This window comes from Oreochromis niloticus, linkage group LG1 (assembly GCF_001858045.2).
Source record: "Oreochromis niloticus isolate F11D_XX linkage group LG1, O_niloticus_UMD_NMBU, whole genome shotgun sequence".
NCBI lineage: Eukaryota > Metazoa > Chordata > Actinopteri > Cichliformes > Cichlidae > Oreochromis > Oreochromis niloticus.
The window spans coordinates 31,213,046-31,349,228 of record NC_031965.2 but is presented as its reverse complement, the minus strand read 5'-3'; the positions used below and the strand labels follow the sequence as shown (position 1 = coordinate 31,349,228).

The 136,183-nt window shown below is 39.0% G+C and overlaps 1 long non-coding RNA gene across 5 annotated transcripts; it reads right to left on the bottom strand.

The window, feature by feature from the left end:
- Window positions 1-69,698: 69,698 nt before the first annotated feature.
- On the bottom strand, window positions 69,699-128,825 carry LOC102080714 (uncharacterized). 5 transcript variants are annotated; one of them, XR_265665.2, is made up of 3 exons: window positions 128,615-128,825; window positions 120,533-120,682; window positions 69,699-70,442 (listed from the first exon to the last, which is right to left on the bottom strand). It is a non-coding gene; the product is annotated as an uncharacterized LOC102080714 (long non-coding RNA). The 5 variants fall into 5 exon arrangements; XR_003220278.1 differs by lacking the exon at window positions 69,699-70,442 and adding an exon at window positions 89,654-91,793; XR_003220279.1 differs by lacking the exon at window positions 69,699-70,442 and adding an exon at window positions 89,654-91,793 and having other exon boundaries at window positions 120,554-120,682.
- Window positions 128,826-136,183: the final 7,358 nt, after the last annotated feature.

The following is a 136,183-nucleotide window of genomic DNA, read 5'->3' as shown; positions in this document are numbered from 1 at the left end:
TGGTGAATGTAGTTAAATCATGTACGATCTGCATGAAATTCAACAACTTAATACTAGTTCAATGTATTCTTGTTTCAATGACATGACACAATCTAGTAAGAGTGGTTAGTTGCGTGGACTCGCGATATCACAAGATCACATGAGATTTCAAACCACAGGAAAATCATTGGGATTATAAGTGGCAGAAAAGCATAACCACACCACGTTTTTAACCTGTCAGGGACAAAAACGTTAAAAAAAAAAACTGTATTAAACTACGGAGTGACATCTCGGTGGCACTCGGTTAGCACTATTGCGTCATAGCAAGAAGGCCCTGAGCTCAACTGGCCACAGCCTTTCTGTGTGGAGTTTGCAAGTTCTCTCTGTGTTTGTGTCTCCCTGGGTACATGCAGTTAGTGGGGTAAGGTTAATTGTTGATTCTTAATTGCCCATAGATGTGAGTGTGAATGGTTGTCTCCCTGCGACAGACTGGTGACCTGGACAGGGTGTGCCCCACCTCTCGCCCTGTGACAGCTGGGATAGGCTCCTGCGACCCTAATAAGGACAAGAGGATGGATGGAGTGACAGCTATGTCCTAAATCCATTAAATTGGAGGAAAAAAAGACGTGCATGACAAGTTTTATGTTAACCAGACTCTGACTTTGCTGAACACTGCAAAAAATAACTCTTTAAATGAACTTAAAATAATCATGGAAAGGATTTCCACGTTAATAAATGGCTTTCTATTTGCATTAAGTACTTTTGTTGGACTAAAGTAATTTGCATGGGTTGGATCAACTCAATTCAAACTTAATTAAGTTGGTCTAATTCAAGTACATTAAGTTGGAATAACAGAATTGCATAATGGTAAAATAAAGCAATTTAATCACGTGGAAAGCCTTTTCAGGATTTTTTTATGTTCATTTAAATAGTTATTGTTTTTGAGTTTAGGTTATAGGTTGCTGCTATTTATTGTTTCTTTATGCACTTGAAATAATGTAAACTACTCAAATAATGATTGTGAGGTTTTGAAATTAGGTGAACTCTGCTCATGATGTAATGTTGCGTCGTTTTGTGCCACATCACACTTGTCTGACCATACTAACAGGGAAAAACGTTTACAGCTGTTTTTATTCCCAATAAGAGAAGGCAAGTTAAAAAGCTAGGTGTAATAGAAGAGGTACTTTGTAGGGTTCATAAGTTCATAGGGTGAACAAGGATAGTGGAAACAATGTAGTTAAAGACATCAATAGAATTGTAGTGGTTTGTACTTTCAAAATGTGCCTCAACACTGTTACTGATCATGGTCACATTTGTCTTTCTGTTAGGGATGGTGCACACAGGGAATCTCTACTTGAGACATTTTTTAAAAATATATTAATCTTTTGGAAACTAGAAATGAAGTTGCTCCCATATAAATAAACATATTTGGTAATGAGCATCCTTCTGGACAAAAGAATTAGAGGTGTACTTGCTTATCTTTAAATATGACTTGTGCAGACTTTGTGCAGTGCTAACTAATTCCTCAAATGCCCTTCCACATTGTATTATAGAAAAAAGGTTGCATTCAGATACATCCAGTTTAGTGGAAAGGAGACCATGTGTGAAACTGATACCCTCTGTTACACCCAAAACTGTCAGATGTTGCAAATGCATCCTGGGAAGAAACTTCAAATCTAGTTTGACTATCCAGCAAACAGGTGCCACATGCCAGTGAAAATAGTGGTGGCATTTAGTATTGCAATGTATTGGATTACTAAATACATATATTTTTTTGAAACCAACATGGTGGCGCGACCAATGCTTATGGTGGCCTCTCCCACCAACGGATACGATGACATGACTGACGATAAATGATGAAAAAATATAATTTTTAATCACAAAAATAAACTGTTTTATTAACAAAAAGTGTCTGATTATTGTCCAGGTCTGATTGTTCACCTTTCAGTTTCTATCCTAGCAGGAGAATTAGGCTGTAGTTTAGAACTTTAAGAAACTCATACTTTTTTTTCCTAATTGTGGGAATGCAGCACTTCAAGGCTGTGAGAACACTAAGCTCCATCTCAATAAACTAGCTGCCCAGGACTCCATACCTGCACACCGCTGACACTGCTGTAACGTCAAGATTCAGGAGCTCTATCGAACAAAAATCCCTGTCTGAACAATGCAACCATCAAGCCGTTATGAAAGACCATTTCGGTGCAGAGCCATGCTTAGCCCTCGCCCTCTGATCACACTGACACATCCCACAGGTACTAATTACTGAATCTACTTCTGGAGTGGAGTGGCGAGAGAAATAACATGGAAGACGCTTGACATTTTGGATACCTGCCGTAAGACTTAGAGGGATAATTGGGACACAACTGAGAGGGAGGTCCACCAAGTCTGTTTCAGTTGATAAAATAGCTTTAGGTAACTCCCAGAATAAGACACATCACCAAAAACATGACCTCAGGAGAGCAATGAGTGGGTCAAGGCAGAGAGAGAGAAGAATACAGGCATTTCAAGGTTAAGACCTACAAGTCTGTGGAAAGTTATTTTAGAAGTTCCTTGAGATGTGGATAAATGGCTTAATCATAGCAGGTTCTAATAGTCTTGATTACACATAATACATGTTAACTCATTGTGCACAGATTTTCAGGTCTTTTATTTTGAAACAGGACTCTTCCACAGCTGGGTTGAATGCACTCTAATGAAAGTGCAAAATGAATCATGGTTGGGTCATTCTTGAAAGCAGTTATTTTAAATATGAGTTCAAGAAGTTAAACAATGATAACTGTGGGTGTCTTGTAAATCAGTTTACCCTATAAAGTTTTAATCTAAAACTAAAAGACTTTCAATACATTTCTTAGTGAAATTGCTGCAAGACTAAAACAACATCGTTGTCATTTCAACATATATTGATCAGAAATGTAGAGGAGTTGCAGTGGGGAGAGCAGTATTTAACTGACTTTTATGACAGTTGTTAAGTCATTTCCTGAAGCTGTGGTTTATGCCTTTGCAATAACCTCCATGAATGATGTAATGAGAGATTATGATACTTCCTCCCTATTTTATGACCTCTCTACTTCTTCCTTCATGCCAGCATGTGAGCGCATGTACTCAAGTTAAACCAATACCAGTACTATCCTTGAATTAAATGTGCAACTGAATATTGGTCATTCTCAACTGATGTGGTTTAATCAATGAACACAGATAACAAGAGACAGTGTGTAAAATGAGCAATTAAATTTGATTTTCTTTCCCTGCACATTTTAATTATAGTGTAATTATACAGTTATGTGTCTATTTTTCACAAGTCTTTTAAATTTGACAGTCTGAACCAATTACAGCGTCTAACATATTAAATCAAGAATGATTTTTAATTCTGATCTTTCTGTTACTTGGCCAATGATAGAAGGTCTATGAGGGATTTTTTTCAGCCATCCTATAAGCAGTTCTGATGTGCATCATATAGGCGATGAATGTTGTTTTTCTGCTCCGCTTGGCAACTTTTGCTGCTTCTTCTTAGAAAAAGAAAGATTTTGGGTGTTATCATTTTTTTGGTTCTGTTTTATGGAGATGAACAAATGATTCCAGGGAGCTGTGAACCCAGCAATCTGAGATTTCTTTTGTGAAAAAAAATGCTAATGCTATTAGCCTTATATACAAATATATATAAATTTAGAAAAAACAGATATACAGGCATTCATAATCACACATAACATATGTGTATATAATTACATAACCAGTATATAATCAGTAGACAGTTAGTCACATGAAACAAATTTACTGTCACATACCAGTTAAATATCCAAAGGGCCTTCTTAGCTTTCTTTTTTATGCTTCTTCACAATAGTCCAGTGTTTGAGAGGAGCTAGACAGTTGCCAACAGAACATATCCAATTGGCCATGGTCATTAAAAAAGATGGACTAAAACAAGCTACAGTGAAACCGAGTTATTTAAGGGGGGGTGTCAGTGGAGCCACTGGCTGATATATTAGGATGTACCAGCGTGAAACATAAAGTGAGCAATAATCCAAAGTGTGAAATGCAGAAAGCTGCGGACAGGCAGGGCCATTCGAAGAGGCCAAGTATGACATCGACCCCAGAAAGACAGTAAGAGTGTGAGATGCATCTTAATTCCCCGAGACATATGTGAACATGTGTAACTGTATCATCAATTCCACCCAAAATGCCACAGGCTGACATGTCTGCAGCCGAGGCCATGTCTATGAGAACGAGGTAATAGCAGCCTGCTGTCATCTCCTGTCACTCTCAAAAAGTGAACTGTCAGACGTGAAACCAGAGACTTTCTGCTGAGAAGACACTATTTGGATTAAAGGTACTTAAAAAAGCATGGTTTTATATTTGACATAGTGTGACTGTGAATCACAGTATGACTTAAGAATGACTGTATTCATATCTGTCTGCATCTCTGTAAAACCTCCACAACCACTTAGAAGGGCGGCAGTAATTACATAACTGAGAAATGATGATAGGGTTCATACTTTGCCTTTAAACAAGTATATGCCTGTACTTGTAGTTTAATCAATCTTAAATGCCAGTTTAGCTTTTCAAAACAATATGTGAAATCCTTCAAAACAGTGTACTTGTGCACATCAGAAAGAGCATTAGTCATTGCAAATGTTCTGGGAAATTCAGGTAAATGAATGAAATGAAATGAAATAAATATTGTTTATGCCTTTGAGACTAAAACAAATATATTTCATTGTTTGGGATATCATGTGCAAAACAGTTCATCACACTGTCAAAATTCTGTGGGTAGCTATAAAAATATTTGTAGGAGAAGGTGAGAAGTAAGGATGTGTAGTGGTGTAACAAGGAGAAGACAAAAGCACAGAAGATGCAGAAGGCTAAAGATGGCTCTTCCTGTGTTACACTGCAAAGGACAGGATGGGGTATGAGGCTGATGAGAATCTGCCAAAGGAACAGGAGAGAGAAGATGTCCAGTGATTCACAATGTTATGTCTCTCTAGTCTCTCTGTTGCACATAGTAGGCCAACGTTCTATTTCAACAGCACATATTGTTGGTACTTTTTTGTTTTTATTGTTGCTCTAACTATATACTTTAATGCATTGCTTGTGCATTGCTAATGAACATGTAAGTGCTAAAACCTTGTGGTGAACAGACCTCTACAGTCCACTGTCATTCTGTCCAAATATCTAAACAACCCTAGTTAACACAGTACGAGTCATGAGTCATTCATTGCCATGAAAATGGCATTTTGAGATTCACATTGAAGGTTTTGGTTACAGAATTTTAGTTATCGATAATGTTTTGCGACATGTATAGACTGTTTCAGGAAATGACAACTTAAAAATGGTATAAATATTTTCACTATTTTCATTGAGAACCCCCCCCCCCCCCGATATGCTATTCAAATGAATGTCCCTAACCCTCAATTTTAACACAGTTAATAAACTAACACTTGTTCTGAACTGTTTGTTCCCTCTTCTTTTTTTTTTTTCATAAGGCAAAGTTCATTAAACTCAACTTTATGCGACTACTTTTTCCTTTTTTTCTCTTAAAAAAAACAAAAACAACTTTGTATGAATTAGTAAATGTACTAGTCCAGTTCCAGATGAATAAGTTAATTTCAAGGCAGAATTTAACTGTCTCAAGTTTTTTTTATCTGAAACTTTTTTCCAAGACAAGACTGAATGCAGCAAATCCCTACATACTCATCCTATTCTGAGTTGAATGACTCATAAAGTCATAAAGAGGGTAAAAAAGGTGAAAAGTCACATGTGATAGTAGCTGTGTCTACTGTCTGACAAAACTTTCCCAGCTAAACCTGAGTTTGTATGATGATGTCATCCATTTTAACATCCTGTTGATTAATCCCTCTATCCATATGAAGCCCAAATTTGCTGCTGCGGATTTAAAAATGCAACCAAGCAATATACAAGCTGATTGCATATAAAGTCATAGCCTTGGTAATAGTAGAGTGCATCCACGATGTATGTGTGTGTGTGTAAAAGCGTGGGCCAAAGAACTTTAGGAATGCCGTGCTGCTCTGTCCTTTTGTGCAGACTTGCTCCTGTGCCAGGACAAGGGCCTTCTCTTTAATCCATGCTGATTTGGTAAACAGTGACGTTAAAACTGCCTTGGGCCAAAATCTAATTCTGTTGTTTCTTGTCCAAAGAAAATGTGTATTTCTTTGGAGATGTCTTGAAGCAGATGGAAATGTGGGGGATAGATTTAATCTGACTAAGGCTCATGCTTTGATTGGAACTCAGATTAGGATTGCAGCCTAGTATTTTCAATAATTATTCTCTAGTTGAATTAAATGTATCCTCTTAACACGAAAAACATACGCTTGCATGTGCACGTCTGCCTGAACATCTGTAGTATCCCTGCTTTAACTCGCAAATTTTTATTAAGCACCTCAGCACTGACTGACAGACACATGTCACTGGAATCATTCATATTACTGTTGCTGCAATTACTCAGTATGTAAAAAAAATAAAAAAATAAAAATAGTTCACAATTTCCCTTTAGATATCTTCATTCCAACCTTATTTCTTCTTCTTTGTACTGCATTACACAAGGGACAGGATAATTATGTCGCAACGTTATTTGGGACATTCAGTTGATTGAATTCATTCGAAAGCAAGCGATCTCTTCTCCTTCCTGCTACCACCTGGACAATAGCCTGGAACTTATCTCTTAGCTCGCCTGTTCCTTACTGTCCCAAATCAAACAAGTATTGTTTTTCTTCTTCTTTGTCTTGCAGACAGTCCAACCTCTGAGCTTGTTTGCTAATTGATGGTAAAATAGCAGGGGCATTTATCCTCCTGTTTGTAGGTGTGCAGCAGCGTTGCCCTTCTTCCTGTTGTGTGTAAGTCCTACTTACCCAGCCCGCTTAAGCCCCATTGTTCTTTTTATCTCTGGCCATTTTAATAAATCTCAAGTGGTAATCTCAAAGTGCCACCCACAAGATGCTTTTTAAGGTACATGTAAAAACAGTTACCTGCCCTGCCACAACAATGGTCTTGTTGACTGACGCTATCTGAAGACTGTAGACAAAGAAAGCAGCTGGCCTGCTTTACATAAGGTCAGTCTTAACTACCTGCACCACCCCACCCATCTGCTCCTCTCAGAAAGGAGTAAGACGGAGTAAAGAAGGAAAGACAGAGAGGAGAGTGTGGGGTGGCTTTTGATGTGGGTGGAGGATGAGTGGAAGGGGGTCACTATGTGTCCTTTTCAGATTTTATCAGTAGAGTACAGGACCTGTTCTTCTGTTATTACTGTGGAAATGACACTGTGTAATTAACTGTGTGTCTGTGAGTGTGTGTATGGTTCAATAAAAGGCAAAAAAGTTTTTAAAAAAAGGAAGAAAACAGGAGAAAGATAAAAAAAAAAACATGTTTTAGAAGTCATTAAGAGGGACTCACTCAGAAGAGCCTGCTGTGGACTTGATTTACACTGGGCGGTAAGCCTTTGGTGGGTGTAAATAATGTATTAATTTTTAAAGAGATTTTTTCTCGCTTCTTTAAGTGATAAAAAAAAAATCTCCATCTGGTCAAGTGTGAAGTAGGACAGAGCTAGATTAGAGAATGTTCTGTGTTATCTTATCTGAGCATGGGCTTAATGTCTGTACAATCAATGCTCTTCCAACAAGTGGTTCATTAAAAACAGAATGGCAATCTTTAATTCTGTGTATTACGAATGTGCAAAGAAGAATATAGATTGCCATTGACTGTCACAAGTGTTACAGTAAACTAAATCAGTTTTTTTGGCACAAATTTTGTAATTTTGCCACTGCACAATATTGTTGTTGTACTATAGCTTTTCAGATTTAATTTAACACTTGCACTGATTTGACTTTTCAGGAATTACACTCATTTTTATACATAGCCCTCCATTTTCAGAGGCTCAAAATTAAATGGCTGACAAGTAACTTCATGGCCAGATGAAGTCTGTTCCCTCATTATTAAATGGAAAAGTAATCAGATAAAATATCTGGAGTTGATCCCAACTTGCATTTGGTATTTTTTTCACTGCGATGCTCTGTATTTAGTCCAAAGAGATTATTAGGCTAGACATGCCTAGGAAAGGCATTATTAGGCTAGAAAAAAACCAAAAGAAAACTATCAGAGTGATAGCAAAACCTTTAGGGATGGGCAAATCATCAAAACAGGCTGCAAAGTTCTCCTTACAAACCCCACCATACCCCAAACTAATGATCTGAAGCATATCACATCATCTGTCAAACATGGCGCTGGAAATGTTATGGTATGGGCCTGTATGACAGAGCTTGTTGTCCTCTGAGCTCCGGGGGGACTGTGGGATCTCCAAACAAATGGCAGTAAAATTCATTTAATTGCTGAAATGCTGTTCAAAGTAGCAATAATATCTATGGAGAAAGAGTTATTTATGAGAATACAGCCTCACTTGTCAATTTGACCTTAAATATTCTTTTGGTTTTCTAGTGGGTAAAAAAAAAGAAAGTTTCACACTTTTATAAGAGATGTAAAACAATCTCAGCAACTTCTAAGAGAGTTCAAACAAACAAAAAAGCAACCTTTTAAAATAAGTGATACAAGTTTGTGTATTCCTGCTGTATAGTCTTTAAGGCTCTCTGTAATCTACCGGTTTGTCAAAAGTCCTTTAAAAACACATTCAAATGGTCATGAGCTTCTATCAATGACTGCATGTCATGATGGCCTAGCATTTTATTGCCAGTGAACTGTTCCAGCGAAAGGCCTGCTTTATTCAGCATCCTATCATTAATCTGTATGAGCACTGGCATACAGCAGGGCAACAGGGACAACAACCCATCAGCCAACTTCTTTCTGTCCTATTTGTCCATTGCTCACATGGCCTCTGCCCCAATCATTCAACCTCATATCTATAATTCATGAAGGTCCGCTGGCTCTGCTCTCACATCACTGCCAACCCCTATAAATGAGTGCAGAGGTATAAAGCTGTTCAGAGCTAGTATCTTGTCATGCTTAGACTTGCAATTGCTAGGTTTGATCATCATCCGACACATAGGTGTGGCACCTGTTGGGATATTTAACAGAAATTATTAAACCATTTTAAAACGTTTAACCTCTAGGACCATAAATTAGCAGCACACGATCAGTGATGCCACTGATTGTGAGACTGTTTGGACTGCTAATGCTGCAGAGTAATTACATATTTAAAGAGGAAACGTAGCTGAGCATTCTAAAAATAGACCACGATATATTTAGGAAAAGTGGAGGAAAAGTAGGAAATTTGCAGTTAGTTTTTTAAATTCCTGTTCTTTTCTTTTTAAGGAGGAAGTGGCCGACAGCTGAACATTGACACTTTGATATTTTGTGCTGTTGAATCACTAATACGTCTCTCCTTTCCTATGACAAGTTGTGTTGAAAGGTCCTTAGGCAAAGCACTACAGCCTTTCTAGTTGATAGAAGAGAACTAGCAGTTGGGAACATTCAGGACTTCTAAAAATGACCATCCATGCCAGCAACCCCCCTTTTTTTTATGGGTTTAAAAGAAAAAGATGTATATATTATTCATTCACTAGGTCAGACCAACCTGGGTGTGGGACTATTACCAGAAAAGGGGAGAACAAACATCTGTTGTTAAATGCAAGCAGGCTGCAGTGTGACATGTTTGCAGTCTTGTCCTCTTCAGATGTTTGGCCTATAGTGATCCACTTCAAACACTTGGCTTGTGTCGCTTGCTCTCTCTCCTGCACAAACCCTCACTTGCTCTCTTTCTCTATCTTCATTGGTCTTAGCTTAGCTGCAAGACTGATACCCTCATCTCCTTGACTCCTTCATTCCTCTCTCCGGTATCTTCAAATGGTTTTGCTTCCCCCTTCCTCTGCTTCTATTTCAACACTCCTCTCTCTCCTCTGTGGCTTTCCTCTGCCATGTTTATGCCTCTTTCCTTTAGTTTGCATCGTCTATGTACTGGCATCTTTAAACTTGCGTGCTTCGTCATGATGCAATCTGATCATCCATGCTGGATGATCCTCACCTGATATCCCACGTAAGACAGATTCTTAAGCAGGTTAGCTTCTAAGCCTTAAGAGGAAAGGACACACCGCTTCATTTTTTCCCCACTTGAATACAGTGCAACACAGGCTAAGCTGGCATTAAAGTTTGGCAAACATCGTGCTAAGTAACATCATGCCAGTCTACAGGGTTTATGCTGGGTTTTAGAACAGAATATGACGTGAACAAGTTGATCAGAAGGGTTTGGTATCAAAGGAAAAACATAAATACCGAAAATAATTTCCAAAGGATAGGATGACTGGAGCACTGTATCAAAGGGACAAGCTAGTCTGATTAGGCTGGGGCCACTTTCCAGAAACCAGGAGTGGGTGCTGGGTGAGGTTGGAGAAGTGCAGGCGGTGATAATTGATGGGACATCTGCTGAACTGCAGGTGTCTTCTCTCATGAGACTTAGCAGATGACTTCACCCAGTGACACCATGCTGTTTGCCAACAAGCACATGCAAAATACATATAAAATGTGTATAAAATTAGAATCAAACAAATCAAACTTTACTGCTAAGTAGTACATTTTGTGAGAACTCAGACAAAGTAGCAGCGGAAAACAGTAAGACTTTTATCGAAGCAAGATACTGTTCCAGTCTAAATCTACAGCACAGTCCAAAGGCAAAAACACACGTTTAGAAATGTAAAAATATGCACTTACATTTAGTTATTGTTATTTCCATGCTTAATTAACTATCAAATCTATACATTTCCAGAAACAATAAATTCATAAATTACAGGAAACCAAAATGATGTCTTGAAATAATCTAGCCAGTAGCCAAACCCTCTGAAAACTAAACAAACATTGTTTTCATCAATAGATGATGACCAACAGTCCCATCTACAAAGCCATAAGCAGATAATGTTTATTTTCATGTGATAAATTATTTTCCAACAGTCATCTTACTGACTAATCAAGTAATGGTTTTGGCTTCCCGTTGAAGGCAGAATTAACAGCTTTGGCTATCAGGAATTCATACCACATCAAACACTGCCTGTTACCTTTATGATGGTTGACAGATTTGACATAACATCATGAGATCTGTTCATGAATTCGCTCACATCTCGTGCCCAGACAAACAGCTCTAATGCCCTCATCATGACTTCAGAGGAAAGGCATCAGCGATCCTTACATGAGAATGGACCTCAACACAACTACACTTGCCTATAGATGAAGAAGAAGACATTATTTTTTTGCAAATACAGCTGGCAGGCAACTTAAAAGGGCCATTAGAGTGCTCTTGTAATTGTTGAAAGATAAGAGAACAGAGAATCGGGAAAAATGCAACCAGGACAGAGACAAGAGAGAGAGGGGGGAGGTAGAGGGAGGAGTGGAGAAACATTCTTCAAAGCAATATCAATTTTACCATTAGTTCAATTTGAATTGATTTTCTTCCCTCAAACACTAAAAAACAGATGCTAAGATGCTTTTCTTCACAGTGTCTCCAAATAGAATACACAAGAGTCACAATGGAAGAGAAAAAGAAAGAAGGATAGAGGGAGAAGACAAGAAAGAAACAGAGAGAGGCAGAACATGGAGTTCAGCATCTCTTTGATTTCTATCTTGGGGCTATACTGAGCAATTACTGGCTGGAACCTTTAAAGAAGCTGATTACAGGCAGTCACTGACGGCAGAGCAGTCAAACAGACCTGGTCCCAGGTACTAGTCAGCTATCTGTTGACCATCTCACTACCATACGACATTTTAGCAAGAGACTCCATACCCAAAGTTCTTCAATAGAATTGCATAGTAGCAAGAGGCGATTAAAAAGTGTCCACGTCTAGGCTGAGGCTGATAAAGGTAGAATGTTAAATGTGCAGACTCAATTCAGTCAGTCCTTCTGTTTCATCTTTCTGCGTCCCTGGAAGTCAAAGCAGGCAGACAGTGAGGTAAGGTGTTGGAAAGAGGGATGGTGGGAGAAGGAAAAAGCAGGGGAAGGGGCACATCATTTGTTTTCAGTTTTCTCACAGCTCCAGGCCTGGCGCTCGTACTTCTGTTGATTTACGGCCTTTCTCAACATGACCACATCTGAGAGAGGAATAATTAGAAGGCTCTAAAACTGTGCAGTTTAGGGCTGTTGTAATGAAATTTGTTGGCCTGCAGTCGTGTCTTTGGGGTGGAGTCGTGGGAGAAAAGTACACAGGGGAGACGAGGAAGACATAGGTGAGTGTCTTAGATTCCAAATAGTCATATAAAAGCGCGAGAGAACAAAAGTGCATGTACACTCATACACTCACACACTCGAATCTTACCATTACATTTCCACAAAATCTGATCCAGCTTGTTCAAAGAGGGCTTTGCTGCGCCTTTACAAGATCATTTTATTCCTACCAACTCCTTGTTATGGTGATTAAATATATCCCCACTGCAAGGCATCAATTACTGGGCAGTGGAGCACCACAAAGGGGCCTGGCTTGGTGCTAAGGCTGGGGAGGGGGCTTGCCTGCCTGCCTGGCTGGCTTGGCGGCTGCTGTACTGGCTGCGATGTAGAAGACGGAGGAGTTCCAGGCCTCGTCAGTCCCCTGCTCAGCTCCAGAGGAGAGCTGAGAAGTGCTGCAGGGACCTGGCTAAAGGGAGCCCTGGCTACGCAAGCAAGCAGCTGCCTCCCTGGCTCCAGTGTACGATAGAGTTCCTGAGGGGAAGCCAGAACACCCCCACCCCTCTTCGTCTTCCTCCCTCTCTCACTGAGAGACGTTGCTGCACTGAAACAGGTTCTCCAAACATTACCACCTTCCCATAAACAATAACAGCTCATCTCTTGCTCTGGCTGAAATAGCAAATAAAAAAGGAATCGCTAATGGCAGCAAGAAATTGCTGAAACTGGATGTGGTGTTTAACTCATCAGTTTTATTTTGTCAACTGAAGTTTCATTGCAGCTAAATGTCAGACATCTTTTACAAGATTGATGCCATCACATACAAACGACTATAACCTTGTTTATGCTATTGCCTTCCCTCCATTTATCTTGTATCCAGGGTTTTTCCACATATGCACACTTTTCTGTAATTCTTTGTCTTCATGGGAAAAAAATAATAACTGTGGCTCATTCAGTTAATTTTACTAAAAAGAAAATGCCATTACTTATTAGCAATTAAAATCTGTAGTAATCGAACATAACCTACACTGTGCTACGCTTGTGGCAGGTCCATCCAGATGACCCCTCGACATCCCCACCAGCAAGAATGGCAGCTATGCGGGCAGCCCTGTTTTAATGCCACATTGCCTCTTATTTACTGATCCTGGGGCATGCATCATTTACTCTGAAGCTACTGGTTTTTGTCCACCTGTCACCTGACCCCTTCCGCCACTCTTGGAGAAGGCATGGGGCTCAGGTGGTGTGAAAAGCATTTGGGGTGAAAAAAAGAAAATCACTGCAAAAAACACTCCTCTACTCGAGCACTCTGATGTCTTGCAGAATGTCTGAATGAATTGTTAGTCACTTGAAAACTCCAAATGCAAATGAGCTTTCTTCAAATCATGAAAAAGTAATGTAGAGTAAAGCAGACAGTAAAGGAAGCATAAAACAAGATAGACAGGTCAGCATGAGGACATGCTAGATCTGAGCACAGGAAGTGTGTAGCCAGGTATTAAAGACAGATCCAGACAGGATAAGGTACAACATGAGAGTAGTTGCGTCCTTGTCCTTGATTTTGAGCATGCCAGAGCATGAACTAATGCTGAAGTTCACACAAGACTGGAAACAATATAACAAACACACATAATATTGCCTAAAAAATTTATTAATGTGGCCTTTTTTAAAACTAATTCTGTGTAACACTACAGATGCACTGCAAAGTAAGTCATGTACAACAATTGCTTCAATGAGAGGATTTCTGATAAGACCAGACTGACACAACTCTCAGCAAGTCTACTGCAAACAACAGTGCAACACTTCATTGGACATGTGTGGACCTCTTTTCTATCCAGCCAGCCTTTCCCTGCTCACTTTCTAATCAGGGAAGGGGAGGGTTAAGGGGCGGCCAGCCAAGAGGACTGAAGAATCTTACTAGGATGTAATCCCGTCCAAGTGGCACTGGCTCTTTCTTCTCTCTTGTTAGGGCTCCTTTGTGAGGCTCCAGAGCTTGGGGCCCGGAAGGGAGCAGAGGATGTGCAGTGGATGTGGCAGTAAGGCCTGGAGAGAAGTGAAAGTGGGGGACTGGGTAAAACTCACATTTTATGGAAAAAACTAAAATATGTAAAAAGGTGTTTATTTCAGCTATAATGTCTCTTACATTTGCTGCTTTTAAATAATGAAATAGGCTGGTGCATCAAAATTTAAATGTGCAGTTGTATGTAATTAGTTTGTTCGGTTACAGTAGCCAGTGGTGCTTGTAATTATCAAACTTCCAAAGGTGAAATTTTGAAATAGAGTTAAAGAGCAAAAACTTTCACCTTCACATTTACTCTTGAGAATTTAAGAGCGTGTTTAAATTAAATGTCAAGCAGCAGCATTATTACTCAATTTCAGCCACTGTTGGATATATTGTAAAAGTATATATTTTATCGTTGTAGTATTGTAGGGTCACAGCTTTGATTTGGTATTCCCTCTAACGTGTAACTACTTGAGTCTTTTACACTTCCATGTCACTAAGGCACTAATAGTAAGCTGTAAAAAAAAGTGTGAAAAATGTTTTGATTCTTGTTTGGTGTGATTAAGAATCAAATTGTCAAAATATATCAAATTTCAAAAAAGTAAAAAACAAAAATGTAGAACAATTCATATTTCAGTTTTAATATATAGAAAAACTGATTGTTAGTGTTGCATACTGGAGTGGATAGTTTGCTATATTGCTATATTTGTAAGGTAGCTCTTGATATGTATTTAATATTTAATGTCAGATGCTTTGACAGGTGACACACTATAGCCAAACTAACTTCTGTAAAGCTATGTATCTTTAACGCTAAGTGTGCCTGGCTGTAGTGCTGTGAGGGTAAAATACAACCACTGGCAAGTGACATTAACACATCTGGAAATCATCTAGAAACCTTGTGATCTATGACAAATGAGTGTGTATCTAATAAAAATATACACAATGGAATAAAAAATCTGTAGACATGTATTTTTTTTAATTCTTCTGCCTCAGTGCACATCTGTCTCCTCATGCATGAACAAATATGTGGGTCCAAATGTAAGTCTCCTTTGAAAATGAATGGCTTATGTATCCATACCAATACACGTCTATATATCTTTTTTATTGAAGCCTGTTTGTATGACAGCGGTGTCACTGGACCATCTGTCCACACTCAGCGTGATATTGCTGTCTTTCTGCTCTTCTGAAGTGAAGCTGTCTAGTTAGACAGACAGTAAAGGGGTGGGGATGGAGCTCAGTAGGAATGCAGCCCTGTGTATTGTTTGTAAAAATAAACCATCTGGACAAAGATAGTTGAAGAGAATTTATATTAAACAGCTGCATAAGCAAGCTTCTGTGTGTGGACTGATGATGCAACAGGACCACACCACAAGTCTGAATCTGATCATGCTCCAGGACAAGGAACTAAAGAAATTAGAGGAGAGGAGAGATTTTTGACTGGGCCCCAGACCAATGTGTCTCTCAAAGTACCAAGAGCCTGCCCGTGTGAAAGAAAAAACAAGACTGCGTGAGTGAGGAAGGAATCCTCCAACAGAGCGAGTAAAGTAGGGAATCATCACAACGTAGTGGGACAAAACGGGGTGCACAGGAAAGCCTTAAAAAGTTAAACTGAGACACTGTTGGCACATCACAAGGAGCAGATGTGTAGGGCCAAGAAGCCTGCTGCATGCAACTGGCCATCTGGCCAAGCTAAATATTGCCTCAGTGCACCCCCATTCTATTTGCCTTTGGCGCAATTGTATTGTCCATGGTCACACATAGGTACACTCCAATCACTGTCAACAGGGAGGGGGATTTATGGAGGTGCCATCAGGGTGATTAGTTCCAGTGGTAAACAATGGCCTACCCTTGTTGTGTTTGACTCTGCGCGCTCTACAGCAGGCGTGAATGGCACGCAGCAGAACAGCACTCCCACTACTCAATGGTGTCTGTCTCTTTCTGCTAAAGTAACATCAAACAAACACTGTAAACAAAGGGGGCGACTAAACGCAGACACAGAATCAAAGGGTTGGTGTCTGCACAGAGGGACCACAACACTTCATTGGTTCCAAAATGCCTCCTGCCCAATATGGCTAACATTTCTGGACACAAACAACTGCGTGAAGCATAGCTGAGGAGCTGGACCAGCTGTATCATACAAAAGGAAAATAATTACCACTTGTTGCATGTGGCTTGAGGCATCTATAATAAAAGACAAGTGTTAGCACATATGGAGTTTTCTGTATTATTAACTGAATTACATGTCATAGCTGCTACTGTTCTGTGACAGAGTACAGACTTCGGTATACACATGGGGTTGTGCTGTTTAGTGTCAGGACTGGTTTGCACAATGTGTAACATGAAGTGTTGGGAAGTAAGTAGTCACATATAATGTAGTTACGCAGTGAAATGAAAATGTAATGGAATCCATTAGATGTACATTTAAATATGAGAGTTATAAATTAAAACAGTGATTATAAAGGATTTACATGCAAAATGCTGTTTTTGGATGTCCTTTTTATGAACAAGGTTTCTGGAATGTCATTTCTAAAGAGTATAATTTTCTTCTTGCTACAAAAAAAGTTATACTTTAATTTGGTGGTTTCGTCTTTTTAGAAATGTCCTTCCCCACCCCCCTTTTATAAACCTTAAATATAGTAGGCTTAACACTCTGAAGTGTTAAGCCTACTACCTCAGGGGAGGTTCTCCAACTATTTCTGTACCTTTCCAAAGATGATCACGCTCACATTAGCTTTTTGTTAAGCTCTCTTTGTTCTCATGCTATTTGTGTGCAGCTTAATTTCTGTATTTTAGGGCTGCGTTCCAGGAAGGATCATTTAAGTGTGTGTTATCCCAGTATCTAAATTATTGTTGCTTCTTGCCACTCTCTGTGTCACTCTCTAATGAGCTTGATGCTTATTATATGAAACTGTTTATATCACACATACTTCATCATTTATGGAGGACAAACTGTTTCAGACCAACTGACAGAAATAACCATAATCATGATCCAACAAGCTTTGAAAGCCAGAGTCTCCTTTTGTATCAGTAGAGCTGGCACTCCATTTTCTTCAAAGAGGTTTGGGTTTTCTAACTCTTTGTCCATTATCTGTTATGGATTGTCATGTTTGGACACATCTTTTGTCTATTTAAATAACATGTTGTGGTTTGGATACTGATACTAGCACAATCAGTTTAAAACGTTGTATGTTTTAGAAAGAATTATGGCACTATGATTTTTTCCCCTTAAACTGTGGCTTGCTACCCTGCCCTTCTTGTCACAACACTGGAGGATACAGACTTATCGGAACACATAAAAAAATGCATCCGTCATTAGTCTCACCTTGGTCTGCTTGCATCACAGACCAGGCATTCCATGTCCTCCTCTAATCATCCAAGGACCAATATCCTGCAATTAGCTCAGTTTCCACACAGTGCCCTGAGGTCCTGCTTCAGCCTGGGAAATCGGATCCAGTCCCTTCCTAAGCCTTGTCTTTGGTGCTACAGAGCAAGACACACATTCGCCATGCAGCCCACCAGCCCTTATGTGGTTGCTATCCTCTGAATGCATGGGAACCACATGTCAGTATTTGCCTTTCATATACAGTATCACAGTTAGCACAGACAGGGTGAGCTTAGGATTAAAAAGTTGGTCTTATAATAATTAAGTCCAGGTAAGTGTGATATTCACATGTCCTTAAGCAAGGCAAATACATGAGTATATAAATACCTGAACAAAAGCTCATTATGATACTTTGATGTAGCCAATTATAGTTTCGTCTTCATGGGAAAAAAGCACATGACCTTCTATCATTTACCAACATGCTGATAATCAAATAAAATGTTGAAGTCTACAAATAATACTTTGAAGTATAAAAAGGATCAGGCAGAGTTTGCCTTTACTTTGTTAATGGGATAGCTTCAAACAGAAAAAGAATCACATGTACAGTTATATGCATGATAGGAAGTGTGAAGGCATAGGTTGGGCCCTGCTTATCAAACTAGATGGAGTTAATACCTGAAGAATAGTGTTCTTCAGAATGTGCTTTTGATTGGTTTATAAAGTCAGCTAATTATGCAGAAGAATTCTCCCTCAGGAGAAGTCACCTTCACTAATCTGCTTCCAGCCTAAGTGGAATCAAACAGGCTGGTGTCATAGAGTCAAAGACTGTCGCGAGGAGGGTGTAAACAGCAGGCATGTGTGGGTATGTGTTTGCCAAGATATGTGTGTGTCTGAACAGAGGATGGCTGTCGTGCAACCTGGCAGATCATGTGGATACGGCTAGCCAATTGGATTAGCAGATTAACACAAGATTTGCCCTATGACCTTTGGAAGACACACATACAGACATGTTATTTGACTGACTGACGTTGGTACAGGCTGTTACTTCCTTCCACACATATATAGTGCATACACACACATAGAGACACGCAGACACAGACACACACACACACACACGCACACGCACACACGCACACGCACACACGCGCACACTCACACACACACACACACACACACACACAGGGTAATGATCCTACTTTTCCCTGCCTGGAAGGGCATAGATAAACAGACACTATAAGTTAATGTTCCTGTTCCAGGAGGATTACAAGTATGAAGAAGATTAGCCTGTCCACCACAACAGCCTGGGTTATAAGCAGGATTAAATCTGGTGATCCACAAGTGGCAATGTTTTGCTATTGTCTTTAACCATGTGGATGAATGGATGGATAGACGGATGCATGGGTGGAGGGATGGAAATGGCACCCTGGAAGTCCCATTCTGACCACTTGTATATGTTCCCATCTGTAATTTCACCACAGACCTTGACTTTCCGTGTCAAACTTGCAGAGGCGGTAGGGCCATTGTGCATCCACTTATAGTGCTTTGAAAAGGTAGGAGTTTTTTGGCCACACTAATCAAGCAGCAACCTCAGAGGCTTAATAATGAAGCCAAAAACCAGTTTCTCAAGTGGCCACTTGAGGTTGGTTCCAAAAGGGAGTCAATCATCATGGATCCTTATGTTAAAATGCCCAGCTTGACAGTGTTAAAAAGCATCTTTAGAGTCTGGTACAATTTTTTTTTTTGTATACCCCTTTATTACAACTTCAGAAGAGTGATTTACTCACCCATTTAAACTTTATCAAGGCTAAAAGCTAGGGATGTGGCTGCTTTAATTGACAGGGATTCCTATAAGAGGTTGATGCAGCCAGCATTTGTCTTCTAGGCTTTGGTTCTACTACTTCAAATCACTAAACTGGCCTTCTTAACTATGTTTGTGGTAATGGTGCCTTTTTAAATGCAATTACCTGGCAAATAATATATTTTGGGGGGAGTTATTTGTACTAAAAGCTTGTACAAAACGTCTCTGCTACAGTTTTATGGGAAAATTACTCCAGTGCTCAGTCTATGATTTCAGTCACTTGTTTCAAATCTTATTGAATACAAAATGATAATCATTTTCTAAATTTACATAGGTAGACTAAAATAGACAATAAAGCAGGATATGCTTAAGAGGTACAAGTCGCTACCATGAGTGGTCAGTGCCCTCTCCTCTTCACATCATATTGTGACATGTTGATGACTCAGATGCTTGAGTTTTCATGTATAGTCATTGTCATTTTATAGACAACCAATTTTAATGAGTCATTAAAATTTGTGGGTGCACCAACATAGTTGGATAGAATATTTTCTTTCTTGGAAGTTACTTTAAAAAGTCTTAGAAATCTCAATTCTGATTGGTTGGAGCAATATTCAATTCAATGCAATCTAATTCAATTTTATTTATATAGCGCCAAATCACAACAGCAGTCGCCTCAAGGCGCTTTATATTGCACAGTAAATCGTACAATAATAGATACAGAGAAAAACCCAACAATCATATGACCCCCTATGAGCAAGCACTTTGGCGACAGTGGGAAGGAAAAACTCCCTTTTAACAGGAAGAAACCTCCGGAACCAGGCTCAGGGAGGGGCGGGGCCATCTGCTGCCACCGGTTGGGGTGAGAGAAGGAAGACAGGATAAAGACATGCTGTGGAAGAGAGACAGAGATTGATAAAAGGTATGATTCAAAGCAGAAAGGTCTATTAAGTACATAGTGAGTGAGAAAGGTGACTGGAAAGGAAAAACTCAATGCATCATCATCAATATCTGACATATATCTCTTTGCCTCTTTGCAGTTCTCAGTAAAGTACTGAACTCTGCCTTAGGATAGGTAACAAACAGTACGGCTTGACTAAAGATAGCAAAGGTGTTATTAGTATAATAAATAACACCTTAAGTATAATAGTATAATAGTATAATAAATAGTTTCTCATTGTGAAACTGGTTTATATAAATTCACGTGTTTGACATATTGCTAATTCTGGAAATTAGTGCATAGGAAGAAGAACGGGAAATGTTCTTACCAACTGCACAGAAAACACAGCGATGAAAGGGAGTCATAGATAGCACAAACAGGGAATGAGATGTGAATAAAGTGCTGTTTGTTTTGACTCACAGGACTTCTGTGTGATCAACTGCATTTAAACTATAACAACTTTTAAGGGTTTCGTGACACATCAAACACATGCAAGTTCACCCTTAGAGATTTTTAATTCTACAGTTTTTACTCAGTGAGGTGGTTTGAAGCCAGCCTCCCAATGAGAATAAAGAAAACTTGTTGGGCCTCACAGCTCTAATGTGTGGACACATTTTCTCTAAGTCAGAAAGTGGTTTGCTAGTGGCCCTCTCGGTACCTGATGACCCACAGATCACCCCTGCCATCTCGTGATGTATTTCGTTTCCCATGTCTCTTGACTGACTGACAAATACAGGTTATTCACACATGTTGTTTCTGTTGTTCCTAATCCATTACACAGCTCACATGTCCAGGTTTGCCAGTAGCTGTTCTCTAAACAAGCAGAAAAGACATAGCACTGCTGTTGCCAAAAGCCTTTGAACAAAATTACTTCCTCTCACACACCACGGGTTTAATTATGTGTTGGAGAACATAAAACAGGTTGGACAATTTGTAGTGGGAAATCATATTTCCATTGAAAGGGCTTAGGACATAACCAATGATTTATAAGAGGAATGTCATAATTATTTTTCACCAGCAGGCCAAGGATTGGGTTTCAGCTAATGGGTGTCAAGCTGAAAGCACTAATTAGGTTTTGTAGTCGACTGACACTGGCAAAGAAAGAGAAGGTGCCACAATAAATAAGTTCTCACCATGTAACTTAAAGCCTGTAATTTGAGCTGATGCTCCTGTATTAGGTTGTGGGAATTATAAACGTCTCAACAAAATGCAGATAAGTAATTGCGAGGTGTCTTACCCCAACTATGGCAGTGTGGAGGGGCTTTGAGGAGTATGATTACTGGTATAAGCCTGAACCAAATAAGAATGTAGCCTGCTGTGTAAAATGAAAAACATTATTTGCAGCTGCTACTGTAAAAAAGTTAGATTCATAAACTTTAAACTAACACATTTGTGTGATTTAGATTATGTTTTAAGTTTCTTATTATCTATAGCAATGCAGCAGCTGTTCTTCCTGGGGTCCACAAAAATATATAGGACAATAAGACATAAAAAGACAGCACTGTTAAAGGGGTGAGTTACATTACCTTGTTGGAAAAAAAAACACAGTACATTTCTAAGTTTAGGTGCATATGCCTCTCTGTGAAGTAAAAACTATATTTTTATTGAATTTATGGCCCTGTACAAAGATGGATTGCTGCTATTTGTCCAAACATGACATAATACTCTGTGTAGCTTGGAGCCAAATTTTGCTTTTCTGCTTTGTGGCTCACATAAAAAATTACAAAATTATGTAAACATAATCTGTTCCTTTTTTTAGTCTTGCATGAGCAAATAAAAAAGGCCTGGTGGCTCCAGTGCATGACCTCTAAGGTTTGGAATTTTCCATCTGTTCTTTAAAAGAGACCTAAACATGACAATTAGAGAGCAGATCACAAGACTTCCTGATTCATGGCTATTTGCTAAGAGCTGAACATGCATACACATTCATAAGGCATTCCTGTCAGCTTCCTACATTGTAAGGAAGTGGCACTAGGCTGTGTCGAATGCCAGCCAGGTACTCTCATCAGGCTGTCATCTTGTGAGACACACTCAATAGTCATTAGGGAGTAAGGAATCCCTATCTCTCCATCCAGGCCTTGGCCCTTAGCAACACTCGCACACAGCCAAGTGGCACCTTCCTGTAAACAAACAACACGTGGCAGCAGGACATGGCATCGGCTGCTCTCTCTCTCCTTCCCTTGACACTGATGTCCCTCATCCATTAGTACTCTCCTCTGGCTCTGGAGAGCAAACTAGCGGGGCAAGCCAGGACACCTGATGGTTGCCAGGTCGGATGTTGCCAGGACCAGAAGGAACACCTTTTAACAGCTGTGAAGATGGAAGTAGCTGCAGGCTATAGCTTTTGTTAACAACACGTACTATAGTAGGTAGTGACACCAAAATAATTACATGTAGTAAATTATAGTTTATGTTCTCTAAACATGCCAGTTTCCAGGAAATGTTACAAAATGAGGTATACTGCAAACGTTTTATGAACGTGAAAATCAGAATAGACATGAACACTTTTTTTTCTCTTTACATTTATCTTTTATTGTAAGGGAATTTAGATCTTAATCCTACAATGGAAATCACAAAAGCAAGAAAACATGATTATTATCTTTATTGGTTATTGGTTATTATCTTTATTATCCAATATGCATTTCTTAATCACGTGCAATGCAATACAACACAAGATGATCACTAAAATAATGGTAAACATGTGGCTGGCTAGTAGCTAAGACACTTATTTATAACTTGGTATTTGCAGGGTGGTGCAGTGATTAGCACTATTGCTTCACAGCAAGAAGGTCCTGGGTTTGAGGGTACTGGTGAACTAGAGCTTTTCTGTGGGGGATTTTGCATGTTCTACCTGTGCCTGCAAATGTTCTCTCTATGTACTCTGGTTTCCTCCCATGGTTAAATGGTTGGTTGAACTGGGGTAGTCTTAACTTATCTGGCAAAAAAGTCTGTTTTTGGCAGATGACTTTTGCCAGACGAGCGTGAATGACTGTCTATCTTTCTGTGTTAGCTCAGTGATGGCCCCCAACTTGATCCTGAATGGATAAACAGTGGAGAAAATTACTTATTGACTTGTATGGTTTACTTATTTGCTGCTGGCATATAACCAGAAAAATGCAATGTTTTCCTTTTCTGAAAAATAAATTCAATTTAATACTATTTAACAAATACATTGTCTTAAAAGCTCCAGTATAGCATATCTTACAGAGAAAATAACATTACTGATCACTATTTATGATCCTCCATCAACAAAAGGCCACAAAATCCACCAGAGGAATAATAAACTAATAAAGCACCAAGGGATACAGAAGTTGGGGAATAAATAACCAGATATATGGTTTATTAACTATATTTTGCTTTAAAATAATCTAAATATTCAAATTAAACACATTTTTTTAATCTCTCAAAGAAAAAATATTGCTATTTCCACTAGTTACCAAACACATACCGTAAAAATTTAGAGAATGTTTGTGGTGACAATACACCCAATATAAAAGTCTTTTTTTTGCCAAAACAACCTCATCCAACAATCCAACAGAAAGTGCAGAGTGACATGCCCCATATGACCCAGAGAAAAAGCCAGACCCAATACACATCTACCTGTCTGCTACACTCACGCACACATAAGTGTTTTCCTGCACTTATCCACTCATACAAACTACTCTTGGTAAACACACAGAACACGTTAGATGAGATGGGAGTGTTGAGGGGGGGAAGAAGTTATATATGTGCAAATTCATAGACAGACACACACTCCCACACACACAGACCTCGGCCCTGTTCAACCAGGCAGCAGAATCCCTGGCCCCTGTCATTCATTAGTTTACAAAAGCTGTGTGAAGCAGACATGAGGTCACTGTGCTGCTTTAAAGAAACACAGGCAGTGTATTAGAAGGTAAAGAGCATCTGACTGGGACCAAGACAGAATACTTATTAACCCGGTCAATGAGTGCTGCTATTGTGTCTCCTCTCACCTCTCTGTCAAGGAGGAGCGGCACAGAACAAGATGTTGGGTGTGTGAAGGGCCAGACAGGTCAAATCCTTTCCAGTGCCCTGCTGAATTATATCTCCCTGATACTCTGAGAACAGACTGCTCCGTTGCAGACTGTGCAAATATGACCACTGATCTCAAACAATTTATGCAACAATGCAAAGTTATTCTTAGAAGGTGTAATATGTAGACCGACGCATAGATATACAAATGTAAGCAGTTCCAAGGCATAGGCACACAAACAGAGACGCACATTTGTCATGGTTGGTTGCTGAGTCAGTGTGTGAGATTGCTGGTGTATGAAATGAGGGGAGTACCTTTCATTTCCTCCCCCTGGTTGTCCTCAACTGCCAACAGGAGTATGTATTCCTCCCCTTCGGCTGTGCGCGTCATGGCTGTGACTCAGAGCTATGAGCACAAACAGGAAGGATGCCGACTGCTGTGAAACACTCAAATAGGATTAAAACTAAAAAGAAGCGGAAAAGTAAAAAGTGAGATAACAAAGGTCTAACTGGAGCAAAAGCTGCCACAAATACATAGGGCTGAACACCTGACATGTGTGAGTACACAAGTACTTCCATGTTTGCACACAGTCTCATGCACATGTACACACACATTCACACATGCACACTAAGTCAAACAAAAAAGCCACACACACATTTCCCGTCAAGGTGAAGTAAAAAGAGTTCAAAGGTGTGATGGAGTGTGACTGGGGGTGCGACTAAGACACGAGAGGTGGACAGATAGAGAAAGGATGACAGTAAGAAAGACAGACAAAGAAGAAGAGGGACAAAACATGATGCAGTGGAGTTGGTCAGATGCCGTCACTCACCTCTGTCCTCACCTGGTAACTTTTCTGTCACCTCATGCCATCACCTTGTCACCCCATGTCTGTGCCACCTTGTCACCTATCCCCTTAGCAACTGAGCCTGTCAGCCTGTTGTCATGCGACCAGTTTCACCTCTGACCTTTTGTTTCTTTCATACACGCTACAGAGGAAAAAGGCGAGGCACGGGAGGGAGGGCAGTTATGTCCGGACATGCCTATCACCCTAGATCACAAGCCACCGACATAAATGCTACAGGGGCCTACGATTTATGAGGGTTTGTAATATTGAGGGTGCCCCCCCTCCTTTAGTCCTGTTACTAACGCACGGGTAGGATGTCTGGTCAAGTCACACACATTCGCACACGAGCACGCACACACATGCAAATCCCATTAAAATTGAAATTACAGAGGCCCCTTTCTCTGAAAAGAACTGTCGCTATAGTATGTGTATGCGTTTTTGTGTGTGGGTCTTTTCACTTGTATATTGTTTATGTTTCATGAGAGGAGCGAGTCATTACCTGACAAAATGTGACTCACATTTGAATCAGACAAGCAAACAGGATTTTGTGGCTTGTGCTGATGACAACAAACAAAGTAAAACTAAATATTTCTGCGTTAAAGACCACATCCTGATTATGATGCACCCGAACCCACACCTGGAATATGTCAGTGTTACCTGGGACTTTCAGTTATGTAAACAATCTCTCCTGTTGACTCTTGGTTTTTGTGGCCTGTGTAAATTCTGTGTTCTCATGATATTTAACGCATGAGAGACCACAGCAGCCCTGAGGTTAAAGAAGTGTGCAAAAGGCTGGAAATGTGCCTGTTCAAATATTGCTGAGGTGCTATTACATAAGGAAGTAAACCCCAAACCGCTGCAGTGCTGCTTTGTGGTCAAAACTAGAGCTCTTTAGTAGTACTAGAAAGTAGAATGTGAAAACAGGACGCAACAGTAAAGCATAGGATGACAAAACTCGTCTGTGTGATCCTGTTAACACTGTCCAAATAAAAATTTTGAAAGAGATTAGAAATGCAAACATTATGATAGCGTCTTGATATATCATAATAAAGAAACACATATATTATCTGTGGGGAAGAAAATACCAAAAAGAGAAGGCTTTATATGTTTTGTTTCTACAGAGGAGGGTCTGTTTTATTTAAAAGCCCTAAGTTCATATTTCAGGATTCGGTTACAAGGTTAATAGGAAAAATTCACAAACAACTGTGACAACAACAGCATGTCTATTTCTGTCTAAAACTCTCCGTCACCACTCCGCCCTTCACTTTCTTCTAAACCATAACAAAATACAAAATGCCGATTTAGTATAATCAGGGCTGTAGTCTCGGGGTGGTCTCAGTCTGTTCTCAGCCAATTATTTATCATGGGTTGAACAATCGGTGGTTTCGTAGGGTGAAAAATGCAAAGGGAATACATATGTGGTGGGACTTTTTTTTAATGATGTGCACATCCAGCCTCAGCTTCACTGAAGTATGACGTGAATCTGCCTGTTGAAAACTAGCTATAATTATACGTCATTATTTTTGGCTAATCACAGCCCATAGTATAACCATTTATGGTTTTGAATATGAATATTTTACAACTTTATTAAGATTTCACGTACATTATAGCATCCTAAATTCTTTATGCTTTGTGTTGTTGAGTATTTCTGCTTAGTACCAACCCAGTACTATATGGCCGAACTCCAAAAAATCATATTAGGAGCATATTTTAAATTTTACTCCTAATCACAAAGCATTAAGTTTTGGATAGTATCTTATTTGGTAATTTTAAAACCAGATCACAAAAAGCGACAAGTGAGCACCCTGACAGAGACGAGCCGTCTAAGTGCATTTAGAAGGCAAAACAGAACATTTTGCCATCAGGGTTTTGAGCCAAGGAATGCATCATGAAAACAGAGCGCAGCAAGCCACACATGTCCAATCAGACGCCACGGAACATTACCCATAATCCTCTTGACAAATACATGCATCTGATACCATAACAACGCCCGGCCAACACTTAGGAAGGGAGAGTGTGGGACTCATCCGTGGCAACACACCATAATTACAAAGAGATCCAGGGCTGACTAAGTTTAGAAGACCCAGTAAGCGACCCTCTTCCTCCTCCCCACTCCCCTCTTCACATGCTCCCACACTGATATTTAACAAAACATTAATCTTCTTGCCAGTGGCTCCAAAGAATACTGGTGATGTAGCTTCGGCACAGAGGCTGGGGTAATAGTAATTCCATTGTTCTGCCCTTTTATTTATGCCTTGGCTCTACCAGGCAGATGAGGTAAGTCTCTTTTTTCATGTTATTATTCAGAAGTGGTGATACATAAAGCCAGATTACACAAATGTCTCTCTGTTTCACAGCACCACCATCTCACACCTCCCTCTCCAACGCTTAATGCGTCCCCCCCCCTTCCCCCACCCCTCTACTGGCTTTCAATAGCACATTTCCCCTTTCTCCCCCTCTTTTCTAAATCACCCTCAACATTTGCATGTGAATTGCTTGTATATCTTCTTTTATATGATGCACCGACAACACTGGCTTTCGAAAAAGAGAGAGGAGGGAAACTGCCCCAACAACACCAACCCTCCTTCCACGCCACCCTTGCCTCTCCTCCCACCTCTAACAGACAGACACACACGCACGCACACACCAACATCCCACCAAAAAACAAGATGTTACTCTAACTCCCCTCCCAGGATTGGCATAGCAGCAGTTTCATTAAGAAAGCAGGGGAACAGTGCAGGTTTTATGATATGGAGACAAGTTCTTTTGTGCTCTCCAGAGACAAGCCCTCTGTCTGTCCATGTTACTGGGGCGATAATCCTGTTGGAATTTCTCCTAAGCACTTTTATTGACATTTTCAATTATCGCCATGCCAGGGCCCGGTAAATGGCATTTAAGGGGCCCCGTCATCTCCGTGTTGAATCATATTTGTGAATCAGACAGTGCTGGATTTGGACTCTGTTCTGTTTGCCTAAGGCTGGGAGGACAGTATGGAGGTCAGAGAAACTCTTGTGAGCCAGCAGTCTGGTATTAGCTAAAGACAGTGGGTGACCAGGCTTATAAGAGAGACCCAACACACCACTGCAAACTCACATGGACGCATTTGAGCGTGAACTCACAGAGTGAGGGGCAAACACGCGCTCACACACAAACTGACAGGCTCTGCCTTGTAATTTACAACGTCAGCATGGGCTGTCCCCTTTTCAAAAAAAAGAGCACATGGTCCAGACTCAGAAAACCAAACAGACAGGCTGACCTCCCCAGCACACAGTGCACAGGGTCAGACTTGTTTTCTCTTCACCTCTGACTAGATCCATTTACACAGACTCCAAAAGCACTCTATATCTTTGGCTTGGGTTACATACTTACATCCCGGTAATAATTCAGAGATGTATTGCAAGGAGATTTGTTTTCTAGCCTCTCTCCCCCACGTTCTGTTTCACTGAGCTCTGCTTTGTTTCAAAAGTGGATCAACTTCAAAGCAGTGAAATGGACAGATTGATAGCTGAAGACAAATGCTGTTTCATAAGAGATAGAGTTTCTGATCCGATCACTCAGACACCTTTTTGAAACATAAGCTATAATGGGCCTAAATTATTTTCAACCTTCAAAAAGGCAAAACAAAAACAAAGAAAACTTGTTGCTTAAGGAAACAGCAGAGTTGTTTTGTGTCAGAGGTAACAGATAACATTACTAATGCTGTAATACTTTTGGGTTAATCTACGGTGACAAGTATGCGTTGTATAAGTGAGGGCTTGTTTTAGTGTGTAAATCAAATCCTGTGTTGTGTAATCACGTTTTAACAAGAGAGGCACTAATTTACCAGGTCAAATTTCTCGTGTACTTACAAACTCGGTTACATTGTGATGTTGATAACACAACAAAAGCATGGCATGGATGATATTTGTCTGAACCACAGACAGTCTGAGAACAGCTGTTTACACGTCTCCGTGCCCCGTCTCCTTTCTGCCAAGCTGACATCATTCCTAGCATCTCCTCCTTCCTGTCTCCCTTTTGGATGGGCTCTGTTATGACAAGTTTAATTGTGGGTTGTCAAGCTATAACATTTTTGTAAATATTAGACTTGCCAAGAGCGTCAATAAGAGGAAATGGTCTTACTGTATGTTCTTCCCTCGGAAGCACAATGTGTGCCTTTGTAAGAAGATCGCCAAGAGGCATTTTGATACCCCACTTTTGTCTCTTTGAGCCTGCATACAATCTAATACTCATTATGAACTGTAACCGTATGACTGTAAAACATTACTATAGCTAAACTTTTTAGCAAATGGAAAGATGTAGCCCTATGAACTTTATATGCAATACAATTTGTTATCTAAGGTTTATCAGCTCTAGCACTGGGTAAAAAGAAAATGAAGAAAGTACCCTCAATGCATGCATAGTTTTAAATTGAATACATTTTTCCATCATGATTAAAAGACTGATATTTTTTTGAAAATAGTGACATCATCTTTCATGTCTGTGTATACAAAAGCCTTCTCAGCATTCACTGTGATGACAAACTTGGCTATGAATGTTCATTTGTCATTTTAACTCTTCACTGTGTTTAAAGAGCACCTGGTTCTTTTGGGCTTCAGGGGGTAGAAATTGTGAGGTATGGGGATCTACACAAGAAAACTACCCTGTGAGTCATTAGTAAGGTCCAGCATGATTTACATATGTGTGTGTGTGTGTGTGTGTGAGAGAGAGAGAGAGAGAGAGAGAGTGAGTGAGTTTGTGTGAGCTCTCCATTGTGCTTTTGGAGAGTGTTTTCCAGTAAGTGACATGGAGCTTTACTCACCTGGGGGGAAGGGAATGACTCAGTGTTTATCATCAGTTATGGCTGGCCAGCCAGGGCCATTTAGCAGCATAATGCTCTATTATTCACATGGACCTATTAATACAAAATTAATTTTCACATTTACAAAATGAAGTAAGAAGTGAAGTAAGGAGAGGTAAGAAAAAACAAAACATTAATTTCAAAAACGATTGCATGGATACACACACTCCAGTATAAACAGCATAGTACTCACACCTGTACTTTATTGGATTTGTAGCTTTTAAGATTAATATATTTAGAATTAAATATTTCTTACCAGTACACCCCAAAAATGTATTCTAGTTCAAGCAGGGTGGTACTTATTTCTTCTTACTCAGAGAGTGACTATCAGACCACATATTGTCCGTATAAACGCACAATATGTGGTCTGAATGTGGTCTAAAGGTATTTCACATAGTCACTTCCTGGATGTTGATCTTTGTTGCAAATTAGCAGATATTCTCCAAGGCTAAATTGCTACACTCAGATGAGTTACAAAAATTATGACAACTCAGATGAACTGAACTATCCTGCCAAACAATTATGGCTGGGTGATTCAGTTGTAGCATCTTCCAAATAAGGAAGTCATGAGTGGTTCCCCTGGTTAACGTGGTCCAAGGAGTTGCAACATGTACTGAAATAAGTCTGATCTGCAAACAGCTCCACCTCGCAACTAAGAGAATGTAAATAATCTCCTGCTAACATCTTGGTGCCAGATTCCACAGTGCATCTTCAGAGGTTCTGTCAAGCCTGTGCATCAGGGAGTTGCAGATATTCACTTGTATATTAGAGTAATCATCACTGAGATAACTTCCCCAATACTGATGCATTATTTGAATTCCTCTCCACAAGCTACAAGCACGCATATAAAAGACTAGAAACCAACCAACCATACACTACAAAACAACCAACAAGTAGTCACCTCAGATATTGGAAATCAAATTCATTTCACACAATAATTTAACAGTCGCAGTGTGACTAGAAAATTTAGTAAATTATCTTCTCACTTGAGATTTGTGTAGTGACTGTAGTTTCTGTGGTTTCCAGATGGAATCTAAAATAATGTGAAGTCATTTCCCTTCAAAATCCTGTTTACACACCCAAACACAGTGCCTACCTATATACACTACAACATCAGTACCATTTCTGTTTGCACTACTGAAGTGCATATTTCCAATTCTTCAACAAATGCGTTCATTATAATAATAACCCTATCCGATATTTACAGAGACAGAGACACTGCACACTTCCAATTCAATAACTCCTGTAGTTGTGTAAAAAATGGATCTATATGTTATTGACATGCTTTAAAGAGCAACTCCAATTGAAAGATCCCATTAGGATTAAACTATATAAAAAAAATCTAAAATTTAAATCACTGGGTTTGCATTTAACAAGAACTGGCACTTCAAAGCGTAATTCACATTTTTACTTTACTTTAACGATGTTCTACTTAATTAAAACATATTGACAATAATTCGTTTCCTTACTCGCTTCCTCTCTAGGCTGCTTGACAACAGTACAAGCCAACAGGCGCGGCTCAAGAACCCTTCTTAACGAGTTTGCTAGGGATATAATTCAACACTCCTGTCCCAATAACTGATGAAATATGAAAATTGACAGCGCCATCAGGGCGCCCGTGCCACATGTTTACGAGTGGCTGTCTTAACTGGCCGCCTCTGTGCTCCATAAGTCATACGCAGAGTGCTCATCATACAGCAAGGATTTATGGGGCCTGAGTCTGCATATGACCTCCCCCATCAGGTGCCTCCCTGCAGTAGAGGAGGAATCATTATCTGGGCCCAGCCGCCATGAACTTCATAGACTTACTCTAAACAAATTGGCTCTGGGGTCTGCTATTCTTGTAAATATTGCCTCTTGCCCACGTGTGTCTATGAAGAGAGCCACAAAACAACTTCCAGTGATGACTAAAGAATATTCATTATAAACCTTATATAATGAGATGATCAGATGAGATGGTGCACACATAATAAGTGGAAATAATTGAATGATTTTCTCTCATTAAAAATGTAATAACTTTTTTTTAAGGTGGTCATGGACTTCATAGTGGCCTCTTTGTTTACTGGAGGTAACCAGAAGAAACATTTTTACACTTTCCAAAATTCTAGTGGATACAACTGATGTATATTGTTGCAGTGAAGGTAATTTCCTTTTGTTGCTAATAATAAAAGCCAACTTGCATTTTGTAAGTAGAAAACCTTTAATTTGAATCAGTGGGGAATGTTTGTTTAGAAGTAATAACATAATAGATTTCCAGTGTTACAGACTGGATTCATAGACTGTACATTAAAGACATACACGGCGATGTCACCTTTTGCTTTAGTGAGGTCCTCTTGTTAGGCCTCAAGATGAGCATTTTTCACGTGATGGTGAAATTGCTCACAGCTTGTCAATCACACATACGGCATACTCTGATTGATCATCCTTCTGGACACTAATTTACAAAATAAACTTCATGAATTCATGTTGTTTTCAATAAGACTTGAATCTTGTGAGTTGGAAGATTCAAATACATTTGGAAAGTATCTACTGATGCCGCGAGACTTCTTTACATCTGCGCGCCTTGTTGCAACCACAGGCTTTGTCCCCTCCTGACCATAAGAACCAGTTTTAAAGCTGCGAAGGTCCATCTTTTATATACAGTGTATGACTGAACTATGCCAATGAACATAATTTATCTGATACTTTGTTGAATTTCTCTTTGGTCTTTCTGTGTAACCCATCGTGTAGAACACTGTGGCTTGTTTAAAATTTTGTGCAGAAAATGTCCTGTACTAACAGAGAGGTGGTCAAGGGTAAATGCTTAAGGCAACGAGCCAGCAGGAACAACAGCTATTACAACAGGGAGGCTGAGGATGAATACTGTATACTGCTGGTCATGTTGCCTCTGGGCTGATTCCTGGGGCAGCATGACCTGGATCTGAAACAGAGTTACAACCAAAACTTGGACTCCTAACCCATAACAAGACAGGAAAGACTTGCTGTGTTGTTTACTAGGGAGGAGTGTATTTGAATACTATTGAGAAATGCAAAATCAAAGTACATGGTGACTTTATCACATGGTAAAGTTATTGCTACATCAACTAAAGACTAACTGCTTCCAAGCGGTTCAGCTGAATACTGACTGAGACAATTTATGCGCAGGAAACTAAGACTTTTTTTTTTTAAATGTTTTTTATTAGTTTTTCCTGTTTTCACAAATAGTACATAATTGCATAACATAATAAAGTATACAATTCAGAACCAAAAATAAATAAATAAAAAACATAAACAAACAAGTAAACAAAACAGAACAAAAACAAACAAATAAACAGACTGATAACTAAGCACAAAAGCACAAAACACCAGCTCAGGTCCATCTAAAAATAAATAAATAAAAAGAGACTACAATACAGTGCAATACCTGTAGTCCCAGTAGTACGTTGAAATTTGAACACTCAAGAGAATCCTTGTAACATAATATTAGAAACATCAGGTTCCACATAATTCAAGTATGGTTCCCACACCTTAAAGAATTGATCTGTTTTTGAATGCAGTACACATGTAAGATATTCCAATGGCACTAGATCCAACACTACTCTTTGCCAACCTTTAATAGTTGGTGCTTTTTCATTAATCCATTGGAGTAGTATATTCTTCCTCGCCACATAGGTGAGAACACAGTACAATCTCCTATTATTCTTGGATATTAACCGCCGGCTGGGGAGGCCCAGTATGAGAGACATAGGGTCCATATCCAATTCACAACAGAAAATCTTCTCCATTTCAGATAACACATTAGACCAATATTCTTGCAATTTCAAACATGACCAGAAGCTGTGAGTTAAGGTACCAATTTCTGTCTTACATTTAAGGCACATGGGTGAAAAGGTAGGATTATACTGATGTCTGCGAAATATGGATATATGCATTCTATGTATAATTTTTAACTGTATTGCTTTGGTAAGATTACAAACTGAGATTGATTTGGCATAACTCCAGACATCTTTCCACTCTTCATCATCAATTGCTATACCTAACTCCTTTTCCCATGTGCCTTTAAGCTTCTGTGACATCACTGAAGGTACAGAATATAAAGCCTTATAAAATATCTTCACAGGTACCTCTTTGTCTGTTAAAAATAATAATTTTTCAACAGGAGAGACTTCATGACTCTCACTAAAGTCAGTACTATGCAAGATATAATGCCTTATCTGTAAGTAACGGAAAAAGTCATGTTTGGAGAGAGAATATTTCTCAACCATTTGGTCAAATGACATAACTACATTGTCAGAGAATAAGTCCCTCAGTGAAACTAAGACTTTGAAAAGACAGAACACCTCCAGCTCAGTCTTGTCCCACTGCCACTGCAACTGACATCCGTGTAAATCATAACAGAAATGACAGCCCAAGCCACCCCACCACCCATCCAGGCCGTCAGTTCAGCAAGCTTGCCAGCGAGTCAGCCTGCCAGCCCAACAGACAACAACCTACCCCACCCGAAGTTCCACCCCTGTGCCTGCACAGACAGACAGACTGGGACAAATTGGGACAATCCCCCCCTCCATTACCACCCACTCTTCCTCTCCATTGCGCGCTGCAGCAGCCTCTGCTCAGGGGGCTAATTCCACGTTCAGATCACCATTTGTACTTATTATGCTGACATAATTAATCCCCTGTTGTGATCAGCGGGGGCATGAGGGCCTCTCCGCTCCATTGGCCTACCCCTGCCATGACACAACCGCTCCCCCCTCCGCTTCTCATAGAAATCTACTTCTCACTCCCTCCCATGTCCATCTTGTCTGACTGTAGAGGTCCTCTGTCTGCATCTCTATAATCTCCACAGTATCTGTCTGTTTAATAGTTTGTCCTGTCATGGCTGTCGCCATTCTGACGGCTTGATTAGCTTGCCAAATATCGAACATGATCATCAGTTTACGTCTGCATACATACTGAGAGTGGGGCAAAGTTCATTCTTGACATGTGGCCCCAGTGTAGAATGGATATATTTGTCAACATTTGTTAACATTTCCAACTATGAGCTAAAATGAACTAAAACAAACGTGTATTGAGCCTTTAGGTTAAAGCCGCAGCGAAACAGGATTGAAGTCTGAAGTCAAATTTAAAGACAAAGGGGCAGGGTGGGGGAAGGAGAGAAGAGGGCAAAGAGGGAGGAGGAGAGTAGCTCTCATAAAAAAAAAAAAAAACACCAGCTGGATTAATAAATCCAACCAGTGACTGTGTCCACATATTAAGCGCCTGGCAGATTAAAACAGAACCGTCTCAAGTTGTGAAACATATGTCGGCAAGGCTGAGCAAACACTGTCAGAATAATAACTTAGGAGATGAGTGCTGCTGTTGGCCCCAAACCGCTGCTCAGGACCAGTGCTCAGACTGCTGCTTCCTAGAAATCAAAGACCCAATTGCTGAACTTTGATTCCTTGCAGAAGAATACCATGTATTTGTATTTGGGAGGTCAAAGGTCTAAAAAACTAACAGGTTATTTTTGCATTCCTTTCCTATGAATGTGTAGGCACATACATAAACATATAGTTCTGGAAAAATATTTCAAATTATGCAAAGTGATTAAATCAGTAAACTTTTAATGTGGAAAAGCTACTAACATGAGAAAATACTGACAAAAAGTAGACTTAGAATCGTTGCATAGGAATCCTCTATTTAACTATGCAACTTAACATATAATACTGCATGTAAGTTATTGTGCATCTTTTTTGTGCCTCAGTCTTAAGGCCAAAATATTTAAGGCTTCATGGAAGTGTTTCTTGCAATTGAGAGCTACTCCCAAATAACTTAACAATAATATTTAAGACCCATTTCAATTGCTACTTTGGTATTTGTAAAAATCCAGCGACAGTAGTAAAAATCTCAAAAGTCTGGCAAAAACCAGACTTCCAGTCTGGCAACACCTGCTTGCTGTGGGAAGTTTTTTTCTGGCCAAAGAATAGAACGTGCAGTTAACAGGTCTGTGTGTACCGCTGAATGAATCAATTACAAATAACAAGAGGGACATGGAAGAGATAAAAAACCTGCTACAGACTGTTGTACTTCATAAGAACATAGCAAACTAAATTAAAAGGGTAAATTTTTTCCTTTTTCAATTGCAGGATAACCACAGAATACAATTTTATTTCTGTCTATTCTGTATCACTCTCCGCTGCTCGGTACCACCAATGTCACATTTGTACAAAATTCACTCCTAACACCCTTTACACCCCCTTACCCCTACACCCTGCCTTTCTATTCCCCACCCTACCCCCTCCCACTCCTCATCTTTACATAAAAGTTCAGGCTGCATATTTAAAGGAGCTAAAATATTCACACTGTCAAAGGTGGTCAAAGGCTTCTGCGTTCACACAGGAGCTGACAAAGAGGAGGCACCCAGAGCCTGGCCAAAAGAGCACTGTTGAAATAAATCAGCACATACAAAGACACAGAGAGATAATGGGACTAAAGCTGGGCCCGATCCAGAAACAGAAACACACTGCACACCAGAACACACGGATACATACACACACAGCGCTTAGCTGGGAACAAAGTCTGTTCGTGGATTAACATTTATTTTTTGAGCACACATTGTTCAGGACATACAGTATCAGGAGACCGAAAACATCATAACTCCCCCAGTGTGCAACCTTGCCGTGAATCTCATGGCTGAATCAAACAAATAACAAAATAAAAGTCCACAGATGGTTTCACATGGGGGAGGAAATGGGTATCTCAGAAACATCAGATGAATCAAGGTTGTGTTGTGTGTGTGTTAACGTGTGAGAGTGTGCATGTCCATCTGTGTGCTACATGTGTTAAAAGAAAAAAAAAGCATTTCAAAGTCTGTAAACTATAGGTTTAATTTCAGTTTCTCATGAGATCAGCACCAACTTTAACATGCCACATTCCAGATTTCTTTGGGCACCATTCTGCTAATCAGCTCTTTGGGGATCACTTAGGAAAAATGCATCAGTGTTGCAGCAATCCACACACCTTGATCCCTGGCTCCTTTAGCATGCATGCTGAACTGTCCTTGGGCAAAATACTGGACCCACAGTTTCTCCTGATACATCCATTGGAGTGTGAGTGTGTGTGTGAATGTTGGAATAGGTGCTTAGGTACTGAAAAAAGGGCAGTGTGGTGGTTAGAAATGTTGCCTCGCAAGAAGGTCCTGAGGTCAAATTCACCATCTAGCCAGGGCCAGTGTCTGTGTGAATTCTTACCAGGTCCTCTGGCTTCCTCCCACAGTCTAAAGGCATGCAGTTACTGGTAAGCAATGATTCTGAATTGTCCATCAGTGTGAGTATAAACGGTGGTCTGTCTCTTGATGTTAGTGACTGGCGACCTTTGATTTGATTTAACACATTATTCTGGGAAAGAAGTTATAAAAAACTAAATAAACAACTACAAATTGATCATATTTTTTGATAGTGTTTAAAAAATTGAAGCAATACTATTAAGGATAATAGTAATAAAACTAATAAAATATAGTTGAAAATGAATTTGGAAAATATAGTGAGCCTTTAGCTTTAATTCAGAGGCTGTTTAGCTGACTGAGGTACTCACAAACATGGGCTTTACGTTTACGCAGCTTTTTATTTGCCCCTATATCAACATGGAGAGGAAACAGAGGCCTCCCTGAACTAATTTCGCTCATGAACACTCAGTCATTTGTTGAGCACCACACAGCAGGCCCTGCTGTCTGAGGCCCAAGGATTAAGGCTCAATATTTGTAAACCTCAGTTGGCTTTAGTGCGGAAATGGGGAGTGGAGAAAAATGGGAAGCCTTGGCAAACCAAAGTGTGAAAAACTATCAAATTGTCAGCCATGACAGAAACAGTTACACACACTGGCTTCTGGCTGACACAGAAACAATACACTGTTAAATCTATGAAACACTATGGTCTTGTTTGAATGAATGTGGGTGGGAGTGAGTTTATGGGTTTTTGTGTGTGTTTGCACCAAAAACCCCCCAAATATATACACTTAATAAATATATTTGCCATTTAGGTTTTCCTATTCCACTCACATTACTGCAGTGACTTAGTATGCCTCTTTTCTGTTTTTAAAATTGTTGGAATAATTTGCTCTCTCCTTAAAGCTCTGCACACGAAGTCCAAGCTACTTAACTCTTCCCCTCCTTTTTAACCTCTTCCTCCACAGAATATACTCCCACAATGCACATTATCAGCCTCACAACGGGCCCATAAAGTACTAAAAATCCCAGGACCTTATTTCCAGCTGTGACACACAACCCAGACCTACTTAAGTCCTCTGCTTTGACCTTTGTTTGAAAAGTTTCTTTCAGCCCGAGGCCTCGGCAGTAAATTCATAGAGCTATGAAATTAATGTGCCAGAAAGCCCATCTAGTCTTTGAATAATCAAAAACAGAGGAAGGAAGACACAGATTACTGAGTCACATTTTACTTTCCCCTTTTTAACTATTTGTTTTGTAATAAGGCAGATGGTGTAATGATTGCATTTGATATTAACTGTGTTCCACCTATCAACATCCTCTCTGTTGTGAAAGCAACACAAATGGGCAGTGGTTCATGGACATCAAACACATCTGTGTTCAATGGGACCTGCACAGCCTAAAATATTTAACCTTCAGCATCAATAAAATGCACAGACTTTTATTCATAGACATAGACATAAACGAAAAACTCTACAGCAACTTTGCAGCTACCTTAATAAGATACTAAAATCCATTTGCCCATTGTGGTGAAATGCACCTCTGCAGCTGGCTTTGATAAATACACCAGGCAAGGTTGACATGAAGAAAAGTGGGCAGATGCACTTTGTACCTGTGAAGGTGAAGTGAAGTATATCCAGCAGGGTAATTGTATAGGCAGTGAACCATAGCACTGTCAATGAGGCGTTGTGTCTGGTTGTGGGTATTAAACATCAGTAGGATGGCCGGTCACTCTATGGGACGCTCAGCACAGTGCTTAATTACACACGTCGTGAGCGGCAAACACTCGGAGCAGGAAATGACAGCTGAGCGGCGCTCACTTCAAACGCAGAGGCGTAAAAAAAGCATTCAATAAAAACAGACCTAAACTCTAAGCAGGTCCTAATGGCCTGTGGTAATGGATTAGAGGAAAAGGAGGTTGCAAACAGGCCTGCAGGCAGGACATACAAGATTAATGACAGAAAAGAAGATTTTTCACTTGAGAAAAAAATGAACTTATTAGGTATGATTACAGATTGAATCTGCTTGAACTTATTAAACTACTGGTGTCCAGTCCTCAACAGTAAAGCTGAGAGAGAGGATAAGAAAAGACTGCTGTCTCAACAAAAAAGAAGGAAAAAAGTAGCAACATAGAGCCTGTTGCCCCCGAATAATTAGTTAGCAGTCCCTTTGAGGAAGTGCTGTTAACCAAACTACTCCCACAGCGAGGCAGGAAGACAATTTGTTCACAGTTTTAATTGCCGTTTCAGGGCTGACTGGAAGTTATGACAAAAACAGTCACATTATTTCTGCAATAATTCATTATGTAAACATATGCACATGCAACTCTACGTGCATATGGGTGGGGTACTGGGTATGGTACAGCTCAACACTCAGTAACTACTTTCCCTTACACTTTAACTCAGTCTGAGCCAAATAGCATTAGTTACCTGATAGAGATCGGTCCAAAAAGACTTTACAGGTAAAAGAGGCTGTTAATGTTCTAACAGTACTGGAGATTCCAATTAGGTAGCTTTAGTACCAGATTTTATTTTTGTAGATTTTGTTGATATCACTGTAAGCAGTGGGTAAGTGTGGGATATCTGAGAAAAAGGTGACTGGGTAGATGCTACCACAGGAGACTTTTGCATTTTATAAGTGGATTGTTAAGTCTTTGTGACTCGTACCTCATCACACACAAAGTTTTCACATATAACGACGCATGGACATAAACAAAAACATACGCACACACGCATTGAACTAAACACAATGGCCCTGCTGTGCTGACAACTCAACTGGAAGACAGCTTAAACTTTGACCTCTGGGGTCAGCTCATTAACACTGAGACTTCTCACTGGGATAAAAAAACTAAATTGATGAACTTATGAATACAATAACAGATATATCTTAAGCTTTTATATTTTATTATACTTAATTTGTATATTTTCCTCAAAATGTAATGTGAAAAAAATGTTCTGGTAAAAGAAATGCCAAAGAACCTCGAAACATAAGTAAATTTCAAAGCGGGGCTTTTGCGTTCACTTGTTGGACATTAGTTAACAATCAGTGTAAGATTAAACAGTTTCCATTAGAAACTAATTTAAAGTAGCTGAAGATGGCATAATTATTGTTGTTCATTACACAATTATCCTGTTATACTGCTGAGTATGTGGCAAACCTGTGCCATTAGCCAACACTGAATCTCAAAACTTCGTCTGAGTCCTCCTCATTAGAAGCAGAGAAGTTACAGAACCTCATAATTTGAAGCACCTTAAGTGTGTTGATAATTTAAGGTCAATACTGAGAGCAAGGAGGCAGGCAGCGCTAATGTTTAGCTGCATGTAATTGGACAGAAGTGTCAGAGGCAGGTGTGTAGCTATTGTTCACTTTGATGGGATTATTTGTACCTCTCGATGCTGAAAAAACAGGTATCATCAAAAGGCAGTCATCTAAATTTACAATAGCTGGATTTAGGTTTTCCTCTCTTTTTCTCTCCATCCAGGTTCTGTAATTACAGCTGCTCTGTAATTAGGAGCAGAGCCTTCAGGACCAGGGTGACTACTATCTACTTCAGAAGGCTCTGGCAAACTACAAGACTTCAGACTGGGGGAAGGGGAGAAAATACTGCATTCCTGCTTCACTGTTCTTTTTAACTCACTGTTAGGGTTAACAAATTTAGTGTGGTTACTATCCTCAAATAAATATAAGGCATAATACTCACTAAAACAGCTATTGTAAGGTCATTTAAAAATGTGGATAGGCTATCATTTGTTGGAGACCATATGTAGTTATGATGACAATGAAGTCTTTGCACCAACTATCATTTTTAAACCATTTTCACTGTGTAATTGAATTTGTATGTCATGGTGGCCCATTGGCTTCTGCTGCTCAGAAATATGGTATTACACCGAGTTACTTTGGCTGAAACAACTTTATGGAGAAAGGTATTATTAGCTGGAGACCTGAGAGTACAGTATGCACATAAACACAGAGAGGGAGAGTAGGATTAAGGACAGATTTCCTGGGTTGTGTCTGAGTGTGTGTTTGTGTGGCTGATGCATGTGCATAAATAAGGTTAGTGAAGAGTAAGGACTACCTCATGATGTTCCACTCATTTGTGGAGCTCTGTCTGTTCTGAATATTCGGGTACTGTACTTGTTATTTTATAAAAAAATGGCATTCCTGTCTTGCGTACAGTTACACTTTCACATCATTAAAAAATATTCAATGTTAAGAAACACTGGAGTCCTGATTTACAAACCAAATTCTTTACGCCTAATGTCTTAGATTACTTATAACACTTGTTACATGTATTTTAAAGGTTTTAAGAGGTTGTCGGTGGAGAATCACAATGAAATTGATTATTTGACTAATGATCCACCAAACCTTTGTTGTACTACTGTACAACTAAGTGCACAGTAACACAGCACATATGAAAAACAGACTTTAATCAAAGAACTTTATGACTCTGTCAAATAAAGAAATAGTAAAAAGAAAAAACTGGAGGCAAATAAGAGGATAACAGTATCATATCTGACATATCCTCAGTTTAGTCACAGTCTGAGATGGAAGTGTTTCATTTCATTTCATTTAACTTGTCGTGCCAATCAACAAGTAAATTCTGAGATGAGGAAATCTTGGATATGTTGTTACCATGAATCTGAGGAGCTTAGTCCTAACATAGAATTCTCTATTGTCCTACAACCAACCACAATACCTGTAAGCTCCCAGTCATGCCATCACCCCAGAACTATACATGGCAGAAGAAGAAACATATGCTTAAGTGAGAAGCATTTGCTCCTGACCTTCCCTGCCAGGGTGCTCTGCAGCTAAGCTGCGGGGATTTGCACCAGCTCAACATCTACACCATATGGATGCTTTATTACAGAGTAATGATGTCTCTCTCTTTCTCCCTCACTTCTCTAACTAGAGATGATTTGAAAAACCAAACAGCCTTATGTGTAACCAGGTGATTAGAGAGACTTAAGGGGGATTTAATAGTATTCTACTGAGGAATGTAGAAGAACATTTCAACTAGCCTTGAGTGAGTCACTGTCAGATACACAGAGCACACAGATGACTCAAATACATTTTATTCATAATATTTCACTAATTTGCTAATAATCTGCAACAAACTAAACACATAAACACTGATACACAATACTGTCCGAGGCCTGTGAGGGTAATATGTGCATTTCTTTAGAATTAAGACACTATTTACCCTTTATATGTTATGAATAAACAAAGAGTAGGTTTGAGGCTATTATATATGAGCAATGGAAAATAACTGGGGGATTCATTTCCTCACTACCAATAGCAATAATTGGATTTATATTGAAATGAGAGCTGCTTATTGATAGCAACTGCATATTAGCAGTGAATAATCAATAAAGTGGATTCAATACTTATTAAACTGGAATAAGCTGGGATGGGCCTTTTTCATTTGTCAGCCAATGACCACTAGTGTCATAACTCCTCATGGTAATGCACGATTCCTTGGAGACGCACATCACTGTTGACAGTAGGTGAAATTACAGCAATAACATTGATTGGTGTAAGGAAATGTATGTTTGTGCAACAAAACTCAAGGTTAACTGTCCAGAAGCTATAACTAAATCATAGCCAATCAATCCTTATTCCTAATTCCAAATATCAATCTTGGTAATTCACAGATTGCACTGGTCACTTGGCCGTGTTTTCTACTTACACAATCATGAAGGTTCTGGCTTGAATAATACTGGGGATATTTTCTACAGAGAGAAACCTGGTTGCTGTGTGAGCCATGTGTGAAAAGAGAAAACAATAATTTAGGGAAATGTCATCAGGCCAAAGCCAAATTATAGCTGGTCTTTTCTTTTTTTTCATCGGCCTTTTAGAATTTCAGTCTAAGGGAATTAATTGTGAGGGGGTTGATTTGCAAATGAATGCGATTTCAGTTGTGAAAATATAATTGTGGGCTTAGTTTGGGACACTGGGACAAACAGCCCTGGGGGAGAAAAAAGGAGCATCTTAATTTATTAGCGATCTGCAACATTTTTCACCTAGAAGCCAAGGCAACTGGTCTGTCGAGACTGAAATGAAATTACTGTTCTTCTTGAACAGGAGAAACAAAAGCGTCTCCCAAAGCAAGTGAGGTCCCAGTCTGGCACAGTGAGGTCAGCAGGCTGAGGCCTATAGCCAACCCTAAGCTGAGCTGTAGTGCTGTGTGCAAATCAACTGCTTTTCTCCCATTTCATTTCTCATGCACAGCGTTTGTGCTCCTCTTTTCATGAATGTAGGACCCTATCCTTGGCCCTCCCCTCTGAAAGGGCCTTCCCAGTGACGAAGGTGACCTGCCACTGAGAAAAAGGAGGACCTGCCATGAACTGAGTGTCAGCCATTAAATATGATTTCGCCCCTGAATGGCACGCAAACACATTCAACCACTGAAACTCATTAAGCCCGCATAATCTCTCTTTTCTTAAGAATAACAATGATTTCAGCTGGGAAATGCAATGGTTTTAGGGAGCTGAGCCATTGATTTGAGTTGCATTCAAAGTAATAAATCACGTCCAACTTCACATCCTGGACTCTTTTGCTTAATTCAGCGCCTCTCACCATACTGGTCAATTAGTTTAGAGCCACTATATTCAATACACAGTGCAATTCACTGACAAGGCATAATAAATTCCATGGCTTGGATACTGTCCAGAAGAGAATAGAACTTTCTGTTGCTGTTCTGCGCCTATACTAACTCTATAAATGTAGAGAAAGGGAATGAAATATAACTATAACAACCATGTTTTGCAGCAATATAACTATAAACCAAGATTTAAATAACTACCACCATTTTTGGTTAATCATAAACTGACATCCATGTGGTTAACTTCCATGTTGTTATAGAAGCTGATCCTGCTTAAGCTTGAATGAGGTCACTGGCAGTGAGAGAGACGGAAGTGTAAAGGTGCCAACTCCTGTCAGACAAAATGAGCTGCCTGTTGGATTCCACTCAGTGCTCTTTTACCCCTGTCTTCTCCATCTCGCCCTTAAACACAAGTCTAAAGGGGGGCATTTCTCTTGATTATTATTTTTATTTCTCATTAACAAAGTTTCTGTCCAATTTCTATTGACTTTGTTTCAAAGCTTCCACAGGGAACCTAGTGGCCCAGCCTGCTAAATTACACCCGTGTGGACTGGGAGAGGTGGGAGCAGCTGTGAGGAGGGCTCTCAGTAGTCAGACCATTGTAATCTGCATTAACCACATTGCAAGGGAGTGCAAGGGTCAAAGTCTTTAAGTGCCTGCAGGGATGGATGCTTCTGGATTACATGGTATTCCTCCAAGAGGCTGTAATAATTGTACAGTGCCGCTTGCTCACTACCTGTTGTTCACCTATGTTGATGTATGTAGTTTTTTCTCTTTTTAAGAAAAGAGCCTTCATTACTGCTTGGCTATAAAGACCAGACAAGTTGGGACAAACTTATTGCCAGAAACAAAGGATAAACCTTAGTTGCGAGAAAAAGCCTGAAAACAAAGCAGGCCTTATATTTAAAATTGTGCATATTTTTAAACAGTGTTTTGATTTCGACCAAAATAAGAGGACATGTCAACAGGATCATGCATACGAAAATTCTCGGTAATGCTGACCAGATTAAGTCTATTTCCTGGAAGGTGTGCTGGAATAGCATTGGCAGAAGGTGTATCGAAGGATGATCTTCTCCCTCTTCTTTGGCAGAGCATTAAATAGTGAGAGGAGCAGAAGTAATACTCTTACTGGCTCGACTCTGTTCAAAGACGCCAAAATGACAGCAGCTTAAATTTTCTCTGCACATTTCAATATGTTTTTCTTGTGCATCATTTATCAAACTGAAACAGAGTGCAAATAATTTCAAAGAATTAATGAACAAAAGTCTCGCCTTCCTTTGAAACTATGAATTATTTATAGCTACATTTCAACGTGATTGAAATTGTGGATTAATCCCATTAACCTCTCTGATGGCGAGAATAAAAGCATATGTCTTGACGAATGTTTGCTGGGATCAAATTTAGTGCTATTGAAAGGAGCTTTTCCCAGGCAAAGCCCAGCAGACAGATTGTATGCTGTGTCGCACGGTGCTTATATAGATCCTAGCAGACTCTGTCTGAGTCTGTGGAGGAATGACGGAAAGCTCAATGGAGGCGTCTGTCTCCCAGCTAGACACCCTGTTCAGTCCTCTCCCTGTATACCTCAGAGCCTGTGATGAATGCATGCAGGGCCTTTACTCCCCAGCATACATCTGACATTATTAACACAATATAAAATGTGATGGAGCGCTCTGCCACACTGCCGGGCCACCTTGATCCAGCACAGCACTGCTACGTAGTGATTTATTCCCACAGCCATGAAAAAGTAAGCGTGCCATTAAAATCACAGGCGTTTGGAGGCCACACGACTCACCGGGCAAGATCGATAATGTCACTCTTTTACATGGCTCATTTTGAGGGTGCCGCAGCATCATATGCCATTAGTGAGGCCTTGATCTATTGAGGAGCAAACCTCTGTCTGGCACTAAACCTACGGGTGGCGCATAGATACAAGCTAACAAGGGCATGCACATGTGTGTGGAACTACTCTTAAACTGGGACATGTATGCACTCTTGCAGAGCTTGTGTTTACATTGTCTCCACCTGCACTCACACATAATTCAGCTGAGCTAATGTAGGAGATAATGTACTGTAAATGGCAAGGGCTCTGATTGATACCTGCACTTAGCACAATTACTGGTGTAAAAACTTTGGGAAAAGACAAAAGTTTGCGCTACTTACTGTAGGGTTACCGACTGTGGCCCGGGAAAGTGATTTGTTAGTGTTTGTTGAGCGTGTTCCCAAGGCTATAAAGTGTGACACTGGCAACAAATAAGGACTAATGTCCTGGTTCCAAATGAATACTTAGCACAACCTGTAAAAGAATGTGCTGTCTCTGCCCTTTCACAAGCACACAGATTATCAACAAATTATTTGGTGCTATTCCTAAAGGCTGCAAATCCATTTCAGACTAAGGAAAACAAATCACTAACATATCATGTGATATCTATTAAATACACTAGCATAAACTTTGTTTCTTCCAGAATCCATTAAAATGCAAGAGACATATTTTTTAAAATCAATATCATAAGCAGGATGTAAAAGAAACAATTTATCATAATTCTGAAACTTATTTTTAAAGAAACACCATCAGACTCTTGGGATAGACATAAACATGTTTTTATTTCCAGGCTAATTCACATACATTCAGGAAAGGCATGCAAGCAATTTCTTTAAAAAAGGAAGACCATTGTTTCTGCAGCGATAAAATAAAACAAGGCATTTGTTTTAAAATTCCTTGTGGCTGCAAGCAGATTTCTTATTACATTGTACTCATGTGGAAAAGACCAAATTTCTATTCGAAGCAACTCTGGTGAAAATTTAGACTTGTCTTTATCTGCTTGCAAAGGATGTGCATGTTGCTACAGAATGAACATGATTTTTGTTTGTACAGATTTCAATGAAAAAGGTGTGTTTAAGATTAACATTTGTTTTTCCTCAGTCCTGTCTCCTTCTCTGATTCCCTTTTAACTCTCAGTGCGACTGCCATGAAAATGAACTATTAATCTGTTTCCCAAAGGAATTCCTCATGCCTCATAGGTCTGACAGCCTCAGTGCGATGGTTGTTGTGTGGTCAACAAACAATTTGCCTGGGCTTCACTGCCTTTCAAAGGCATTTTTTCATCCGGCCCTGATCATGTGAAAAATGCCGTTGTCAAAGGTTCCTCTGCTTTTCTTCTCACACAAAGATGTCAGATGGAGAAAGTTAGAATTTCCAAACATGTTAATCTGCTTGAGCGTAAACTCAACCCCTTCCTCCACAGTGCTTGAGAGTTCATTCAGCATATTTGAAATTTCCTGTGCTTGAGTAACAAAAGTGTGCCTTTGAGTCAAGATGCAATATGTCCTTTAACTGAAACGAAACAGGATTATGGAGTTACAAAATTCAATCGAACAATACATGCATGCACACTTTACCAGCACCTGTTTCTCAATTCTGCATCTATTTCATAAAACAAAACTACATCTGTTGTGTAAAGATGGAAATTGTTGTGACATAAGTGTCAGTTAAGTTGAGGACATGACAATGCAGAACTATTTTGTTACACATGGTTTTGTAAACATCTTTTTAGGTTACAGATGATACGAACTACTGTAGATGAACAGCACTCAGATTAGGAGTTATTCATCAGAGTGTGTAAACATACTGAGAGGTTTATTCTTCTGCCCTTTGCCCCGCCTCCTACGACACCATCTCTTAACAGGTCGAATGGGGGTAAAAAGGTGGGCCACCTCATTACAGGCGTGTACTCTTCGCCTCTTCCTGCCTGCCACCCACCCATCATCCCACCCTTTCTCTCCACTACAGCTTCTCATCACTGATCTTTCCTTTCACACACATCCCCAGTCACATTGCTGTCTGATTGATGAGGCCACTTTTGATAATGGCATCAGGAACTGGGGTGTCTGCCTTGTCATTAGATACTATCAGAGCTGTCTTATTACGACTGAGGAAGACCCCAGGCAGACAGACGGGTTCCTCCGTGTGCAGATATGACCACAGATAATGAAGCTCAGAAACTGTGTACTCGAATATGCCTGGCTGAGTTAATCCATCCATCACATGTGCCAAAATTCAGTGAGCTTTCTCAGATCACATAAACTTCCTACTGTCAAGGTGTCAGCTATACTTCCTTGTAGGAGGGGCGAAAGTGACTGAGATAATAGCTATTTTTCTCTCAAAGTTCTATAGAACTGTAAAACATAGTGGAGTCAGTACAACCTATGAATGAAAAGTGTTGCAAGTAAATTTATATAGATAATTGCATATTTCAAGTATGTCTGATGGAAAATTTAGTGCCAAATTTAGTTGCAGTTTATACATAAGTGTGGTACACCAGTAGTAATATTTTCAAAGTTTTTTCTTTCAAATGAAGCCATCTAAAAACTTCATCTCTGAAAAAAGTGTATAAGGTGTGTAACTTGCTTAGAACAATGAAATATTCAATTTGATTTTATACATGGAAAAAATACATTGAAAGAAAGTTGAGATATTGTTACTGCACTATTTATTTTTACACTTTTTTAAAGGGGTTTGATTCAGTTCTAAATAAGACATTTTATTTTTTATTATGAGCAAAAGGTTATGGTCAGGCATATCAGGCACTGTGGGATCTGTATTCCAAAATAAAATCCCAGAGTTGCAACCAGTGCCGTCTTATTATTGTTCCGAAAATACAGTTCGATTCTAGATACATTTATCTGCAGAAAAACACTAGTAATGAATGAATAATAATGGTTTGTGCTATCTGCAAGGTTTCTATTAATTTAGGACAAAGGTGAGGTACTGATCAAAAGACAGAAGAGAGAGGGGCCCTGCAAGCCAGGATAAGAACCATACAACACAAACAAAGGCCCAGGCTTGCCAGTAAAAGAATAACTATGGTTTGAATTATGGACAGATCTGAATGGTGTCTCTCTTCTACAGATGGCTGCACACATGAGAATCCCAAGGCCTGTATAATTGTATTGCTAATAAGGAGTAAAGCCAATTAGGCATTTAAGTGTGCTGTAATCACTTGGATGGGGAGAAAAGAAGAGAGCGACCACGACGGAGATAGAAAATCAGGTCAAAGGACAAATGAATGCCTCCCCTAGTTCTCTCCTACACTGACAAATATAATTAGACATGAACCTGTATCAGAAAAGTCCCCACTGGGGAAGAAAACCTTTATATATTTTCCCAGCCCCTCCTCTGATCTCTGATTCATTTGTTTTATGTTGTCATTTTTATTATTTTTTTTATTTAGCATTTTTATGATTGAAGTGCGCAGTTTCAAGCATGGCAAAGTAATATATGAAATATATAAACATGTCTACAGGGGTTAAATCAACACTTTCTAGCCAAATTGCTATCCTGGAAACCAAATGAAACACAACTTACATTTAATTTGGGAAAACTGACGATGAAACTGATGCCTTTGTTTGATACTAACTACTACTAACTAAGTAGCTTCCTTCATCTCTTGTCTGATCAGTTATTTCAAATCAAATCCAGTGCTTTGGTGTTTACAGCAATTCATTAGTTTTGACTGAGGTCATTTTCTTTTAAATATTCCCGTAGGGACGGGAGATACAAAAAACAGACAATGACTCCTTATATATACCACGCTTTCTGCTCACAAAAGAAAGGCACATGCAGTAAGGGATCTTCTAAAAGATCGGTTTTAAGCTATATGGCTGTCAAAAAGATAGCAAAGAAATTTGCCAACTTTCGCTGGTCACTCATAAAGGAAAAGGACATTTTCATTAGATTGTGTATAATGTGTTTTACAGTGTGTCCTGGATTAGTGCTTTGCCATTATTTTCCAACTCTTTTTCAAATGTGTACATTTAAATCCTTATTTTGATTCACAGACCGTAAGAACCACATTTAGAAAAAGAGCACACTAATCAAAATATATATGACAAAACACAATGTGCACTGCATGCAGCATTAGCTGTTGAGAGGGCTGGTGTACCCATGTACCAACAGTGCAGACGGGCCATAAAATCCTCCAGACAAGCTGTCTGTCACAACATTTGTTTGCCAGATTACATTCCTTTCTGCCACTGAGAGTGGCAATAAAATGGGTGAAATTCTCCAAGCAGCATTGCTCTGGCCCCTCAAACTGCAATATGTCTGTAGTCAAATATGTTTAGAGGTGGGATTGTCAGGACAAAGCCGTATGCTGAGTCCTTTTTCAATGTTCTGGAACTTTTTAGACTTCAGCAGGCCAGGAGGACAAAAGACTGGGACATCTATGAGGACTATCAATACATTTAAACAGGGCATGCATTTCTCATAAAGTGGCTCCAAAAGCAGAACGAGCCAATGGGAGGGGGCTGCTTGATCAACCCGTGAAGGGAACCTCAGTTATGAACCGGAGAAAGAAAAAGAGGAAGAAAGAATTGGGCAAAGGGGGGAGGTAGAAAAAAAATTGAAAGAAAAGGTCATGAGTGGCAGTTGATTTGAGAAGTTTCTGCGACCCCACAAAGGGCCATGACATCATCAGGTATTGAAGTGAGAGAGGAGGAGAAGGGGTTCTTTAAAAAGCTGGCCGCTTACCGAGGCCGTAATTACATTTGCGCTAAACATGCCCAAGTGCTCCTGTGCTGTGGGGGGAATCATTTTCAGGGTTGGGGGTTGGAGGGGCTGAATTAATCAGCTCTGTTTGCTGTGGGGACTTTGTGTAACAAAAATCTTTCTCACCACAAGCTTAAATTTCTAAAACACCGTGGTCCCTGTGTCCTCTGTCCTGTGAGGACAAAATTTCCCTAAATTGCATTTATCTTTTGGACTAGCTGTTCCTCCAACTATGACTGTAAAGCCACCCAGAAAATACAAACTGTCTTAATGTCAGGAATGAAAAAAAAAATGTTTTAGCCACTCGAACGTTACCCCTGCCGACCCCTCCAACTTTGAGCCTTTACATAGCGCTCAGAGCATATAAAGCCTTTGCAGTGCATGGTGGGTAGGCATGGCGTGAAGTGTACAAGGAAGGAATGCTATTAAGTAAGTTATGCACATAATGAATCTGAGCAATGCTTGGGAAAACTTCAGCAACATTTATTCCTCTTTCAGTTTCAGCCTATTTCTTAGTGAAAAGAGCAGGCAAAGTGGTGAATACAGTAAATCACTCTTTAGTTCTGCCAGAGCTGTTTTCACCCAAGGCCAGTGCCACCAAAGACTTCATCTATTTACAACTGCACGGTGAGTCCAATCTTGTGTCAGGTTTTTAAATAGGCTCAAAATATACAATACTTCCACTGTTCATTGTGTCAGTGTCACCAGAGTGGAGAAAAACAAAAGAAAAATTGCTATTTTAAAGCAACTGACATATTTTAAATGAGGTTTAAATACCCTCTTAGACGTGGAGTGATATAAATCAAGCAAATACAGCTGTGGTGACTGTGGAGTGGTGTGCGGGTGACAAAATCATCAGTCATATGATATTTGCGGGCTTGAGGCTTTTTCGTCTTTGCTGCTGACATGCTACACTCCAGCATGACGTGTCATCACTATCCTGACAGACCCATTGTGGCTGAGCTGTGCCACATTCAGCCAGTAAATTCAATTAGCTTTCCCACGTTGACACTGCTCTGCCATCAGGATGACAGACTGTAATATGATGAAATGATACACAAACACCTCGGATTTAATCTGAGCCCTGAGGGACACTTCTGGCAAAAGGCATACAGTAGCATGCTAATTCCAAGCTGACAGTTTATTCACTGCCTACTGTTCAATCCACCTTCTGGCAGATGACTAAACAGATTCTTTCTATGAGCAATGAATGCATGATTTTAGTTTTTATAAGTAAGTTTTATGAGTAAGTACTAATAATAAAACTATTTTAATATACTTAAAATTCAGTTTACGTTTTTTATTAGCATACAAGTTGCCATACCAAAAAAAGCAGCAATATTTAAGCTAGGCAATAGGCATCGAGTCAAATGAATCATGAACACCATACAATGAGTGCTCTGAGTGTTCCAATTCCTTCATTATCTGCTTAAAGTAGTGGTTTATGGATTCTACCCTAAGACCAGACTCAGTGATGAAGAACACAGACTACAATGTCCCTTTTAAAAAATCGTACATGTTGTTGCTTTAATATGCTATATTTAAAATAGATTTTTTTGTAATCTCCCAAATACATGCTGAGAAAATGGTAATATTGCTCTGGCCAGTGTCCCCAAAGACATTCTCTGGACTAGTTTTGCAGCCAGCAATGATTCCCTACTCAGTGCATTGGATCTTTCTAGCCTCTAGCTCTTATCCATTTTCTCCTTGCCATGATCTATTTTATGGATGTTCCTCCGTGATGGCCGCATGTTGCCATCGATGGTTTCCTTTCTTTATTTCTCCAAGGACTAAGAACACCTGTCTGCTTTAATCACTAAGTCCTTCCCAGCAGGAATGCCATCACTGTATAGACACTGAGGTCCTATCTGACATTGATAGAAACAACATAGTATAGATCCCCATTTGGCAACAACAAAGAACCAGCAAAGAGCTCAACAAGAGAATCTGTCTGTTCCCCTGAAAGTTGTCTCATTACATCTTCCAACCACATGGCCCACTAATATCATGATGGGAAAGGCAGGGGTTTCACTAAGTATGACTCACTAAATAAATATAAAACACTGATGAATGAAATCATATTTTCACAACTCACTGCAATTATATGAATGGTCATACTCATATTCAGCATGACACATCCACAGGATTTTCCCAGAAGCTGGAACAGTCATGAAATAATTACTATAGCCGAAAAGGAAACGTAAAAAAAAAAAACCCCAAAAAACAAACAAACATGTTTTTGGTTTATTGGTTTGTTTGTTTCAATAAATCAGCTCAAAGGTGGAAACTCATGGCTAAATACCAAAAATCATCTTCCACAGCTTTTTGTTGTATTTAGGAATGCCATAATGGGTTTAAAATGTTCTTTTAAAAATCTTTTGTACACAACACATTCACTCTTTTTCATCAGATTGGAAAATTTTATGAATTTACATCCCACCATGACATCATTTCAGGAAGGGACCACAATCTTTCTGGGAATTTACTTCCAACAGACTATGATGCACCTGTTTGCTCCAATGGGCAATAACCTTGACAGCTATGAAATAATCTACCAGTAAAGTTAACAAACAACATTGCTGTCACTGCTGAAAAACTCTCACAATTGGTTGAAGAAGAGCCAAAACCTGCAAAAGCCATCAGTAAGCTGACTTCAATGGAATTTTTTTCTGAATGTAAATAATGACTAACGTTTGCTCAGTGATGAACAGATCGTTCTATCAGTTTTTCATGGAAAACAATTTGTCCTTGAAAGCACAGCGTTTGTACCCATGGACTTTTATGAAAGGTCCCATTTACGAATTCACATGAACCCCCCCCCGATTTAGCCTTAGTGAGAGATAAGGACAGGGGATTAATCAATATCCAACCCTACAGAAACACAGGCACACACATACAAAGCTGGTTATTATCATAGATGCTTACAGGCTTACAGTCATTGTGCAACTTAAAACTTTAACATATACTTTTACCTCCATACTTTCTATTAAGGAAGGTTTTTTTCCACAAATTTTTCATTTATAAAATACCCAAAATAATAATTGTGTCAAAGTTTATGTGTTTTTGTGTGTAATGTCAACGGGACATAATCTGCACTGACTGATAAGAAAGCTGCTAAAATGGGATACACAACATAACAAGAAAGTCATTAGAATACTGAGAAATATGTTGCATATGTATATTATACAATCACACAATTTTTTCTTGTCTATTCATTAATATCAATGTGGCATGAAAAAAAAGGAAATAAAAGTTAACACTGGGCTTTGGCTTGAAGTATTGGCATGGGTGTTTATTTCTGCAAAAGCCAGTGCAGGTAGCCTTCTTAGCAGCAATAAAAGGTAGGATTATCACCCTGCTTGTAAAGACTGCCAACCTATTTGGGTAAAGTGTAAAAAGCGACAGGAACCACAGCTGATAGTTAAGTCAAGGCAGGTGTTTGAGAAAATTACAGCTGCTGCACACAGAATGGGTGATCTGTCAGGAGTGTCTGCTTTGTTGGGTGTACTGTGCATCAGTGAGGCTTGGTTTAACCACAATGGCCTACTGTGTACAGTGGTACTGGCTTAGTATGTGGTTGCAATGTTCACACTGCATGAGGTGCTTCTTTCAAACATCCACACAACTGTTGCTGAGAGTCGAATATTTCAATTCTTAATAGGCCGACTACCATAAACATGTGTACAGGCATGGATGAGCCTTAACAGTTTATTCAGCAGTGCAGTTACCTTTAACGCAGTAAAGCGGCAGGTGATAGTTCTAAAATCTTCAATGGTTTATCTTTCTATCTTTAAAATTCTAATACACTGTGCAGTGCTGTTGCTAAATCTGGTTACGGTTTATTCCTGTCAAAAGTAAAGGGAATTAATGTTCTGTGTTCATAAACATTAATGTGAGTAACTGCTGCCACAGAATAAAATTTAACTTTATTTAACTATACAATTTTAGAATCCTGTTAGCCTTGAATCCTGTTACATAGTCTCGAGTAACTATGTGATGTAAATAGGATGGGGTACAGTAGTTGGAGGGTGAAAAGAATTCCCAACAGATTGAAAAGACTAAAACCTCGGAAAGGAAACAGAACAGTTTCACAGAGACAGTGGTTGCTGAGGTGCGAGGATGGAACCTCTCAGAGTTCAAAGATGACAAGTTTCCCACAGAGAAACGCCAAGGCACTCAATTCAACTTGTCTTTTTCGGTCTCCTGGAAGAAAATTCAGCTTCTTGTGAAATAAGATTGTGCTTCATTAGGTTTAAAAAGATTTGCATTTCTTACAGGCCTTCTATTTTACATGGCCCAGATATTTAAGAGCCTTCCAATGGGATTATTCTCCAGCTGTGGGGCTTGTATGCTAGAGTATGTTTGTCCAGCAAACAGGATGCTGTGCTGACTGGTCAGTCACTTTGGCTACTGGTCACCTCTGTCTCCAAATCTGCTTATAGATTTTTTTTTCTTCTTTCTTTCCTTTTCCCTTTTTTTTCTGTTGTGTGGCCTGATGCAGGTCAGGAGGTCACTCTTTTGCATGGCATTCTGGGAGTGATTGTCCTCCAAAGGCCTTGGGTATGGAATCTATCATCATTAATGCACCAGTCCTCTCTTGTAAACCTGCTACCCAAACATAAAAAAATGGCGGTCTTTTGAATTGGCTGCTTCTGAAAGGTCAAATTCATCATTTCGTCTAACAATTGGGCAAAACAGGAGAATGCCAAAAAGGTCAAAAGGTCAGACTGGCATACTGATTTGGATCTACATTTAATAGTCGTGATTTTAAAAGAAAGTAGCATTACTGAGTTGGAATTGCATCACCAAATAATTTGAGATGTAAGAAGTGATGGATAAATGTGTGATTCCTAAAACAATATACAAGAACCATCTGCCATATGATTATCCTTTAGAAAGACCACCAGTGTGCTGACCATACGTTAGCTGTTTTCAGGTTGCATGACAACAGCTGTGAGTTCTCACATTGACGAATATGGTCAAACATATGCATTCATGGAAATGTTTACTTAAAGATTGTGAACCTGGGTTAGATATTGCGACCCAGGACTAACATTAGCGTCCTCCATCACCCAGTCAGGCACTTCGTTCAGCTTACTGCTATTAAAACTGTCCACATGATATAGGTGAGAGAAGCCAGCTGCTAATGTTAGCGTGAGGTCTTTCTTCCCCATCCATGCTCCCATCCATAAGTCCCCAATTTTATCATTGTTTCAATTTAACCTCTGACCTCACATGGGAAACTAAATAATGAATTCCATATTTCCCTGAGGTGGACCGCAGGACTGCCTGTTAGTGACCATCAATCAAAGTCAGCAGAGTAGAATGGCCACATGAATGACCACTGACTTGAACATAGTCTTTGACAGGGATTATGAGGAGACATGTACACATAAACTGTTATACTACACCAGTTATAAAGACCTGGCATAAGCTTCTGCCAGCTAAAATTAAAAAAGTTAAATATTTTTATTAAATTGCATAACAGGTAGAAGCATACATTTCCTCCTTTGAGTGTGAAAATAGCCTTAATAAATATTATTTAAACACAGATAGTTGTTTGTAGTGCAAACAAAAGACAGTGAAAAATTAATAATTACATTTCAAGCATGCAGATACTCAGAGGTTTGTTACACACTAATTCTCTAAGACTTGAATACTCATCAGCAACATGCAGGTGTTTGTACAAAAAATTACAAAATAAGGGAGTATTAATTGATATTAGGTAAACATTACTTAATGAACAGCAAGCAATAATTTACTAATGTGAACTAAAATGACCAATTATTCATTACTTTATAATTTATAGCAGGGGTGTCAAATATAAGGACGGGGGCCAAATCGGCCTGGCAAAGACTATGATCCAGCCCACTGGACTGCTCTGGAGAATGTGAAGGATAAAGAGGTTACTCACACCACACCAAAGTAATTCTGTAATAGATAAACAAGTATATGGCAGAAAGGTTCCTGTTTTATCACTCTATCGACATGTATGTTTTTTAAGTGGATCCACAGTGAAAAAATAGGACGTTTTCTGTGAATTAACAAAAACTTTTTGTTTTATAATTGCATGGTGGGCAATAAGTTGATACATTTCTTTAATTTTCTACAGCAGCATTTCTCTCTTATGTAGAAAAACTGAGCTCTACTGATGAAATTTCACTCCTTTTTCTTATAAGAAAAAGATATCTGAAAGATTTAATATGTAGTTAAATAGCCGAGTTTCAGATAAAAGTGGGCTGTATGTGGTCTATGATGTAAAATGAGTTTGACATTTCTAATTTAAATATTAAATGTTGTAATGCATGCCACAGCGTTCAAAGCTAAGCCATTTTATCAGGTGATGTTTGTGGTCACGTTGTTTTTCTTCATGTAGAGGTTTCCCTGTTCCTTTATCCTTGCCTGGGCCTAAATTATTAGGTTTCTAATACTGTACACATGACAGTTATTTAATCACTTTACCAACTGATTTCGCAATAGGGATGACACAAACTTCACAAATGATTACTGGATACATCAGTTAACTGTTACTTAGCTATTAGTTCATAGTTATTGGTCCATTAACTACAGACATTAGTAAAATGCTAATCACTGATGCAATGCAATGCTGTTATGTTACTAAACCACAAACAGTAAAACATTTAAAAACACAAAAATATCACCTTCTTGCCAAGATCTCACGCAAATCCCTCCAACTAAACCTGGAAGGAGATTTGATTTGTAATTTCTCATGTGTAGCAAAGATTTTCTGCAAATGCCAGTACTAGACAAGAGAATTCCATTTGGCAAGAAATGCAAACAACAACACCATTATTAGAGGTGGTGGTAGGAAACATGTTTGCTGCAATTCCACTGTGTTATGCAGTCTAAAGCAGCAGGTGTATTCCTATATCAAAATCTTGCATTTTTGGGTGACAAGCACAGGTGTAAAGCAACAGAAAGCAGGAAAAGATAACAAAAGTGAAGCAAACTCGTGGCAGATAACGCCACGCACAGGAGAGAGAGTGGGAATAGCAGGTATGTGTATTACATCTGAAATGACACCACTTTCATTAGTAAAGAAAAAAAAAAACCTTTTTGAAACTATTGCCCTAGATAAGAACCGTGTGAAAAATCGATGTGGGAGCTCAGTTGTCAGTATGACGATGTGCTGACTAACTCTCTGAGGAGCGAGGCAGAGTGGGAAGAGGGTTTTAAGGACGCCCACTGGAGATAAGAGACCATTCACATGGGAACATTGGTAGTCCCCCTCTACCCCCCCTTTTTTCTAAAGTCACCAAATCTTTAGAGGAACACAGTTGAGTACTTGCCTACTTGCCTTCCTCCTGATTGAGACTAGGATGACAGCTTGGGGCCCAAAAGAGAGCATCGCTGACAGTGGGAAAAGGGGAACGGGACAGGCCGAGTAATCTTCTCCTAAGCCATGACTATTTATCACGGAGGTAATGATAAGAATCAGATTTAAAGGTGAACCCTGAGATGGGTCAGAGCCTCACACAGGCAGTAACGCGATCTGGAGGAGAGCGCTGATAACCCAGGACAATACGGGGGGACGCCTGTCAGATAAATAAAACAAACGGTGCAGAGCCATAAAAGGGGGCCCACGTGGCATCTGCTTCACCAAGTAAATTCAGTCTCACTAAGAAAAGGAAGAGAGTGAAGGCCAGGGGAGGGAAGGATAAGATACAGGAAGCAAAAGAGATGACTTATTTCAAAGGAGACCAAAGACATATTGCCGGAGGTGGGGAAAAAGAAACAGTCAGTCAGGCATGATAGGGTGAGCATCATTGATGCGCAATGTCAACAGGAGTTTGGAATCCACTGTCTTCTTCTACAATCATTAAACAATAAACTCGAAAAAAAAATAGTTACAAAGTTCACTGCCTTGGTGAACCAGCTGTGCAAATTACCTAGGATTGGGGATTCACTTGGTTATGAAACATTATGAATGTAACTGCTGATGGTATAAATTATGTGCCTACATGAATTTTGTTGTTGAATTCCTTAGGTCGGGTGATAACTTTGTCTCTCAAATTGACCAAATAAAGAAGAGGAAAAGAAGAGGAAGAAAAATCGACAATAAAAAATGTAATGCATGTAGTACAGCTGTGTTGTACTTGTCTAGACAACAAAAAGCCACGATGTGCGCTGGTTTTCATTACAATTATAGACCAGTTTAATTTCACTGTGCAGCTTCAACATGAGACAAGGATCTAATCAGCGCAGAATAAAAACCTGCAGACCTCTTCGCTGCTCTGGATTGAATACTTCTGCTGCATCCGATTTCCAGCTGTAGCGATGGGTTGCTGGTGGGCGTCTTGAGCAGATTGCCCTCTGCTCGATCCATCGCCTGGTGAGGTCACTCAATGGCCTCGGGGACCCTGGCGTACTTCCCCTCTGAGGAACAACAGTGCTTTGACCTCTTGGAATCTTCCCTTTCTACAGCGCGTGTGAGGTCATGTTTTCCACACCCTGTGCGTGGTCTGGTGTTTTTTGTCCTCAGTGTGCACTGTATCAACACAGGTCTGCAGTTATGAAAATATAGTAAAGCAGACACAAGCATATCCTGTGCCATCTAGCGAACAATAGTGGAAAACATGTCACTGATACTGTACAGGTTAGTCACTTGTGAGATAAAATGCCTGCATGGGCAGACTCTTTGTCTCTCATAAAAACTCAATAGGATTTGGAGGTGGACAGCCGCCTCCTACACAGTAAATTAATGGGCAGAGCTGCTGAGCATACATGACTGATGACTTTTATAGAGCACTCTGGAGCCCTATTGCCACTGTCACCTTAGTGTCTCTTGTGGGTCTGAGTCACTGGATCATGTCATCCAACACCAAGGAACCACCTCTGCGTTACAAGAGATAAGGTAGATACCACAACGCTTCACAGACTCCAGTTTTCTGATTACAAGCCTTATTTCAAACAAAGCACCTGTAAGCAATGAACATTTTCCACTGTACTGCATTATTTACCCTCACATATATGCAAGAGAAATTATGATTTTTGGAACAAGTTATTCTGCAGCATGTGCTCCCCCCTTTTTTTCTACTTCTTTCTTAATCTAAAGGGAATGAAGCTGTTGTGGAAACTTTTGTACAGGAAGTGCACGGTGAACTTACTATTTCCTGCTTTTAACAACGCTCCAAAACATATTCCTGAAGTGGGCAAAAAACCTCCATCTTGTCCATTGGGTAGCTTAAATAATTCCGTATTAGTCCACTTACAGTACGTGCAAAACCCAGGAAGTCAAATCTAAACACAGTGTGTGACTGTGATGACTCACTAGATCACACAACTATGAGGCTATGCTGTTTATATCTCCCATGAGGTAATGTCTTACTCATATCATCTAAACCAGGGGTCCCCAATCCCAGTCCACGAGGGCCGGTGTCCCTGCAGGTTTTAGATGTGTCCTTGATCCATCACAGCTGATTTAAATGGATAAATTACCTTTTCAACATGTCTTGAAGTTCTCCAGAGGCCTGGTAATGAACTAATGTGATTCAGGTGTGTTGACCCAGGGTGAGCTCTAAAACCTGCAGGGACACCGGCCCTCGTGGACTGGGATTGGGGACCCCTGATCTAAACACACAATTATGATGGCGGCCATGCCCAATCAGGATGTTAAAAGTTGTGCATTCATATGATTTGTAAATGAATCACACACCATTAAAACAGAGGGATAAAAAGCAGATTTTTTTCAGTTGTTTCTATTCTTAGTCTAAATGATTTTACATCAGTTTAATACCTTTTACTAAATAACGTCCTTTTTTTGATAGTCTATTTTACTGTTTGATAAAGCCTTGAAATGAATAAAGAAAAATGTTATGTGCAAAAAATACAATTAATGAGAGTTTTACATGTGAAATAGACATTCTTTAAGCCTTGTTTTAATGGTTATTTTCACACATTTTTACACTAGATGATGAGCAGTAACTCACTGCATGCAGCAGGCTGACAACTTGCTGTTTAGTAACAACAACAGTAAACAGATTCACACCAGCCCCCACCTCACATTCCACAACTTTTGATTTCCATGTGTGCTGGAAACTCGGTTAGGTCTTTGCCATATAATTGCACGTGCAAACTTTTAAACATGTACACATATGCACCTACCACACCATTGTTCTCCTTTTCTGTCAGTTGAAAGAAGTTACTTTTCTGATTCAGCAAGAGTTCCCTTTCTTATAACATCAGGGCTTCTCCCCTTTGCTCTCTGTCTCATTTCTGCTTTCTTCTCATTCCTCTTTCTTTGACTCTCTCAGCCTCTTGTATGCTAGTGTCTGCAGCTGTATTTTTAATCAAGTGAAGGATCCATAGAGAAATGGGCATTTCTTTCAGAGCATTACATTCTTCCCCCTCCTGTCTGCGCTCATGGATCACTGGTTAGCTTAGAAATACAGCTAGCACAAAAGCAGCAGCTGACATGTGGAGCTTAATGGTAATAATGGCCATTTTTAAGCCCAATCAATCACATTTAGTGGACATCTCCATTTTTTGCCTGTGAAAAGGTATAAATAATAATAATAATAATAAAAAAAGGAAGAAACAGGAGAGCAAAGTGTGGTTGGTGGGGGGAAAAACACCTCAGTAAATATTTTAACTGCTTATTAGGATTTGGAGCACACCACAAAAGGAGCATCTGTGCTCCACAGAGCAGACTGAAAGGAGAGACCCAGATGGTTCTTAGAACTAAACAGTGAAAACTGATCCATGAACTGGGCAAAGTAAAGCCCATTTATTTAACTATTTATTTATTGTATGTGTGTGTCTGGTTCTGTATAAGGGTTTAGTTTACTCGGTCATGTGCAGATGCAGTTGCTTTTGTACGTGGGAGCACTGCATGCGTGTCTTTGATTGTGCAAAGGGATATGCAATGCTGAAATCTTAACATTGCACCAAAAAGTCCTAAGAGGACAGAATTCGATGGACAGCCCATAAAAAGTGCAATGAATACCTCAGTTTGTTTATCTTTGCAAGGTTCAGATATTTCAGTGTCTTTTCAGCTCTGCTTTTATGAGTCTCCATGACTTGTGGTGTGATTCTTAGACACGCAACACAGGGGGCAGAAGGAGGGGTTAGAGCCAGGTTGTCTTTGTACAACAATGTACTTAATTTATAACCAAGTCATTGGCAGTTTTTTTTTTTTTTGCAATGGAGAAAAGAAACGTATGTCAAATTACTAAAGCAAAAAGTATCAGAATTAGTACTAAGTGTGCTGGGAATGACTTGCTGAAAGTTCAAATTACTCCTACTTTGGCTCTGTCCTTCAGAATAATTAAGGTAAATGTAATAAGAGAGAGCAGAGAACATAGCTTTTCACAAGATAATATGGAAAATTTTACAGCTTTCATCCCTTCCTAATCCTCCCTGCTCTTTTATCTTGTTGGCTTTTTATTGGCTGAGCAGCTCCTGGGAACTTTACTCTAATAAAAAACAATCCTGAGGAATTTTCCAGAGAATTTATGCAGTATGCAAAAAGATGGGTATGTACTTTTTTTCACTGGACAGCACACATTACTGTTTTGGTTTTTAATCAGTGTAAATAAGTGTGTGGGGGGCCTGTAGTCTGGCTGGTTTCAGTGATAATTACAGAGAATCCACTTTGCAGCAGAATGTGATGAGGATTCTGGGTGTTTGAAGAACTAAGGTATAGTAAAGATTTGATCATTGTACTGAAATGTACTATTTTGGGTAAAATTTTAAAAAGGAGTTCTTAAAAACAACATAAAAAAATGCATGTATATAAATGCAATGAGAGGTAAAATGATTAATGCCATTTCTACTTTGTTTTATTTAGTTCTTCAGAGGTCACACTTGAATCTTTGTCCAGGTATTACATTACATTTCATTTGCAATAGCTCTGTTCATTTTCAAAATCAAACTCATAAAAGCATCATATAAGCAATAACCGAGAAGAGCCCTCGTAGAAATTTACATATTAATCCAATGTTAAAAATCCCCTTCTATTAAAACTTTTACTGCCTAAAATAAAACAGAAAATGCTTCATGACAAAATGAATCTGTCCTCTGCCAAGATTGTTCTGAGCAAGCTGAATTTCTATATGCATAAATTCCCTTCCAGCACGATGAGGTGTTACAGGCATTGCTGTAAAGAAACATCTCCCTGACGACATGTTCCACCAGCCACTCTGAATATTCGTGCTGCTCAGGGGGCAAAAAAACTCTCAAGCTCTAGATAGTCACTTGAACTTTCTCAACATGAGCTGTGAGTTACACATCAGCAGCAGGGTGACACTGAATTTTGTCTGGAAGATTATGAAATGACACTCAGCAGCCCCCGGTAAGACTGAGGGGCTATTTCTTGAGCAACTTTTATAGAAAAAAAAAACAAGAAAAAATAACTTCTTGGAAATTTGAATGCATTTAAAAGGAATAAATTTAAAAAGAAACAAAATAAAGCTGAACATGTAACTTCAATGCTTAGAGTATAAACTAAATTATCTGTCTCTTCCTAGTAGTACTTTTTAAGGTTTTGCTCCATATTTCTTTTTAAAATATAATGCATTCAAGATGCTCTTATAGTTTTACACAGGAAGTTATCTTTACCACTTTCGTATTCTCTTCCAATTCCTACTCACAGATGTGTTTAATCTCAATTTTTAAGTGTACAAAGCTCCACTTCATTTTCAGTGGACATTTTAAAACAAAATCTTCAAAGTGAGAAACAATAGTTAGCAAAGTGAAACTCAAACATTCAAGAAATATAAAAATCATTGGAGTCGTTTTGGCTTTTTCAGTTGCTAATAGAAAAGTAAAGTTCAAGATTACTGTAAGAGTTCAATGTCCTTGAATTGAAGACCTTTATCGTTAAGCTAAAACACATATTTCTTATTGGACTTGATGAAAATGCTTGTGCCAGTGGCACAATGGCCTGTGCAGATGTGCAGACTTAATTAGTATTAACTGGGAGAACTAGTTGCTACTAACACAAAAACCAGCACAAAAACACAAAAAATTGACTGTAGGCCAGAATCTAGCCTAAGAGCAGAAGTTCAGAAACCACCTGGGGTTAAGATGGCCAGACCTCATGTGCCTCTGCTGTGTAAATAATCCAATATAGCTGCTCAGTATTAGACTGATGTGAAACTGATTCATTCATCATGTGAACTGACAAGCCCAGCTCTGTGGCTGCATCCTCCTCCTTCCTAGTTAGGGCTTTTTCCTTTTCTCTTCTTAAACACACCCACAATGTTTCTGACAAGTCATGGGGAGAATCCACAGAACAGCTGCTACCCCTGTTTGATAATGATTTTTTCCCCCCCAAACCATGTTTCGTGGAACATCAATATTAGCCAGCAAACAGCCAGTCACCAGTTTAGTCTTAATTTATTGTCTTATATGCAAATTAAACAATGATTAAATATTTTCTCCTCTCTTGTGCAAAACTGGTTTTCTTTAATAATCAGCTGAGTTTATTTTCCAGGGTTCAAATTCAAAAATGATAAAGGTGACAAAGGTCATATGGCTCCTTTCATAAGGTGACAGGTGTGAACTGGAGCAGGCCAGTTGAGCGGCTAGACTCTTTTACTACAAAGCCATGCAACATATGCAGCATGTGGTTTGATGAAAAAAGAAAGCCTGACCTTGAAATATTTGCACAGCAACAGTTAATGCTTTAAAATGTGAAAACATTGTTCAGATATATGTCATCTTCACAGATGAGCCAGCACGTGTATCATGGATAGTGGCTTTTATGGAATTACGTTTGTGTCAAATGTGGCGCGTCAGGTAAAACATAACACCTGTTATTCACAAAGTGACCGATTCAAGTGAACTTTGAGAGCGGAGCTATCAGTGAGAGAGTGACTCTACTGCAGCGATCTCCAAGCAGACGCTCTCACACACGATGGCTTCTTCTTATGTGTGCTTGGCTGCTTAGTTCTGCGTGTGCTGAATTTACACGCACACAATTTAACTTCCCGAGTGGCTCTGAATATCTCTGCCTGCGAAATGAAATTAATTGAACATGATTATGTTTTATCTTTTGACAAAAATGCGATTTCATAGCTTTGAATTGTGTCCTGATAATGAGCAGAATTGCCACTTTCCTCTTTAGCCTTGGGAACTTCTTTTGTAAGGTGAGTAAGCTCAGGCTTAGGGATAATCTGAGGAGTATAACTACTGGCTCCTTTGTTTAAAAAGAAAGAATGTCATGGCAGGCCAGAGATGATGCCAAATGTAGCAAAAAAAAAAGGTTGGTGAAGACTAGAGAATAGTAGCAAAGCATTGGAATGGATCAGGTGAAATACTGCAAAACATATTTTCAATGAAATCAAATAATATTCCTTTTGTTCAACAAATCTATCCAATGCTTACAATGACAATAAATTGGATGCTAATGTTGATTGCAAATGGTGATGATTTTTTTGTGACTCACAGCTCAGCTTTTACATAAATTACTTTATATCAGTATCAAAATGGGCACACCTGCACACATTTTCTATTTTGATTTAACTTCACTATTTTGGCATCCCAAAAAATAAAACAAAATCCAGTTTGCAAATGACAGCCTTTCAATATTTTATTATAAAATCTCTGTGTGCATCTGTGATCTAGCTTGTGTACAGCAGCTGCTAAAAAAAGTCACCCTCTCCATCCACCCCAGTTTTATTAGTTAGTAGCCAGTCTCTTTTTTTTCTCACACAAGCAGACGCCTGTAGCCTCTCAAGCAGCTGTGTCTCCTATTGTGGTGTATCACACTAATCTGATTATAACACCCTGCAACAATCAACAACAACAAAAAGGGCTCTGATATACGTAATTGTAATCAAATTTGACAACAATAACAAATGGAAGGGCCTGCATAAATCAGGATGGTATTGTGTACCCACAGGGGCTGCAACACTATCGAGGAGCTTTACTGAACCCAACAGAGGAGGCGAAAAAGCAATGTTTAGTTAGTGACACTGGCTTCCTCAGAGGGACTTCTGCATTACATTTAAGTCCCTTAGACACACATACAACAATATCTTCTCTGAGATTGAAGCATGTAATGAGAGCCAAAATAAAGAGATGCTTAAAGTGTAGCCCGGCACCCACAAAGACTTCCTCAGTGTGGCATATAATAGGGCCTGACTGTGGGACCCTTCCACATCATTCCACCCCCACATCTGTGTTATTAATGTAACACTGCCATACTGGGGCTGTGACTCTTCCTCATACTGCTAAACATGTATTTAAAATGACCCCCTGCTTCTTAACAGATAACCTGGCTACAAAATTATTACAGAAGAAGACGACAACCATCCATCTTCACTCAGTGATGAATGACAAGTTTCTTGTATTCAGACCCTTTAGTACAAGTGACCATTTTCATTTTGTACAAAAGAACGCTGAGGACATTAAAATGTATCTCTGCCATGGTTAAGGTAGCATGCTGTTGACCTGTGGCTGTTAGAGCTTTATTCTGCCTGTTTTTACTGTTTGTAATTTTTCTGGCGCTGCCACCAACCTCATGGTCGTATAAATCACATCTCTTAAAGTGCTGACGGAAACACAGCCTGGTGTCACAGCTTGATTGGTGTTCAAAAGGGAGGAGAAGGGAATATCGGCAATGAGACCTGTGGATTCACAGAGATATCTCTTCTCAGTGCCTTATGGACCATTAACTGCCTATCAAAGGCCCAACAGGCTCTCCTCTCTGATGTGCTATCAGTGTAATAGAGAGGCATTCAATCACAAACAATTCTCTGAGCAATGTGGCTAACTCTTCCAACCATGATATGATCTTTCAATGTAATGTTTCACTTCTGGCCATGTGTAATTAGCTTAAGCAATAACTATTTAAGCAAACCTCATATATATATATATATATATATATATACATATATATATATATATATATACATATATATATTTATCTATATATATATACATATATATATATATATATATATATATATATATATATATATATATATATATATATATATATGTATATATATATACACACATATATATACATATATATATTGGTTTTTTTTCTTTTTTAACTTGACTGCCACAACTTGAAAATAGTCTAGAATTTATTAGTATGGCATTATGTCCTCCATGTGTCTAATTCCAGGTGGGTCTGGTCCCATAAATCGTATTTGCCATTCTTAGAACCAGAACAAGAGCTCAGTAGTAGATCCTTACATAGTGTCCAGCATTTTCTATAATTACCATGTTTATTGGATTTTTATTTTCACAGTGACAAAAGGGCCATCTGCCTGCAGCAGCTCTGCAGTCAAGCTTTAAGATCAGCTGGGAAACTTACTTGGAAATGGATCAAAGCACTCCTACTCCACCCCTCGCTCCAGTTCAAGATATTCAGAGCTAGTTATCCTCTTCTTGAGCACAGCTCATCAATCATTGTATTTTAGAGGATGCAATAACAATACATGTAGCCACTCATTTTTATTCATGCTTTCATTGTATTCTGTGATCTTTGGGATGCCCCAAAAAACTAACTATCCATTGCAAGACTGAATCGCATCACAGGAAAAAAACACAACAAAACAAAAAACAACTTCGCTACTAACATTATGGGTGGTTTTTTCAAGACACTTGGCTTCCTACCTCAATAGCATTGTATAATAAACCACCTCAACTTCTGTGAACAAATCACATGGTTAGCACAAATATAGCTTTGAGTGTGGAAGGAATGATGGCAGAATTTTTCTGATGCATTGTTTACCCAGTATGTGGTAGGACACCTTATCAATTGTTCCATTACCTCACATGCAATGATCTGGATAACAGTATTTTAACACTCATCTCAGTTGGTGTCTGTCTGGGAGACACGTTAAGACAAGAAACACAAAATCAATGATAAGAACACTTCAAAGTTTGCTTGGGAGCTGTCAGGAAACCTAGGTCAAATTGAAGTTGTTCTAAGCATTTGTTTCATCCCACTCAGAGCCCCAGATGGGTGGAGTCTATCACATTTGAGCAATTGAGTAAGAGTTTTGTAAATGCTTTCTTGAGATTTGTTTTGAGTTTTTTTGTATTTTCTCACATGGAAACATTATTATTTTGACAATTATGTAAGGCTTTGTGGTAAACTTTTTTTCTTTCTTCTATTACAAGTGCTGGCTTGTACAGAACTATAGTATTTGATGTGATAAGCATTAGCATGTTATTGCGGAAAATGAATGCCACCTCCCTGTCCCAACTGGCTCATCTGTGTCACTGAGGTGCCCCCTGAATCAGAGAGGTGAGAGGCCTGTTAAAAGAAGCTCCGCTGGGAACAAGGAAAGTGGAGAGACTACCTCCTTTCCTCTCTCTCACTGGGATCGTATTTCTGAGGGTTATCAAGCGGCTCATTTAAATGAGGGCTGGTCACAGCAGGAACCAGCTGAACAAAGTTACTATTACCAGCGCCTCTCCTGTGCTGCTCTCACTCTCCTCTAATTGAGTTTGACTGCATTTGTTTAAATCCACAGTGGAAGAAAGAGAAAGGAGGGTGGAAGGGTGCAGTGAAACTGAAGTGTGTCAGTTTGTCCAGACACGGTGGCACTTTAGAAAAAAGGGCCACCACTGGGCTTATTAGACAAAGGGTTTTTAGGGAGGGTGGTGGGTGGGGGGCACGAGGCTTGGTGGGTCACAGAACAGGCCCAGTCAGTCAGTGATTGGAACAAGCCAATCCTGGTCGCTGCTTGCACATGCACAATCACCTCTGGTGGTCCCAGCTCATTTCCTCAGTCAGCAGGAGCACTAACGCGCCGTGTACGGCAGTGCATGGACACCCACATAGGCATGTAACATATGAACATGTACATGAACAGCCCTAATCCATTACCAGTCCCAAAGTTACCAAGACACTAAGTTGTTCAGTGCTGAGCGCCAAGGATCGTATGATTACCCTGCACGTCCCTTGAGAAGAAACTGGCTTTGATGTGAAGTATAACAACATTTGACACCAGTATAGAGAAAGTTAGAGGGCATTAACAGCTCAATATGTTTGAATCAGCAGCTTTTTTCCTCCCAAGGACAACTCTGACCCTTTCACATATACTAAAACTAAGGCCATACAATTCAACACAGTCACCCTCTCTGACATACTGCAAAGTCAGATAATTCTGACCATCAACTAACGGTATTCTGAGGTAACCGGGGACAAAGCCGATCAAATGCTGTTTAAATGTCAGCCATCCGTAGTTCCTGATTCACATAAACAAAGACAAATGATAACTTTAATGGCTAGCTACTTTTTCAAGCATGTTTCTTCCCCTCTTGACCACACTTTGCCTCGCATCACGCTAAAAAGGGATTCCTTGTAAATTTTATTGCAGCAGTGTCAAAAAGACTCCCATCGAAGAAGCAGTAAATATTCTAACAACGTCTAGATGCAAGGCCATTCCTGCTGGCTCCAGGCACTGAATTAGACCGGCCTGTTTCTAGTTAGACAGTCATTAAAGAGATCTTACAGCCACAGCAAATGGTTTCCTGTCCTGAGTGCTTAACTCCTGTAGTAGGAAATGTCCTAGGCCGTAAAGGGTGAACCAAACTTCCTGAACATTTTTTAAAGTTACCACAGAGGGCATGCGGCGTGTTCCGTCCATTCGATGTGGCCAATCAAACAGGACCCTGCTTGACCCTAACATGACATTGACCGTTTAAACAGGTGGTGTCCATTTATTGGACCAGCATTGTGTTTAATATGGGAATGACAGGCTTATTCACTCGCCGGGGAAATACTCAATCTGGTATGAAAAAAAAATAACACCTGGAAAAAGGAAAAATAAACAATGGAAGCTTCATTGCTGTACAAATATCATTCATCAAGGTAGAGATGGATACTTTTTAAGTGTTTCCTCTTTAGGTTCAAGCAACTTTGGGTTTGATTTCTAACTGGTGTTTGTGGTGTTCTTAACATATTTTATAGTAGGAGTGCAAAATTGCTTATAGTAACTCCCTTCCCATCTCTCTTCCATTCTAGCAGCCAGTTTGTAGGCAGTACACTCGCTCCTTAGACAATAAAGGTGTTGAGACCTGAGAGCCAGGGCACCTGCTGACTCTACTCCACAGGTGACTCTGTCTTTATCTGAAAAAACAAGGTTTCTTGTTCCCAGCGCCTTCAACTAGAGTAGAAACCTCGCCTGCCAGACAGTATGCATCATCTATTAGTCATGTGGAAACACGTTCGGCTTAGCTGAATGTATAATGCAGCACCAAGGCGGGGTTTAATGTGCTATGGTTTGTCGGGCCATGCATATGTCTCCATGCCTGAGGCACAAAGTTGAGACAAAGAGCAAAAATATGATATTACAGCATCAGAGGGATGGGTGACTAATATCCTAGGAGATAAGTACTTGCATGACTTTTATGAATCAATGCACTCAAGACTCAATAAAAGCATTGTAAATGTCAAGTTAATAGCTAGCTGCAAAAGGCATATACATTTTAAAAGGAGAAGATGAACAATGCCCGTGTTGTAAAAGATGTGGGGCTGTTGGCAGGTCAGATTCTTTAAGTCCATTAATGTTCCTTACCCCATGTTGAAACTCAAGAGATATGAACATACAAGTTACTTCAGAAAGAAGAAGCATAATGTGACTGTCACTTTCACAGCAAGGTCTTTAACAAATAGCTACTTTGCACAAAAGTCAAACACAAATAATATGAGGATAGGAATGATGTACATGAGGAATATGCTATCATGAAATATAACGCTGGCTGTTAAAAACAACCACTTGATATCTGCAAATAACTTGCATGTATAGGCATATAAACACATATGTTATAGTGTTGCACTGATTGTGGCAGTGTCAACAACAGCAGATATGTAACTCCAGAGCACAGCACTAGTAATGATGCTGTCCAGTCATTAATCACTGGCTCTAGAGAAAACAGAGAGTTCACTCATGGCAGAATCAGCCTGGCCCTGGGATGGAGATTAGAGGCCTAATGAAAGCAAAACAAAGCTGGACATGTGAAATTTATTGGCACATTTAGAAAAGCAGCCCCAGAAGGACACTGCCACCAATAATCATTTCAGAATCCCAGTCAAGTGCCGTTTCCTTGGCCAGACGCAATCTAGAGAGGGGATATTTGTGGAGTGGCTGAACAAACACTGATTTGCTGGTATCTCCATCTTTCCCAGCAGCTGGGAAGGCGGAGGGAAGGCAGGTCGCTGGTGTGCTGGCTGACGCCCCGCCTCACTGCAGTCGACTTCTGGGAACAACACTCTCTGTCCTCCTGGCTCCTCCTATGACCCAGTATGCTGTAGTACACTGCAGCTCACTATCTGCCGTCTCCGACCTCCTTCCTCTTTGTGCCACGCATCCCACTGGCTGCCTAGAGTTACCCACAAAGAGGTGGGATTACAGATTCCCATTTCACATAGTTTACAGCATTGCAAACATATACATGATATTTTATTTACTTTTCATTTTGGTAGTCATTCATAAGATTAAAGAGGTTAAAATGTTCTATATACAACGTTGTGAATATATAATATAACCGGCCTTAAGGTGACTTTTGTTGTGATTTGGCACTGTATAGATAAAACTGAATAGAAAGTCTTTTCTTTGAAAACAATTTTGCAAAATGTTTTAATTTAGAAATATAATACATGCAATATGATGCAAAATAATACACTGTTATTTAATTGCAAAGTTTTTATAAATCTGTCCAAAATACGGGGGCATGAATCAAGATAAAAATGAAGATATTTGGCTCAATGGCATGTTGCCTAATGTGTACCACATGCAGCAGGCTGGGAGAAAGAGGAAATGGTTCTTAAAATGACCATTGTTCTAATTCAGAGCCAATCTGGAGATAATGACACCAACATCAATAGCAGACAGTCGATTCACGGATAACATCTTTTTCCCTTTCGTAGCGCTGTTATCAGCTCGGGGATTAACCATTTTGACGCAGAGGTTATGACCTTGTTGCTGTGATTGTTTATGATTTTAGTCCTTGAAGCTGTGGCTAAAAATCCATACGTCTAATTAATTCACGAGAACCACATTCAAACACAGCCTGTGTGAAGAGGCTAGTTAAAGTTATGTGTGCAGAGCCACAAAGCTGCATTTTATTCAATGAATAAACATGAGGACGTATAAAAATGTTATTATGCCTGACTAATATGGACAAATAATGCTGGCACAGAAAGGAATTCAGTTACAATGTTGACAACATTTGGACACAAGTTGAGTCTGTCAGGGTGAAACCAGTGAATGACTGGAATAGTATCCAGGTTTTTCAATCTTTTACATGTGCAGTAATTACAAGTCACATTTTGTCAAATCACTTCATTAGTTCCTTATTCACTGGTGTGATGTATGTGATCTATGTGTTGTCTTGACGGTCAGTTGCTAGCCTGTATTTGTTTCCCCGTGTACACTGAACTGGACTCCATGGTAACCACTAATTAAGGATGATTCCTACTTGTGCCCTTTGCCCTTGGTAATTTGACTTTTTCATCCTTATTCTCTCTGTGTGGTGTAATGCTACACTACCCCACTGAACACAGTTTAAATTATTCACCTATTCAAAATGGGCCTCTGGGTGCATGAGGCCTGACTGACCTCTAACCTTTGTGACTTAGAAATCTATATTTTCTTAATTTGTTAAATTCCAGAAATTCAGAAGAAATATGCAAGAAGTACACGTGAACACACCGCATGGATATCACAATACAAACTGGATATGTTTACAAAATTGTGTCTCCTACCTGTAACTGCAGTTTGCAAAAATGCTTGAATATGGTGGAGGATAATGTATTCGGCACAAAGAAAATAAAAAAAAAATGAAGAAAAAAAGTCAAAAGACTTTTAAAAGGCTGAGCTGTTATAACAGTTTAATGTTCCTCTCAGGCCATATCCACACACACCTAGAGACTGGCTGGCCACCCCAACCCCTTGGAAAACTGCAGGAATAGGCGTATTCCTCGGATGATGAGTGTTTGCTGGAGGTTGCTGTCTGTAGCTGTGTGAAAACGGTTGCAAAACCTCCTCGTCTTTGCTTTAGTTACAAGCAGATTGCTGTGGTTGCCCTAAATCTGCACGAAAGACAACATATTGTGTGCAAACACACCAAGCACTTTGCAAGCAGCTGTAAATCTTGAAAAGATGTTAAGATATTAAAAAGATTTGCCTTTAAAGGAAAGGTTTTTCCTTACCATCAAAAACACAAAATGCACAGCTTTACTTCTCAGTTTGCATCGTACATTTCAGTTTCACAACCGCTCAGTGTTTGCAGATAAAAGCAAAAGACTAAAGCAAATGCAAAGATGTTTTCAGTGCAGCACAGTATATTTCTTTGCGGCAAATTTTACTTAGAAACTGCCAGCAACTTCCAACGACCTGGGGAACTGGGGACCAGCGACCAGTGGTTACCAGCGGTCACTGATAGGTCCCTAAGCCTGTGTTGTTTAGGTCTAACTTTAGCAGGTTAATCCTAAAATAAACTATTCCAAAGAGGTCATGGTGAAATGATGAAACATAGATATTTAAAAAAGATAATAAACTGGAAAAAATATCCTAACTGCGAGGCATGATGGTGGGAGCATCATGGTTAGGGACTGCTTTAACTCACAGCATGGAGGTAACAATGGTGAACAACAGAATGGCTGAGAAAAGCATTATTTTTGAAACAAATCCTAGTCTAGAATTTAACACAGTTGAGATTCTGGAGATGCCGTGGCAGGGCCTGAAAAGGGCTGCTCAATCAAGGCATTGTGCTACTCTTATAAGCAGCTATAGAAAACATCTTATTAAGGCATTTCTGCTAAAAGGATATTTTAATGAGTCATTACATTCCAGAGTTCATAATAAGTGAATACTCCCTGTGTTTAAAAAAGACATGAAGAGTATAACTACTTGTTTGTTAAATTTTGACTGTCAATATTTATGACAGTGATCAATGAGTAACTGATGCAGAAGTTGTACTAATTTCCAAAGGCTAAAAAAAGAGAATTCTTTGGGATATAGAGTGGGGAGTAAAATGTACTGTTTTAAGTGGCCTTTATTTTTTCTTTTTAAGCTGCTCTTTTTCTTGACCAAATTAAAAACATGACCCAATTCTATGTCTGCTCATGATCATAGGTCAGTGTGTATTTCATTGCTGCTTTGTCAAACAATTACAGCTGGACAACTACTGGTGTTGCACACACAAAGGTCATTTTATTCAACTCTGCAAAAACAGTAAAATACTAAAAAATTAACGTGACAGAATAACCCTTGAGGATAGATAAAATTCCCCTGAAAAAAAACAAGGGGGACTAACAGCCACTGGTGTATAAATGAATGTTGGTGTCTAAGCTCATATGTTTGTTTCTTGGCAGTGCACAGACTTGAAATACAGCAGGGTGCCACCGCTGACACAGAGACACTTTGACCTGCAGGCTCTAATCCCTTTTGAAAAAGACCAAGCACCAACATCGGACCATATGTTTTGGGGAGCACAAGAACTCTCCTATGCTATTTTAAGTGGGCAAGAGAGATGAAAACATTTTGCCAGCCTCTCGTCCCCTGCAATCGGATCAGTCATCAAGTCATCCTGCAAGCAGAGATGAGAAATCTCAGAAGAAGAACAAGAACACACACACGCATGCTGACACGTGCACACACGCACTCACACATGGACTCACACACACACACTTGCACTCATAGCACAATCGGGGACAGAAAAGTAAATTACATAAAGAAGACATATGTCATTCTGATTCCTCTCAAATTGTGGATTACTGCCCCTGATTAATCACTCTTTAATCTGAGTGCTGAATTTATGTCCCCCATCACAGAGAAATAAGCTTATTCCTCTCTAGTAAAGGACCATGATTATTTCTTTCTTCTCCCTGAGCTATTCTTGATTGCCCGAGGATTGCAACTCAATTATCTGTGTGTCAGATGATTATCTCCCGGTTTAATTTAATCTTCATTACGCCCAAGTCATATTTCAATTAAACAGGCTATCATAGCGTTAGCACGTACTGTACTTAAACCTGTTATTTCTTCAGTTAATATTGTGCTAAGAGCTACCGTGAAGGGTAACAGATGTCATGATTATACACTTCCTCAACATATTTCACACTTGTCTGTGCTGGTGGTATGTCAAGACCTTAATATGCAGTGATATTAATCTGATGGCAATATGCTTCAGATGCCATGTATAACAGTGCCACAATCTGCACGGGCCTCCAGTTAACGGCAACACACAGAGTAAGTATGAGTGAGCCGGGAGGAGGTTCAAGCACTGCTTGGCACACTTATAGCACCTCACCACTGCGATCAATTCTACTGTAAGAATCCAGCGTCATTTCTCTAAAATGTAAGGCAATTTTCACATTAATATCATGTTATATATAATCTTTTAAGCAAAAGTGCACAGGCTGCTGTGCTGTGAGCATGATGCCTTTTTTTCATAAGTTTTGTTTTTCCTTTTTTTTCCTGTCACCTTGTTATTTACAGTGATTGATTGTGATGTTTAGTACAAAGGATTACTGGGCTTTGCGCTGGATTAACTCAAATGTTTAGACAAGGTCAAATGCTATTGTAACAAAGTACAGTTGTGTTTTGAGATATTTTAGGGGCTTTACTAAAAGCTCAGTCACACCTGTTGCTGAAGACATTAAGCACGACTATTTGACTTTCATGCAATCAGTCAAGAAAAAAAAAGTTTAAATTCTGACTTCATCCACCACAGCACTGCCAACTGGAACCATGAACCACAAGTACATTTAATTTGAGCTGTAGACATGCGCCCTATTACTGTTACAATCTCATATTTCTAAAATTCACATTTTATAAAGCAATTCCTGTAATCTGGCTTCAAATAAAACATAAAAAATTTGTAAAAATAAAGCGAAGGTCCAAGAGCTTGTTTTAGAGCATGTGGCTGTGTGTGTGATTTTTGTATTCCGCTCTATCTCAGTAAGTGTCTTTTTAAAGAAATAGCAAGGACATAGTATTAACTCATAAACATTTATCATCTTTAAAAGATACGATGCTGGAATGTAATTGATTGAATGTTTCATTTTTATTTATGTCAGAATTATTACATTATTGGTCCTTGAACTCTTTCCGCATTTTGGTTTTTGTCCCTCTTCGCAAGGTCTTCTTATCTTAGGAAAACAGATTTCATCAAAGTTCCTCTGTATCATTATTTATACTAAACAATGTTATCACAGCAGTTGGATCTGTAGTGACTCTTATCTGCCTTTACAGTATAAATTCTAGTTTTTCATTGAAAAGAATGAGAGTAAGAATATAAATGTTAGACAAACATAATTAGTGTTGTTGACTTGTAGATCTGTTATTCAGAGATGGATTATGGACAGAATCTGCTTTTTGTACAGCCTGATCTCCTCACAGATAATCCATGTATTTTTCTTCCAAGGATAAGAAATCCTAATCTCACAATAACACTGCTGCTGAAAAAAAAAAATTGTATGCAGCACAGTCATGCTGTATACTATATCCCTTTATATGAGAAAACAACTGAACATACAATGTTTGTTTTTTTCAAATTTTGCCTTTGTTCCTCCGAATGTTTTATTTTTGTGTGTGTGTGCAAACTTCACATTTTATGGAAATGTACCACTCCAAACTACTCAGAAAAGTTGAGCTATCTGGTCTTTAAACGCAATCAAGGAAAGCCAGCCAAGTATGTCTCCACATCTAACCCAGCATGATAATGCACTAACCCTGTTGCCAGTTCAATGAATCCAGACACTGGCTGCCTGAGTTTCCTCCTGCTAAGAAGGGAGAATAGATTACCAATAGCTCAGGCAGGGAGGCAAACAAACATACAAATAAGCTGCACTCAGTCGGAGAACGCCTAGCAATTAAAGCAAAATGCCTGTGATGCCCACCCGATAGGAAATGTGTGGGACACGCACCAAATGTGCAGAGCAGACCTGCCAACCGGCCCACATTGAACGGAAGAGCTCCAGGGCAGACTGTCAGACATGTAGGAAACATGCAAGAAAGCAACCTAAAATCTTGAATTAGTTATATCAGAAACCAAGGATGTGGTAAAGAGCTTAATGAAATTATTTAAAAAATCATATTATCAGATAAATCTATTGATAATAGCTGGACAGAGTACTGGCCATGTTTTGAGGAACTATCAGAATCAAAAGAAAACTAAGAGACCCATGCTTGTCTTTGGCTAGTATAAAACAGCACCTGACCGATGCCCTGAAACAAAATTTACCAGCTAATGGATGCTGTGTGGTGTTCTAACTGAATCTGGGAAGTATTTGAAGTTGAGCTTGATAATCTCTGCAATCTCAAAGGGATATCCTGGCGACTAATTATTTTAGAATCAACAGTAATATGAATAATATGCGTGAGAGGCCTAGGGCACATTGGCTACACTGAACACTGTGTGCAGCACAACAGTGGGCGGAACACCCACACAGACACCTACACAAACACAGCGCGTGCACACACACACACACACACACACACACACACAAACACACTTTTCCACAAACACACATGCAGTGTGTGGTTAAAAAAAATAGAGTTATTTGCTTAGTCTGCTGATATTTACCAGAGCTGGGGGTGAGTGGATGACAGCTGAGAGTTAGCAGTGGAGGACAGGAAACACAATGAACTAATCTCATTTTCAGACAATAACGCTTGAATCCCAGAGTTCTGAAATCAGCGTTTACGTGTACATACGTGCTTCTTCACATGAGTGGTGAAGCAGCGTGTCTGTTTGGTGTTTGTCGGTGTGTACAGACAGAACTGTATGTCTTCTCCCAAAGGAATGGACAAAGAGGTGGACGGGGGTGGGTGATTGGGGCTAGGGTGGGGGGTGCTGCTGGTGAGTGGGCAGGGAGCAAAGGCAATCAGGGATTATTGCCACTGACAGGGCTGCACCTTGATGGGCTAGGTGCTGCATTGTTTGTCACCTAACCAACCTCAATCAATCAATCATCTCCCTCAGTCCGCATCACCAATCAATCAGCTTGGCGTTGCACCCACAGATGGTCCTTCTTTGCTTCACTGCCTGACTTGGGTTACAAGTGTCACAGCACCAAGTAAGACCCAAATCAGAGCATTTCAGACACTACTCAATATTAAGTTAGTAAGTGATGAATTTTAATGTGGTCCTGCTGGAATCTAATTGTAGGAAATGCTTTTTTATTCATGTAATTTTTTCATGACAAATGAATAGTGCAAAACCAGGTGCACCACAGCAGGTAATTATCCCTAGTGATAAACAATAATGGGAACTGCACTTTTCTAACAACACTTGGGTTAAATGTAATGTTTTATGTTTGCATGCTGTTTGCAGAGTGTCTTGGGCTTCCTGTGTTTCATCTTACATGTATTTTTGGTGAATATTTGCTTGTTAACTCCTAACACATGTACTGTAGCTCTGAGGCATTATTCAAACAACGTCTGTGGAAAATCTTAGGAAATGGCTACAAGTCAAAGATACGCGTGATGGTAAGTTTCACCTCAAATGTTATCAGTGAGGGACTGAAAAAAACAAATCCTTCTCACACCTTGCAAGAAAATTACTATCAATGTTACACATTTAATGAATAACACTTCTCTGAGGTAATTTTTACACAATGGTTGGCTTATTAGCAAACGAACTGTTGTATATTTAATTTGTTTGAAACAGACTGAGTCAGGATCTAAAAGCTGCACTATGCACTGCAGGCTGCAACTATCAAGTAACAATACGTGCAAAGAAGTGCGATTGCTCAGAATAAAAACCATGCTGCATTCACTCATCTAACTTTATATGTAACTGAGGTATTAACAACTATATTTCCCCATCTGACTTTGTCCATAATGGGTGCAAACGTATTGAATGACCACCTCCACATTCTTTTTTGCTATCATCTGCATGTAAGGTGTGTTTCATCCGATGATGGCTGCCTCTCTCCCAGAGCCCCAACTAGGGCTGATGTTTCTTTTTTCAGCACATTAGGTTGCAGCCTTAGGGGTGCTGTGACCAGTGGATCAATGGCTCTCGCGCTCTTGTCACCATTCATTTGGAGTGAGCGAGCGCTGGCTCCAGTCCTCGTCTGCCGCTGGCCCTCCTTTCACCTGGCCTCCTCTCTCTCCCTGAGCTCCCCTGACAGCTGGCTGCCACAACCAGCAGCAGCCAGACGACAAGTCCTTGGGCTCCACGGACGCATACACGCCCTCCGCAAACACACATGACTTCACCGAGTGGCTGTGGTGCATCTGGATGCTGACGCCACACACCCCCACTTTTTCTCTCGCTCACACTCCCCCTTCCCGACTGTTTCTCTACCCCCTTCTACTCGTCTGTCTCTGTTGCTCTCACTCTCTGTCTGGATTTTTCAGCCTCTTCCTCTGGTCTCTGGAGTCAGGAAGGAGCAGATCATCTAGTTGGAGGGGAACCAGCTGTGGGCCAGAGTGGCTCCGACATCAGCTTACACCCGTGATCCAACATGCAACCACTTCTCCTGCTGCTCCTCCTCTAGGTAGTTCTGACTCTATTCACATGACGAGATACAACCCAGTCCTCAAGTTAGAGCATTGAATAAGACAAGAAATTTCAATGGAGATTTTATTATCATTTATAAATCTTTCAAATGATCAAATATGGTGTAGAACAACAAAGTGCATTTAGAATACAAAATTAAGTTTTCAACTTCTGGTATGTGAAACCAAAGCAGATCAAGCTGCTTTTACTGCAACATTAAAACTGTTTACTATTCAGGAACAACAAGCACTCCTAAATATCCCCACTAGTTATTGTGCCCTTGTGCTACAGAACATATTGCACTGTATGTAAAAATGAACAAACATCGGCTGGGCGTCAGCCATCGACGAGGAGGCTTGTTTTATCGCCTGTACTTTATTACAGTTTGCCATCTGCACAGAGGTATGTTAATAGCTAGCTGCGACTATTTACACATATGAAAAAGTACATCCATCTGCCATGTTCCGCCATTCTCACATGAATCAGTCCTGCCTTTCCCGACGAACAACTGCTGTTTATTCACAAGGTGACAGGCAGCACCAAAGCCTGGCGACACCTGCACCTTACATCCTGCCGTCTGACATATGTGAACCTCTCACACACACGTGCACGCACACACACACACAGACGCTCACACACTGAAACATCTCACCTTGTCATGTCACACCCCCACTCCCGTAAGCAACCCACTCCATCACAATGATTTTCAAGGTTGCAATACACAATATATTTTGGCCCCATCTACATTTGTGTTTGCCACTTTGTTTTGAGAGGATTCATATGCTGAGATGCTCATGTCAATGGAATCCATTAGTTCTAATCACTCAAAAAGAGATTATGAGGTTAATTTCTTATACAGTCATCTAGGTTAATGTCCTTTGCGAGGACCTGGCTTAACAATCTACCTGGTGACAAGGGCTGACTGGGGACACCAGGTCATCTAAGGTAATTGCAAGATCCATAGAAATTACTGTCTTACACAAATACAGTATACACATTTGTTAAAATGTGACAGAGAAATGCCTTGAGGAGAAACTAAGATGCTTTTAACAGCAGCAATAATCAAATAATATATGGTTATGCATTACTAGCTGTACTCTGCATCAAATTACAGCTTCCTTTTTGCTGTGCATATGACCAGATTATATTGGATAAATAATAACAATCCATATAAACTAAATATCAGCATGGAAGCCAAAAAATAAATCTTGATTATGCACAGAGAAACATTCCTGGCTGCAGTGTGCGCAACATTATGCCATAAGTGTGGGCTAAATCACCCACTGTCAGAATGTATGGCCCTGCATCAGTCAACGATAGCAATAATCGCACTAATCGGTGGTTTCTGCAACACTAGCCACACAAGAAGAAAAATGATCTCAGACAGGCTGTTAAAAAAGAAAAAGACGAGAAAGGAAGGTTTTCTTGGCCCAAAAGATTTAAAAAACATTATTAACGTATAATAGCAAGTGTAATAACAAGTATAGCAATGAACAGATACTTTGGGCCTTTTTTTAAAAGATTTGATTTAAACATAGCTATCTGACATCAACAAAACTCCTCATTTTTCTCTTACTACTACCTAGAACAAGAAATACATCATGTACTGCAGTAACCAAAGCCAGGTAGAGTACAGTGTGCTGTGTCGGAGGTGAGGGAACATTAAGCATTAATCCCCACCTGACACTAATACTTGATGTATGATTGACCCTGAAGCAGGACACTGCACATTACAATCTGGGCCATATGGCAAGACATTAGCCCTTCAACCCTCCAGCAGGATAATCTCTCCATTCTGGCAATGCTTTTTCTTCACAGATTTCTTTGCACAATAATTGCATGACAGTATTAACGTACTGGGACAGATTTAGAATGCTCTGCGTCACTGAAAAGAGGAGGGGCTTTTGCAAGAGGAAGTAAGAAAACATAATCTGTGATCAAGGAAGCTACACACACACCCTCAACAGGATTTACGCATTAATGTTTTTATTTTTACGTGTAAATAATGAATTGGATTTGGTCATACAACAATTAATTACATTATGTATTGCTTCTACAGCACAAATCAGACTTCTTGAGTCCATTTCAATTCAGCTTTTCATTTCTTTTATCCTTTTCATGACATTTATGTGCACCTACGATACATATCTGTGGAAATGGCAAAAATGTGACACTCCGCAGTGGTCCAGGAATTCCCAATAAATCCACATGACTTTTTTCTAAACGCTTTAAACCTTCTTAACGCTCCCAAACCATTCACCAAAAACAATACATGCACATCATGTATCGTGGCTATCATTCAAACACAACAAAAATGCAAGTATACACTCACCATCACCATCAAACTCCCCCCTAACCCTCCAACCATGAAACACTAGTCCTTCTCTACTGGAAAGAGGGCGAAACCTCAGCCCTCTTCTCTCCAAGCCCAGCTAGTAATGAACAAATTCACTGCACATTACTCTGGACTTGATCTCTAGCAAAATAGTGCTGGAACAAACAATTTGGTTTGTCAACACCTTTCTCTGGACTCCTCCATCAATGTCAGGGGTCCAAATTTAAACGGCAAAGTGCATTTGACTGCAGGACCCTGAGCTGATTAGACTTCCCAGCTCAGCGAATTGCTCCAGACAGCACGGCAGCTCTGATTGCTAACCCGGCTTGAAAATAGTCTCCGCTGCCCGGGATTAGCATGAATATTTTGATATAGATCGATAAGCAATCTCCACTCCATAAGAAATGCCAGCAGCCTTCATTTGGCTGATCAAAAGCACATCAGCCAGCGGGCGACAGCTGGCTATTGTTTTTCAGCCTCGGCAGCGTGGAGGGAGCGAATCCATGGGAGGGATCCACCAGCACGGCTCCACCACTCTGCCCACCTAATCGTGGAAACAATCACTGCTTCACAGGATCCCATCTCCCAGGGATGGACCCTTTAAATGAGGGAGGCAGAGGGCCCGACCGCAGGGGGACAGACTTCATTATGGTGGTGGTCTCAAACTGCTTGGCCACCAGGTGCTGGTGACCCGGAAGTAAAAGGCAAGGTCAGCAATCTATCTGTTTACCTTTTCTCCACCTAAAAACACATTTCATTGTATTAAACACTAGACCGGTATCAAGGTTGAGTGATCAACCTCGACTCTTTGCAAGCAGCAACAGCAAGGTTGCTGTTTCGTTTATTTATGTCTGTGTAAAAAAGAGTGGTGTATTTCCATAAAGTTGGCTTTAATTTTGTCAATGCAACACAGTCACAGCTGTACAAGACACGGAAACTTCATAGCTGTGCAGTTAGGAATGAAAATGAAGGTTGAGCTCAAAGATGGGTGTACTCCAACCAATGAGTGGTCTCTAATGGACACCAGAAGTTCTCTGGTTTCCCATTTTACACCAATTTCCAATGTATCTGTAACCTCTCATACATAGTATGTTTGCTTGGTGCATTTTGTATATACCCCCAGAACATATGAACAGTCCTACTGGTGTGAGCCCATACTGGTTAGGAGCCACTTTCAGCTGCTTCCTGATTCACAAGAGGTCAGAACAGTGGGCAGCTCTACATGATTTATTTGGCAGACTTTTACACCACTTTTCTGATCCTGGGATCAAACACGGAATCTTGCACTTGTTAGGCGAATGTGCAAATCACTACACTGTGGAGATGTTATGATATCAGAAGTGATCAGGAGATTTGGTGGAAAATAAAGCTTTAGATGAGTACAAAGTAAAAATACTTCTATCCTAATAACCATGTGCAAATAAAACAGCCACTCTTGAATATAGAGATCTGTCTCTTGCGTGTATTTAACAGCAGGGGCGGCTGGACTGATCATTCCCTTCACAACAGTAACCCCACTGATTTGCCAGACCCCATAAAAGGGCGCAGGTGTGACCCAAGCATTTAGCAGTTAACTAGTGTGGAGTGAGACCACACGCCACTGACAGACTGGAGGCTCCCACACGGGACCAATACGGGAGGCTGAAAAAACCAACGGAGGGAATAGTGCACCAATTGTAAATTGCAGATTTAATTCATTAGGAAGTGTCACTTTATTCTGGGGCAGCCTGAGCAGGCCGATTAAAAAGTGGTAATCAGGATTAATTAGGAGAATATATATGTGAGGATTAGCAGGCCTATCCCCAGCAGCTCTCTCTTCTGCCATGCATCTCTCTCTGCTCTTTATTCTTCTAACGCCCTCTCTCTCGCTCCCTCTCTCTCTGCCTGGTGAGAATTCAGCTGTACTTTCCTCTTTCTCACAGTCTTCTCTAACTGGCTCAACTATTCATCATTCATCAGTCTCTTGAACTACCTTTTTCTTTCTCTTTCATGACACGCATGGCTTCTGTTTCAACCTACCAAACACAACTGTTAGGGAAAATTAGGGGGTGTCACTTACACTCATAGGCTATCCACAGTTTCAGATTACTTGTGCTTTAAATTATTCTGTCAAAAGAATATAAAATTTAAAAAAGCTCACAAAGTCAGTAAATGAATAAATAAATTATTATCTTATATTTTGTCAGTGACTGCAAAAGTAAATCTGTGATTTCAGAATGCACAGCTAAGGCTGAAATTACATTAATGATGCTTTGATATTGCTTTGGGGTTATTAAAAAAAATTACACTTTTTTCATGTTATTTACTTATTTATTTATTTATTTATTATACATTTTTTAACAATACTTGAGTTTTGGAAAGATGAAGACCTTTAAGTCTGGCTTACAATTTACTATTTAATAACCTATTTGCTGCATTAATGACCTATTTATTTATTTATTTGTAACACTCAGTAAAAATAAAACCTTTAATGCTGCTGCAGTATGAACACTGAATAGATGCAGAACAGATGCATAATGGGAGACTTTTACACTAACAACCACTTGATGTCATCACAAATTTCAATAAGGCCCCCTCTGGCCAGATTTATTACTGAAATCTTCCAACTGCTGGTTTATCACGGTGTTTATATTATTACTTCAACATGTTTCAGTTAACATAACCTTGAATCACTGCAGTTCAAGTGCGAGGATGGGCTGTTTTGCTTGCGGTGCAGCCCCATCATTGATGTTAGCAGATGACGCATGCCCTGTTCCTTGGCACAGGCTCAGACCAAATCTTTCACTGTGCATGCCTCTCAAGTGCAGTCGGGGTGGCCCTTAACTTTTGAACATGAATTTAAATTCAACAAGCAGTCTTTATTTTTATTTTAGTTCAATGAGAAAAGAATATGGCTGGCACCACACCTCACTGTTACAGCTATAATTTGGTGACAACAGTTTGGCAACACCAATTTGATTTTGATGCATATAATATGCATCACATGCTGTCCTATGGACTGGTTCACATTCAAGTCCAGTAAGTACGACGGAAAAAACTAAAGTGATCAGACCACACAAGATGACCAAACAAAGCACTTACAAAAACAGTAAAGTTTAAATGCATGAAAAAAAAAGTTGCCCGTGTGATGTATAACATTTGTAAATTCAATAAAAGTAATTTTAAGATGTAAACAGTTGCTAATTTTAGCTGAAGACAGCAGAGCAAAAAGACTTAGGCATTAAACAAGTCAGGAAGCGTCTAGTGGATGCAATCAACAGGGATACATTATAAGCAGTTTAGATATTTCCTCCTCATCCAATACTTACAAACACAGTTTACTTCACTGTGCAATTTAATGATTTCTGTAGATCTGAAAACAGGTTTGGGTGAAGCTGAGGACTTAAATAATAGCAGGAGAGGTATTGAACCTCTTCGAAGAAGATCAAATGCAGCTTTCATTAGTTTAGTACAGCGCCGGGGTGCATTGATGACTTGTCAGACAGTCTCCCCTTCAATACGCAGCGAGAGGCTCTAAAAATCATCCTTTTACTGAGCCCTCTCGGCTGTAAATTCAGCCCAGCTCAATAGTACCCTCCACCCCCCTCTAAACCTCCCTTATTTCTTACCATGGATTAACCCTATGCTGCTGATCAAACGGATGCTTCTCTGTGTATCTGCTCAGACCCAGACCTGTCCATCCATTAGCCACTCATAATGAAATCTTCAACTTATTATTATGGAAAAATCCATTGTTTGTCCACAGGTACCATATTTAGTGGGAGAGCATGATCTTCCGGAGGATTAAGGAAATGCTTCAGGGGGTTGTGCTGCTCTTCAGAGGGAAGGAGGAGGTGGGAGGGGGATATGGGGGTGGGAAAGGGGAGGGATGAGATTGCCTCACAAAATCAGGGGTCTTATGCACCTTTTGTGGGGTGAGACTGTTTCCAATTAAGACAGCATGAGCCACACAATATCACATTGTCACGCAGTAAACAGAGCTCCGCTTCCCACAGAAATAGGATTGCATCCCCCTTTAGGGGCTAATGACTGTGTCACTGTCCTATTTTCCTGCACTGTTTGAACAGTTTAATACAGACATAACCTGAACAAGCATCAAAGTGTGCTGAAGTAGCATGCGATACTGATCATATTTAGGCGCCGCGTTCAAGAGTTGACCTGTGCATGACTACAATCTTTACTCATTCTCATTGCATTAGCCTGCCTCTTTGTTTGAAGTGTACTTACAGTAAATATGATACATACACCAGGGCTAAAAGCTTTACATAAAACTGTCTTCAAAGAGCATATTAACCCATCTTTGTTTACAAGAGACGAGTCTGAGAAAAAAGACAATTTGGCACAATGGTCGTAAAATGCAGTTCTCGCCGTCTCACTGGCATGCACACGTACACACACTAGCACACACTCTGCAGACACAATGCAGACACGAGGCTAAATCACTTTGGATGGGAGTATTTAAGATGGAGTGTCACATTTCTGTGTAATAAATAGCAGAGATTGATTTGACCTCCCAGCCAGGTCCTGCAGTTTACTTATACACAAGTTGAGAAAAATGGAAGCTTTCACCCTCTGGGGATCTCTTAGAAGGATATCAGATAGCCTGTTGTGGGTTTAAGGCCACAACGATCTGGCCATGTCAATATGGCTCTGTTATCAGGCGGCCTACCTCTCTACCTTCTCTTACAGCAGCATGAGAGAAAAAAGCAGGCCTCAACCATCTCCAGCTGTTAACTCAGTTGTGGGTCCAGGATGAAGGAGGTGAGAAAGGTCAAAAGGTTTCTCTTACTGTTTCTTTTCAGACAACAGACCTTTTTGCATTATTTACAGTTTCCCACCATTCTTTTGCCATAGAGGACAAGAGAGCATACGTTCATATAAGCAAGCAGACCAAGTCAAAGCAACTATAATGAAAGGTACATAGAGTGAGCTCCTCAGTGAATTTTCCAAAGATTAATCTTAAACAAATCTCAGGAGCTGCCCTAAGGCTGGGAAATGAGAGAAGATACCAGCAGGTGTAAAGTAAGATCCTAATTTGGAGCACATCACCAGAAGGCAAATCGCTTCTCCCCCTTCTACTGCACATATCTGCAACCTTAAACAGGGGGCGGTGTCTCTGTAAGTATTTACAGTGACATAAGGGGAGGAAATTGTCTGAGACACAGGGCAAAAATGTATGTACGTCTGGAACCCAGGTGTAGGACACAGCTTGTGAAAGACACTGTCGAAAATATTGCATACACTATACTATATATACCTACAGTCTTTCATCAGTTATACACATATTAAGGCCTTTCCTCAAAATATTGTTGGTATTTGATTTGACCTAACAGAAAGCAAGACAGAGAAAGCGTTCCACCTCAACATAATCAAAACTACACAGAAGCTGTTCCCAGACAGCAACATGTGGTGCCCATAAACCCCACATCCTATTCGCAGTAATTATATTGCAAGAGCCACATGAATTATCATTGACGCAACATGTAATGACAACATCTTCAAAACGTCTTCCACACGAAGCAGGAGCAACCGACTCAGATGACTTGTGTTTCCTTTACAGTGCTACAACTGGTGGAATGTGAAGTAAAAGTGTTATTGTTTCTTGAATGCTAAACATCTAGTAGACATGGGATTACACCTATGACGTCTCTGTTCAAACTCAACCTCCACAATCCCACTCCCAATAGAATACATACCTGGATGTGCACTTCAGCAGCGTATGCAAGAGAAAAATGCAGTCACGCAAAATGCTAAAAGTATGAACTTTCTGCTCTGCATTTCAAGATTATTACAGGGTGATTATCAGGGAACTAAGCAAGTGTCTTTCATTTTGAGTGCAGTTTACACACCGTTAGCACTGTCGGAAATGCTGGAATGCTGTGAATATGTTACTCGCTATTGACTTCCCAACTTGCTCTCCTCCCAGCCCTGCAGAAGGGAAACCAGCCAGTGATGAACGATGGCAGCACAGTCAATGAAAAATCAACTGGGAAGCACAAAGCTCTTAATGCTCAGCCATATTGGCTGCTGACGGGACCAAATAACATCAGCATAGCACTTACAGAGACCAATCATACATTTCCACCAGCAACGACACAGGATCTGGACCGCAATAAATTCTTTCCCCTGATTAAACAGTAAATTCTGCATGCCTATCAGGGTCCCATTAAGTGGGGGGGCCGCTTTCAAAAACATCATTAATCAAGCGCGAGATATGGCGCGAAATATCAGTCATCGATTGTAACTGCTTATGACAGTTTACACAGCTTTATATCTGCAGGCAGTGCTCGCTGATCTATCAATTACCGGCAGCCCTTACCGCATGCTAATTGTGCATTTTCCCCTCTAATGCATTTGCACTGTTATCTTATAGGCTAATGAAACCAAACAAATCAATAAATATAAATTATACATGCAAAGATGTACTGCTGTGAACATAAAGCCTCTAATTAATTGCAGTTGATTAATTTATATACTTTAATTATCTCTCCTGCCTGCAGATGGCATAAATATCTGGACAATCTGCTTATTGCTATGTCAGTCATAAAACGGCAGACGCAGTGAAACTGTTAGGCGAGGCTAGCTTTGTCACTGGAAAACACACAGTTGCTGACATAAAAAAGCCTTGCCTCTGAATAATTTAAAAAGAGCAAATTGCCAGACAATGCACAGCTCGAGACTCTTATCATTTCTTTGTTGGTTTGTTATGGTGAGTAGTATGTCCATTTTGTATGAGCACAGGAAAACTTATCACTATATTTTCAGTTACCGTTCTTTATGTCCATCCCCCAAATGGTTTGCCATTTAAGCAATTTCTCTGTACAAATTTCAGCAAAGCCTTCTTGGGCAAAGAGAAACCCTGTTGGTACTGATATTTACGGTGCACTGCTCTACAGAACTTCAAGCAATTAAGTTTTAATTAAGTCACATTATTGAAAACAGCTCGGATGTGCTTGTGTGTAAGCTTTGGAAGCATTCTTCATTTAAACCAATTGCTACATAGCCACAACAACCTTGTGAGAAAATCAGGCTGTCCATGCCTTTTAGACCAGTTTAATGAACACCATAGGACAGTATTACTTGCAGCTAGTGAAGAAACACGATTCACTTCATACAAGGCAATATATGCAGTGCAACCAGGGTGAAAAGCAGCGATATGATCCTGCTATGTACCGCAACAAGCAGAAAGTTAAGAATGAAGTGGAGTTGGACCAATAACTTGCCTTCCAAGGGTGCACAAGGGGAAAGATAGTGAGGCTTCTGGGGGTTTACATCTTGATGCTGCTAATGAGGGTGTTTTTAGTATAATTACCCCAACAGGGTGCTTGGCAGCATAATTACCAGAAAGACATTACAGAAGAACATTAGTGTGTCCAGGTACAGTAAATATGTCAAGATAGAAGGTGACAAGGTCTGCTTTTTTTTCTTAAGTAGGCTTTTTCCCAAAAAGCTGTTATTTTCACACATGTGCCAAACAACTCCCAGAAAATCAGCGTTTCAGTATACTTACGACAATAACAGGTTCCCTGTAAATGTATCAAATGTAAAAATTACAAAATGTAAAAGTGCAGAATGCGTGTGAACATTTCAATTCTCAGTGTGGTCTCTCCTGTTGCTGAATGTGTGGGGCCCTTTTTTCTACAAAATGCCAGAGTCAAGTGGGAGTCCAAACAGTCAAGATTTTATGGCTGAGACCCAAACTCCAGCAAATCAGCTGCCCACAGTTGAATGTTCTTTATGAAGTAAGTGAATACCTGGCAGGGATGTCTAGCACTTTTGTGTAGGCGACTCCAGACATATAGTTTAGATCACATAAATGCCACAAAGCCTGTAAAAACACCTGGACTTTTTGGCCCCGACTTCAAACACTTTGCACTCTTTTTACCTTCGCAGATCTTTTATGTGGTCAGGTTGCAGAAAAAAATAATATCATCCCATTAAAGCTAAATGTGTGACATCTGAAATGAGAATAAGGTTGTTACATGAACACTTCTTGCAGATGTGGGTCAGTCCTTTCTTATGGTCCAGTCAGTCGGAGTGATCGAGGTACTAAACTGCAGCTGGTGTGGATTGTCTGACTTAATATAAATAGTCATGTCATAATAAATAATCCCCACTGACATTTATCAAGGCCATCCCTTACGACAGTTTGAGCTACAGTTGTTTAAATATCAGTAGTGTAGTGTCCTGAAATCCCACAAAAACAATATCAGTCAAATTTCCTTCCTTTACTTTTTAAATCCTTTGACTTTATTTCAGTTGCATGCTCCTTTCTGACAATACAACCAGAACTTTAGCAGAAATAACCACAACTATATAAACAGAATTTGGGGATGAAAGCGCAATTTCTCAGACATTGTGCCTTTACTTTATCTCCCCTCCCCTCTGAGCAGAGACTTTTAATCATCCCGATATGATTTAGTCACTTTTAAACAATAATGATCATGGAAGCAGCGTCATTTGGGACGAGGTGATCAATCAGGGGCTCATTCAGCTTTAATTCATGTAGATGCACACCTAATACTCATTACAAAGATGCAATTTCCACCCAGTCAACATAGATTAATGGGGAACCATCTCTCCTAGTGTTTCTTTGTGCAGTGCCATGCCTCCAGCAGGATAGATGACTTTCATACAGACAGAACTGGTCCACGGGCTCATTCATTTAACAGACACACTTATGACAATTTGGTTGGTTGACAGAATATTCAGGAAACAGCAATCAAAATGACACAGAGCAGAGTTCTGCTTTGGTATTTTTATTGGTTTTGCTTAAAACAAGAACAGGATTTGAGTCACAAATGTCTTCCATCGAAAAGGTTATTATCTTCACACATTCAGCAAAACCTCAGAAATACCACCAAAGAAATATATTCTGTAAATACTTTGAAAGTTGTTGTGATCATTTTATGAGATATTCATTTTGAAGCAAAAATAAATGCAGGGAGTTTTATAAAACTACATGTTGTAAAACATTTAACAAAGTTGCATCGATTCCTTTACAAATCACTTTTCATTCAGCTTCAGGTAGTAGGTTCCATATACTTATTATTCAAAAATATGTTGTATGCTTAACACAGTCATCAAAATTGTTTTTGTTTTTTTAATCTTTAATTTATTGTTTTTACTTAAAAATAAAACATCAAATTATTTTAATTACAAAAAAATCCTTCATATATTTACATGAAAATCAATGTAGTTGCTTCCATCAGTGTTGCATAAACCACATATCTCAGAAAAGTTACTGGAAATCTGGTCACATTGTTCTTAATGTATTTTAATAGATAATCCAAATAAAAGAGCAATATCTATGAATGTTACTGTATATCTACATTTTCTGTTTTCATGTTTCTGGATAAATATACAGTAATTCAGCATAAACTTATGCGGGTAACTGAATGAACTATGAGCCTCTTCGGTCCTAATAAGCAGACGAGTGCTGGTATTTCCTCAAATGCAAACTAAAGTCTATATTTCCCTGGTTTATTATGCACACTTTCAGCATTAATATTAATATGACTTCTCTTTGTGGGAAAAAAAAATACTATGAAGTTTGAAAACTATCGGCACAGAAAATCACAGAGTTTTGCAATTGAATAGACACTTGTAGACTGAAATTGCCATTTTGCTGGTGCATCTCTAATTTCCCTCATATCAGCAGGCGCTGGTGGCATGGCTGAGGGCAGATTACAGCATGGGGAGAGCCTGTCCTGAAGAGCTCCAGGTGGCTGGAGTTAACTGTGCTGCCCTGGGCTATGTCACTGTGAGTTGGACCAGCATCCCTGCCCATGGCCCTCCCCTTCCTCTTCTCTATATCCTCCATCTCCCTCGGCATGCCCATCCATCCATCCTGCACTAATTGGGTTTGGTACTGGAATCCCCCTCTCACAGCATACGCTCACGTCCAACCGCTAGCCGTAAAGACAAGCATGTTTAGCGCAACAATTATGATAATTGCTGCAGAGCACTCAGCTAAGGGAATAAGCAAATCTGATTAAGGGCCCTTCTGCATGATCAAATATTAATCTGATGTGTCTTCACTCTGACCTGGCTTGGAACATAAGAAGCTCTTATGGTCTTATGCATTAACAGATTTGCGCAGGCTGAACTCATAGCAACTAATAATATTGGACATGCAAGTCAGAGCGCTGAGAAAACCTTGTGGGAGTAGAATCCACTTACAAGTACAATAAAACTAAATAACAATATCATGGACTATAATCAGACTAAGCTTTATAAGAACTCGATTACTTCAAAAGGCTGGTGACAGTAAGCACCTACTATTTGAAATTCTCAGAACCACCTGTTGGACTGAAGTCAACAAGCAACGTTATACTGTGTAATCAGCTTTATATTTACATTATGTTTAATGCCACAAAAACAAAACACACATTAAAGTTCCACCTGTTAACCTTCATGCTTTAAAAAAATGTTTACAGTGTGTAAGTAAAATGATAATAATAATTTATATATTTTTTACATTATCCAGTTAAATTAAAATAACGTGAATGTAAAATTTTAGAAAGTATTTTTCCCATACATATTTATATTTTTAATTTGATTAAGCTTTCCTAAGGAATTATAATGATTAAATATAGTGTTGTGACGGGGAAATGAAAATGAAGTTGCTGCTCTTTTAAAAACATTAGGGTTTGAAAGAAACAAGAGGAAATTTTCCAGGCTGGAGCAAATTACTGTCACTAAATATAACTAGAAGGTGTTCACACAAGACTTTCTGAAAGAAACAAAAATAAATATTATTTGAAAATGTTTTTATTTTTGAAAATAATCAAAATCCTCATCAGCGAACACATCGGTTATTCAGCACCATCCCCGAAGTCCACTGGCCTCATCCGATTTGACTTTCCAGCCTACAGTCAAGTCTAGAGAGCAAGCAATAAACAAGATGGCGATGAACCAGACAGCAACTGGCAGTTTAAAGAAGATTAGAATGATATTAAATCAACACAAATACCCAGTATTTAACAACACAAAACAGCTTGTAAGAATCATTGGATTATGAATCTGGATTACATCTCTAGGCCCTCATTGCTGAGACACTCTGTCTATGGGGAAGAGGGAGGGGGACTCCAGATGAACTAATCTACTTACAAAGCATATTGAACTTACTATGATTTATACATAAGATAAGGCTTATTCTAAGGTCAATTCTTACAGTAATTCAAAACATATTGTTTACTCTGTTGGACATTAGTGCAACAGATGTCCCTGCTACCCGCTGCTCCTCCTCAAATAAATACATTTCTGTATGAAAGTAAAATAGTGGAACTACAAGATGCGCCGTATGTGATCGGGGGAGGAATGTCTAGCTGAATAATACAAACCACAGGACACACCAAATAACATTAGTACATGCAGTACTCTATATATAGAAAGTAAATAGCAGGAGACAAGACGAGCCATGGTAAACTTTTAGAGCACAAAGTGAGGGTTGTAAATTCAAAATGTTAAGATTAATAGCATAAACTCTCCAGTGAAAATTTGAAATTAAAAATTAAATAATACACAAACTGTATGACGATAAATTGTAAAAGCTGCCATAGTCATTAATCAAATGTTCTGCATGCAATCATACAAGCTGTGAAATCTAGGAATTCAGCGCGCTTTGCAGTGCTTTTTTCAAGCATGTTAATATTTTTTAAAAAAGAAAGAAAACAAAACAGCAATTAATTTTTAGCTTCTTCTTATTACTGGATTTCTAAAGCGATACACACTAATCCACTGACGCCGTGCATTTAATTTAGAGCATAGTTCTGTGAAACAAGTCTAAGACTGTTTGTGAGAATGATCCTTCTTGACTAATATGAGATTAACCCAGATGCTTTGCACAGGAATAAAAACATTCTCACTGCTAGCTTTATAGTAAATGCATATAAATATAATATATTACTAAAATAGCGAGGCTCTGCATAACCAAAAGAAAACAAAGTATATATTTTAAAAATCTCAAACACGTTGAAAACCACTGTAAGAGTATTCTTAAACCAACATCATATGAATGTCTGGCTGTGGAGGACAGTGATCTAAGGAAAGTCACGCATACACAAGGAGCTCTAACAAACAGAAGAGAAAGCTTAAATCTGGTAGAACACTATTTACTGATGAGTCAGTGTGCTGGGAGAGTCGTAACAATCCCGGGACACGGAAAAGCTTTAAAGTTAGCAAAGAAGCTTAAAAATATATTGAAATTATAAAGAAAAAATACACACAGACTCATTTTTTAAACAAAAAACACTGCAGCATTCTGAGGTAACACCTTGATGTTAAAGGGAAGGAAGCTGAAATGAAAAATAAATAATCACAACCATGTTTTTCTTCTACCTCTTACACGCGGAAGGTATATTTACTGAAGCTGATGAATTGTGCTCTTCCTGTTCTGTGCTACGGCTGTTGGAAATACTGACAGACATAACTTAATGTACTCATATTACAACACTGACCAAGAAGCTGACCAAACCATTTCCAAAACACACTGAGAAGGTTACTATGAAGAGCTGCATTAACTCATTAAGTTATTACTGTTTTTATATATTGTTATAACATTTCAATTATGGCGATTGTTGAAAAAGAACTTTAGTTACTTTCAGTTAAAAATACAGTAGAAAACAGTTCAATCACTGGGCCACATCATCTGTGGTCATTAGATTTTAGCCTGTTATTTGCCTACAAGTAACCATAGTAACAAAACTGATGCTTTACAGTACGTTAATGGTTAAGCTCACTTACAATTTACATAGCTTAGCCAGTGATCGCATTAACTAAAACAAGTGAAAACGCATGACAATATTCTGCTGTTCTTCACTGTTCATTTGCAACGGTTTGTGTGTGATAAGTGTAGTTTGAAATAGAAAACAGTTGTTGTAGGGAGAGCTCTTTCACTTCCCATCCGTCTTTGCCCCAAATGTTTAAAGAAATATTTTATAATGTTTTCTCTTTTTTTGGCAGATGGGATATTTTTAAACTTCTCAAACGATTCATGTTTGGTTGGAGAAAAAAAGAGAAAGAAATAAAATTATTATCCTCCTCCCCAAGTCCTACTCCTGTCAGCCTGCAGTCATTTCACAGCCCAATCTAAACACTGAAGTGGGAGACAAGATTGAGTATTTTCATAGCATGCTGCATTGCAACCTGACGCTGTAGACTGACTGCTGTTGGAGTGACCACAGCTCATCTCTCTGCATAAGGAATGGTAAGTAATCCTTCCTGGACGCTCTAGGAAAAGTAGCAGCTCTGAGGCAGACTACACTTTCTGTACCACTTCTAAACAGAAGACTGCTTCTGTGCTGTCTAAATATGTGTCTTGCTCTGTCCTCATACACAATTGGATTATAGCAGTATTCCTCTAATTCTGAACAGGTCCCAAAGATTTAATATTCCTCTGAAATTTGATATATGCCCTAATTTAGAACCTCATGACATGCAACTTGTGACATTCCTGTTGAAAAACTCATTAACTCATTGAGAGCATATTAATGCTTTTGGATGAGGATTTGGTTGATTTTGTGAGGTTTGACTTTTTCGGCTCATAATTTCAATCTAATATTTTTTTTAAACAATCTATGGGCCAATGTACTGAAATATATAAAAAAAATATATTCAAAAGTGTGTAACTATAACTAAACAGAAAACTTCAGTTGGCACATTCTGAAGTAAAAATTAACCTAACAAACTACTAGACTAGACAGTCTTCATATTCCTTCATAACTATTGTTTTTATGTACTCAATGTTGTATCAATACAGCTAGTCCGAAACTGTGGAAACATCAGGAGAACACGGTGACATAAATAAACCGAATACAAGTTTGCCACGTTTCCACTGTGAAATAGATCGTTGAAGATGATGTGAAGAGTATTTCAGATATTTTTTTGTCTTATTATCAAAATTTACGACTAATTTGATGAGTAAATTTTTTTTGTTTGTTAATAATTTTAGTACAATAAATTTCAAATGCAATAGATATTTTAAATTAATTAGAAAAAAGTACTTTATGAAACACTATGATAATGTTGGCCTATTGTGAAACGTATTTTTAGTTCATCACATGCTGTCTATAATATTTTTCCTATTATTATTCACGACGGCATGAATAGTGATTCATGTAACTAACTATACAGAATAAATAATAAAAATCACAGCCTTAAACTGAAATCATATCTGATTTGCATGAATTGTTTATATAAATTATATTATTCTCAGTATAACTTTTATTATTATCTAATTCTGTAAACAGTGGAGGTGTGCTGCTACAAGTGGCTGAGCTTTATTTCCACTTTGGTGCACATGGAGCCCAGGCAGGTGCACAGAGCCCACCGTGGGGTATCAGGTATCCCCTTGGCCTAGGCCTCTCCCATTTGTCATGGTGAATGAGTGGTTTGCCTGACTGCACTTTCTCATTCCATTTCCTCCCAGGCTGCACTGAGGCCCTACCACCCACTGTACGCTGTCATTTCTTTAACCCCTTTTCCATTCACATGAAGTGCGGGCAATAATGCTCTCTCACATTCCTCCTTTCAATAGCTTACACTTTACAGTCCCCCACCTCTGCCCCCCAAACTCACTGCACACACACGCATGCACACACACTCGCGTATACACACCTCTCTTCTCCTGGTCAGTCTACACCTCTCCTAATGGTGTGAAAAGCAAATGTTGTCCGTGTGACAAGTCACAGGTGTTCTACAAAAAATAGTGGCTGAATAATAATCATAGAAATAACTAAAACAAGCACAAGTTTTTAAAAAAAAAAGGAAGAATAAATTAAATACTTTAAATATATTCAGCTATGACAGTGACATAACGGATTCTTCAATAAAAACAAAAAACAAAACACAACAACATCACGGGCCTGGCAGATGCTCAGAAGCTTAATTATTAACCTATTTAGAAGAAATCTCTCACCGCCCTCTCGTCTCAGTCCACATATAAAGGCAAATGTTAGTGCTGCTCTTACTTACGTCCATAATGCCTTCCACCATCCATTCTAGCTGTGATATTTGGCTCACCAGTAAAAGCCACAACACTGCACCCATCGGCACCCACTCTGCAACTGTAAGAAGAAACTGGAATGGAAAACATTGTCTGTTCCTACTCAACAAGGGGAAAAAAGAGCTCAAGCACAAGTAAGGGTAATTGCAAAACACCCTGAGCTCATCCTATAAAGAAACTTTGTTTCTTTCCTTTTTTTTCCTCGAAAAAGAAAACCAGGAAATCTCCACTTATTTCAACAAACATTTGCCTAAACTCAGGAACTAGGCTGGACTCCCCCCACACGCCACCCCCTTGCCTTTCTAAAAGTGTGGTGCGGGTCTGTGGAAGATCGGGAGAGCGTCAGTGTGTGTAGATGCAGTGCGAAGTGATTGCAGCACCATCTGCTGGTAAAAAAAAGAGTCAAAGAAAATAAGAGAAGGAATAAGGATAAAGTTATGGCAGAAGCCGGCAGAAAGATGAGTCCTCGGTGAGGGATTCTTTTCCCAATTTTAATTTAGATTCCATATGTATTACTGACAGTGGTTTGTACTTTAAATGAAAAAAAAAATATGACGGAAAAAGCAAGACCCTAATAGAGGGAAGAAACACCATGACTGAGAGACATAATTCAACTTCCCATCACTAACTAGAAGAGGTAAAAGTTCATGGAGGCCTCTTCCTCACATCACATCCATAGCTCTGACTACGAGACATATAAACAACCTATTTCATTCTTGCCCTCATTTCCTTCAGTGGATCCTTTGGACAACTAATAATGAGTTAATCAGCCTGATTGCACATTCATCACTGTGATCTGTTTCTCTCTCTTTTTTTTTCACCTGACAAGGGCAAGCATGTTTTACTTGGGAAATGAAATATTTAGTGACCTGCTCCTTTTGCCCTTACACTGGAGACAGAGGCCCTACAGCTGAGTAAACAGCTGGGCTGCACAGTGGACAGGTAACATCTAGCGCCCACTCTGCTCAGCACTCACTAATAAAAGCCACGTTACCCTGGACACTGGACTCAGAGCACTATTCTTCCCTCAAATAAAACTGACAAACAAGTGCAATTCAGCCATTTTTGTTTACTTTATTATTAAAATATGCATTGATGTGTTATCCATGATAAATGTAAAAAAACAAACAAAAGCAAAACAAAAAAAATGGCAGAAAATGGACAAGAGTAATTTTTTATTAAAAAAAATCATTTTTGGACCTCTTAGATGGCCTCATCTACAACTTTCACTGCTGAAGGGCCTCACCAATGGAATATATGCAGTACTGCACAATATATATTTCTGCAAATCCATCAACTAGACTAATAAATGTTAAAATGTATAAAAGTAGCCTTGCCTGCCTTAAAAGTGGCCTTCCACACTGAAACATTCTATTGTAGTCCTCCTCGGTAAACCAACTCATACAACACAGCCAAAGAACTACACTACAGCCAAAGAACAAGGAAAATTATAGCCTTTCCTCTGAGTCTATTCCGCCAACTTCAAAGATTGATATGTAAACCAACAAGACACATGGACTGGAGAGATGTTAGGAAAATGAAGAAGATGAATATTATTGAGAAGAAAAAGAAAAATTCTATAAATGTATTAATCAAATGCATTTTTCTCCTGGTGCAGTGTCCAGCAAGTCACAAAAGGAAATCAGTGCTGAGATTTGGGATGACTCGTTGTTCAAGCAATGTTTGTATTAGTGACACACTGACAGAGAAAATTTATGAGACAATAAATAGACAAAAGCTGTCAGAGGCACTGACGCAGGAGGTGGCTGGATCTTAATATACAGTGGTTCAACATAACACTCCCACACAAGCAGGAAAGCAAAACAGAGTATTTTAGGTAACAAAGCTTCAGTCTTGCAATCCAATATTTATCACAAACTGTACAGGTAAGACCTTACAGAGTCATTAAACATGGAAGCACAAATCTTAGAACCGGTGTTTACTGCATATGGAATGAGACTGCAAATTTCTTCAACCATATGTTCTCAGTTTCTGTTTTAGCATACATAATCTAACCCAGTCATTTATGAACAAATTCATTTTCAGCAAACACCTGAGGACAAACGACATCATTTATAACAAGGTGTTAAACATCGTGAACTAAATATTTAATATTAATAATCAGGGCACCTGTTTACAAGTACTCTTCCTGTGTGTGTTTTGTTGTTGTTATAGTTTTTACAAAATAACCAAGCAATAAAATAAAATGAAAATCTCTGAAAATACAATTCTTTATGATTGCCATCTAAAGCATCTGTGTACAATTAGAAACTGAGGACTGATGAGGATAGATTGGTTGTGCCTGATCAAGGTCTATTGAATTTTTACCTCTCAGCCATTCTCAAATCACTAGTCAGCACTAATGCACCCATATTGTGTCTATAAGTGTGAATTGATTTATATTGCTGCAAAGCATCCCTAAGACATTGAAAGAGCACCATTGGAACCCAATACCTATTATATATGTTTGTTTCTGAGGAAACGGCCACTCAGTACATTGGATCAATGTGGACATCAAAGGTCAAGGCAATACATTCCTGCTGAAAAGTTAGTGTGCCATCAAGCAGCCCATTTGCCAGCCACCAACAGCCTAAAGACTGGAAATGAGATGCAATAAAGATGAAGGAAAGTATTTACAAAGTTGACGTTAAATGTAGTTTCTGCATTTTTTTTCATTTACAGTCATGTGAATTCATTTCTTCTAACCTGACCCCATCTTTATAAGGAGAATTTGAACATGAAATTGGTAATTGGATCAACCATTTAGTTATTGTGACACCTAAAACATGCCCATTGCTACAAATAATTATAATTGGCCATTACTAAATGCTGATTGATCCAAACCAACTTTACTACAAACTAGAAGATCAGTTACTGGCAGGTATCTTTAAGCCTGTCAAACTGGATTCCCTGATGAGGGGTCCCATACTCCCGAAACATTCAACCACACAAACCACTGGTGCTGGTATGTACAAATAATACTGTAAGAAATGGAAGTATTGCAGACCATATCTGAGACTTCTTTCAATAGGTCTTTGATAATAAGACTATAATCATGGGCAGTCTCAGTAGTCTTACCCACAGAGCTCTAAAGTGGCCCCTCTTGTGCGATCAGGGACTATTGATGTTGATATGCAAATATGATTAAAGATCATATTAATTACTTAGGCCTGAATGCCTCAGTTGAAACTAACACCTGGCAAGCGTGCAGAGAGGATATCCTTATGCAAGCATGGTTATAAGCATCCCTTATAGATTGTTGCTTTTTTCCCTTTTACTGCTTACGTCTCTGAGGACCTTTTGAATCCATATTAATTTCCTCTCTGGCAGTTATGTGGGCAGGGTATGAACTGTGCTATTTCACTTTTAATCTGTCAGTAATTTAGTAATGTGTAAACTAATTATGCAGCAATATTAATGTAATTGGTTCTGGGAGCTGTTCAAAAAAAAAAAAAAAATCAATGTGTTTGCAGAGAATGCAGTAAATTGCATTGGGTTATTATAATCATGTGTCAAGAGCTGATTATGTTATGAAACTAAAAGGTAGATGTCAGCCACAGGTCAATACAACCTAGCTCCATAAAATCTATGCCACCTCATTCATTAATGTGAAAGGATTCAGCGAGAACAACCTCCACTTCCTCCCCTGCTCCGACATGAATGACTCATCTTCACATACAAATAGAATACATTAAAATAGTTTCTTTACATCAGACAAAACATCCAGGCTGATTTGCAGAATATTCCTACTGTGTAAATGTCTACAAACATCACTATTGTGTGATATTTAAAAGTAACATGAGAAATTAAAGTCTGTTTACATACATATGGAAAGTATTCACAGTGCTTCACTTGTTCCACATTTTCATGTTTCATGTTAAATTAATATTTAATCCATTAATACTCATAATTCTACACACAATAACACATAATGACAAATTGAAAAATGTTTCTTTGAAATTCTTGCAAATTTTATTAGAAGTAAAAAAACAAAAAACAAAAATATAACATGTACATAAGTATTCACACCCTTTGCTGAATACTTTGTTGAAGCACCTTTGGTAGGAATTGTAGCTTCAAGTCTTTTTGAGCATGATGCTAAAAGCTTGGGACACCTATCTTTGAGCAATTTCTTGCATTCTTCTTTGTAGAACTTCTCAAGCTCCATCAGGTTGGATTGGGAAGTGTCGCCACACAGCCATTTTCAGATCTCTCCAGAGATGTTCAATCAAGTTTAAGTCTGGGCTCAGGCTGGGCCACTCAAGGACATTCACGGAGTTGTCCCAAAGCCACTCCTTTGTTATCTTGGCTGTGCTTGTCCTGTTGTAAGATGAACCTTTGCCCTAGTCCAAGGTGTAGAGTGCTCTGGAGCAGCTTATCATTAAGGATGTCTCTGTACATTGCTACATTCATCTTTACCTCAATCTTGACTAATCTCCTAGTTCCTCCTTCCAAAAATCATCTACACATCATGACGTGGCCATGATTCACTGTAGGAATGGTATTGGGTAGGTGATGATTGGTGCCTGGTTTCCTTCAGAAATGATGCCTGGCATTCAGGTCAAAGAGTTCAATCTTTGTTTCATCAGACCAGCTCTAGGAAGACTCCTGGTGGTTCCAACCGTCTTCCATTTATGGATGATGGAGTCCACTGTGCTCACTGCCTTCACTGTTGAAGAAATTTCTCCGTACACTTCCTCAGACCCTCAATGCAATCCTTGGACTTCATGGCTTGGTTTGTGCTTTGATATGCACTGTCAACTATGGGACCTTGTGTCTTTACAAATCATGCTCATTCAACTGAATTTACCACAGGTGGACTCCAATCAAGTTGTGGAAACATCTGACAGATGATCAGTGGAAACAGGATGCAACTGAAATCAGGTTCTGAGTGTCAGTGTGAATACTTGTGTACACATCATATTTTTGTTGTTTTATTTGCAATAAATTTGCAAAATTTTCAAACAAAAGTTTTTCATGTTATGGGGTACTGTGTGTACAATTTTGAGGTGAAAAATGAATTTAATCCATTTTGGAATGAGGCTGTAAAGTTAAGCACTGTGAATACCTTCCGGATGATCTTTGTACTGCCAAATCATACAGTCGTGACATATAAGTTGTCCATGATAGAAGAAAGGGTAGGTAACTAAAAAACCATCAGAAAAAGACCCGAACCGAACCAACTCCAACCAACTTAGAGTTGCAGAGAACACTGTGAGACTCAATGATATCTTAATGCAGTACTGAGAGCAAGCTAACTCCCTCTGGTAGCAATTAAGGCTGTCACAGGTTATGATTTATAGCCTTTGTTTACAGTGCTTAAAAGGAGAGACAGATTTCAAAACATCATTTTAGGGTATAAATAAATAATTGGGTTTAACCTTAATGCTAATTCAGAGTAAAGACTTTTGCAGTTGTCTGAAAAGGTTCAATAATTGAATACCAAAAACATTTCCCATCTTTACCATGAAATTATGTCCGTTTTATATACCCACTCATACATCTTCACTTGACAGATTTAAGCCAACTGTGACAATTACTGGATACAAATACAGAAGTGGTTTGGAATTTCCTCTTCTGAAAATGATGGAAATACAACATCTCAAGTGTACGCATTTTTAACTGCACGCGATACATAATCATAGGAAAGCATAATTTCTAAACTATCAAAGATTTCAAATAGGGAGACAGAAGGAGAATTTAAGTTACTATAAAAACAAAATCTGTGGAAATCTACTTTGCTTCAGATTCATTTTCATATGCCAGATGTTACTTTGAGAAAAGTCTGCAGGCAACATTTTTTCTTGGCTTTTCCCTGTATGAAAACAAACCAACTGTTTGTAAAATGTCCGCCTCCCTGTCTGATACTTCTCAGACATGTTTGGCTGACACTGGAGTCAATGAGTCGATTGAAGCTTGTATTCCACAGTGAAGGCATTTAGATGAGACTCAGACTCATACTATACTGTGAACAAGGAGTACATCCATCTCTAGTAATGGACTTATGCTGTTCTACAGCTGTAAAGGGGACTTCAAGATACCCCCATTTGTCCCATTTGTGAGCCTCTGAGATTAAAAACCAGTTTGATTATTTTAAAATTCTAAAATCAATGGAACATGTTATTATTTTTCTGGATATACACGACATCAACACCTAAAATTTTTCTTCATCAGGACACAGACAAATACAGCAAACACAGTTTGTCTTTTGTAACACTCATAAAAGCTTTGATTTACAGATAATGCATTTTTTCTTTCTTGGGAAAAAGCAGCACCTGTTTTTCTGATCCAAGCAGCATTAGAGACTTTTTTACAGGATCCCTAGTGCTTCTCACATGTCCGGAGTGGCTTGGCTGTGGGTTAGCCAGGACTACTGAAACATCCTTTCACTCCCAAATCACACTAAACCTCTCCCCCTGTTTAACAAATTGCTTGAACCACAGAATCTCTTGTCTTGGGAAGGCTTGATCAAGCTTTGAAGTCTGCAGGTCAGTGCAAGGCCAGCATTTGAAGTCACTGACGAGGTTGGACCGAGCTGATTTTCTCTGGAGAAGGCACAAAAATACAACGTGAGCAAAGACATGCACACTTCTATTTCCAGTAGGTTATTCCCTTAAATTGTTAAACCATATTCACCAAAATCTTTCATGTTTAATCCAAGTAAATGATCTGACACAAGCAAAGGTCAAAGATAAAGAAGATGTTAAATCCATGCCATCAGTGTGAGTGACAATAAAGGCCATTAGAAAACAGTTATTTGGTACACAGCTGAACATACTGGGTAAGTATTTGAATAGTTATTCATATTTAAATTTTTTTCCTCATTTCTGGTCCTCGTGATTTTTCTTTGGCAACATTATTAATTAGTCTTAAATGCTAAAACCATGCAAGAAAGTGAAGAGTAGAATGACATAGCTCCAAATCTTATCCAGACAAGTCAACTAAAACATCTTTTATTGACAGGCTTAAGCCTATCTACCCTATGCTATGTGGCTGATATACTTGACTCAAATATTTTAGTGATACTAAGATACTTTGATGACCCCCAACCACTCTGCTAGTTCTCTCCTTACTTCCTTTTTCTGGTTTTGTTTAAGACTTTTGTAGGTCCTAAGAGGAGAGCCCACCCATTGTTACATTCTCTCTCTTTCTTTCTCCTCCCCAGCACCCAGGAGTGGAGTTGGTTAGGGTTTTATTTGCTTTCTGTTTCACTTTCTTTCAGATACTTCCATCCACCCATTCATTCATCCATCCACCCATCATCAAACATTCAACCAATTTACAGTGGGTCAGGAGTCTATCCTCACCGAGTTGAATTTAATTCAACACAGTACATTTTGGTTATTTAAACTCCATCATCTGTGTGGTCTCCCTGTTTAGCATGATAACACATGCATACAAATATTACATAACGACACAATTACAGATGAATTGCAGATGTAGCTAAAGTGCTTTTATATCTCACGCTGATAAATGTGGTGTAGCCACCGAAATAACTGTCACAAGTCAAAGGTTGTCGAAGCCACTTATGGTCTCTCGCTGGTTGCTGGGCACGGAGTGCCTGGGTGAATGATTCTCTTATGGCAGCGAGCAGGGAATAATTCGTGAGAGCTAAGGTCACAGGCACATGATGAGGCTAATTAGTCTTGCTTTGCACTCTACTCGCTAATTATTTGCTTCCGTAATTATGCTCTTAATACCACCCCACCCTTCTGAACTGATGTTGCCCATCCTGGTATCTTGCCTGTAGCTACACAAACACTCCATAAATTTGTAGTTAAGGTGGTGAAAAAAAATGGAATCACATAGTTTTATCTGTGACAGCTGTTTCAGAGCTGTTGAAGTGTTACTTCGCACCACCCTGACCCTGCACCATCCTGCTTTCACTGGCTATGAGTTTTTAAGCACTTAAAATGCTCTTCTTCGCACCACATCCCTTACTGCAGGAAATCACACAGAAAAGTGGAAGGAGGTGGAGACTGGAGGGAGTGGAATCATTAAGTGACTCGTTAATTCTACATAATCAGTCTTTCAGACACTTTTCTGACACTTCCTCTGAGTATGTTTCATACTGTTAACAAGCCAGCTTGCTAGAGCTTGGCAGAAACTGCAGCACTGGCAATGTTTAGCAGCAGCCTCAGATTTTGTGATGGTTGGGTACCCAACATGAGGGAAGTGAGACAGATAGACCCAGAAGGGAAAAAATGCTGTAGTAGCAGGAGAAGGCAGGCTGAAGACCCCTGGGCTCAAACAGAGCTAGATTTACCCTCATGTGCTAGTCTGTAGGAGCCACGGTCATTGATTGAGGCTGGAAGACCATGGAAGCCGCCATTTAGGCTGGAGCAATAGAACTGTGATGGTATTGATTGATGAGGCTGGCCCTGTTAATATTATTTATGGTGGGGGGGTACATAGCTCTCTGGCAGAGTAAGCCTCTCTATAATAAGTGGTAATTGATGGCATGGGAGGCCAAGGCTCGCTCACCCGGCCTTCCCCCTACTCACTGACCCCAGTCCCGTGAAAGTCAGATGGATTGCCTCTAACACAGTTATGATTGATATTATCAGATTACATAACGCACTACAGAAGCCTTGTGGGCCTACTCAAGTGGGCACATTGATTTTTGATTAGGATGCCACTCAACACATCTTGGAAGAAGCTGGGAAAATATATCGTGCAGATCAGGCAGCTTTTCGAGATTCCTTAAGGGATGTTGCTCATCGTATAGAGGGTCCTGAGGCAAAGCTGATAGCAATAATCTCCCATGGGTATAACAATTATGCTGTTACTCTGATTACAATGCAGAAAACAGAAAACGCTGTTTCAAAAAGCAGGAGGCTGGCAATACAGGGATCTATGATAGAAATCATATTTAATTATGTGCTTGTACTTGTTGTTACTGGTGTGAAATTTACAGTCGAGTTAACCTTGTAATGGAAAATGATCTCTTTGCAATGGCAGACTACAAAGTGGACAACAGAAGTTGTAAAAGTCCCTACAATTTCATTGGTAATTTTCATTAGATGTACACTAAAATGAAAGCACAAGGTCTTCTTCCATGTGGCTCGTTTGTCAAAATAGATTTGAAACAGTAAATCACAAAAAAAAACAAGTTTTTTTAATCTTTCATTAATAAATGATGAATAATGAAAGTCAAGAATCCTTCAAAAATACACATCTGAATATAAAACAGAGGTGGCTTTCTAATTTACCTGCAGAGTAAATGGCTCCACTGTTGCGTGACCACGTTTGGAGTTAGAGACGCATTTTTCTTTTTAGCTCGAAGTAAGATGAAATCAAAATTTGTATGAAAAAACATATTAGTGTTTCCCTTGTGGCCCATCACAGCTTGTAATTGCACATGGTGTTAAGGTGCTGGTTAAGAGAGAAACATATGTGTACCTGAGAAAGTGTGATGAAGACTGTGATTAATGTCTCCTCATGACTTTTTTGACACCTTTGGCATAATGACTCCTTATTTTAGAAATGGATAATTATCACTTAATTGCACTTCAGAATTTTGTCACTGACATTTTTTTCTTACTGACAGGGTCATATTTAGCTTGCATGACAGCTGTGTCGTATGTGGAATCTTTAATTTTCAGTCTGATGGCGCCTAAATACAGGCAGCAAAGAAATATCAGTGAGGCAGCTGTGTGACCTCTGGCTGACCAGAAGGACCAGGACAAGGCACGAGTTATGTAGCTAGGAAATACATCTTAACGTAGAGGCCAGGGTACAACAGTACTGCTTATTCAAAACCACAATATTTCCAGATTCTACCGAGGCTGACGTGAAAGGAAAACAACACAAAGCTAAAGAAAACCTGGGGTGGTATTTTCGTTAAATTCTTGAACTTGGTTATGAACACACTTTTACTTTTACCTTTATGAAATACTATAAATTTCTGTTGGCTTTTTAAAACTTAAAATGTGAAAACGCTTAATTTCCTTGTGTTAAAATTCACAAAAAGAATATTAAATATCTTTGTTTTACATTTTTCTCCTTTTTGTTTCCTTCTACCTCTATTTCATCAACAGACAGGCATGATAAGAACCTCTTCCTTTTTAAACTTCGTCAGTAAATTAAAAGATGAATTAGAAACAGACTTGTAAATATGATAATAACAAATTGTTCCCCCTGTGGTCTTCTGTCTTTTTTATTGCATGTGTGGGCAATCTTCCAGATAGAACTGAATTGATTTGTTTAATGATCTTCAATCCCTCCAACGCTTTTCCCTCATTCTCAAACAGCCTGCCTCTAACCCCTCAGCATCTAACACCCTAACCCCCTGCCTCTTTATCCCACCCTCACTCTCATCAGCACAGAGTAAAGCTGTGAATATGAACATTATGAGCTTTGGGTTCAAAACTTAATGGTTCACAAATCAGCCGCTATGGATTTTATGCTACTCCAATCAATAGTTGGTGGAAGGGGGGTTCATGATTTCTAGCTTTCAAATATACTCCTGCTTCTAATTCATATCAACGAGTTTAAACTGGCACTGGTGAGCCAGAATAATTGGATGTAATAGGAAATAAAACATATTATTCAAGTGGGAGTGCAGCGTTGTGAGGTTCTTACTTCTATGCTCTCTGATTCTAATGCACTATCAGATCCAGCAAAGCACTTAGCACATATGCAACTTTTAACTTGATGTATTTTTTTACATTGCACTTTTACAGCAATTAAACAGATAGTGCTTTCTACACATAAATAAATTGAGAGAAATTATTAGCCATCTCTGCATTTTTGCACTACTTCACTTAAAATCACTATATTATAGTCACTATATGGTATATTTGACTTGCAAATGAACTCATCAAAGCTTGTTTTCAACAAACCACCCCTCAAAGCTCTCCTTTTGCAAGCAAAATATAAAGGAACTATCCTGTAACACACACACACACACACACCTGCATCCATGTGATATATGTTGCCCCTTTTCTTTAGCTATAAATTTAAGGAATACTTGTTTATTGTATTTGTCTTAATGTTGCCAATGATTTCTTCATAATGCATTCTTATGCTTTGTATGTCTTATGCTTTGCAAGAAAAATATTTTATCCCTTCAGATGCTGTGTCAACAACTAATATTTCATTTGCTTTTTAGGTATAATGAAGCAGCTAATAAAAAACAAACAAACAAAAAAAAAAACACGAGTGCGAGAAACAAAAAATCCTGCACAACTGAACATGTACAGTTTAAAGTTATAACAATTTTCTGGATTAAGATGACCCTGACCAGTATTATTAATACAAGTGTCCCATCTTGTGAAACTAACAGTTATGTTAAAGTCTGTGCACAGCAGCTCCTGCCAAAAGTGTGAGTATGACCAAACTGTTCCCAGTTTGACTTCCTCGTCTATGCAGGAGACTTCTCGATGATGGCCAAACGGCAAAAAGAAACACAGGGCTGTTCACTGCAGGACGGCCTCACATGATTAATGACCTCCAATTAGGGCCTGGATGGCAGATTTCGTGGGTTCCTACTGCCCACGCCGCCCCCGACCTATGATAATCTTTCTGAGGCATGCCTCAATAGCTTAACTCTCTTACATCAACAACATCCCAAACTTGAACAAGACAGTGTGCTGTCCGCGCAGGACAGGTTTACTAAGAACAAGTTTACTCTCCACTCCTTAGCATCTGTAGGATGATATAATTTTGCTTCAGTGGGTAACAAAGCTAAGCTTAGTCACACTAAGGATGTTACAGAATTGTTAGATCTTTCAGGGGAAGGCTGATTTCTTCCTTTCATTCAATTTGTTCATGTAGGAATAACTATTCTAGTGCTTTAAAAATAGATGTGCACTTAAAAAAAAGGTTTCTAAGTATATACCATTCTGCATAGCCTTTCTAGGTTTGGTGAAAGTCACATAAAACCTAAAATGTAATCTAAAATAAACGTGCAAATATTTAAGTTAGAGCCTCAAGAGCTGTGACTGGTCAACTTGAGCTGTTTGTATTTCACCTATCATCAGCTGCTGGTAAAATTATGTCCACTGCAATCTTTCCATCTACATGTAGAACCAGGTGGTAAAAACGTCAACATTTTTCAGTGTATATGAGCTATACAGTAGTTCCAGTTTATAGCTAGAGGAAGTTGCTACAGAGTGTCTAGAATAACATAACAGGCAAAAATAGATCCCACTACAAGTTAATTTATTGAAAAGTTAAGTATTTTTAGTTAAGATTAACCAAGATTAAAATTTTTATATGGTGCTCTTTTTAAATTTAAATGTGCATCTACACATCTGCAATTATTTGTAGTATTGTCATTGTTATGTTACAAGCCAGTATAATATGTACCTACCTACAGTATATCATAAGCAGTATTATTCCACCACTATTATTATAATTTTTTCTTTCTGCTGTTAGGTTTTAACACTTGCTTTTAGTTGTTAATGTAACTGATAATTATTTATGTGTATTATAATGATCTAATAAATACGTGAATGTCTGAATGTACTATATAAGCCATCTGAAAAATAGCATCTGAATATCTTATTAAGTTTTTATTCTTGTTTAGATTTTTGTGTACCAATCAGTTAATGAGTATTCTCTTTCACAAGGTACTTCCATTTGGGTCGTACCCTGCCTGCTGGAATTTGTTCAAAGCTGGCAGACCCACTTCTGTTCATGGAGTTTTGACTTTGACTCAGCCCGCCAAAACCACTCAGTTATTAAGACCTGGAAAAGGCTTCAATGGGTGGGGGGAAAGGAAAAAAAAATCTGAAAACAATTAAACACAAACCGCGTTTGTACTTGGAAAGGGGTGGTTGTTGTATCCAATCCCGCAGAACCTATGGGATGCCATGGAAGTGCCATTAAAAAGAGAAAGGATGCGAGAACAGCTGTTTTCTGTGATGGCTCACACTACTTACCATGATTTTTTTTTTTCTACAAGACTGTGTCAGACTTACCACAACCCTCCTCAGCAGCCGGATAAGCTTTCCTCACATGGTGCACATATGAAAGAGTTAAATTACAGTACTATATATAATAATGTGCAAAAGTTTTAGATACTTTAAATATTTGGATTCTTATCCAAGCAGAGCGACTAAGGATGTATCTGATCGATCCGAAATTCATTTACAGAAATACACAACTGACCTACACCTGCTAAGTATCATGTATAACTGAAGTGTATGTAGAGTAATTGGTATTGTCTTCACAATGTCTTCTCCTACATTGATTTATTTGTGTGTAGGCTACTGTACAAATGTTTGCCACAAAATGGACAGTCAGGTTGCAGAAAATGGACAACTGTATGTACAGATTTGTGTGCTTTAAAGAAGGTACCTAGCGTCCAGGCAAAGTGGAGTAAGATGACATGAGTGGCCAAGCACGAGATAAAAAAGGCAGAAAGAGAGAGGCAGAGAGAGAGACAGTGTGCTAGAGGAATGTGATTAAGTCTGTTTATGGAGTCCTATCACTGCCACACAAGAGCAGGACCACCTGCAGTCTGGAAGTCATTACGCCAGGGTCACGGGATATCCTACATGTAAACTCTGAGTCACTTCACCTCAAATTGGGTGTAAAGATCCCATTTCCTCCCATCGACAAACTGAACCACCTGCAGGGTGATAGGATATGATGCTGTTGGGGTCTATGTCCTTTACCATTGTTCTGTCCTACTGCTACATTTAACAAAGGCTGTTGGTTGGTCTGTTAGTCAACTCCTAGTGTAAAATTCCTGAGCACCGTGCAACAGCCAAATATGAAAAGACACAAAATTATCTCTAATTTTGATCTGTATGCTTGTATGTAGAGGTAATCAATATAAGTTACTTATTACAATATTTGTCTTTGACCTTGTAGTCAACTCAAATTCATTGTTGTCTAATCTGTGTCTAATTAAAGAAGGTTTGTTATTGGAATGTCAGTAGAAGTGAATTAAATATGGTATATCTGCAGGTTCCAGATGTATTTTCCTCTAACACGTTTTTCTAACAATATATTTACAATTTATTTTCTGATATTCAAAATTCTCCCTATATAGCTTTTTGACTGTATAGGGAGTGGTAGTCATAATTCCTGTTTTAGAAGCAGATGCAATGTCTAAATTACATTGCAATTTTGTAAAGAATTAATCTCTAGGGGATGAACATCAGCCACTGTTATTCCTCTGAATAAAAATGAGTAAAATATTATACCGAACCAGAGTTCTGACAATAAACAAAGGAGTGCTAACGGGAAACAGTCTCATATTTGCTGTGTACACTTCTCACCTATCCTGTGACTTGAAGGCAGATGAGTTAACGGTGTGTTGAGTTAGATTGATGCATCCCCTCTCACTGACAGTTCTGAATCATGGCTCTAAGCACACACACCAGCAGCAGCTCTGGAATGTCTGATAAAATGATATTAATTCCACACATTAATGAGATTAATGAATCAGAGCAACTCAAAGCAGAGAAACCAGCTTTTCCTTTTTGTCTGGCCCTGAAATAATAACACAAAGGTAATTATAGTGCATCCATCAATCTGCTGCCGGACAGTCTAATTATCTGAGCATTTCTGAAGTGCTCTCACTTCTTTGCACCCATTTGTAATGTGTGATATGTTATTTTTTCATTAATGGAGAGCTCATCTGCAGCTCTTCCTGCATGTTACAGTGGCTACCTGTCAGAAGCTGAGGGGGCTATGATTGAGAGCTGAGGGCCTGAAGATTGAGAGATCCAAAATTTCCATGATGGATGAAGATGTCATACTGCTAAGAGGTACACATCATCGACTCATCGTGCATCTTGACAAAGCACTCTTATCCTCCGAAGGGAATAATGAGCATGCTGACAGCACATCCCCTATAATCAATGGCTTTCAAATGAGGAATCAACTCAACTAATTAAACAAATAATTTCTTCAAACTACCATAGAGTTCTGAGTTTGTCTTTTACTGTCTTTTGCCTCCAAATATAGAGGTAATAACATATCATTCAGGACTAAACAACACTAAACAACACTACGTTTTTTGGGGGGTTGAAACAGTTTCCATAATCTAAATAAAGATTTGCCCTGCAGATTTAGCTCAATTCAAAATCACCTAATTAGCTATGCTTATGGTTTTCTTGATATATCAATGATTCAAGGTTAAAGCCCCAACTTACACATTGTCTGTTTTTGAATAGTGTAGCAACAAATCCGACCTTTCCTTAGTACAAGATGCGTGGATGGGAAAACATTGTTTTTAGGTATTTTAATTGAGAATCGAGTCACTGTTAACATGATAACCCTGGGACATTCTGTGTTATTGTGATTTCCTGATACACAGGACCTCTGTGTATCATCCAGCCACCTCTCCAGTGTGTCACTCATCCTACAGCTGGACAACAACTCCACTTTTTTGGACTGCTGCTGGTAGAGTAGCCCTCGTTTTAATATCTGAAAGATCAACATTGAGGTTGAAGGCCACTCGAACCATTACCTGAATCATGCCCTGAAATGATTCATGGGCACCCAGTGCAAACTCTCCAGGGCTACAAAGCAAAATAAGGAATACCTTCTCCAGCTATAGGCCATCTGTGAGACAAAAGAGTCAGTTGCGTGGTGACCTGGCCAGCATACACAAGATGGCACGGGCTGGTGCTAGATGGTTAAGACTAACTGAACTATTAACTAACGGAAATATTCATATATGTAAGCTTTTTTTAACATGCAATCCTCAAGATTAGTCATAACAGCAGATCAAATGCAAATTTAAGACTATTCAAGATGCAAGGCTGTCAGATCACTTGGTCGTGTTTTTACGAGTTCATATTCAATATAGTGCATAAGTGCAAATCTCAGCTAGGTAAAAGAACAAAACAAAACAACAACAACACACATGTGCACATGCTGATATCAATGCCATTTGTAAACCTCCAGGAGATTCCCAAAGACATGAACTGGTTGAACTGCCCAGGTGTGTTAACTACACAGTGTAGGAAGGAGCGCTACCGCAGGTCATTCTTACCAGCAGCTGTCAGACTCTATAATGCAGCTTAACATTCTTTTGGTCATCTTACTCACCAGCTTGTTTGTTTACTGTACATTTTATACATATCTCTGTACAATTTTCTCAATTGTTCTATACATATTCTGTACATTGTTACTTGTATATACCTGTATATACGGACTTCGGTTGCTAATGTTTATAGGACCACCTTGTTATTTTCCCTTGCTGTAAGAGCTCTGTAACACCGAAATTTCTCATCCGTGGGATAATAAAGGTTTATTCTATTCAAATCTCTTCTATTCTAAATATCTTTTTTCTCTTATTTTGAAAGTTCATCCACGGATGGGTCCAAGTCACTCTGCCCAGAGGTTTTGTGTGTAATTTGGCTGCCTCTCCAGAGGTCTTTCCTCAGAGTAAAAACAGACCCTGTCGCAGGTTGGAGGACCACTCTAACCACAATCTGCATCAGGTGGAGAACTGCTTCATGCACCAATACACAAAGCCCACTGAGGCTGCAGAGCACAATCAGGGCTACCATCACGGCCCCAAGACGGTGAAGTTAGAGTCTATTATAAGGACAGAATCATAGAATAGCAGTCAGTATTGCACTCATAATTATTTTCACATCGTATATATTGTTTTGGGGGGGTTTTTTTAGCATGGGTGTGTCACGCGCCCCATAGTACCAGCACAGCAATGCAGTACCCCATCAATATAAACCAGTATATATCATTTAAACTTGCTGCTCAAGTTTTAAAGGTATGAAAAGTATATGACCAATCCAGTGACCAATTTGTTGGTTGACAGTAGCTTACAAACAGAAACATTTCAATGAATTATTCATCTTTGTTTAAATATAACTAGGAAATGTTTGCATTCAAAGAATAAAAGTAATACAACCTACAACACCGAACACCTGAATTTCTCTAAGACCAATTGCTTAAACCACAACCAGAACTCAACCTCTCTCAAACAAATTCTTCAACTCCATCATCTGGACTTTAATGGATTTCCAAAACAATAATAATTACATGAGATGACTGAGGCATAACAAGGTTTGGCTCAGCCTGCCCTCCATCCTAACTAATTGTGCAGTGTACAGAGAGCCACTTCCTGGAGCTTCCTCACTAATGGCTACACACGATTGATATTTCAGAGAAAAAAAAATGTCCCCAGCTGTCCAAATAACCGAGTTTAAATCCTTTCCCCCCTTTATTTTAAATTTCTACACTGAGACGGCCAGAAACTCATCCTACCTTATGTGTCACACAGAGACTCCATAGTTAGCCTACATTTACATCTGTTTCTCTGAGTAACTCTGTTCCTTTACACCTGAACAAACTATTTCACAAACTACATCTGTTACATTTCTTTGACCCATTGTTTAAGGAGGATGGAGCTGTCTGAGTTTCCATTAGCTCAAAAAATGAATAGAGAAATGCCTTTAAAAGCTCTTATACACGGAGCACACCACAAATCATTTGACAGACAATGTTATGATGTGTCTCCTGTCTCACTGCAGGGCCTTGCTTGAGGGCAGAGTCCCCCGTCTGATAAACACTCCTTTAGTTCTCTATAGCTGTAGCCTAGGGGGGAGTGAAGAGGAAAATGTACAATCTGTGCTTGGCTTAGAGCTGTAGAATAAGCCATAGACAGGTTAATGGTAATATCATGGAGTGGTCTCCACTTTAATTTCAATAAACTCATTAAAATTTGAGACAAGTCGCTCTGTTTGATTCAAATATCTTGTAAAAAGCTCATAAATGTCCTTTTCTTTTTATAAACAGTGGGGTCAGTTACTTATCGGGTCTGGCAGAGGGATGCTATTGAAAAGTGGTTCTCATCTTTGTTTTTACATAGAGGCAGAACAGCTGACAATAAAGTCAACAAATTAAGTTGAATATAAATCAAGAACTAGAAATGTTCCTCTCAGTGCCACACAGGGTCTTACTTGTACATGCACACACAACATAATGGCATTTAGACATATCATGTTCATTTGTGTTTCTGGCATTTATATGTGCAAATCTTAAAGATAAAGGCCCTTTTGCACAACTTCTTAGCATGACAGTCAAAGGAATAAAATCGAGAGCCTACCATCTCTTGGTTATCAGTTATAGAAAAACTTCTTACATTAAGATTACACTCAAATACAGCAGTTTGTTTATTTGACAAACAAAATATGACCAGCCTGCAAAATCCTTAACAAGTCTTTAAAAAATGTACAACAAACTGGTTTTCTTCTTTGTTTGTACTCACAAAAATATGTGTGCTACATGAAGGAGCATTTTGCCATAGGATGCCAATATACATGCATATGCCAATGTCTCTTTCAGACTTCCTAACAAACACAAAACCATTTAACTCTGAATTCACCACTAAAGGTACACTAAACGCTTAATCTAATCAATAATCTATCTTAATCTATAATAATAATAGTAATCTTAATCTATAATCAATCTGCCATTAAACAACACCCACACTGATGACACAGGTGAGCATCTTTTCTGTCTATCTGATTTGAAACCATGGATAAAAAGAACTATTTTTTTTCTAATATTAATGAACTGATGAATGTGAAAAAATTAATTGACAGCATTTTTAATTATTATTTATAAAATATTTTATATCAATGTATTTAGTTATTATTTCTTTATTTTTGTGCCATCTTAAGACTTTATACCAATTCTTCACTAATCCACTTATGGCCATGTTCCAAAATAAGAATAAAACATTTATTTGCTTTTTATATGATCAAAAATAAAGTCTTTGAATAATATAGACATTGTGACAGTAGTTACATTTATGTAGATGCCATATGGATATGAGACAACAACAACACAAGTTGTTATATCTCACAAAGTGAATGTGACAGATCCAAATATCCCATGGGAACACCTAAGACTATGGTAAGGGACCCGCTTTCTTTACTACAATATGAACAATTCACCTCATCCAAGACTATAGCATCTCTAAGTTCGGTTATTCTTTCCAGTGTCTGATAGATCACCTCCCTAGCTTGACTTGTGTGGTTTGAGGCAATTTCATTTTCCAGCCTCGCTCAGAAGTTATCTAAATGGATTGTACAATAATCTGTTATGCCCTGAAACCACACAGAAAATAATTATTCTGTGTTCAAATGTTTGACAGGAAAAATTAGTAACAATCACCAAGAGAGCAGGTGTTTTTCTTTTTCCTTCTCTTTTCCCCCCTCCCTGAGTGCCCGCAGCAGAAAAGGTTGTGTACAAGGCTAGTATTGATTTTAAAACCATTTGACAAAGGATAAATAAGACGGGAGAGGAGGGAGGCCTTAGCCATGAGCTTTTTGATCAATCAACATGTCACAGCTGGAACTAAATTCAATTCTTATTTATCAAAATCCCCTGCTTGGTTAGAATGCTATGCAACAATGCTTTTCAGACACCCTGAAAAGTCCTTAGAGCCACAAGCATCACTGTCACCCGCATAGATTTCATGACGGAAATACTTTGCTGTGAAATCTTTATCATGTGAAGACAATAAATTCATTTGAATTGCATGAGGTCGCCTATATACAGAGATGTCAGACACCCTACATTTTGTTCTTACATACACGATTTCAGATGTCAGAACATGTAAACTGCTGGTGAATGAAATAATATGCCAAAATATGTTGTTGCCGCTGTGTAGGTTGAACATACAATTGCATTTATGTCCACAGATGAGCATCTATTACCTTTCATCCGTATGAATGAGCCGACAGCCCTATAATTCCTGACAACCTTTGTGTATGTTTATAAAACAGAGGTCAAAGGTCAGGATCTAACCAGTTATTTCACAACAATAGACTCTGATTAATGCTGAACACCCAGGGTACCTTCAATCAAACACATGTGATTAAGAAATCCATTTTCTATCATCTACGCATGAAATCAGATAAAAACCTTTCTTGACTTTTGTCGCAAAAAGAACAGAACAGAAGAGGTCATATTTTTAGAACAATACACCTGCTCACCCACCTTTGATCCAACACTAACCCTTCAAACACCTCATCCAACCTATAATAATAATCTCTTTAATAATGGCAACATAGTATCTTCTGGAGTATAAAAAGTATGTGATGGGGTTAGGGAAGGAGTGTAACCACGTTTGATAAGTCAGGCATTTATCACAAGGTCAACACAAACAAACACTAATCTTTGAGTCATTTAAACTGTAAGAACAAAGTGAAGAAGCAGGTGGAAAGTCACACAAATATGGGTGTAATAGAGATGGCGATAAGATTCACACTCACCTTCTTGCTGCTGGAACAACACTAACCGCTAAGCCATTGTGTTAAAATCAGAATTCATTACTGAGCCTCTGAAATAAAAACATCATTAAACTTATTTACTTACAAAACCCACACACAAATTGCTTGTTTAAAAGACATCATAATAATGGGGGATTTAGTCAAAAGCTCTTCTAGTTGTAACAGCAACTTATTACAGTGGAGTCTTGTAGATAATTCCTACCCTTACGAACCCATGAGTAGTATTAGGTAGCATTAAGATAATGACAAAGCTGAACAGCTGATTCAATCCAGGACTGCCCAATAAGTAACGTATTTCATACGTATTATGTATCAACTCTTTTGGGGAAAATATGCATCTGTTTTATTAAAAAAATATTTAAAATGGTTTGCAGAAATAAATCAAACTGACCAGTAAAACCAGTGCAAAACACAAAATTAGCACAAATCACATTAGGCTCCCCTCTACCAAGTGTAACGGATTAAATTATATGTGGCAGACATTCACAGGTCACACTGCTCCTTTGTAAACTCAACACCCATTTCCTGTTCCCATGCACATGTGGCTTTGATGATAAATTGATTATCAAACAACATAAAAGTGGTGCAGATCTTCAAGAGTAATGCCCACTGGTGACAGCTTGAAGTAGACAAGTTTTCCCATGGTTGACTAATAAGATACAAGTAGTTGTTTGTTTGTTTAGAGAGTGAACGAGCAGGACAAGTAACCTCATTTTTATTTTTACACACGTGAAACCTATATTTGAAAGCCTTGAAAATAGTAAATATAGAAGTATTATAAAGTAGTCTAATGTTGAGCAACTCAATGGCCAAGTATAAAACTATGTTCATGAGATACTATACTGTGTGTACAACACTATAATATTAAACTGTTAGTGACTGGTTGTATCATGGCACTGTTTTAAGGGGTCTGAGAATACCGGCAACTCAATCGACATCATTCTAGCTGGAGAGAGAGCAAAGAAGAATAAGAAATGAAGGTGATATTTCAAATAAATTTCTCAGTATGAAAATATTTATCTTGAAAATTTAATTTGCTTCTATGGCCCTTTAGCTACAAAAAAATCATTTTAAGGAACATACCTATTTTGCATCAGTGAAAATCATGAATGAAAGCTCCACCTCTGTCCAACACACAGGGAATCAATCTGAAATGCTTATGACAATTAACAGTGCGAGATGCAATAAGAGCTGGGTGTTGTGACAGCTTAGATTTGGATTAAACCTGGCTTAATAGGATAATTTTTCTCACAAAAGGTACTCTGTCAAACCAGAGCAATCAATTATTATGAATTATACATGCATTGAATTAAGTGTCTAATGTCATTAATATGTCTCATTAGTTTGCACTGAGTGCAGGAGATTTTCTCCTCTGCGACTCTTCCATCAAAAGAAGAAATGGGGGGGGTTGGTTAGTTGGGGGAGAATAACAGTATTTGCATTGAGCAGAGGCGCCATTGTGTCAATGTCAAATGGAGTGTTTGTAATGTCTCTCTCTCTTCTCCTGGAAAGCATGAGCTTTATTCATTTCAAATATTTTCAGTGATGCATTAGTGTCAGGATGTGTCGGTTCCATTTCTCAGAGACGAGCACAACTCTGACAGCATGGGCGGATGTGTAAATACAACAGAAAACACTTAACTATGAGATCATCTGTGCTGGGTTATTAATCTCGCTTTTTAAGGGCCTGTGTGGCCTGACTCCATGGTCCTCCTTTCCCTTGCGTTGCTATATTTTGAACCATGTTATCTTCCTGGAAAAAAAAATCCATTAAGGAGATGGATGTATTTTGGGGATGGTTGGAAAACAAAAGGAACACACAAGTGCTGATTGGGTGGGTTATGGGTTAAGGACACATTTACAATAGCCTTCTTTGTTTGGATGGGTTACAAGATACCATACAGAGTCCAATGCTCCCACTGCTGCTGTAAATCCACACATCTCCCAAGTTGATGAGTGAGTCCCTGCCCAGCAAAAAACACAGAAATGTACTTTAAGACGTTTAGTGCTAAAACATAAATCGTTTTGTGTTCTTGGGTGTCCTTTTCTAATACACATTTTTTACAGAAACACCGTACTTCACATCAGTGGCACGGCTTGGGATTGGTATTCCAGGTCATGTCCCTCACACAGAATGGGCCTCAGTCTACTGGCTCTACTTATTCAAGGCACATCTCAAAACTCAAAATAGTCTATAAGCATGTATTGCAATGCATTAAATACTGATACTTCAAGTGAAAACTGAATCACAACACTGACATTGTAGACTGCTTGAAAAATATCATCTCCAATTATTTAACCTAAGTATATTCATGACAACTCACTGAGGTCATTCTCTGCTGTTCCAGCACAAGTAAGACCATACAATATATTACCCATGCTTATTCACAACACTGACTTCTAGACATGCAATGACCCCATGTGTCATCTCTTGTGGTGTTGAATCAAGGGGTGATGACACGTCCCTGCTGCAAGCTGGTAAGCACTAAACCACAGGCCAATGGTGCATTGTCACCCTTCAAATACATTAGAAAACACACCCATAGGTTCAAAATCTTTATGTAAAGATGATGAATGCCCAATTGTTGAACCTAACAAAGAAGAAGAGAGCAGCAAATATAAATAGATACAAAATGTGCCTTTATCCAATACAAGGCTATAAAATGGCAGATAAAGGGCAATCACGCACGCCTTGCATAGAGCTTCTTCTGAGGAGACACAGCAACCTTAGCCTTGTTGAATTCAATCCAGGTATACTTCAATTAATTAGAACTAAATAAATAATGTGCAAGAAGCCTATTTAGAGGTTTTATTCTCAAGACATAAAAGCCATTAATTATCAGGGTCAGTGTAAGAAAGCGAGATAAGAGGGAGCAAGGGTACATCGCAATAAGTGAAACAGGTAGAATTCTAAATGTCAATTAAACCAGTGAACTTTAAATCACAACATGAGATAAACAACATCAACTAAAGATGAAGTTTTGAGCTTGATATTTTCTTACACATACCAGAGATGAAAGACTCCAAACTAAGAAGAAAACACAGTTAAAACATTCTCCTGAAATTATTCTTCTTTGTTTTTGAGTGTCCATGGAGGCAGGTGAAGTCTGCCCTTATTACCAATGTCAGAGATTCGATTAAGCACGAAGAAAGCAAATGATCCCAATGAACTAATGATTAATCCGGCAGGTCTATTTACTAATGTACCAGAATGCATTAGAGGCATAAGTTAATGGGGACAGGACATCAATTCAAATACAAATGAACCACATTTGCATTGGACGCTTATTGACTGGTGTAACAAAACGAATTACAAAAGGTAATCTACTTATAAACCTTAGAGACGGATGAAACATGATTCCCAACATATCTACAATTTAACTTGGAACCTTTCTTGCCTCCAGAAATGACAGCATCAATACAAACAGATTGACCAGTCTGTCATCAAAATAAAACATCAGTTCCAATTAAAAGACAAACTAGAAATAATTAACCTGATTTCTTGGCACAGCATGAGGAAAACTATTTATTCTGATAGTGCAAGACAACTTGAACCTTACGCTGTAAACTCTAACATGCATGTATGCTTTCATGCATATCTGCCTTTATAACTGAAGGCAAAAACGATAATTTTTTTTGTGTACTGCAGTGTAATGAACTCCCATTACGGCTATTAGCAGCAGAAATTTTCCCACACCTGCTTTGCCAGGCAAAGGACAGTGTGGGGGATAGTGAGACGTGCCAGAGGCGACAGTGCTATGGCATGCCTGAAAATGTTCCAGCCGTGTGCAGGGCTTTCCCTAGGGACAAGGAAAAAAATAAAAAATAAAAATACTCCTCCTGCTTTGTGGATCAAAGGCCCAGACTTAATCCTCGCTTTGTTCTTGTACATAGATGAACATGAAAGCCCACTTCAGTGGATTGCTTCCCTCTGGGCCCTTGGGCACAGCACTGGACCCAGAGCACAGTCTTATCAATAATGCTGCACTCTTAACTATAGGCTTAAATTAGTGGAAAATATTCTACAATTTGACGGAAATCTATCCATTCCCTCTTCCCAGCGGTAATGACACTTTTGCTAGCTTGTCTAATACCATCTAGTAAGTGATTTTTGTAAGGGGAGGAGGGGGGTTTAAAAAGAGAAAAGCAGCAGTTCTATTTGATGTTTCGATCTGGGATTGATCTCAGAGGAAAGACTCACATTCTGAAAGTAGGATTATTGGCTTCACTGGCTCTCCTCAGATGTCAGAGATCTTTGAACAGCCTTGTAAAGTGCACTACTTCCAGGCTGCTGCTGAACTGCTTATGAACTCATCAAAAGAGCACCTGTCTCCATATTAATGAGGCACCATGCACTTGACAAGGGTCCTCTTCCCACACATACCTGTCCCCTTGAGAACCTCACCACTTTTCCTGGAAACCGTAGAACAAAGGTGCCTCTCATTCTTGAGCTGGTGTCTCCTCACATCCACTTTTTGAGCAAGCTCACCAGAACATCTGTATTGCAAAGTGCCCCACCGAAAGTAGAAAGAATCTGCAATAGATCGGAAACAGGATTAATTAAATTATGTCGATTTGTTTATTTTAGACAAATACGTCTTGTGTCTGCTAGTGTCATTGGAGGTCCCAAGACAGCTTGTGATGTCATCTGCCATACTGAATTTAAGCAAAATTTTCCATTTTTTCATATGCTTCATTTTTTTTAAATATTCACTCAAAAATGTAACCAACAGGACTTGGACACCAAACTTGGTGTGTAAACTTGGAAACACTCTCATGAGTCTACCAAAAATCTGCAGTTCTTCTAAATATCATTTTTTGATGTAAACGCCTAGGTGTTCCTACAGAGGCAACTGCAGCTAATCAGCATGTCTTAGGCTTCACCCACTACTTTAAGCCACTGAACTGTGTGTGTGTGTGTGTGTGTGTGTGTGTGTGTGTGTGTGTGTGTGCGTGCACACGTACACTGCTCGTGCCGAACCACATTTAATGAATTTCTTGACTATTATTATTGCTTTTTGTTTGACACAGACCCTCCCAAAGGTTTGTGCTTCTGGTTTAGGGAGTGAATCTGTTGGATTTTTTCAGTCTGTTACTTGGTACTAATTAGCAGATATGCATTTCTTCTTGCTTCTAAAAGTGCTAACCTTGAAGTTTCAAAGTCCAAAGATTCAAACCAGACCAAAACCAGTTGGGGATGTCACAGTGTCTTTGTCCTTTTCTCATAACAATGCTTGTGACGTGGTCAATTCAAGCTGACATAGCAACCTAGTATCCTGCTGAACTGCTTGGCCCCTTGTTTTACATGCAGTTACATCTAAAATAAGCAAACACACCTTATACTATGAATACAGAACACAAACTGGACTTTGTGCAATTAAACACTTATGGTAATTAGGGATGAAAACAGGGTAAAAATGATATCTAATGTTAGATAAATGTTTCATTTTGATGCAGCAGTGATAGCAGTTGTTCTCTGTATATGTGGGTTGATGGATGAGGATTGGAGGGTCTGGCAGTGTCGGCGTGGGGGTAGGGGTTGGGGTATAGCTGAACTGTAATTGATAATGTAAAGGCAGATGGGGGTCTCCAGGGAGATGGAAAGAATCCAAGCAGATGGCCAAATTGCCGCTTATTTATGTGGAGCAGAGGACTCAGCCCTCTCGTCCACATGGTATGATGGATCATTATAGCTCTTTGTGCATAAGCACCAATATGCTTTTAAATCTGGACAGCAAAGCTGAAGAAAGCCAACAAGCAAATGTGCCATATTTCAAGGCTCCTGTCAGGAACATTGGTGTGGGGGTGGGGGGTTATGGCAAACAACCTATGCCACAATGAATCTAATTAAGACCATCCACTCTACAAGAGAACCTCAACAAAAATGGAAAAGGGAGGTTTCTTCAGCAGCAGAAATGTATAGTAGGAAGATTTGAAGTTTATAAAGGCTGCCTTGCTCAATGCTCATGCACTTTTGTTAGTGGTCAGTTTGTTTTGATGACATACACTGTCATTACCTTCGATCAGCTGTTTTGTTCGCAGACACAGACAGATTGGTTAATATGGTTGAGGCCCCTTTGATCCCACCCTGTCCCTGGGTTAACTCTATTAATGTCACCCTGGACCACCTATTTCATATTTACTAAGACTCTTTCATCTCCCCATGTAGTAATTGGGCTTCTAATGTGAAAGCACTGACGTGAAGGCCATCCATCGGACTGAAATTACAGAGCATTCTCTCATGGCTTCTCATAAAGACACTTCAATACTAACCAGCTTTCCAGTGTTGGGGATTGTAGCTTTAAGCAACTCTTCCATATCATTTGTACAAAGTTGTCCATCTTTAGTGGAAAAAATTGCATTAAATGAACAAAAACATCACTGAAAACTCATAGGTAGTACCAAGGATATATGACTGTGTCTCTGTGTTCAATGAAAGACTGCAGATAAACTACTTATACACAGATCCTGAGTTAATGAAGATTGGATCAAAATCACATCAAGATGTGATTGAATATACTTTTAAAATACTTTTTTTAGACTTATATTTTGTTGCAGTTCACTTCCACCTTCCTGTATCAACAACAAACAGTATGAAGTTTGTGACTACAGCTGAACATTTTTGTATTTCTAAAACAAGCACAAAACCCTGAAAGCTTCCATTTTTTACACTTATGTATATCTTGCATGATACAGTTATTTGGAAAAAATAACTCCCCACAGAAAAGCAAAGTAAATGTGTCATTAAATGTGGAATGTATAACACTTCCCTGGGCCTCCCACATTTTACATTCCAGAGTAACACCAGCGAATATTAATATTTGCTTTTCATTTCAACCAGCAGTAGTGCTCTGTTCAGGAGGAGTGTGGCAAATGTGATCTTCAGACAGGATATTAGAGTGACTGAGGGAGTATGATTCGGCCAATGAAACAGAAGTTTGACATAATTGCGGATATTGTTTTTCCAAATATAAAATGAATGCAAAGGTACATCTGCATTAAATGACTAACACTTGAGGTGACTCACTGGAGCTGACTTTGAGGTAAAGGCTTTCTTTTTGGGCACCCAACGCTGACTAACATAAGATGAGAAAATGACCCCATCACAGTAACTGCAACTGTGCTTCTGTTTGACACTAGCATAAAGCAGTGGCTATTGTTAGGGAGGGATTACTCAGCACCCAACATTACACTTCTAGTCACAAAGAGAATAATCAGAATGTGAACGAGCTATCATGCAGCCAAGGAACTTTGGGTTCTAAACAGAGAAGTTAAGCTCTAGAAATACACCCTGTTTTGAGAGCTGATACCCAAATTAACAAACACTTTGAAACATAACAAGGACACTAATCAGTCAGTGATTTACAGCAGAGGGGGCTCCTCCACTCTATCAAAGGGTTCTTTTTACTACAGTGTGGGTCTTATTGTTATAGTCTTCCCAAAAGTTTATCATAACATGGCACTATGATTGTGGACAGATTAGAGTTTAGTAGAAGCAGCTTTGCTATGGAAGAAAATGAACCAAGAAAATACACAGCTCAGATGATGTGCAGATCCATTTACATCCAAACTAGTATATTTAAAGGCTAAAAATTAGGTTATTCCTAAAAAAAAAAAAAGGTTAATTTCAGATTTATATGCATTAGCCAAACTGAACGTTCTAAACAAGACTTTGTAAAATGTACCAAAAAGTAAGTATTGTGCTATCCCACATATTGGTCATGACAATGACACTAAGATCTAGGTTGAAAAAAAAATATGGGAACGATTTAGCTAACATCCAACTTTCCAGAAATCTGCAAGACGATTATGACTCATAGCATATGTACTCTAATGCCATGGAAACCATTGCAACACAGCTAATTTTGAATACAATAATGAACATTCACAACTGATGTTGATGAATCACCAGAATGGTAATCTGAGGAACTGGATTGGCTTCTGCCGTCTGCCAAAAACATGATTCCTCCAGGCAACACATGCAGGAACTACAGACAAGTACAGAAGGAAGGCTATTTGTTTGAATTATTGGGCAATTTTCCATCAATCAAAAAAAAAAAACATTCCTTAACCTCATGTGAAATAAAATCCCAAAGGAATACTGATTCCAAACACAAAGAAAATAAGAAGACATTGACTTGACTAGAAAGTGGGCTGTGTTTTTGATGTAGCAGAGTGACCACTCATTCTACACTTTCAAGAGCAATGCATGATTCTGCTAAAATGGTGACAGTGTCTGCACCCAATTTTGGTAATAATTTGCTTGGAGAGAAAGAAACAATCTGGAAGCAATTTGTGATAATACAGCCAAGTTTTCTTTTTCCTCTAACTAAAGTTATTCTAACTATTGACCTTTCCAGTGCTTGAATGGCATTTCCAAGTGTTCTGGGATGCCACTGCTGCTCTCAAACGGAACTTTTTAATTCTGTGCGTCAGTGTTGTTTTAGGCCTCATCTCCGGGGTAAAGCATTTAAACTATTACTGTATGCGCACTCTTTTAACACACTAACTCAATAGTGGACCTATTGCTGTACACTTGGCAACATCTATTTAAAGGACCGAAGGATATAAAGATTTTCATTTACGTTACGTGAGGACCTAAAAATACGTAAAAGTCTGACTTTTCTCGCTGAAAACTGTGAATTTTCCTCGTGTTCTGCTATTACTTTGTGACACATCCGTCGCACGTGGAAAATTACCACTTCAAATATCTAAGGAGACTCAGAATTCACAGTTGTGCTTTAGGATTATGAGATAATCTAACAACCTGCTGAGTTCTCTTCCTTTAACACTGCTGCTCCCTTGTGGTGTATCAAGATATGATAGGCTGCTGTGACAAAGTGTAAAACCAGTGGTCTCGGGTGATTAATTAGCAACAGGAAAAGAGATAGATTGTGTTTATTACTGTTGTTGAGGATTCATAAAATGAAAATCAACTACCTTTCAAAACAGAAATTACACAAAGACAGTTGATGCTATTGTTTTATCTTAACAGAATAAGTAAGGGTTTCATATTAGAAATGCAAAATTTAAGTTATAATTTCTCCAAAATGATATATGATCCTTAGGTAACTTAAAAATATGCAAATATACATGGCTGGTGGTTATATTTTCCAAATCTAGCTGAAAGGCTTCTCCAAACATCCGCATCACTCACACAATTCAAACTTGTCCCTCAGTCATATACTTGTCCTGACGCCCCAACACCTTCATCCCAGCCCCCATCTCTCAGCAACGCAATCAGGTAAATCCCACATTAACTCCTGGGAAACAGCCCATTAATATTTCACTTGTTTTCAAGCCTGTTTGTCCCATACATCAATGCCCAGCTACTCCTTTCAAAGCCATACATTAGAACTATTTTCAAAATACTTCATTGTCAGCCTGTGGCAGCCTCATTACTTATTAAGATAAGAGAAAAGATGTTCAGAAGCAGTTGGCGGCTCAGCTTGCTTTAAAAGATCCTTTCTACTGTTCCACCTCCTCCGCCTGCCTCCTACACTACCTCCTTCTCTGTACTCGTTTGTGTTAACACTGTCAGAGAACCTTTAGGTAGTAGCTTTGTTGAAAATATGTGGGATGTTACTTTAGAAAAAGTAAAGTGTACCAAAATAATTGCTAGAACAGACTCCTACGAGTGCTACAATGCATAAAGCATCCACAGCTCGCAACACTAAAGCACATTACTATCAAAACAGCTGTAATTGAGTCATTGGAATACACAATAAGAAAATACACAACATGTATTTTCATATTACACACATGAAAAACTTGAACCCTTGAACCTCTAAAATAATGGGACTGGGTGGCTCACTTATACACTTCTAAGGCTAAAAATCTTCACTGCCTTTTTCATTCAGATTCAGTTATTGACCTTTACAGGCAACATAAGCAATATCATCTCAGGCATATGAGGAATATTTGGAGAACACCTAAAAATCAGGAGGAATAAACTGCCATGCTGAGGGAGCGATAACCAAGGAAGATTGCAGTGCAGTTGCCTCATCTTCTCTGACAAAAACTGAATAAAAAAATTTAATTGCTATGATGGGTTTTAAAAAATATACCACAAAAGGAAGAAAAGATCAGAGAGGAAGATTTGAGGATGTTATAATCCTTCTTTACTGTCACTCTTTCAGGATGATGGCATACCTTTGTAACTATTGAAAACTGTTTTTGAATGCTTCTTGCTGGGTTTTCATTACCTGCACATCAAAACTGACAGCAGATGGAATTACTTTCAAAAGTATTTTCAAGTTGCTGATATTAATGCGTAAAATTTCTTTTTGTCTTCAAAAACTGCACCATCAACTACTCGTAAGTGTCCAATTTGGTGAAGACAACTTTCCTTTATCTTCAGAACCCATAATGGAAACCAGGGAAAGCAAGAGAAATTACCCAGCTGATGCTCAAAAAGTAGAACTCCAAGAGAAGCACTGGGTTGGAAAGAAACAGTGACGCGGATTAAGTGTCACAAAATACAAGAGCCAGGATGAAAGACGCGTGTGAAGAACACAGTTAAAAGTTTTTTAACTTAGACAAAAACGATGCGCGTAGAAAGGAGAGACAGCAACATTTATTGCATGCCAAATGCAAGGCTTCGGTTGAATTCCTAATCACTTTAAGATGACCTTGATGGAAAACATCATTTATACAAGGGTCTTAATAGTGTAATGGTGATACTGTTGACGTGTCTGCTTAATAAAACAAAAATGTTCTGAAGATAGAGTACAGAAAGATCATCTTACACACTTTTTCCTATCATGCTGTTTCATATACATTATGTGAAAGCAGTGAAAATATCACTTCATACAATCGCTGTAATCTTAAAGCAATAGGAATAAACAGTCTATATAGTGAAATGACATTCCTGACACATTGTGATTAGCTGCTTAAACCTGTCCACTTGTATTTTTCTTATTGTTGGACCGATTATCCAGCGCAACTCCTGCTCCTATTAAGGCTTTCTGTGACTGAAGTCAAATCAATAATCTCAAAGGTTGGCAATACAGCAACATACATAACTAATCCAAATTGACCATCTGGATCATCCTTTACAAAGGAAGAGGAGATAATGCCATTTTGCATATCATGATGCACTAACAACCTAACTATTCATGAAAATGATCAAAATCCACCCTTAAAACTCTTCATTTTAAGGGGTTTTCCATGCCAACCACAGCTGACAATGGCACTCTGTTAGCAACCAAAGCTATCACAAGGCGATTTTTGGTACCACACCCTGTTTGCAACTGATACTTGACAACCTCCAGCAACCAGTCCCCAACCACCAAGGGAATACACATTTACCCTAGTGATCAGAGGTTGCCATAGGGTCGCCAATCAATCTGTACACCTGTGTGACTGAGGCCTAAGGAGTCAAGCCTAAGTGTAATTGGAGCCTCTGCACACTGCACTTCAACATCAGCTTCTTTCATGCCACAGTCTGACTAATGGCAAAAATAAAATAAGGACCAATTAAAATACACAAAAAATCTACCTTATCCAGAAATGGAATATACAGTTTAATAAGATGTGTGACATTTTGTTTTTCCATACTATTGTATAGTAATTTATGTACAATATGGAAATTACTGTCACTTATACTTGAAATATTGTCCCTTACCTAATCTTAGTGCACACTTTGTTTTTATATGTGTACATAAATTTGTATTTACTTCTGATTTAAGTCTGCAAAGATTTCCTGAGCATCCAGACCCAGTGTATGTGTACAAATTGTGTATAAAGATTTTATCGTCATCTTTTCTAAGTCTTCATAAATTCCTTTTTTTCTCATTTCTTTTTACACTCTCCTTCCTTGCCCTCATGATGATTTCCATCAAGGTAACGAAAAAGTGGTCAGAAAAAGGTAGTAGGAGGTACTTTTTGGACTATTATTATGGCAGCCATTTCCAGGTCACGTCACATATTTAGGACCCCTTTCTAAGTGAATTTATTCAACTATAGCCTGGGTCATTTCCACAGAAAACATTTTGATTTGTTAAAACAGAAAAGGCACAGGTGTGAGCAATAAATACAGTTATGAACGCTCTATTTAGCTGTCACAGGAAGGCTACACCAATCAACTACCAGGCACATTAGTGTGACCATGAACCTGTAATTAACTGCAACTGTGATTTTCCTGCACCGAATTGCCTCCGTGGCTTCTGTAAGCTAATGATTATACAAAGAAAGGGGTCTGTGTTACTGCACACTGAACAGGGTACATGGCATGGCAACCTCTACAGTGACATAAAAACTGAAAACACCAATTCCAGCAATATCGCTATTATCATACATATTATACGGGCAATTCAGCATAATGTAACGCCAGGCAGACGAAGGGAAAACTTTAAAGTCTTTTCAATTTTTTTAGCTCTTAATTAAATTAAAACTTTAAATACTACAAAATATCATAACAAGCTGCCAGTAGCTATCATTTAAACAGGTGGTTTAGCGGTTGTACCTCAGTACGGAAAACTTTAGGCTACTAGCATCATCATCGTCATCATCTTGAGAATATCTTACGGTCCTCTTCACGTTGCTCCGCTCCATGAAAGGTACGTCCGTGTGAATCCCCTTATTGTGGACAGTTTTTTTTAAAGCTTCTGGTGGCTGTGTTGTTGTGTACAGCGCGAACACAGTGGTACAGTTTCTCTGGACAAGGCGTGTCTTCCCTTCACCTGTCGACCTTTGACCTCTGCCTCCTGACTACTATGCGTATTTGCAGTGACACCTCCTTGAATGAAGCAAATAATCAAAATTTACCTACTGTCTGGTTATTCGCACTGACTATGAATTTTCTTCATGCAAGATGTGAAGACAAATTACACATGTTATTAGAGAATTAGTAAAAAGACAGATGACCGATAACTGTGGCTTTACACATCAAACATCGCTTTACATTATAGGCACTGGAAGTATTGCGTAGTTTGCACATAGGTAAACGATCTCAAAAGAGTGTGCTTTTTAAAACAAACTTTAATCGGGAGTCCAGAATGTGTTTGGAAGAAAATATAACCGTAATGTCCATATTATAAAACACCTACTTATTTCGTGAGGTCACCAGTCGACAGTAAATATTCCAGTTATTTATTGTGATTTTCTCCTTATGCTATCATATTGCGAGATTGGGTTTTTTGGTGGAGCTGTGTATCTGTAAAAAATGACATACCAGTGTCCTTATGTACATATTTAACTGGTGTTGGTGAGCTTTGCCAAATGCTTGTCAGTCATCTCAAGATCAGTTCTTTGAAAAGTTCACCTAACTAAAGGAGAAAAATGCACGCACAGCCAGCACTAATAAGCCTGCTTTAATAAAGGCAACACTTTGCTGCAGGTAAGTTGATTAATGACTCAAGCGAGGCTAAATTTTTCACACCACTCCCAAAGTGGGCACTTCCACACTCTATTCCTAATGGTTTACCAAAGCTGCTTGAGGCGCAATGCAGGTACAGTACAGGGAGTATCGTTTGTTCCCAAGCAGATTATTTACACTTTGCCTCTATCAGCCATCTAGAATCAGACTATTAGTCATCACAGAGCAGATGAAAAGCCAGAGAAACTGAGCATTTACTGTAAAATGTTGATGGATGTAGCAGCATCTTAGTGGTCATACATCAACAACCGGGCATCACTGACTCACTGATCACTCAATTCTCCAGAGCTGATAGAGTTTTTTTGTTTAGTACGCACATCATGAAATGTTTGGTTAGACTAGAGACGCTGGCAAACTCAACATATGAAATCTACTGATTTGACACATTCCAACCTAAAACATAACAGCAATAAAAGGTGTATCTTGAGGCAAACCTGCAAACTCAATCAGATAGCAGTGTCAGACTTGCCTCAGTGATGAGCCATGAAAAACATGTACCCATGGACATAGAGTGTGTCTCAATTAAAAAGCTGAAAACTCTGTGAGCAGACACAAGAATTTGGACTGTAAACACACTAATATTCTTCATTACACAGCTGTAATGATGCATATGATGCATCAACGAATCTTCACCAAGCTCTCAAGAAAAAACACACAAAAAAGCATTGATACACATTAATGAAAACAAGAAAAGAGGACATGCTGGTGCCACTGAGAAGCACTGGTGACAGGCCTGGCACATGTGCTCTTCTTCAGGCGCTGTATACAGTGTGTGTGTGCATATCTGTTCCTGCGTGTGGATATAAGGGTATTTGGAAGGGACGTCCCTGTACTTTAGAGAGTGGCTCCCACGACAGCCTGGGGTGCCACATCCATCTACGTCTTTTTGCCAAATTTGATTTTAAATATTTATCACACCATACATCTTGACTGAAACAAATTGCTGGCAAAGTGCTATTGTCTGGGAAACATGTAGTAAGAAGGATGGAGGTTTTAGAGGAAACATCAATGTTTCATTTGGTAAAATATATGACTGGGAAGTGTATGTGCAACTACAGCAGTTTTCAAACAGGAGGATGATACAGAAGTACAACTTTCTGAAGTTTATTTTTCCTGTGGCGTAAAGGCGGACGGGGGGTATTTTGAGATGAAATCCTCTTTATTCGTATCTTTCTACAGCTGTATAATGTGTGTGGACCTTTCCATTCATAGCATGTCTTAAAATTGTAAATGTAAATTTGTCTTTCATTAATCTTACTTTTATATGGTATTTTTAATTGTTTCTTTTTTGATAGTTATATATTGGGCACAAATCCTAGATGAAAAAAAATCCAAAGAATCATTATGCATAAGGATAAAGTGATACATTTTCACAAAGAATAAATAAACAGGAAAATATTAATTGCATCTGTGGATTCTGCTTTAGGTGAGGTGACACTATAGGCTGTCATTCTTCAAGCAAGAGTCTACACGGTATGCCTCCAGATTCCCTGCTGTGTGTGTGATGTGCTTCCTGCATCACATTTCTCACATTTGACACATTTTTTTAACCAAGGAAACTTAGAAACTTTTTTTTTTAAAAGAACACACTTGTATACTTTGTATTTTTTCTATTTGACCTGAAAGTTACACTGACTCTGTGTAGCAACCATATTCTACCATTAACCAAGGAGATGCCTTGCTTGAAGGCATTTAGCCAGTGATTGTTGATGAGGAAGAATGCAATATATGTTCACGTTCACTGAGAAACCAATATATTGGTCACAGGGCAACTAACTGTTGCAGTAAGATTGGACACAATTCAGAGTAATGGCAGCTTTCTCTGCAAACAAAAGATGATTTACAGCTTACCTGGGGGACAGGAAAGCCACTCCAGCACAGCATCCCTCTGGTAGATGATGTCAAAACAGCAGAACAGCCAAGCAACTCAAATATTTCTCTACTTGTGTTACATTGCTGTGCTTAAGGGAAGGTGCTGTCACATATTTGATTTACTACATTGGTTTCACTCTGAACAACACATATTTCTGGAAAGAGTTTATTTGATACAAAACTATAATACCAGAAAAAGTTTTGTCCGTAGCGGCAAGCACAGTAAAAGTATTCTCCAGAGGGAAAATACTGCACCCGGGAATAAATGACAAACAAATAAATGATGGTTGGATATGTTTTAGGTGAAAATAATCCACATACTCTGTTCTCTTCATACAGTTTAAAGTGAATTACCCACCTGAATGCTTCCACTAAATCCATTCAGCCAACACTTTTTTTTTCAAAGCACCAAACAAACAAAGAAAAACATTATACAGCATCATGTGTTATATTGCTTCAGCAACATCTGGCTTTGTTTATCCCCTTCATTGACTGATGACTATATTTGTGTAAAACATACTGAATATAAATTTCAAATTGTCCCATTACTGTTACTTACAAATTAAAATGAATTTCCACATGTTTGCTCAATAAATATTCAGTAAGTGATCTCAGTTTGTACGATAAATCATATCTTACGGCTCTCTTGTGTTTGTGCCATATGTCCAGCTGACCACACGGTGGTGCTCTTGTCTTGTATACAGTAAAGATATGAAACTAGGGAAGAAAAGAGATGGTGCAAGTCTGCAAGATCTGTAGAACAAAGTATCATCACAATATATTCATGTTTTTTAAGCTGCTATTTGCACATGTCTATTTTGAGTTGCATTTTAGTGTATGCTATAATGATAATATATGATATATAAAGTAATGTATTACAATAGACGTATACTAATATTAATATGTTCCATACTAACATGACACCTGAAGTGGCTTCATCAACTTTTTCACTTTACTTCAAGGGATTTGTGTTATTAGTGCTCTTTTTGTGTTAAAATGTTCCCACTTCATTGTGACATTAACTAACCACAATGCATTGACACTAACTAACCGTAAGGCGTAACGCCTGTTTGTCTTCCCTGGCAACAGTAACAGCTTCTAGGTGTTCCACTAGATGGCACTTGTGTAGCACCACAACTGGGGCAACTGGTCACTGTGCTGTTGCCATTGTTTAAGTAAACACTATTCCCTTTACCAAAGGACTGACTAAATGCAGCAATGATTAATTACCAATTCAGTGTTAGTACACATTATTATCCAGTATTCAGAAAGAGGCACGTAAACAGCACATTGCACAAAAACAAAATGATTCAGGAGCTTTAAGGCCATTTGGAAATGCATCCCACAAAGCTTCTCAGCACATAAATATGTATTACATCTGCAACTCAATTAGGCATGGTGAAATCTGGCCTTTGGGGTAGAAACCCGTGAACCTGCATAGATTTACCCTAACCACTCCTCCGTAGACCTTCAGCTGTACAGCTTTTGCTCATACTGATAATCATCCCAGCTGACCTGTATATGGAGGCTGTAATCTAATATACACGTTTGATCTGTGTGCACTACAAGAGTTAGGGTTCCTTGCATACACCGGGCACATACCATACAAGTGGAATAAGGTCTGTCAAATAGCTTCATCACAGTCAGCCGTGTGGAGCTGGCATATGCAAATATCCCAGAAATCCAAATGGAGAACTGCAGCTTCATTAAATTTGGCAATAAAATATTTGCAATACCTCATTGGCTTCTAATGGCCATAATGAGGAGTATGACTGAATCCAATCGGCTTGCGTTAGATTTAATTTGTTTGGCATTTCACAGATGGGAATGCATTTAGAACTGTGAGTAGACATGAGAAGTCATTATAAAACCCAGGACATAAGCGAAGGCTGCCTTGTGGTTAGTCTGTGGCACCACAGAGCCACAAAGGCCTCCACTCTTTCAAATAGGGATGAGTCCCTGAATGCTTTTATGGAATATACAGCAGCCAAAGTCTCAACCACATACTGGAAATACCAGTGGTTGATTTTACCAGATTGCATTTCATCATATTAGGTTACCGGAACTTAATTAATGCAATTCCATTCCTTACAACTATCTGCAGCTGGCATTTGTCCAAGCCTAGATAAGATTGGCTTGCAGCCTAAGCATGCCAACTAAAAAGATACCACAGGAATAAACAAAGACACTTCTTGTTAACTGAGAAATTAGATAAAGGCAGACAGAGAATGCTGCTGTTGAGATTAATTTGCATTGTGTAATTGAAACAGCTCACTGCAAATAACAGGAAATAAAATATAGATAAAAATCTATCTATCTATCTATCTATCTATCTATCTATCTATCTATCTATCTATCTATCTATCTATCTATCCGTCCGTCCGTCCGTCCGTCCACCAGGAAAATGAATACTGAAGAGTACTATGTTGGAACAATGCACAGAGCAAATAATTATATCCCGTCAGGACTCAATTTGGTCACATCCATCTCTTTTTAGAGCAATAGCACAACCTATTCTACAAATATACCAGCTAATCAATTAAAAACTCCAAATAAATGTAAAGATGCACAGCCCCCTTACTGTGCATTGCTGAAATAAATTGGCTGTGACCCAAGCATGACCCTGCCTGTTGTTCATGAGACCATTAAATTTCCTGCAAAGGGTTCAGCGGGACACTGTGTTTGTGTATATGTATGTGTATCAACTTGAGGCAGTGAGTATATACTGTATGTGTGGGTGTGCTTGCATGCGTGAAAGAAGATAGCCAGAGAGTAGTTCAAACATGTTATTCATCACAAGTTACTAGGTCATTCACTCATTTCCTTATAATGCACCTATTTGAATACCATTACCATACCATCATTTTTATGGGCACAGGTGTTTGCAGATTATTAGTAGTTTGTACAGTGCATACATGAAACCTTGTAGTAGTCAGTTTTTCAGTCTGCTTGTTCCTTCCTGTTACTACAGAAGAGTGACAAGTTAAATTTCAGAAGACATAATAAGGCTATCAGAAAAGCTTTATTGCATCTTGACAGTGGTTCTTTTCTTCTCACGGAATGGAACACCATTCTTTCAAATCATTTGGGCATTTTACATTTATTTCATAGTCACAGTGAGACAGATATGAATTCAGAGAGGATGGAGGGATGACATGCAACAACCCAGTCTGTCGTACATGGGACTTTGTTCTCTTAGTGGAGCAATAAAAGTACTCTCTCATTTGGTATTTTGATGATTGTGGTGAAAAGCTCAGTCTAATATATTCAGAGTCTCCCATAGGTTTTCAACTAGGGTAGTATTGGCTAACTGTTAATGATTCACTTTTCATTTTAATAATCACCAAACCATTCAGCGACTTCTTGTTCCCTATGGATGAAGTTGTCATCTTTGAAGAGATCACTCCCATCAGCATACAAATGCTTGGTGATAGGACAAAAGCAATCACTCAGAACAACTTTGTAATGATTTGCAATGACCCTTCTCTTTATGGGGAGAAAGAGGAGTCATATTTGCTATCAAGCTACATTAACCCTGATTACATCACTGGAAGCTAACCTCTTTCATTAGTGCAGCAAAATGACCTGACCTATAAATTAGCTTATGCTGCAGAATTGTCCAATCAATATTTCATATAGATTTGTTTAATAGGAAAGAGAGAAAATGATAGAATATTTCATTTTACAGTATTGTTTACTCTAGGGTCAAAGTTTCAGTCTGTTTGCTCTTGCATGCTGCTGGGTTGAGGCCTTTTTCTCCACACCTTTTTATTTTGTCGGTAAAACTGTAAATTCTAAGTTCATCTAAGAAGTTAGAGATGCTGAATTTAGTTATGTACGCTAAATGTGTAAATTAGCATAAAGTAATGTAAACCCAAGATAATGTTTTACACAAATATATGTGTAATTACCAAAGTTTTATGTTAATTTAGTGTTAATGTTCTACATGCTGCCATTGACACTGGCTTTAAATTGCTACACTTGTTCTCAATCTCTTTGTTTCTCAGATCAGAATTGAAATTCATAAAACAGCTTGTTCAGACTCTACATAATCAAGTCAGTTGTGCACATCATAACAGCAATTTGTCATTCTTGTGAACAAATTGCAAATGCTTTGGCACACTCATGCAAATGAATATAAAATGCTGTTCCCTGATTTATCAATTGCTTATGTCATGTAGTTCAAAATATATTATATTGGTTCTTTGTTGAATTCCCCATAACAGCTAAGCACTACTGCACTGCATAAGTCATTATGTTCAATAAGGCTGTAATAATATGTCAAGCATATTTTCTTGACACTTCTATTAGGCCTTTTCTGTAAACTTGTTGTGACATGATCATGTCATTGCTTTACAGCAAACAAAAAGACATGATCTTTTAAAGCACTATATGAAACAAAGCAAAAAAATAGAAAATTAGAAATCAAAATATTGGAAACTTCCTTCAGGCAGAATATGCAGAGCTGTGTGGTGATTTACATTGCAGTCTTTATACGTTTGCTGATGTTACCGTCTGCAAGTCTAGAGAAGATATCTTTCCTTGCAAGGCATTGTGCAGAGAATCTTTTTGCATCAACCCTCTACAGGCATCTACTATGATGTATTTTTTGCTTTGTGCAATGCAGTGCTGTCAGAAAGTTTTATTTTTTTTCTGTATTCCAATATCATTTTCTTTCAACAAATTACAGCCCAAACAATAAAGGTGAAACTGGGAATCCAGTCTTAATTTCTTGCAATCAGTCTACTACATAAGCAATGTTTAACTGTACAGTTGGAACCATAG